General features: G+C 43.4%; 3 protein-coding genes across 3 annotated transcripts; 1 reads left to right on the top strand and 2 right to left on the bottom strand.

The window, feature by feature from the left end:
* Positions 1-3,373: 3,373 nt before the first annotated feature.
* Positions 3,374-13,403, bottom strand: LOC128331038 (vomeronasal type-2 receptor 26-like). Its single transcript, XM_053264403.1, has 6 exons — positions 13,261-13,403; positions 11,076-11,367; positions 8,468-9,334; positions 6,333-6,560; positions 4,646-4,772; positions 3,374-4,272 (listed from the first exon to the last, which is right to left on the bottom strand). The coding sequence occupies exons 1-6, from the start codon at positions 13,401-13,403 to the stop codon at positions 3,374-3,376; spliced, it is 2,556 nt and encodes an 851-aa protein (XP_053120378.1).
* A 13,343-nt stretch (positions 13,404-26,746) lies between these two features.
* Positions 26,747-51,822, bottom strand: LOC128331037 (vomeronasal type-2 receptor 26-like). The gene is made up of 5 exons (XM_053264402.1): positions 51,680-51,822; positions 50,581-50,872; positions 46,490-46,717; positions 44,275-44,401; positions 26,747-27,648 (listed from the first exon to the last, which is right to left on the bottom strand). The coding sequence occupies exons 1-5, from the start codon at positions 51,820-51,822 to the stop codon at positions 26,747-26,749; spliced, it is 1,692 nt and encodes a 563-aa protein (XP_053120377.1).
* A 24,401-nt stretch (positions 51,823-76,223) lies between these two features.
* On the top strand, positions 76,224-122,962 carry LOC128331036 (vomeronasal type-2 receptor 26-like). Its single transcript, XM_053264401.1, has 3 exons — positions 76,224-76,339; positions 120,487-120,613; positions 122,064-122,962. The coding sequence occupies exons 1-3, from the start codon at positions 76,235-76,237 to the stop codon at positions 122,960-122,962; spliced, it is 1,131 nt and encodes a 376-aa protein (XP_053120376.1). The 5' UTR covers positions 76,224-76,234.
* The last annotated feature ends 4,650 nt before the right edge of the window (positions 122,963-127,612 follow it).

Here is a 127,612-nt window from a genome sequence, read left to right as displayed (position 1 = left end):
CCTTCTTCCAAGAATGACATATACAACCACCATAAACCTGCTTTCCACACAACATAAGTTAGTCCCCCACTTCAAGTGTGATACCCAGAACAATCTGATAGCTGTCACTGAAGAATCATGTCTGAAACTTCTGCCAATCTGGCTACTATAAGTACTATCTAGAATATTCCACAGGTTGGCCATATGAATGGGGATGTAGAGATTTCATAACTGTGGGACAAAATTTAAAATTATCTTGTAACCCATCTGAAAATGAGTTTTGCTTCTTATTTCAGCTTATAAATTGATCATTTTCTCCAGCACAGGGTGAAAAATTGCTATTCCATTTGTACCAGATGGTCTCAAAGGACCAATGGTCTCAAAGGAAACCCATCAATTCATGGTGGTTGTCCAGTTACTCCAGCACATCCTGTGGACAAGGGTGGGACTCCTTGCTGTAGATGATGACAATGGGGACCAGTTTATATAGACAGTGGTGCCTAAGCTTTCCCAGAATGTCATTTGTTATGCCTTCATACTAAGAACACCCAAACAAACTTAGGTGGAAGAGCTGATAGACTTGCTTTTAAAACAACTGGGATACCATCCAGGTCTAATGGAGGGCAAAGCCAATGTATGCTTTGTATGTTATTTGTATGAAGCGAGCGCGACAGTGGGCCAAACCACTGGGAGCCTCTGGAGGTGGGGTACACAGTGGGGCCCTTTGCACTTCGGGAAGGGGCTCCCCTGCCTGTGGGAAGGTCGGCCGGCTGTCCCACCCACTTTCTGCCTGTTGGAGACCTTGGCGGACACACCCGGAGCCACCACCGCCGCCTGCTTGGTAAGGAGGAGAGCGCTGCCAAGACTCCTGCTGGTCCCTGCCCTGCCTTTCCCGGGATTTTGAGTGGAGCAGGGGCTTGATTCTTGGGCTGCTCCTTCAGTGCCTTTGCTGAGTGCATCTCTAGCCCGATTCCTTTTGAACTGGCTCCCAGCAGCAGCAGCTACAGCAGCAGCACTCCCTGCCTGCCCCCACCAGTCTCTGCGAACGGAAAAGGGAGGTTGCTGCAGAGGTACATAGCCAGGCTGGAGTGGGTCCGGGGACCACACTTTACCGTAGCTCTGCCCACATCTAGGAGTTAGCCCTGTAACCATGGCCACAATATTTAGCCCATTTTTTGCTGCTCATGAGAATAGCCTCAGTATCTTACTTTCAACTTGTTAGTCCTCTTTGATGTTTATCATCAAGCAGGCCCTTCCTCATTTTCTGTTACATAGAAACTGTCAAGTATCTTGCTGCCAACATCTAAACTATGAGCACTGCCAGTGCTCAAACAGCTGCTTCCCACGTGACTTTCAACTACTGTGATTCTTCAGAGGATTGAACCACAAATCATATTATTATGCAAATCCCAAACCTCAAATCAATATAGCAGTGGGTGGGAAGAGAAGAACCGATTGGAAAAAACAGAGGTGTCTGAAAATATTTATTTATTTTATTTAGTGCATTTCCTTACTGCCCCAAACTTGCGTTTCTGAGTGGTCTGCCATCAACACAACATAATAATAACCATAACAAAACAACTATTAAACCATGAGACACATTTCAAATCCCATTTTAGGATTTTAAAGCATTTAGGAAGGTTATGCCTTTTCCTGATGAAGTTGACATGGAGAAATAGATTTGGGTGTGAACAGCATACAGATATGTCCGGTGGCTCCCACAATCAGCCAAAATTGGGCTAGGCTCCCCTAGGCCGCAATCTGTTCCCACCCAAACTGCCTGGATCTGAGAGACCACCACTGTTTCAATCACCTTGCCCTACCATGGGAGGCTAGAAACAGACCTATAATTGCTTAACACAGACTTCTTCAAAAGAGGTCTAATAATTACCTCCTTAAGACAGGAAGGCATCCTCCCTTCCCGCAGAGAAGCATTTATGATGTTTACTGTGCTTCTGATGTCTATTTGTTTCTGCAAAACAACCACTTTAAAACGTACGAACGTAATATTTATTCGGTCCTCGACCAGCAGTATTACAAATACAGACATAAAAACATAAACTAAACATTAGCATGTATTTTAGAAAGAATATAACAGTATTTAGCCACAGTTCTAATTTTATCTTCATCACATAGAGAAAATAAAAACCTCAATAAAACATCATCTGCTCTTCCATTAAACATCATCTGCTCTTCCATTAAAATTTATCAGAAGGGGAGAAAGTAGCTTTCCTCTGGCTTCATCATAGAAGCTACAATGTAAAAAGGCATGTGCTGTTGTTTCAACACAGCCCTTATCACAAGGACATACACGATTCGCCAAGGGAATTCCTGCATATCTACCAAACAGAACTGCAGACGGAAGGACATCCAACCTGGCCAGCGTCATGGCTCATCTATATTCAGGAATCGTAACTATCTGGAGATAGAGGGCCAAATTAAATCCACTCAATTGGTCACCCAGAAACGATCTTTTAGATATCTGGGAAATTTCATATTGCAACTCAATATCCATTAGGCGTTGAATAATTTGGATACGAGCTCTGTCATAACCAAGCTCCTGTATGGCCTCTAAGGAGTATCCACAGCGGGCCAGCTTATCAATGGCCTCAGTGTGCCATCTAAATTTAAAAGAGTCCTGTTTTATAAAAGCAACCCAACCCTCCTGTAAAAAATAAATTTCTAACCAGTAAAGAATAATGACTCTCTATAAGCATGTCTGAAGCCTAATCATTCCGACCTCTCTTCTCAGAGCCACTGTGGGGGCACATCTGGGAACAGCCAGTACAGCTCTTAAAATTTTTGACTGCAGTGCCTCCAACGGATCAAGATTTTTAACTATGCCCAACTGAGCTCCATACAAAAGTTGAGGCAAAACCTTTGCCGAGAATAGTTTGACCACGGCCGGAACATAGGATGCACCCTTAGTGTAATAGTAAGAGAGTATTGATTTAACTATTGGTTTGGCCTTTAAAATTGCCGAATCGAGGTGAGGTTTACGTGAACAGGAAGAATGAAATAGAACTCCTAAATACCTAAAGGACTTAACCTGCTCTATCCTATGTGAGCTTATTGACCACTGATGCCCTCTGGGCCGGTTAGCAAAGACCATGACTTTTGTCTTTTGATAATTGATCTCCAAGTTCTCCTGTGTACAGTATTTATCTAACAGAAGGAGAGCACGCTTTAGGCCAATTGGTGTTAGTGAAAGAATCGCCATATCATCCGCATATAATAGAACAGATATATGCCTATTCGCGATCTTGGGAGGAAGCGTGGAAGGGGAGGAAATAAAAGAAACTATAGAATTGATATACAGGTTAGATAGCGTGGGGGCCAGTATACATCCTTTAAGATATTTCAGCTGAGAACATTTGAAACACTCGGATTCTTGCTACGCTCTCCTAATTAATTGGTCCTTGCTATTCAGCCCAGGCCTCAAAATAATTATGTAGCATTTGGAGAAAAAGTTAAAACCTAGTAGCCCAGCACTAGAGACCAAAATGGAGAAAATCTCCACAGCCACCATATATTTCCCCTTAGTGCTCAGGTAAGATGGTACAAAGGATAACCAAACACTGCAAAACAGCAACATGCTGAAAGTGATGAACTTGGCTTCATTGAAACTACCTGGCAGTTTCCTGGCTAGGAAAGCCACAGTGAAGCTAACAGCAGCCAGCAATCCTAAGTATCCCAGGACACAGTAAAACATAGTGACTGATCCTTCATTGCATCCCACTATGATTTCTTCAGCCAGAGAGTGCATGTCCACATCTGGAAATGGAGGAGCAATACATAGCCACATAGCACAAATGCTGGCTTGAATAAGGGAGCAACCAAGGATAAGAGAAGATGCCAGTCTTTTCCCTACCCATTTCTTCATCCTTGTCCCTGGCTTGGTGGCCATGAAAGCCAGAATCACAGTGATGGTTTTTGCCATTATGCAAGAAACAGCCACTGAGAAGATGATGCCAAAAGCAGTTTGTCGTAAACAGCAGGTCATTGTCTGAGGCCAGCCAATGAATAATAAGGAACAAAGGAAGCACAGCAACAGGGAGATGAGCAGAGAATAGCTGAGCTCCCGATTGTTGGCTTTGACAATGGGTGTGTTCTGGTTCCTGATGAAAGTTCCTAGCACCAAAGCTGTAATCAGAGAAAGAAAAAGAGCCAAGCAAACTATAGTTATCCCCAAAGTTTCTGAGAAAGAGAGGAAGTTTACAATCTTGGGAATGCATTGATCTTGGTTCTTGTCTGGATACTGATCTTCTGGGCATTTGAAACAATCGTTCATGTCTGAAAAATAGAATAGCAGCCATTTTATCAATAATAATAATAATAATAATAATAATAATAATAATAATAATAATAATAATCCTATTTCTATACCGCCCTTCCAAAAATGGCTCAGGGCGGTTTACATAGAGAAATATCAAACAAATAAGATGGAACCCTGTCCCCAAAGGGATCACATTCTAAAAAGAAACATAAGATAGACACCAGCAACATTCACTGGAAGTACTGTGCTGGGGTGGATAGGGCCAGTTACTTTCCTCCTGCTAAATAAAGAAAATCACCATGGTAAAAGGTGCCAGTTAGCAGGGGTCAATAAATACTGTATGTCAATAAATATATTAAGCAGTGTATTAGTGCATTTTAGGTCTCATACCCTTTTGATCAGAAATCTTTCCATCTGGACATGGAACACAATCATAGCAACAAAATGGCTCCCCCTCCTTCCTTTTTTTGCTGTTACCTGGAGAGCAGTAGTCATTACACAAAGCGAGAGGAAGCACCTATCCAGAAAAAGAGAAGGAGACGTAGGGCTTTTCGACCTTATACACTCTTTTAACAGTTAACAGCAAAAATCAATCAATCAATCAATCAATCAATCAAGGGAAGGGAAGTTTATAACCACACAGAAAGAATGAGAACCAAATTGCTTTTGGAAATTCAACACTGAATAGATGAATATTTTTTATCTCTCTCTCTCTCTCTCTCTCTCTCTCTCTCTCTCTCTCTCTCTCTCTCTCTCTCTCATATTTTTGTATCACCTGATATGTGCATCTCTAGGCAGAACAGAGATCCTGAGGCAGTGAACAGTAGGAGTGTGCAAACCAGCTTGACATCGAGCTAGTTCGATGTCGAGCTGGTTCGGTTCGACAGCTCGGGGTGGAATGCGAACCACTCCTGAATGTTTGGGGGGTTCGTGAGCTTCTTTTATTTTATTTTTTAAAAATATTTACCTTACTCCCCTCGGGGGAGTTCCTGGAGGTGGTGGTGGTGGGGTCCGCGGAGGTTTCCCCTCCCCCTGCCAGCTGTCCTCATGCCCCCTTTTGGCTGGTTTGGCCAGCTTTTTTGGCCTTCTCCCGACGGCCCGGTGGCCGTTTTGGAGGCCAAATGTATGGTGTATGGCTTCTAAAATGGCTGCCGGGCCACCAGGAGAAGGCTGAAAACTGGCCAAAGAGCAGCCGAACTGGCTGGAGGGGGCATGAGGATAGCTGGTGGGGGGAGGGGGAACCTCTGTGGACCCCCCCACTTCCAGGAGCTCCCCTGAGGGGAGTAAGATAATTAAAAAAACAAAAACCTAAAAGAAGCTCACAACCCTCCCCCCCCGGGACCAAACTGAACTGGGGGGTGGTGAGTTCGAGTGGGGTACCAGACCGAACTAGCCCGGTTGGATTCGAGGCCAGTCCAGACTCGAACCAAACCGGGCCAGCCGGATCCGTGCACCCCTCTTGTGAACAGCCTCTTGCAAACACAAAATTGACTCCTGAAAAGATCCCCCTTCTCAGATAACATGGATAACATCTGCTAACTGGTGTAAGAAATTATAATATTAATTATAACTTTAGTATCCTCTGCTGGGCCTGGCCATTAACTACAGCAGAAATATAGGGAATTATAGCTTGGTCTTCCAGAACAATGTGTTCAATTAACCCACATTAGAAAAAGTCAGACACAGATGGTGCAGCGGGGACATAACTTGCCTAGGGAGCAAGAGGCTTCTGGTTCGAATCCCTGCTGGCATGTTTCCCAAAGTATGGGAAACACCTTTATCGTGTAGCAGCGATACAGGAAGATGCTGAAAGGCATCATCTCATACTGCTTGTTGATGGCAATGGTAAGCCCCTCTTGTATTCTACCAAAGAAAACCACATGGCTCTGTGGTTGCCAAGAGTCAACACCGACTGGACGGCACAACTCTACCTTTACCTTTAATAAATTCTACACTGGTGATAATAATAGATCAGTACAGCTGCTTTGTGAACATTCCTGTGGGAATGTTGTGTATGTTTGTCTGTCTATATATATGTATGTGTCTGTATAATTTATAACGTAAATCTGTATCCCACCTGATTAAACATCCTATGCCATGTGATAGCTTCCTTGTCAACTATCACCTCGCTGCCTGGTAAAGCCTGTGGATCCATCCTGCCTACTTTGACTCTTGAGAAGGATTGGTTTGAGAAAGTAATCCAGTTGACAATATCATATCCAGTTGTTAATTCACCATTTTCATCAAAATACACCGTGTTCCCAGCAGTGTTGTTAAATGAGATGCTCCTCAGGAAAAAGTGAAGCTAGATGGAAATAAGTGAATGCAGAAACATGAAAAGAGATGATGATTTGTGGTTTTTAAAAAATCTCTTTAAGGTACCAGTCCTTGGAAGGATTTGTTTGTGAATGTGTGTGTGTGTGTGTGCTAGGGAAAAATGTTATTCTATAAATATATATGCTCAGTAGTGTAGAGCATGGATTCTTCTCAAAGCATTATTACATTAAATAGAACATCTATATCTTCTATAGTAAACGTCTTATAGCAGATGGTGTGATAATGGGCAATTAACACAGGACCCTTGTCCAACTGCTTCCATGGTCTTTCTCCTACCTAGGTGAGACCCAAAGGAGTTTTTTTTTTTTTTGCTACCACCACACAAAAGCTATGATCACAGAGGATGCTTTAGAGATTCATAGGGAATCAAAATGCTTTTTCTTTGATGTATTAAACTCTGTAATTGTACTGCTTCTATCTTGTTCCCACTACACTATTATTATTTTACACAGACAGGTGTTATTGACTGGTTTGTTTTATCCAGACATCAAGTCCTTCCCAAGGACCTGGGATGCCAGAATTTTATTTTCAATGTTGTTGCTGTTGTTATAGATATCGTCGCAGAATATACCTGTAGGCTGTTCCCAGTAAAGCTGCTTTTTGTAATTGGCTGATGGTGATTTCTGTGGCCCCTATGGTGTTGAGGTGCTCTTCAAGGTCTTTTGGAACTGCACCCAGGGCGCCAATTACCACTGGGATTTTTTGGGTCTTTTTCTGCCACAGCCTTTCAATTTCAATTTGTAGATCTTTGTATTTGGTGATTTTTTCTATTTCTTTTTCTTCTATTCTACTATCCCCTGGTATTGCTATGTCGATTATTTTGACTTGTTTTTCTTTCTTCTTGACTACAGTGATATCTGGTGTATTGTGTGGCAGATGTTTGTCTGTTTGTAGTCGGAAGTCCCATAATATTTTTACACCTTCATTTTCTTCAACTTTTTCAATTTTATGGTCTTGTTGCTTTTCTGTTAAATCGCATTCAGGTTTTTTAGGTGAAGGCAAAGGGGAGGTTGCCTGGTTTTGATTTTGAAACAGTTCAGCAACAGTGGCATCCTCGTTCTCACTACACCATTATTATTATTATTATTATTATTATTATTATTATTATTATTATTATTTCGATTTCTATACTGTCCTTCCAAAAATGGCTCAGGGTGGTTTACACAGAGAAATAATATATAAATAAGATGGCTCCCTGTCCCACAAGGGCTCACAATCTAAAAGAAGCATAAGATAGACACCAGCTACAGTCACTGGAGGCACTGTGCTGGGGGTGGATAGGGCCAGTTACTCTCCCTCTGCTAAATAAAGAGAATCACCACATTAAAAGGTGCCTCTTTGCCAAGTTAGCAGGGGTCCTGGGTAAGGCTGGCTAAAAAGCCAGGATTTAATGTGCTTTCTAATAGCTGTGATGGAGACTGAGGAGCGAATAACCGCCAGGAGAGCATTCCAGAGTCTGGGGGCAGCAACAGAAAAGGCCCTGTCCAGCGTGCACGACAACTGAGCCTTCCTCGTTGACGGCACCCAGAGCAGAGCCAAAGTTATTATGCCAACGTTCCCTGCAAAGTGTATGTAGCTTTGCCACAGGCTGTGCATCTTATTGCACATTTGGGGCTTAGTCAGGACTGGCTTTCCTTGGATTAAGCCCATTGATATTTTAAAGGCCAATGTGTGCAGATTTGGTTCTGGTGGTATAATCTCTGGCATGAGTACTGTCATACATTAGAACAAGGGTTCCCAACCTGTGGTGTTCCAGATGCTGTTGAACTACAATAAATTGTAGCTGGAGGTGATGGGAGTTATAGTTCATCATCATCTGGAGTAAGACAGGATGGGAACCCCAAACAGAAGGCTACTTTGGATGTGCAATATTACCTGCCATGGTTGCAGACTTGGAGGTTCCTGTCTACCTCCTTCAACAATTCCTCTGTGTTTTGGCCTGGATGTGTACATCTTATGCAAAGTATGTGCGATGACATGGACTGCACTGTATACGCTGTAGCTTTGGCCAGTCATGCCCATTTCAAACAGAGTCCCAGGAAGGCTGTCCAGCTTCTCATGACCAGTGCAAGTGTAAATACTCCCCATGTCCTCATTTGAATAAGAAAATAAGCAGTTGAATGCCTGTTCCCAGAAGTCCCTGATAAAACCATCTCCTTTGGGGAGCTTGGGGTTTAAACTCTGAAGAAATTTTGTAAAGCCCAGCACTTCATTTGAGGGAACTGCAAAAGACAAAGCACCATGAAAGATGTGAATATCAAAATCCCTGTGAAATGTCTGTGATGAGAAATCCCAGTGTGCTGTCATAATCCACACCTTGCCCATAGATGTCTGTGTTATGTCTTCCAACATGGTATAAATGTATATCAGCCACTTCAAACATGCTACAGTTTGAAGGTTAGCGTTCAGAACAAATACTTTGACTTTGGAGGTGGTTAGTGAAATGGATGCAATTTTTGTATGTCTCAAAAATCCCAACAAGTCTAAATTGTAGGACAGGTTTGGTATTTTTGCAATAAGGGCTGTACAAATCCTATATTGGGAGAACATTTGATTTAGGATCCGTAAAAACTTTTCTCCTTCATCATCTTCTCCTGTGATGATTCCAACCCATGTCCACTGGAATTGCAAAAGAAGTTGAACAAACCCTACGTATTGAAATTCTTCCCTGGGCATTATTCGGTAGAAGGAGGGGAGCTGGGTTTCAACACTCATCACTGGAGAAAATACACAATAGGCAATCTAAGGAAAAAGAAATGAATTCTCATAGTAAGGGCAAGTGGTTTGCTTAGTTGTAACAATTTATTTTAAATATCTGTTGAGAGAAAACACATTGCTAAATTCTGCTCTAAAGAAACATTAAATATTTTTACTTGTCAGGAATTTACGTCCTGGGAAATATGTTTGTGTTGGGTACAAATTTTTGGCTCTGAAAGTATTAATTTGTCCATCCTTTCCTTCAATGATGTTGTGGAACTAGTGGAAGATCAGAGGAGGTAACCCTGTAGCACACCATCCAGAAAACCAAGCACTGTGGCCAGAAGGGGGAAAAGATTCCCCACAGCAGTGGATGGGGAGCAGGCAAATCCCTGGCTGGATGGAAGCTTGGGTGGAGGTTGTTGGTGCACAGCCTTAAGAGGTCGCTTGGCCAGACCTGAAGCCAAAAGCAAGAAACCAGGCTAGCCTGCCAACATGAGTCAACTGTATGTGAGGGATAAATGGGCCCACATGTGCCTTTAGTGATGCTAAATATTGGCATAAGCACCCAAGCTTAGCCAAGGGGGTTAATCATAGTAAGAATGAATCCAAGACCAGGTATGGGCAAGATGGAAATATGGAGGTAGATAACCCATAAATGTATTCATGCCAAGAAATAAAGAGATGGTTTTGTTGCCATACATTGGATCCTGTTGCATTTTTGGCAAGGGGGACTCCATGGAATATCCTGGGCTACCTGAAGTAGAACTATCCCTTTGTGGGGGAGAAGATGTCAACAAATTGTCTGATTGTGTGGTCACAACGCTACTGTGTACACTAAACATCAAACATCCATGAAACATCTAATGTTTATGTCTTTTAAAAAATGTATTTGTGGGGGAAAGGAAGTGAAAATTACTTTTTCCTGTGTTGAGTTTATGTCAGAAATCCTGTCCAATTACCTCAGCCCATGACTGAAGAAGTAAGCACTGTATAAGCTCCTGCTACATGGTTTTATTGATTCATACAACATAGCAACATAGACACAGGAATCACCCAGTTAATGTAATCTCATGCATAAACTGGCCTATTTGATGCTTTAACTTAACTCATTTAGTTTGGGTGAAAGGAACCACAACTCCCCCACTCAAAGATCTGTGGATGTCTTTAGGGAAATTTCTTCTGACTTTGGACTAAAACTTTAATATAAAAAACCATAATGATGAGATACATATGCTGCAAGCCATGGGGGTGGATGAAATCATATATCCGTATTGCAGTGGTGGCCTGTGAGGGTGGTGCTGGGGTGTGTGTGTGGCAAGAGGTACTTTTAAAAAGTCATTAGCTGTTATAACAACCCACTGCAAGCATTGGTACCCTACCTGACATCCCACCTGGCCTCTACGCATGTGTGGAGGCCCTTTATGTGGTCACTGGTGTTGATGACCATGCAAGTGGCTGCCATGCATGCACGGAGGTCAGGTGAGTGCTGGAGCCATGGCAGCCACCACATGGGATGCTGGCCAGTGGTATCACAGGTAATGATCTTTAAAAGGTACCTCTAGCTGTGCCCCCCCCCAGCACCAACACCACAGGCCACCACTGCTGTATTCCATTTTCAGAAGTGTTGTTGATCCATGCTAGAAAATCACACAAAATACGCTTCATTCTACCCTGAGCATAATAATACACTATATGAAAGAACTGTAACAAAAACATTTTCCTCAATCAGGATATATTTTAAGCATCTAGGGAAACAACTCTTGCAATCCACATTTAACTGTACCTGTGGGATCTTGTAGAGGTCTAAGACAGTAGCCATTTGGAGTGAGATCTCAGAGTCAAGGCCTCCAATGACAGTCATCATATTCTTTTGCTTGTCACACTTGAAGTTGGGGACAATCCTTTCCCAACTGGAAAGAAGGTTTAGTGTATTCTGAAATGTTGTCCTTGAATTGAAATAACTGTCATAGATGTGAAAACCTAGGCTGGTATTTGGTAAAATCGTAGGGTTCTGATTTATCTCCTTCACAGCAAATAGAAAGGATAAGGCATGCTGGTAATTCTTTGGCATAACACTAAAGAAAGAGTTACAAAATGCATAAAACCGATTTCCAGCCAGTTGTGTACCATTTATTGAAACTATGTTATTTGTCTGCCACCACCATGCTACAAACAACAGAAATGTTTATAGAGTCAATCTAGCAATTTCTTCAAGCCCATAAATGTAAAAAAGAAGCCAGAGAGTAGGAAAAAAAGTAAAAATTCATTCTTTTAAACAATATTACAATCTTTCCTGGATTTGGGATATAGGTCATTAGTTTTCCCAGTTTCTTTTTCTGCAGACTCCCACAAGATAACAATAATGTGATTAGGTGTTACTTCTAGCCTCAAAATAAATTCATGGGTACTTCCCAGCTGTTGGAAGTGAAGGACTCTGTGCTGTCTCATGTCTCAATGACAGAGGGGGACAGACTAGTGAGTCAGAGGGCTAGAGGGGTCAAGACATTGGTCATCCCTTCTCTACTGCCCTGACACTATCCCTTTGATATGTAGATTGCTACTCTCAGGGACTTCCTTCCTTCCTCTTCCTTTCCCCTTTCTTCTCCCTTGCAACACACACGCTTCTCTCTCCCTGCACCATATGTGCAGATATGCAGAAACCATCCCTCTGCATCCAGCTAGCTAGCTAGATTAGGGATCCTATCTCTCCACTTTCCTATTTAGAATGGAATTCACCAATAAAGACTCCTTATATTTATTTGAAATTATGAACTGGCTCCAAGGTTCTTTTACTCTCCGCATACACGCATGCCTAACTAAATTCCACTGTGTTGTGCCTCAGTGCACTCTGATGTAATAGAAGGGTATCTCTTACCAGAGAGAATTCCCAACACCAGCTAATGGCCAGGTTCAGACAAAATATAAAACCAGAGTTCCCTTTACCTTCAGTGCCAGCATTACATTTGAATGCTGGCATGCAGTTTCACCCCTCTGAAACCAGAGTTGAGGGATGAAGCTCCTCCCTCAATCCAGCTGCTATTGGCTGTGTGGGCTGTCTTTCAGGAAAGAAGGAAGCCCACACAGCCAACTCCCCCACTTCTCTGCAGTCTCACTGACTGCAGAGAGGCCCTTCTCCCCAATTTCTGAATGTGGATGGTCAAGAGGAGAGGGGAGGCGGAACCATATTACATTCCATATTATGTCTGAACCGAGCCAGAGTTAAGCTCATATAAAATTATAAAATTCAAGACTTCCTCTTCCCTATTGATATCAATTGATGTTAAAAGTGCTGAACTTTGGCTGGATCATGTCCATTTTGATTCCTATCTTCTAATTGTTGGTGAAAAACATCCAGGCACTCATTTGTCCATTATGACTTAAACACAGATCCTAGTAATTCTTTTGTTGAAAAGTCCATAAGCAGGTTTTGCCTTCATCTAGTGACTATGGATGTGCAAGAATATGTTGACTCGGGATGTGTGGCTTGGGAACAAGTGCAGTGTAGGAAGGATACATTCAACCCTGTTAACTGGGCAAAGAGGCAACTCTTAACATGGTGTTTTTGTCATATTTAGGAGTGGGAGAGCAACTGTCCCAATTCAACCCAGCATGGCATCTCTCGTCTGATTGTTGCTGGTGTTTCATTTTAGATTGTGAGCCCCTTTGGGACAAGAACCATTTTTGTCATTCATATTCCCATGAATTTTTCTATGTAAATCAAATTGTGAACTTGTCCCAAAATAAAAATAAAAATAAGGCACAGGGAAAGCAAAATGAGCAAAATATCAAGCACAACATGTAGAAGGAACGGCCTATATGATTTTTAATAACTCAGCTATGAAGACTAAATGATCCTTCCAAAGAATCATGTGCCGACTGTTTTCTGAACATTCATTTTCTTCTGTGTTCTCTTTGTATGTTTATGTCTTTGTCTACCCCATTTATGGATAAGAAAAAAAGATGCTTACATAAGTTCACCGAAAAACTTCATTTTGGGGTATTCATGGAAATATATTTCATCAAATATGCAGTTAAACTGAGAAGTAATCAGTCCAATGATAAGGTCCCCTCTCTGAATATTCTTGTGTGGAACCTGGAAGGGATGAGTCATGGAACACATCACAGTGTGTGCCTTGCAGTCAGTTAAAAGCAGCTTGAGCCACAGGATGAATAGCAGCAACGGAAAGATCACTGCCATCCTGGGGAATCTTGGCACAGAATATTGTCATCTATTGTCCACAATCAGCCTGGTTTCTGTGCCATTCCCCAGTTGCTTCAGATTGTTCTGAAAAAAGGAGATTGTCAAAGATCAAAATGATGCAGTCCTGGCTGCTCACAATCCTTCATCCGTTCTAATTGCACAGGGATATTTTATATAGGATTTCAGGAGATGTTATTGATTATGTTTGTAGCCTCAGAAAAGCCATATGGGATTTGGTAAGATGGAGGATGACTCCTAGTATTTTGAAATAATTATAGGGTGAGATGTTATCTCACCAGAATATTGTCTAGCACTAAACAGGATTGATTGAAAGGCAACATCTGCAAGGCAACAGCCATTGGCCACAATCTTCAAGATGGCATACTGACTGCAATTGTAACTTTTAAGAATTGACCACCTGCCCCCAGCAGAGAGAGGGCATTTAAACCCTTTTAAATGCCATGCAAGCCCTTCATCTGACAGTGATTACACCGCTACCCTCGTAGGACCCCGCAACAAAACAGTCTCACATAAGCACAATTTCTGGCAGCAGGGGGATGCTGGTGGCACTATTTTTATGTGTCTTAGGAAAGGGAAGGGAAGATGATAACTCCCTAGGAGGGGGTATGTATATGAGTAAGGGCAAAGAATCTTGGAGTCTGGCCCAATGCGACCAAGGCCGCTCTTGTGATGGCAAAGCAGTCACTCGGGACCAAACCACAATCATGCCCCCGTGTCGGCTTGCCACCTGGCGATTAGCACTCATAAATGGACCAGTCTACTGAAGAGGACCTTGGGCTCAAAAACCTTTGGTCTTCCAGCGCTCATGAGTTGAACTATTCCCAAAAAGTGGGGCCCACTTGGTTCTAGAAACATTTCAAATGCTACCAGAGCTTATGATTTGGAAGTTTTTATAAAGTAACCCTGGGTTATTTCCAAATAAAGTTACTCATGATGAAATCTCATTGAAAAAAATGGGACATAAGTTTCAGTTGAGCTCCATTGCTTTCTAAGGGTATTCTCATTCAATGGCAGTGCTGGAGATGCTTGCATTTTGATACAACTGGAGAACTCCTTGCATCTGAGAGGAAAAAATTGTGACTGCTTTGCCATCACAAGAGCGGCCTTGGTCGCATTGGGCCAGACTCCAAGATTCTTTGCCCTTACTCATATACATACCCCCTCCTAGGGAGTTATCATCTTCCCTTCCCTTTCCTAAGACACATAAAAATAGTGCCACCAGCATCCCCCTGCTGCCAGAAATTGTGCTTATGCGAGACTGTTTTGTTGCGGGGTCCTACGAGGGTAGCGGTGTAATCACTGTCAGATGAAGGGCTTGCATGGCATTTAAAAGGGTTTAAATGCCCTCTCTCTGCTGGGGGCAGGTGGTCAATTCTTAAAAGTTACAATTGCAGTCAGTATGCCGTCTTGAAGATTGTGGCCAATGGCTGTTGCCTTGCAGATGTTCTGACACCTTGCCCACGGTCTGGCAATTCGAGCTATGGGGGTTGCTGGGATGTGGAATCAGTGGATCAGGAAGAGGGAGGGGCTCCCTTGCACTTAAAATGGAGGTTGCCAGCCTGGGGTTCAATGAACATCTGCAATGCGATTCGCAGTTATAAAAATTAACCGCGGGTTTGGCAACTTCCGGTTTCATGTTATGTGCATTTTGCAGTATTACTTTCCCTGCAAGGGAACACTGAGTACTGCTGACCTTAATTGCTTAATGACCGACCTGAGGTCAGCAATTATGTGGTCAGCTCTACACAATACACATGGCCCCATTCAGTGAAATGCTTTCTGCAGAATGCAGAATGTCTAAACAAATACCTTGAAAAATTCATATCAAGAACTAAAAATCCCAGGGACTTGGGGATGCCTGGAATGGCTTGAGGCCATAACTGCCATGCCCCCAGATCCACTTTGGGGTGCCCTGCCACCCCTCAAAGGGGGAGTTTGGGGCTGACCCACATCCCCATTATTACCTATGGGGAAAATAATAATTTAAAAATTCACTGTTAATAGTAGGAGCACCCAATTGCCTTGGGGTTTGGTGGGTGGTGGTAGGCACCACTGGGTGCCTACCACCCACCCCAGTTTTTTGCCCCTAGGTACTCCATATAGGAAATAATGGGCAATAATCCCCCCAAAATTTATAAAAAATAATATGAGTGTCCGATTGCTTTGGGGATTGGGTTGTAGTTGGCACCCATGGGTGCCTACAACTCAACCCAGTTTTGGAAGCTAGAACCAGTTTGAACCAGTTCAAAATGAACCAGGCTCAATTTGGTTCGAATTCAAACCAGCAGGTCGAACCCAATGTCTGGTTCGTTTCGAATTCGAACCATCAAACTGAACCAGTTCAAATTTGAACCAGTTTGCACATCCCTACCTATTCCCAAGTCACTGGTGCCAGCTGCTTTGACAATTTAATTCAAGATTTTGCTGTTTGATTCAAGATTGAACCAAATCACAAAATCAAATTCATTCACACCCCTAGTTAGCATAATACCTCACTAGTTATAGTGAGGGGCCATTAATTGATTGATTAAGTAAGTGCCATCAAGACAGTGTCGACTCTAAGTGACCAAATAGATTGATTCTCTCCAGAATGATCTGCCTTCAACTTGGCCTTTTTAAAGTTTCTCTGTGGTGCATTCATTGCTGTCATAATCAAGTCCATCCACCTTGCTGCTGGTCATCCTCTTCTTCTCTTTCCTTCAACCTGTCCCAGCATTATGGATTTCTCAAGGGAGCTGAGTTTTCGCATAATGTTTCTGAACTATGATAGTTTGAACCTGGTCACTTATGCCTTGAGTGAAAATTCTGGATTGATTTGTTCTATAAATCCATTTGTTTGTTTTCCTGGCTGTCCATGGTATCCTCAAAAGGCTTCTCCAGCACCAAAGTTTGAAAGCATCAATATTTTTTCTATCTTGCTTCTTCAAAGTCCAGCTTTCTCATCCATAGAGTGTCATGGGAAAAACCATTGTCCAAACTATTCTAATCTTTGTAGGTATAGACACGTCTCGGCATAAAAAAAATACCCTTTCCAAGGCCTTCATTGCAACCCTACCAAGTGCTAGTCTGAGGCATATTTCTTGACTGCTGGAGCCGTTACTGTTGGTGGTCGATCCTAAAAGGCTGAAGCTATCCACCATTTCAATGTCTTCATTATCAATTCTGAGGCTGGTTGCTGTACCCGTTGTCAGCAGTTTAGTCTTCTTTACATTAAATTGTAGTCCCATTTTCTCACTGTGCTCCTTGACTTTCATTACTAGAGCTTGCAGATCATCTGCATTCTGAGCTATCAGAGTGGTGTCATCAGCGTAGTGCAGGTTATTGATGTTTCTTCTTCCTCCAACTTTAAAACCACACTCATCTTCTTCCAATCCAGCTTCTCTCAGTATATGTTCAGTTTATACACTGAATAAATAAGGAGAAAGTATACAGCCTTGTCTTACTCCTTTACCAATCTGGAACCAGTCTTTTTCACCATGTTCCATCTGGACTGTGGCTTCCTGTCCTGTGTATAGGTTTCTCATGAGAACAATGAGATGTTCTGGGACAACCATCTTCCTAAGGATATTCCACAACTTGACATGGTCGACGCAATTGAAGGCTTTTCTGTAGTCAATAAAGCAGATATTGATTGATTGATTGATTTCTATATCGCTCTTCCAAAAATGGCTCAGGGCGGTTTACGCATCGGAATAATAAATAAATAAATAAGTTGGATCCCTGTCCCCAAAGGGCTCACAATCTATATTGATGTCTTTCTGCTATGAGGGGCCATACTTGTGGCTATATTGTGTGCCAGAGCACAGGTAAGTATTTGACAACAAGAACATAGCCGGGAGTGCAGTAGCTTGCTTGTTTACACAGCTATACGCAGCTGCTGGTGAAAATCCACCCCAGAATCCAGATGAGGGTTAAAATTGTAAATTGAACTATGGCCAATGACTATCATAGAACAGTTAGGATTACTAAAGCCAGTTTATAACTAATGGAATGCAGACCCTGGCCCCTTTTCATACTGAGGAATAAACATAAAAATGTACTATGAATGTAACTGGAACACTTAATTTGCCTCTACATGTATATGTTACTGAAGTTCACATGGATATAAACATCCACTTCCTATGCTATTACAATTTCATTCTGAATTGATAGTTTTCCTATTATCATCATCACCTGATCTATGTCTTCTCTTTAGGCAGAGACTACAAATACTTTCAGGTCATATGTCACTTGCTTCATGCTATCATTCAAGGGTGAAAACAATAGTTATGGTTTGATATTGGGAGGGGGGACATTCCTTCCTATTTTCTGGTGTGTCATGAAAGGTAAAGGCTGTGGGTGAGATTATCTAGGGATGTAATTATCTCCCCTATCATTGTCAAAATTACTGGTTTTCTTCCTGTTTTTCCATGATTTCAAGGGGCCAAGATCAACAATACTTGTTTGAAATATGTTATATTAGCCCTACCTGTTTTTCAGGACTGGATCTGAGAATTGGAAGGGTTCTGCTCATCTTTTCTTTGATCATTTATATTTTAGGGTATATTTCCTCATGCTGATCCTTAAATTTTAAACACAAAAATACAGTGAATACCTCTGCACTTATCTCTTCTTAATCAGGCCCCCAAGTACAGGTTTCTTAATGTGAGAAACTGTACCCCATATATAGAAATAACAACAATGGGAGAGAGAGAGAGAGAGAGAGAGAGAGATTGAGATTTTAAAGATACTATTTTAGAATACTCTTCCTATTGACCACTGTCCTCCCTCTTTCAGTATAAAAGGGTTATTTTTTCTAAGAGACAGAGAGAACAAGTGAGCGAGAGAGCGTGAGATAGCATATCTATCTATCTATCTATCTATCTATCTATCTATCTATCTATCTATATCTATATATATATATCTCTCAAAATTTTCATTTTGAACACCTTGGTAAAACTGTTGTCTATATAGCTGTCTATTAGTACTTTTAAAATAAAATTACATTGGCTTAAACCAATTGGAAGAGAAAGTGAGGTGCTGGAGAGAATGCCCTATGCAGGAATACTGGTAGAAAAGTCATAACAAAAGAAGAATTCATCAACAATGAAACAGGGGAATCTTAATGAACTCTTTTCCTCAGTGTACCGTATAACAGCAGTACACTGTTATAGTCAGTGACTCGCTGTAACACAGCCTTGAAGATCATGCTGTAAATGGAAATATGGTAATCTACATTCACAGGAGAATACTTGGCATGAAGTTGGTGGTGACAGTGTTGCTCCTATTTGTATTACTGTTTCATGCTATATGCAAGACACATGCTATTAACTGAACCATACACGATGATCCACTTCCTATACCCTATGCATTTTACCAGCCAGGTGATCTTGTCATTGGCGCATAGGTGGAACGAGGGGGGGGGCAGGCAGGGCACATGCCCTAGGTGCCACTGAGGTGGGGGCACCATGCCAGTTCCTGCCACCCCCACCCCATTGCCCACCTGCCCAGCCCCAGGGCCCCTCAGCCACTTGCCTCCAGCTCCGGCCTAGGATTGGCGAGGCCTAGGATTGGAGCAGCCTGCAAACTGCAGAGCTCTTCTCTCCTCACCTCTCAGCTGATCGGCGGGTGGGCGGGGCTTCCAGAGAGACCTCCAAGTAGGCCTCCCTGAAGCCTGAACTTGGCAGGCCGCAGCAAGCCAGGAAGGAGGCTGGCAGAGCTCCCTGCAGCAGACCCTCCCTGCAGCAGACCAGACCATCCAGCACAGCTTTTGCCAGGTAGGCTGTGAATTCCTTTTTGTGGTTACCCCCGTATATAGGGATCTGCTTGCCATAGGGCTTTGATATGGCTGGTGGGGCGAGACTAAGAAGTCTCTGAATATTTAATTTAAAACAGACTGAAAAATGTGCTGGCTTTAAAAACATAAACTATCTAAGGCCTATAAGTGGCTTGTTTCATGTCAGAAAATTACAAAAACTTCTGGAACAAATATTCATTCATTCATTCATTCATTCTTTCATTCATTTATAAATGCACTTATGTTCAAGTTGTTTTGCAACCCAGAAGGTCTGAGTGAGAACTGTGAAGTATGTGTTGTGCTTTTATTTTATTTTATTTTATTTTTCTTGTGTGTGAACTGCTCTCCAATAACTTGCAGGGACTTCAGGGTAAATCTGGCCAACATGTGAATGCAGCACCTCCATTCCAGAGGAGATGTGTGTTAAAGCGCTTTAAAAGCCCTGTGTGAAAAACCTCCTGGAATCAAACTTTACTGGATTTGTTCAGAATTCTGAGAAAACAAACATAGGCTCACCTTGCATGGTTGAAAGTCTCCTTTGCTAATCTGCAGCGGGGGGCCATTTTAATAATTAGCATTGCTAGTGTGTTCTAGGCATTAAAAGTAGCACAAATATATAGTACTCAATGTATATCAGTATATACTGTGAAGTGTGCATGTGTGTATTCATTGAAATGTATTTCTAGGCAGCATACTTATTTTGAAATATCAGACTTAAATCCTTGGGGGCCTGGGATGTGTGGAGGCCCTGGACTTTGAGGGGCTGGGGGCCCATTTTAAAATCTCATCTTGGCCCATTCCAACCATGCTATGCCCCTGGTGGTCACTACACATGGGTTTCTGCACAACACCTGCACAGAAGAAACTTCCATGTAGAAAATGTGTCTCTTGTAAATTGACCCTGAATTTTCCATCCATGACTGGGATATCTGAGAGTTAGAGTCAATAATAAAAGAACAGCACACTGCTTGTGACAGGAAGGGGCAAATTACAATGATTTCTTAGTCTGGCAGGGGCTGGTTTTGGCCCTGGCAGAACTTGGCTCTCTGCTCCTGTTGCAAATGCCTCTGTCTAGTGTGGCAAACTAATGTATCCTCCTCCCTATTGGTGTCAAAGTAAGCACTGGTGTGGTGAATGCACATATACCCCATCATGAGCCAACAGTCATCATAAGACAAAGGCTGGCAGGAATCATTCACTGGTTTATAGACCCCCCCCCCACCTTCTTCTTCCCCTATTTTGCTAGTGGCTATTTGGGCACTCTAGGACAAAGTCATGTTTTTTAAAAAGAATGAGATGAGACAGAGAAAATGACACTTGGAATCCTCGCATAACTCCTGACTGTTGTTCTAAGTCTTTTACAGAGATGGCTCATGTTTTCAGGTTTTGATCAACAACCATATCAAGATGGTACAGTGTTCCTTTTAACAAGGATTTCCAGATATTGTTGACTACAAGTCCCATCATTCCTGTTTGGACAGGGGCGCAATTTCAGTGCTTACCCTAGGCGCTATTTTCCCTAGTTACGCCTCTGCATTGGTGCAATTGTTTCACAGGTCGTCTCCTTTTACAGCAGTTCTTCCTTCATGGAATTGCCCAGACCGATGTTAATTAGCAAACCTCTGTAAGTAATCTTATCTCTTTTCTGCTAGTGTTCCAGTCCTAATAACTGAAATTAGATCACCAAGGAATATAAGTACTATTCTTATATTCATTTTATCCATGTATAATATGTGTATAATGTACAGAGTTTGTTGATGTGTATGTGCATACCATTATTGACAACAGTATGTTCAGTATATGTAGAACACTATGCACAATCTGTATGCTACATTTATCAAGGGGTCCAATCCATGGGTTCATTTTAAAAATGAACACAAGTAATTTTTTTAAACAAAAAAGAACAAGCATTTGTAGACACCTCTGCATGCATACAGCGCAATGAGGGAACAGTTATAGACTGCATTAAGACTTTCCTTGTGTAATGAATAAAATAGAATTTCAGGAGATTTTGTGGATGATCAAATATTATTTGTCCTGCCTTCTACACCATTTTGTAAGGCATAATTCACAGGTAAGTTCTACTGCACAAGACCCTATTACAGGGCTGTCTTTAGGGCAGGGCAAGCAGGGTGACCGCCCCAGGCCCCACACTTTTAACACCCACTAAAATGAACTGGAAGGGGGCCCACATTGGCTGATATGCCCCAGGCCCTGAACCCTGCCAGACCTAAGGACAGCCCTGCCCTATTAAATGAAACTAGTAGCTTGTGTCATTGATTTTGATTGCATGTAAGGATGACTAACTGCTCTGGATTTAGGCCAGTAATTACAGTGGATGTAAGAGAAGCACTTTATAAAACACAACATTGGTCCCAAACATTCTGAATGTAAGTACTTCATCACCCAGGTTTTTATATATATATATATATATATATATATATATATATATATATATATATATATATCTTGTTTTTCTCTTGTTCCAGAAGGAGCTTAAAATGTTCCTGTTGCAATAACTCCACTCTATGATTCTGTAAGGTTTGAAACTACAAATCAATCCTAAAGCCACACAAATGTGTACAATATAACTCTTTTATTGTTTGGATAAATGTCATGTAACTCTCATTGCAGTTCAGTGCCAAAGTATTATCAGCACATTCTAGCCTTGGCATTTGCTGTAAAAGAGATCAATGATAATTCCAAAATCCTACCAAACACAACATTGGGGTTCAACATCATCAACAGCTACTTTCCCCCAAGAATGACATATAAAGCCACCATGAACCTGCTTTCCACACAGCATAAGTTTGTACCCAACTTCAAGTGTGATACCCAGAACAATCAGATGGCTGTTCTTGGAGGACTCATGTCTGAAACCTCTGCCAATCTGGCTACCATAAGTACTGTCTAAAAGATGCCACAGGTAGGCCATATGAATGGGTAGTAGAGATTTCATAACTGTGGCATTCATTTTAAAATTATCTTGTAAACCATCTGAAAATGAGCTATACATTCATTTCAGCTCATTTACAGATCCTTTCCCCCCACAAGGGGTGACAAAATGCTATTCCCTTCTTTGTGCCAGATGGTCTCAAAGGAAACCCATCAATTCATGGGGGTTGTCCAGTTACTTCAGCATTTCCAATGGACATGGGTGGGGCTCATTGCTGTGGATGATGACAACGGGGACAGATTTTTGCAGACAATGGTGCCAATGCTTTCTCAGTATAACATCTGTTATGCTTTCATACTAAGAACACCAAAACAGACTCATATGGAAGAGTCTGAAGACTTGTTCTTAAGTATGTTTGACAACTATTCAGTTCTCATGAACAGAAAAGTCAATGTATGCTTTGTATATGGAGAACCTCCATTCCTGCTCAATTTGACAATACTGCTGTTATATGCCCACTTCTTTTCATTGCCATCTCTGGGGAAAGTCTGGATTGTTACATCACAATGGGATTTTGAATCCTTTCAAAAGACATGGGATATGCAAAGCTTCCATGGTGCCATATCTTTCACAGTTCATTCAAATCAACCATTTGGATTTTGGAAATTTGTTCAGACCACAAACTGGGGGAAATATTTCAGTTTAAGATGAAGTTAAAGGGCTTACCATTTTCACTTGTGTTCTAAAAAACATGGAAATTGCAAATGCTGAGCTGAAAGACCAGGGAAAAGTGTGGGTACATGGAGCTTAATCCGTGAAGTCAGAATAATATAGAAGACTATGCAAAGTCTTTTATGCTTATATGACAAAGAATTTAAAGTGGACAGTTTAACTTGCAATTTCCATCCTTTTTAGAACACAAGTGAAAACTATAAGCACCTTAGCTCTCATCTTGCAGAAGTTTTTAAAACTATATTTGCATATATATTTAATATTTACAAAAATTTTGCTTGTATGATTGGATGGCATTTTTATTTCATTGAAAAATGTATTGATCAGTTAATCTTTCCAAATAACTGATTAAATGAGCCGGCCATAAAATCAACATCTTGTTTTATCCTTGTTTCATTTTTAGCCTACTTTCCTTATGGAAAGTAGTCTAATGAGATCACCTTGTTGTGTGTGTTTGTGTGTCTGTCTGTGTGTGTCCATCTATGTGTCCGTGTGTGTGTGTGTGTGTGTGAGAGAGAGAGAGAGAGAGAGTATCCCGCTAACAACTTCACAATACTTGGGCTGATTTAGACCAAATTTGGTATGGTTATAATGCCACTTAGGGGAAAGTCAGTTGTATAATTTGTGACGACATCACCCACTCCAACTCAAACTGGTGGACACATGAATGTTTGAGGTGGAAGGAGCTAACTTTTGAACCACCTAACCAATTTGCACCAAACTTGGTATATATTTTAAGATTATAGAAGATGTTAAGATTTTAGAGGACATTAAACCTTAAATATACCATAAATGAATTCCAGAATCCATTTCAAGTTGTTGCAGAGGCGTAACTATAGGGGGGGCAGGGGGGGCACGTGCCCTGGGCGCCATCTTTTCTGGTCACGTGGGTGGTGCCGCCATGACCAAAATTTTTTAATTTTTTTTGTTAATACAAATGTTTCCTGCTCAGTGCAGCAGCGCTGCAGCAGTCAAGGGAGCACGTCGGTGCCCCCTTCCCCACGAGCGGTCCCTTCCGTGCCGCCTGCACACACACACCCCCATTGCTTTGCTGGCGCCTGGCGGCCAGTCAGTGGTCTGGCTTGGCGGCGGCGGGCGCTTGTGAGGAAAAACCTAAGTATAATGTAGTATGTTGGGGGTGGGGCGGTGGGTGGGGGGTGGGGGGTGCCATTTCAGTGCTTGCCCCGGGTGCCATTTTCCCTAGTTACACCTCTGAGTTGTTGACTGGGTGTGTGTGCTTCCCTAAAATTTTTACAGTGCCTGTAACAATTTGGATCAGATTTAGTACAGTTTTAGTGCCCCATAGGGACATTTCAATGACATTTTTTATAATGACATCATTATCTCATTGCCCTCCTCCACTTATGTGCGGTGCACCCTGAGGCTCTGGTGACTTCTGTTTTACCATACCCTTCATGTTGCATTTGGTGTTTTAACAACAAAAAGTGCATGAATTTGAAGATAGTAATTATCAATTGAAATTATAGGAAAAAGAAAATAGGTGGATTAGTTCTTACCAGAACTTGTTCTCTTTCACCTCAGCTCCATCCCTTCCTAAGGAGGGTTATGTTCAACAACAGTACTGGAGACAAAGTGCGTTTTGATGAAAATGGAGAATTAGTAGCTGATTTCGATTTTACTAACTAGGTAACTTTCCCAAATGGTTCTTTCCTTAGCATCAAAGTTGGAAAACTAGATCCTTGGGCTCCTCTAGGCAAAGAGTTAACACTTAATGATGATCAAATTGTGTGGCATAGAAACTTTAACCAGGTGAGATATTTCTGTACATGATAACTGTACTATTATGACCATCTCAGAGTTTTGCCTGACACCAGATATTATCAATATATATTTCAATGATATTAATAATATCACTTTTTATGGACAAATGCTGCCCCTTTCTGTGTGCAATGACAACTGTTATCCGTGGTACAGCAAGAAAAAGAAGGAAGGAGAGAAATTTTGTTGCTATGATTGTGCCCCATGTTTGGAAGGGATGATCTCTGACCGCAAGGGTAGGAGAAATAAAGCAAAATACAGTAGTTTGGCTAACTGCCAGGAAGAATCTGGTGTCTTCTTCTCTTCTGCCTTTTACAAGATTTAATTTTCAGAAATAAGCAACTGAAGTTTTTCAGCCTTAAGAAGCTTATCTCCCTGCAGACGAGCAGGTCTTTCCCTCTGGGTGGGTGGATAGGCTGCTGCCGGTTGCTCTAAGGGTTGGGGTGCCAGATGCTTCACCCCGCATAACCCCCCCCGGAGCTCCCATAATGATAGATAGATGAATTTATTATTGTCAATGACCAGTCAACATACACACCAAAATATATATCAACATAAAACAAAACAAAATCAAAACAGTAAAACTAGATAACAAAACACCAGGTTATACAAAAATCTCAGTTAGCTCCCATAATGCACTATGAGTGTGTGGTGCATTATGGATATCCCCCCTCCCTGGAGCCAACTGGGAGCCCCCGCAGTTGGCCAGCCATGGCTGCAAGCAGTCATGGCTGGCAGATGATTTTTTAAAAACGAGGTTAGGAGAGCACTCTAGATAATCAGTTTCATCCAAGACTGCCTAGAGCTGAGAGGCCACCACCTTCTCAATCACCTTTGCCAACCATGGGAGGTTGGAGACAGGCCTATAATTGACCAACTCTGAGGAATCTAATGTAGACTTCTTTAAAAGGGTCTAATAATCACCTCCTTGGGACTAGGAGTCATCCTACCTTCCCTGAGAGAAGCTGTGGGGGAGGGGAGAGACTGGGCAGGGGGCTGAGGGGAGCGGGGGAGGGAGACCCCGGGCAGGGGCTAAAGGGAGGAGAGGAGACTGGACTGCAGCTCAAGAGAGCGGGGGAGAATGGACTGCAGCTGAAGGGATGGAGAAAAAATGAAGATGGGGGTGAGAAAGAGAGAATTAGTGTCACACATGCTCTGTGCTGGGTCAGCTAGTATATAAATATTTTAATAAGGAAAACAAACAAACCACACACAGAGACCAGATTAGAGCTATAAGCAACATACAACAACCAGCATGGTAAACCAAGGCAGGAACAAGAACAACTCCATTTTGGTAGAACATTTTTTTCTTCCCTCTTATTCTTTTTGAAGTTTTTAATACTTTTGTGCTGACTAATTTCCTCACAAGAAGATATATTGTTGGGATGGGGAGGGTTTTTCTTACAAGTTTGTATTTGAACAGTTCTGACTCATACTTTGTAATTCTTTTTTTTTTAAAATCCCCACTCGCTCACATACAGAGAGATTTTCAACTGGGGGTGGCGTTTCTGCGTCTCTCACAGGGGAAATAAATCACACACAAACAAAACAAACAGTCAGATAAAGGTTGGGTTTTAAAAAAAATGTTTTACTTTCCTGGAGGAAGACCCTCCCACAGCCAGGTTCTTTCCTCTTCCCATTGTCATTCAGCTCCTCAGTTCTCCTCCTGGCTTCCTGCTTGCTCTAAAATTACAGTTTACAGCAATTCAAATGCTGGCCTGAGTGGGGAAGGAGCACAAGACTCCAGGAGAATGAATCAAGTGGCTGCAGGTAATTCTCCTAGGCACCAAATTGGGTCCTCTATTCTGAGGGTGATTCAATTAGGGCTCAAATTTGCGTATCCCCCCTGATTGGATCTGAAACGATCTGACAGCAAATCGAATTGCATAACCCTCATAAGCATGACCAAGTTCTCTGTTTTTAGGTTGATGCAACAGTAAAATGGTGAAACCCCATTGATTTCAGTTGTCAGAATTATGCACATTCTTATCACTCCCACTGAAATCAATCACATCAAAAGGGCTTAAAATTTTGTACCATAGGCCCATTTTAAAAATTCTTGACAATTATATGTCTTCTATTATTCATTTCAGGCCTCAGAAGAAGCATATAGCATTTGGGGAAAAATATACAACCCAATACCCCAGCACTAGAAGCCACAATGGAAAAGATCTCAACTGCCACCATATATTTCCCCTTCGTGCTCAGGTAGGACGGAACAAAGGACAACCAAACACTGCAAAACACCAACATGCTGAAAGTGATGAACTTGGCTTCATTGAAACTATCTGGCAACTTTCTGGCTTGGAAAGCCACAATGAAGCTGATAATAGCCAGAATTCCCAGGTATCCCAGGGAACAGTAAAACATAGTGACTGATCCTTCATTGCACTCCAGTATGATTTCTTCAGCCAGAGAATGCACGTCCAAATCAGGGAATGGGGGAGCAGTAAATAACCATACAGCACAAATACTGGATTGAATAAGGGAGCAAGCAAGGATAACAGAGTTAGCCAGTCTCTTCCCCACCCATTTTCTCATCCTGGATCCTGGTTTGGTTGCCATGAATGCTAGAACCACAGTTGTGGTTTTTGCCAATACACACGAAACGGCCACTGAGAAGACGATGATAAAAGCGGTTTGTTGTAAAAAGCAGGTCACTGCCTGAGGCTGACCAAGGAACAGGAAGGAGCAAAGGAAGCACAGCAAGAGTGAGATTAATAGAGTGTAGGTGAGGTCTTGATTGTTGGCTTTGACGATGGGTGTGTTCCGGTTCTTGATGAAAATTCCCAGTACCAAAGCTGTGATCAGAGCTAAAGACAGAGCCAAGGAAGCCAAAGTGGTCCCCAAGGGTTCCGAGAAAGAGAGATAATGTACAACCTTGGGAAGGCATTGATCATGGTTTCTGTTTGGAAACTGATCTGCTGGGCATTGGAAACAATAATCCATATCTGAAGAATAAAATAAATCACTATAAGCGACCTTTTCTTGCTTTATTCAGCCTTATTCTCAACATACACTACTGAGACGGTCATTAGAGCGTGTGGCGGTGGTGGGGGGGAGGGACATCTATGAAACTAGCAAAATAGAATGAACACAGATTTATTTTAAAAATAAATAAAAAATAAAAGGAAATAACAGAATATTGGGAAAGCCAAATAAGCAAACTAGTGAGTATCCTTATAATGTTACTGTGGTTTAAATTTTCCCAGCTATTTCACTGACTTCTGATGGAATCACTTAGTGCCCTGCCCAGTAACCAAGCTCTCCAATAAAGGAAAGCAACACACACTGCCTTAAAAGAAATCCTGATCCACCCTGCCATTCCCAATGGACAAACTACCTTCTGTGTCATTTGAGGAGAACCTCCCACCTTGTTCTTAAGAATAGTTGTTGAGGTCACTCACACAATCAAAAACTGTGTTCTACCTGGGTTTGGGAACTGTGTGTTCTCTCAATTTTTGATTATGTGGAAGCAAGGTTAGAGGAAAACCTGGGTAGAAGTGATTGTGTGGAAGCAAGGTAGGAGAAAAAGCTACCCAGGTTTTCCTCTACCCAGGTTTCCTCTAATCACTTCTACTCAGGTTTTCCTCTAACCTTGCTTCCACACAATCAAAATTCAGGAGTATACACAGCTTCCAAACCTGGGTAGAACACAGTTTTCGATTGTGTGAACGACCTCGTTATTTGTCAAGAGCTCAGGCCCAATGATGGGCAGAAGAATCCCTGATAACTGAGCAAAGGGGCACCTCTTAAAGGGACAGCTCTCTTATATTTAGCATGGGGAGAGCAACTGGCCCTATCCACCTCCAGCATAGCATCCCTCCTGTGGTTGTTCTTGGAGTCTATCTTATGTTTCTTTTTAAACTGTGAGCCCTTTGGGGACAGGGAACCATCTTATTTATGTATCTATATAAATCGCTTTGGAAGGTTTTGTGAAAAGCAGTATATGAGGCGAGTCTCACAATCAGTAAGACTCGCCAGAAAGGGGTTTGTGGGGAGAGCCTGCTCTCCCTGCAGATGATCACTACTACAGCCCCGGGCAGCCAGATTGGCTGCCCATACAACTGCAGGCTCCGTCACGGAGCTGGCAGGGGCTGTGGGGATCGGGGGCCACGCGGCCACTGGACGTTCCAGGATGCCCTGCGTAAGTGCGTGGGGCATGCTGGAGAGACCCCCAAGCCCGGGAGGCTGCTTGCAGTCTCCCGTCTGGAGGTCTCCTCATGTGTTGCTGTGCCACGGCAATACACAATCAAAAAACCAGGGTTAGCAGAGCGCTCACTCCGCTAACCCTGTTTAAGGGAAAGGGTATTTAAGCGGGTTACCCGCTTTGGGGAAACTGGGCTCGCCTGTGAGACCGGTGGTCCCCTTAATCCATGGAAAGCGGGCTAAGCTCCCTAAGCCCTCTTTCCACAGATGGTGAGAATCCCCCTATGAGTAGTATTCAGGGGCATAGCTAGGGAAGAGGAGGCCCATGTTCACCCCTCTCCCCAGCAGCCCCTTGGAGTGGGGGAGATGATGAAGAAAATAGTGTGGATCTGGGGGGCCCTCAGGAGCTGGTGGGGGCAGGGTTCTTGGAACCCATCTGGTCAATTATAGCTACACCTCTGGTGGTGGTGGTAGTAGTAGGAGGAGGAGGGGGAGGAGGAGGAAGAGGACGGGGAGGAGGAGGAGGAGGAAGAGGATGAGAGGGAGGAGAATATAATCAGCACCAAATTGCTGAAAGTGAGGACACAATTTCTGAGAGCAAGCAATCAGCCATGTGGCCAAATAGGAACAATTGGCTGGGTCCAGGAGTTGATGAACACCTCTTTACAAGTGGAGCAGTCCCATTTGACTTGAGTTAGACATTCTGAGGGTGATCCTAAGGTGCCCCCTTGGACCCTCAGGATTGTAACCATAATCAACTGACTGAAAAGTTCCCCTCCCCTCTGCCTCGTGCTGCGGGGAGGTCCTTTTCCCCAGCCCAGCTCAGCACGAGGACCAAGAAGGGTCCTGATTGGCTGGCCGGGCTTGGTGGGCGTGGTTTCGGCCGAAAACGGCCGTTCCACGCTCGGAGCCGACCAGTCCTTTTGGATTGTCGGCGAGAGAGGAGCTCTTTAGTCGAGCTCCTTTCTCCTCTAGTGGGGGGGGGGGTTTCGCCCGAAAGCGGGCGTGGGGGCTTTCGGCGGTGGTTCCGTCGCGGCGGCAACAGGTTTCTGGGCTTGTCGGGGGTAGCCCCGGAGAGGCACGGCTGCTGCTGCGGGGGTTGTTCCGGCCCGGTGGAGCCTTCTCGTCGCGGCGTATTTCTTTGCTTCTGGGCTTCGGCCTGTTGGGTTTGCGGGTCCCTTAGCCACTGGGGGGTGGACAAGCCAGGGTGTGGGGTCCGGTGCGGGGGCGGGTGGCTTCCGGGGGCCCCCATTTTCCTGTTTTGGGAAGGTGCTGGTGGCTTTTCCTAGTTTGGGCTACTGATTTTGCTGGGGCCTTTGCAGGCCTGTGGTTACAAGTCTTCCTCTGGGCTTTGGGGCTTGCTTTGGGGGGTTTTTTGTCTGTGTTTATTTTTTACTCCTATCTGGTATTGTGTGCTGTGATGCCCCGTAAGGCGAAAGAAAAGAAAGGGGGGCGTCCCGTTCGTCCGCCTAAGAGGCCTGCACCCCCTCCTTCTTCCTCAGAGGAGGAAGATGAGGAAATGGCTCTTATTCGTGGCTTAATCACCCGTATGGAGGCGCTGGAGAAGGCGAAGGCTGCTCCTTCTGACCCGGGGGCCGGGCCTTCTGGCGGGGGTGGGGCTCCGCCTCCCAAGGTTCCCCGGCGGACCAGGGGGTCTGCCAGGAGTCAGCTACTAACGTCTATTTCTAGCAGGTTGGAGGCGCTGGAGAGAGGATTGAACCCATCAGGCCTGGCCCCCCCCGGGGGGCCGGAAGCGCCTTCTGCTCCTGAGGGACCAGCCCCGGCTCCGCCTGTTCCTGTGCTGCCATCTCCCGTGGACCCGGCTCCTGATGTTCCTGCGTCATCGCTGCCTGTGCCTGTCGCTTCGGTTGGACATCCGCCTGCAGATCCGGCTATGCCGTTGGTGCCGGGTGAGCCAGCAGCACCGACACCTCCCGGCGGCTCCGGCCAGTGGCCTGCTGTTCCCTGGCCGATTCCTGCCATGGGTGGATGGGGACCAGCTTCCTACTGGTCCCCCTATACACAACACTTGGGCATGGGTTTTCCTTTGGCGTTTCCTGGGGTCACGGCTGGTACACAGGGTGCAGCAGAGCAGGTATGGTTGGGCGGGCGGCCTGCGAGTGGCCCGTTCCCCTCCCCCAGTTTTCCTTCTTCAGAGCAGAATGCCGCTAATCGGCCTGGGTATTACCCAATGGGGATTCTGCCTTCGGCCCAGCACGCCCCCTATGGGGGCATGGGCCTTCCCCTAGGGGATCACTTGTTGCCTTCTACCAGGGAAAAGATTCTCAAAGGGGAGTATGTAGACATCTTTAGTCTTCTGTTTAGGGAACCAGAAGTTAAACATAAGGAGGGTGAGTCTTGCAAGGAGCATGAGGCCACCAAGAGAAAGCCAGTGGAAAAAACATGGAATAACTGGCTGTCTGGCTTTACTATCTACATGGGCGTGATACTTCAGGCGCAGCCGGCTCGGGGCCCGGCTCTCCTGAAGTATATGGATATCATTCACCGTGCTGTCTCAGATTTTGCTGGATCTTCATGGATCCGTTATGATGAGAGTTTCCGTATGAGGGCAGCTTTGGATCCCGCTCTGCCGTGGGATACACCTCTGCAGGAACTATGGCTGGTGATCATGTCTCCAGCTCGCCCAGTTGAAGGTGACCGCTCGGATAGTGGACACTTGTTGTCCAGGCCTTCCGGGGTTTCGGCCGCAGCGGGGGCGGGCCAGCAGTGGGTTCAACCCCATCTGGTCTGCTGGGAGTATAACACCAGCGGCAAGTGCTCTCACTTCCCCTGTCGCTTCAGGCATGCATGCGGTTTTTGCGGAGCAAAGCACCCCAGTACATCGTGCTCCCGAGCCAAACCTGGTGGTCCCGGGTCCAAGTTTAGGCCTGGAAACAATCGGAAGGGTGGTCCCCCCCCACCCCCTTCGGGTAAGGGGCCCCAGCCCCATCAGGCTTGACGTGTTAGAGCGCTTGCTGATGGACTACCCTGACCGGTTGGCAGCCTCTTATCTACTTTTGGGCTTTCGGGATGGCTTCCGGATTCCTTCCTCTGCACGCCGGGGGCTAGGGAGTCCTCGTAATCTTAGATCTGTGGTAGGCAAGGAGGATGTGTTATTACGGAAGATTACTAAGGAGGTGGTGGCAGGTAGGGTGTTAGGCCCCTTCGATGCCCCTCCTTTTCCCCGGTTACGAACCTCGCCCCTTGGAGTGGTTCCTAAAAAGGTTCCTGGTGAATTCCGGTTAATTCACCACCTTTCGTATCCCAAAGGGTTGTCTGTCAATGATGGCATCCCCGATAGTTTGTGTTCGGTTCGTTACACTTCCTTCGATGAGGCAGTCAGAGTAGTTAGGGGTCAGGGCCCAGGGGCCCTTTTGGCCAAATGTGATATTGAATCCGCCTTTCGCCTGCTGCCCGTTCATCCGGACGACTTTGAGTTGCTGGGCTTCACATTTGCTGGCCAGTTCTATTTTGATCGGGCCTTGCCAATGGGTTGCTCGATCTCTTGTGCCGCCTTTGAGGCTTTCAGCTCTTTTTTGGAATGGGCGGTCAGGCGTAGGGCGGGCCTTCAATCTACAGCTCATTATTTAGACGATTTTCTTTTTGTCGGTAGGGGCAATTCAGGGGAATGCCACCGCTTGTTGCGCTCCTTTATGGGGCTGGCGGAGGAGCTTGGGGTACCGCTGGCTAAGGATAAAACTGAAGGGCCAGTTACCCGGCTTTCCTTCTTGGGTATTGAGATTGATACGCTTGCTGGTTGTGCTAGACTCCCGCAGGCTAAACTACTGGTGCTGGTGGAGCTGCTTAGGGCCTTAGGGCGGGCCCGTAAAGCCTCCCTTAGGGAGCTTCAGGTGGTAACGGGGCATCTTAACTTTGCTTGCAGGGTTGTTGCCCCTGGTCGGGCCTTTCTGCGTAGGATCTGTGACTTGACAATGGGCCTGCGCGCTCCCCATCACAGGGTCCGGGTTACTGAAGGGGTCAGGGCTGATTTGTCCCTTTGGGAGTCTTTTCTGGCCGGCTACAATGGGGTTACTTTTTGGAGACAGGAGCAGCTTTTAGAGGCTGATCTGCAGGTCCATTCGGACGCTGCTGGAGGTGCAGGTTTTGGGCTTTACTTTAGGGGCCGCTGGTGTGCTGCTCCCTGGCCTCGGGACTGGTTTGAACGCGGGGTCACGCGGGATTTGACCTTTTTGGAACTGTTCCCAATAGTGGTGGCAGTTCACATCTGGGCTGAGGAGTTTGCTGACTCCTCAGTTCGTTTCTGGTGCGACAACCAGGCAGTGGTGCAGGTTGTCAACTCTCAGTCTTCGCGCTCCGCTAGGGTTCTGGTTCTGGTCAGAGCTTTAGTTTTGCAGTGTTTGCGGGCCAACATTTTGTTCCGCTCCCGCCATGTGCCGGGGATTCGGAACGACATCGCTGACGCTCTGTCTCGTTTCCAGGTGGACAGATTCAGAGCGTTAGCTCCCGAGGCTTCTCTGCACCCGGACCCCATGCTGGCTTTCCTTTGGCAGCTTGGCAGGTGGAGGCGCAGCAGGCGATAGCGGCGTCTCTGGCGCCTGGCACCAGAGTTAGCTACGCAGCCAAGCTTGAGGCTTTTGCCATTTTTCGAAGGGCTGAAGGTTTGCCTGAGGTTTGGCGGGTCCCCGTGGGTCAGCTGCAACAGTTCCTAGTCACGTTACGCAGAGCGGGACGGGCCGTGTCCACCCTGGGTGGTTATTTAGCTGCCCTTGCATTTGAGGCGCAGGTGAGGGGGGTGGGTGATTTTTCCTCCGACCCTCGCGTGCGGCGCATGCTGGAGGGCTGGGCCAGGGCTGACCCTGGCCCTGGAGACTCTAGGCGGCCCTTTACCCTGGATATGGTGACCGCTACACTCAGTCAGTTAGCCGGGTGCTGTGCAGATTCTTGGGAGGTGTCTTTGTTCCGGGCTGCGGTTTTAGTGGCTTTTTTTCGGAGCCTTTCGCCCCGGGGAGCTGCTCCCGCGCAGCAGGGTTTCCCCTCGTGACCGTTGTCTGCAGTTCTCCGACCTGTCATTGTCAGGAGAAGAGGCGCAGCTTTTTCTTCGCCGCTCTAAGACGGATCAGCGGGGGAGGGGCCAGACGGTTCGCTTGGCGGCCGCTGGGGATAGGCAAATTTGCCCGGTGTCGGCCCTCAGAGCCTATGTGGCTCTGGGACCGGACTCTGGGGGGTGTTTGTTCGCGCATTCGGATCGGACTCCTCTTACCCAGTATCAGTTTCTTTCAGTGATTAAAAAGGCCCTTAGCGCGGCCCTGGCTCCCCTTGAGGGAATTACGCTTCACTCTTTCCGCATTGGGGCAGCTACTACTGCCACGAGGTTGGGCCTCCAGGAAGCGGAGGTTCGGAGGATTGGGAGGTGGAAGTCCGTGGCGGTCAGACGCTATGTGCACTGACAGCGGGCTTTTTTCGGCTGCTATTGATTGTGTTTTTCCCTTGGCAGGTGTTGGGGGATCGGTGGCTCCAGTACGGATCCTGTTGTGCGGCCACTCGCTGGTCTTTTGGGCCTTCAAGCGGGCTAGCACGTCTCGTTGGGGATCCCAGCTTGGGTTTGGAAGACGGGCTGCTGTGTACTGGTTGGGCATGCGTGGGATGCTCTGGAACCAGCTACTGCCCGCGCTTAGGGAGCACTTAGATAGATTTTCCCCGCCCGACATCTTGGTTTTGCATTTAGGGGAAAATGACCTAGGCAAGCGGACTGGCCTGTCTATTGTTCAGCAGGCCTCCTCTGATTTGTCCTTATTGCAGGAATGGATGCCCGGGGTGCTTATTCTCTGGGTTAATTGGCTGCAGCGTAGGGTGTGGCGGAATGCCCGTTCGGGGCTTTGTCTAGAAAAGGCTAGGCGCAAAGCTTCAGCCGCAATTGGGAAACTTGTGATAGCTGCTGGTGGTGCTGTAATACACCACCCTAATGTGGTGGCTCGTCTTCCCGAGTTATATCGTGCCGATGGGGTTCACCTTTCGGAGCTTGGTTGTGATCTATATTTAGGTAACATACAGGGGAGGCTTGCTGAATTTTTGGGCAGTGGTGGGGCAGGGAGGTCAAGCGTGGGCTAACCTCCCTGGGTGGCGGTAACAGTGCGGGCTGAGGGGTAAGCAAGGTATAGTATCGGTGAGCACCCTTGGATATTTAAAGGTGGATTGGTTAATCGCTCCTTTGTTGCCTGTGCGGCGCGGGGAGTAATTGATGGCCATGAAACCTGCTCCAGGTCTTCACCATCCTTTGGGCTGCGCGGTCCGGGGGGGTGAATACCGGGAGCTGTCCAGGTCCCCTCTTCTAAGGGGGTGGTTGGCTTTGATGGAATAGGGCAGGGCGTGCCTGCCCCCTTTCCGGAGCCAGGGTGTGTCGCCCAAAGTGGCAATGGGTAGGATGAGGGTAATCCTAGCCCTTGCCTAGGAGCCCGCACTGTTTCGTTGGTGATTCATCACCCACTGTTCAGTTCGCCTTTGCTGGTTGTTAATTAATTAATAAAGAGTGGCCCTTTACCCATAAAGAATGTCTAAGTGTCTTCTTGGGCCGGGGTCTGGGGAAATATCCCCTTCTTGGGCAAAGTTCTTAAGAGAGTGGCTTCCATGCAACTCTACGCTCTCTTGGATGAAACTGATTATCTGGATCAATTTCAGTCTGGTTTCAGGTCTGGTCTGGGCATAGGATCTGCCTTGACCACTCTGAGCTATCCTTAGAGAAGAAGGGGTGTGTGTATACACCCTGATAACTGCCTTGGACCTCTTATCAGCTTTTAGTGCCATAAACCCTGATGTCTTTCTGGACAGATTGTCTAGGTATTGAATTGAGGGCACAGCACTTCTGTGGTTACATTCTTATCTAGAGTGCTGGTGCTCTTTCCATGGAAGATTTACCGGTACATATGTTTATTTTCAGCACCAGTCAAAAACATTTTCATTTTTCCAGGTTTATCACATCAAGCTTTTATGATTTGACTGTTTATTGCTCCTATCCTCCCCCCCCGCCATAATTGTGCTGGTTATATTCTGCTTTTACCATTTTTCCATTTCATCTTGTGAATTATGAATGGAATGTCTGCTGATGAATTGTATAGAAGTATTTTTTTTTAATCAATAAGTGTCTTGGAGATGCCTCTAGCATCTCCAGACTAGTCCAGATTCTGCATGTGAGATTTTGGATTGTTCTGTGAGCTTTGGAACTAGAATGCATTTGATCAGTAGTCCCAATAGGTCAGGAATCCTATTCCTGGGTTTCTAATAAATGAGCCAAAGTAGTTCTATGATAATTTGTGAGGAATAACTGAGATTTCTTCCAGTCCCTATCCAATTAGAACCTGAGGAGTAGGGGAAGCTTGCTCATCCTTATTGACTATGTTTTCGAGAACTGAACTAGCAGTGAAAGAAAACCAGTGTCCCGGGAGGCAAGATGGCGTCCCACTGAGAAGCAACTGACTAACTGATTGCCAGGAGCTTTTGCTACCGTTTGGTCTAATTATCTCTTATCGGCAAGATGGAGATTGGAATGCAAAAGCAGGGCTTGGCTCCCCCCCTTCACCCGATGGGGGTATGTCTGGGGAGATTCCAGGCTTGAAAAAGTCTGGAGGACCCCTGGATGACTCCCGGGAGAGACCTTCCTGCGCTATGCATCAGGCTGAATGGAGAGAGGCTTTGTCACCTGCCTACCAAGGAACGGCCTGCCAACTATCCACTTTTCCCCCCTTTCCTTTGAAATCTCTGAGATGACCATGGCTTTTGAGCTTGTAAGATTTTTTGGCATTTATTCTGCTTTTCTCTTTGCCTTTCTTTATTCTCCTGTTTCCTTTATTTTTTGAACCTCCCACTGACTCTGCCAGAGGTAAACAGCATTTGAGGAGAGTTGGCTGAAGGAGAAAAGAAGCCTTATATGATTGTCGGTGAATTAGTTCTTACTTTCATTTGAAGTACTTTCATTAATTAGTTCTTACTTTCATTTGAAGAACTCCTGCAAGTGGCCATGGAAAACATTGGATGCTCAAGTGATTAATTACTGTTTTTTACAGCAGTGGACTCTTGGTAATGATAAAACTCTTTTATGACTGGTAATTAAGTTCTTTGCTTATTTTTTGCTTTGTACCTTCAGCAGTACTGAAATGGGGATGGAACAGATGGTTTAAATACAGTACTACTTTGAAATTTGGCAACAGAAGCTTTCTTTGGAAAAGGGTCTCTTAAATTTTAGTCCTTGTAATTATTACGAATTATGATGATGGAAAATGAGGGAGAAGATATAATTTGGAATGGTTTGGCATCTTCTGGACTATTTTGTTTCTCTGCTTATTGGATGAACACACTACTGATGGAGTACAAACATCACTCAGCATTGTTAATCTTACTTAGAAGTCAGCCCCAAAACTTAGCATCTGCAAATTGGAATAATCACCAATAGAAGAACTAAGACTTTTTTTGGCTGCTCAAGGGTGCAGGTGGTGGGGGATGTTCACTACATGTAACCTAATAACACATTTTCTCACGTACAAGTTTCTCTTTGTCTAGTTCCGGCATTGTTTAGTCTCCCTGCAGAGCTTTGATATCTATTGGAAATGTTTGTTAAGGCTCTCTTGTTAAACCTTTGATGGTACTCCAAAGATTTTTAATACTATCTAATTGGACTTGATTTTATTTTCTGGAAATAGGTAATAGGGTTTTCTTTCCTTTTCCCTCCTTTGTAAATTCATTGCCCTTATCCTTTTTTCCCCACTAGTGAGGTTTGTTTAAAAAAAAAAAAATTCTTGACTTATTTTAAGGGAAAAATTTATACATCTAGGCTATATCAATTGATATACACCAACAGACATATATGCCCAATCTGTAATGTTAGTTATTACTTTTGTTTAGCTTATTCAATGTGAATATACTCAGTTTCATTCCCTCTTATAAAATAACAAATCTGAGATATTGGTAATAGGGAGATCTGTGTTTAAGGGCATATAGTTGAACTTTTTAGTTGAAATTATAAGGTTGAATAGATATTACTGAAAGTAGATTTTTTATCGTTTTTCTGCACTGGATTCCCTGTTATTATTTGCAGAAGTATCACAAGGACTAGGGAGATTAGTTTATATATGTATACATTCAGTTTATGATTACTGTTATATTTTTGTCTTGTACGTGTAATTAGTTATTTCCAACATGAAGACTTGACTTATGTATTCCCTGTTAATTTAACAGCTATTATCAAGAATTTTATGAAGTGGGAAATCTTTATACCAAAGGGCAATGTTTTTCTCTATTCTCTATTTTTATTTTGTTTTTTGTTTTTTCTAATCATGTGTTAATTATCTGGTTTCTGGAAGATCAAGAGCCTCAGATTTCATATTAGTATTTTATAAAATTCCTTTTCCTCCTCTCTCGCTTTTTCTTTTTTCTTTTTAAACTATGGGTTAATTATCTGACTTGCAGAAGACTGAGAGTCCCAGACTTTATATTTACATTTCATAAAACCCTTTTTCTCTTGGAATTAACTCCTCCCCCTTTCTTCTTTTCTTTCCTCCTTCTTAAATTCCATACTATTATTCATTTCTTCCATACATATTATTATTTATTCTTGTTTACACAGTCAGACAGGTATTATTGACTGGTTTGTTTTATCCAGACATCAAGTCCTTCCCAAGGACCTGGGATGGCTGAATTTTATCATCAATACTGTTGGTTTTTATAGATATCGTCGCAAAATATAGGCTGTTCCCAGTAAAGTCGCTTTTTGTAATTGGCTGATGGTGATTTCTGTGGCCCCTATGGTGTTGAGGTGCTCTTCATGGTCTTTTGGAATTGCACCTAGGGTGCCAGTTACCACTGGGATTACATTGGTCTTTTTCTGCCACAGCCTTTCAATTTCAATTTGTAGAACTTTGTATTTTGTGATTTTTTTCTATTTCTTTTTCTGCTATTCTGCTATCTCCTGGTATTGCTATGTCGATTATTTCAACTTGTTTTTCTTTCTTCTTGACTACAGTTATATCTGGTGTATTGTGTGGCAGATGTTTGTCTGTTTGTAGTCGGAAGTCCCATAATATTTTTACATCTTCATTTTCTTCAACTTTTTCAATTTTATTGTCCCACCAATTCTTGGCTACAGGTAGCTTGTATTTTTTGCAGATGTTCCAGTGTATCATCCCTGCTACCTTGTAATGCCTTTGTTTGTAGTCAATCTGTGCGATCTTTTTACAACAGCGGCTTAGGTGGTCCACTGTTTCATCTGCTTCTTTACAAAGGTGGCACTTGCTGTTTGTTGTGGATGTTTCGACTTTGGCTCTTATTGCATTTGTTCTTAGTGCCTGTTCTTGTGCAGCCAGTATTAAAGCCTCTGTTTCTTTCTTCAAGTTGCCATTCTTAAGCCATTGCCAGGTCTTGGTGATGTCTGATTTTCCACTTATATTGTGCAAATATTGACCATGCAGTGGCTTCTTTTTCCATTTTTCTGCTCGGTTCTTGACTTGTTCTTTCTTCTAGGCCTGCTTTGTTTCATTGGCCTCTTTTCTCCTCCTCTACTGTTTGATGGACTTGCAGCATTCCTCTTCCACCTGAGCTGCGAGGAAGGTATAGCCTATCGACATCACTGCGGGGATGCAGAGCATGATTGATGGTCATGATTTTCCTGGTCTTACGATCTAGCGGCTCTAGCTCTGCCTGGGTCCAGTCTATTATTCCTGCAGTGTATCTGATAACAGGTATAGCCGAGGTGTTTATGGCGTATATGGTGTTCCCGCCATTGAGTTTGGACTTGAGGATTTTTCTAACTCTCCTGATGTATTCACTTCCAATTTTTCTTTTAACTTCAGTGTGTGCAATGTTATCAGCCTGGAGAATGCCCAGGTATTTGTAATGTTCTTTCTCTTCTGGGTTCTTGATGTTGCTTCCATTGGGTAGATCCATTCCTTCTATTTTTGTTATTTTCCCTCTTTTCATTATTAATGCAGCACACTTGTCTAGTCCAAACTCCATTGCTATATCGCTATTATTATTATTATTATTAAGCCCAATTCAGCTATTTAACTGTCCAAACTGCCTTTCCCGAGAATATGAGGGATACGAGGGAGGGATATGTACTTACGTTCTCTTCTCCACCAGGCTCCTTGTGATCACAGAGGTTTGTTCCAAACTCGCACACACACTTCCTGCTAAACTCCTGCAAAACTCCTATGTCCTGTTTGCTATTCCTGTTCGCTATGCTCTCAGGACTTCACCTATTTTGTAGAGTAGCCTTCCAACTGACACACAGGATGTGAGTCAAAGGAAAGGAATGTGGTGATTCTCCCAGCCCTAGCTGACTCCACCCGCTCCAAGCAGGCACTAAGTAAACACTGGAATTTGGAACTCTTATCAGCTCCTAGCCCTTGGAAACCCTAACCCTAACCCTAACTCACACACACACTCAGACACACAGGGAGAGAGAGACTAAGACCTACCCCTTAAAGAAAAACAGCCCCAATTAAAACAGTTAATAGAAACAGTTAATAATTGTTGCATCACTTCATCTGCTATTAGTCCAGTTAATAATTTGAACATGGTTGGCGGGCAGGTTATCGGTCTATAATTACTTGGAACTGCACCTTTTGCTGGGACTTTCATGATGAGATGAGTTTCCCCAGCTGTTAGCCATTGTTCAATATCACTTCCTTGCAAGATGTGATTGAACCGTTTTGACAGTTGTGTATGAAGGCTTGTTAGGTGTTTAAGCCAAAAGCCATGCAGTTCATTGTCGCCTGGCACAGTCCAATTTTTAATTTTCTTTGCTCTTTCACTTATTAATTCTGGTGTTATTATTAGATCTTGCATTTGTTGGTTACATTTTTTTTACCTCTTTCATCCAGCCTGCTTTTTTATTATAATCTATTGGATTGTCCCATAATTTCCCCCAGAATTGCACTGTTTCTTCTTTATTTGGTCTTTCTAGGTTTCTTGCAGTTTCTCCTTCTATGCTTTGGTAGAAACGTCTCTGATTCGACTGGAATTGGAAATTCTGCCTGTGTTGTGTAATTCTGGCTTCGTATCTGCTAATCTTCTTTGACACTGCTGTTATTTGCTGCTTTATTATTTCCAGGACTTCTCTAATTTTCCTTGAATCGAGGTGGTATTTTGGATCAGATACTGTTTGGTGTTTTCATTCTTCAGCTTCTTGTCTTTCATATCTTTCAATTTACTAGCATCTGATCTAAGCCTGGAGATTTTATTTTCTAATCTAAGCTTCCATTTAGGTGATGTACTGCTTTCTTTTTTGACAGGTCCACTGATCTTATATCCGAGCTCTTGTGTTGTTATTGTTGCTGCACTGTACATTAGTTGGTTTGTTTCTTGCAAATTATTGGTTGTTATTTCTGCAAGTGCAGCATTGACATCTTTTAATGCCTGAGCAAGTTGTTTTTTGGCAACTGTTTTTAGAGCTGGAAGTTGAACCCTGGTGGTTGTTTGGTTCATGTGCTCAGTTATTTTTGCTTTAGTTCTTGTTGCTTTTCTGTTAAACGGCATTCGGGTTCTTGAGGTGAAGGCAAAGGGGAGGTTGCCTGGTTTTGATTTTGAAACAGTTCAGCAACAGTGGCATCCTTGATTTCCAACACCTCCTCCACCTGCGCCTGAGCAACTTCTTCAGTTGGTGGTAATCTTGAGCCTGTGTTGCTCTTTGTAGTTCTTCCAGCTCTTATTATGAATCTTCTCTGGTCTGTTAGCCTTTGTTCTGTTATTTCTGTATCTGGATGCTTCTCTTTCCAAATTTGGTACATTCTTTTGAAGTAACTTCTTCTAGTTGGACTAGATTTGTAATAGCAGATCATTATTTCCTTGTTGGCGTTTTTCGTATATTTTTTCCGGTTAAGTGACGTTTCTTGCAGTAACCTTGCAGTCTCCAGCCCTGGTTGCTCAACTGAAGATCCTGAGTCCTGTTGCCCACTTGCCACCAGATGTTGAGGGACTCCAGCACCTGGCATGGTCCTTGTTGACCCGGGCGATGACCTATCCGGTATAGATTTATTAAAGTTACTTCTCACCATATTGTTGATGGGAGAGGCACTCTTTGTCTGGCTCCTCTGGTGAGACCTGTCCAGTATGGTTGGACCTCTGGCATAGCTCTCACCTTCATCAGAGCATGCAAGCCCCACAACCATGTCAAGGTAGTGCCTCACTGGGGGATTAATAATAATAATAATAATAATAATTTGATTTAGGTTATTATTAATAGGTTTTGGATACCAGTCATGAACGTCTGTCAATGCATTTTGCACTTGGGCTGCATCGGATGAGAATTCAGCTATGGCTTTATGTTTATAATATTTAAGCTTTAGGTCTTTGCTGATCAGTCTTTTCCTCTTAACAAGCAACTCTTTTCTCTCCTAAGCCTAACTGGAGAGTCAGATGGGAGGTTCAAAATCCATTTTATATTTTTTTATTATTGCCAGATAGATTCATTTCTGTAGTTATTTCCTTTGTTTTTAGTGACATTCTTATAGATAATTCCTTCTGAGCTTATAGATTTCAATATGATTCTTTGCATTGTTGTTTCTTTTTTTATGTTCCCATTATTCTTGGACCTCCCACTGAGGTTGTTTATGGAGAGGAGAGCCAATATGAAGTGATTAATGTGATCTGCCTAAGATTTTGCGGTATAGTTATGGTACAGAGTTGGATACTTATTCTATCCAGCTTATGTTTTACTCTGATGGAATTATGAAAATTACATACCTATTTTAAAGCTTTTACAAACAGCACTGAATTGATGAATTTCTCCATCTGCTGCTTACAGCATTGAGATAGATATATGTGATTTTATAGCTTTTTACTGCAGAAGCTTGTAACAGAAGCTTTTCAATGTCCTTGTCTTATCAGAATAAGGATTTCTAATGATATTGAATATCTCTGGTCTTTTCCCCCCTAGACTTTCGGATTCTTTTTCAATTACAGGTGAAACTCGGAAAATTAGAATATCGTGCAAAAGTCCATTAATTTCAGTAATGCAAATTAAAAGGTAAAACTGATATATGAGACAGACGCATTACATGCAAAGCGAGATAAGTCAAGCCTTAATTTGTTATAATTGTGATGATCATGGCATACAGCTCATGAAAACCCCAAATCCACAATCCCAGAAAATTAGAATATTACATGGAACCAAGAAGACAAGGATTGAAGAATAGAACAATATCGGACCTCTGAAAAGTATAAGCATGCATATGTATTCAGTACTTGGTTTGGGCCCCTTTTGCAGCAATTACTGCCTCAATGCGGCGTGGCATGGATGCTATCAGCCTGTGGCACTGATGAGGTATTATGGAAGACCAGGATGCTTCATTAGCAGCCTTCAGCAATTCTGCATTGTTTGGTCTCATGTCTCTCATCCTTCTCTTGGCAATGCCCCATAGATTCTCTATGGGGTCAGGTCAGGCGAGTTTGCTGGCCAGTCAAGCACAGTACACTGTATACTTTTCAGAGGTCCGATATTGTTCTATTCTTCAATCCTTGTCTTCTTGGTTCCATGTAATATTCTAATTTTCTGGGATTGTGGATTTGGGGTTTTCATGAGCTGTACGCCATGATCATCACAATTATAACAAATTAAGGCTTGACTTATCTCGCTTTGCATTTGCATTACTGAAATTAATGGACTTTTGGACGATATTCTAATTTTCCGAGTTTCACCTGTACTTAGGATTCCATTTGCCCTTCAACTTAATGAACAACATAATTAAAGGAACTTATATTCACTGCATAAATCATTCATTACTCTGTATGGAACCCTTATTTGCTGTTCAGAGAGAAGGTGGGACGAAAAAGATCTTTGACCTTTTAATATCTCTCAGTTTATTTAGAAAATTATTATTTAGCATTGTAAAACTTTTAAAATTTACCTTTTTTCATCAGATTCATTAGATTTAGGTTTTTGAAAGTTTCTGAATAGCTTTTAGATTTTTTTTTCTTCCTTCTCTTTCTTTTCTTTTCATTCATATAGGATTTAAATCAGATGAAGGACGAATTGGCAGTGGGGAAATTTATATTCTCTCTAAAGAATAAAGAATATAGTTTAATTTTTGTGATGGGTATTTTCACTGCAGAACACCACGGGTGTTTACCTATGTGGAAGGGTTGGTTCTCCTCTCTTTGTCCAGCTGGTTCCCTGGGATGCTCAAAATTCTATATGGATGCCTAGATTTAGATTTTGCGTGGCTAGTTAATTACATATATTTTACTCCTTATATAAACTATCACTACTTTTGTATCTTTCTTATGATTGGGTTTTTTCCCCCATGGATGGATAAGATCTTGTTTGTAAACTTGTATTTTTGTCAAAATCTCAGAGATATAACATTTCTGTTTTTACTTATATTACTAACAAAAGCATTTTAAAAATCTAAAAAAAAGGAAAGAAAACCAGTGAAACATTATATATACAGTATCATTTGTAAAACTAATAATATGTCTCCTACCTTTCTGGTCTGAAATCCTCCCATGTGGACATGGAACACAATTGTAGCAACAATATGGCTTCCCCTCCACCTTTTCTTTGCTGTAACCGGGATGGCATTTCTCATTACACACAGCAAGGGGCAGCACCTGTCCGTAAAGATAGGAGAAAGTCCACAGATCATTGACCTTGTAATGAACATACTCTAGGCAGATGACCAAAGTTACTTCCCTTTGGGTAAGGAGGATCGAAATGACATTGGTCACCGGCGTCCACTCTTAGGTGTAGCAGTTATTCCTCATCCAGCTTTAATGAAGCTTGAAGCTGGAGGATGTTACTGATTGAATGAGACTTGGGGGCACAGGGCTTTAGAGCTTCATGGATTGTGAATCTGCCTTCAATCCTGCCCCAAACAACCCATCATTTTGGTGGTCCAAGCAGGAAAGGCCCTTTACCTGATTAGCTGCTGATAAGGTCTTTTTTTGACTACCTCATACTGTTCTCTATAGCTAGGGATATAGAATGACTCCTCATCTCTATCAAATGATTAGAATGTGTTTTTGAAGCTTTGGTTTTAGAGTTTTTATTGTATTTTAAATTGGTTTAATTATGTTAATGTTTTGATCATTTAAATATCGTGAACTGCCCAGGGACTTTTTTTAATGGGGTGGCATATAAATAAATAAAATTCCTCATTCCTTCCCACCAGGCTCTTCACTCAGTATTGTGAATCTTCCCTCCCTCTTTCCCTAAAGGTACTGTGGGTTAATTTGTTGTCCTGTTGGGGTGTCTTTTTGGGACCAGGCAGGAAATGTTATTTGCCTGATTGGCTGGTGATGAGGTCTCTTTTTGACTACCTCGTTCTGTTCTCCATAGTTTGGCTTACCTTTGTCCCATTGGCAAGTATAGTGCCAATGAGGATGGGAGATAGTTTGACCATGGGGACCCTAAGGCACATGTTTGGTATAACAAGGAGTTGTAGAGACTTGGCAACTTAAGGACAGGCTCAGTGCCAGTGGGGGCAATCATCCCCTCAAAAAAGACAACACCCCCAATCTGCATTTCTGTTTCAGGAATCTAATATGCAGGACACAGCTCACCAACCAAAAAATGCACACTGCCCCTTCAGACTGTGCCTCCCCCTCTTTTTTCCCCTGGTGCTGCCACTGCTTAAGAAGTTGCAACTGGAACTCCAAATTGTCTAGGAGTATCACCAACCTTAAAGGCTGTGTATGTGTGTGTGATATATTGTCATCATTCATAGTTGGCTAGGACAGGCGGGAATCACCCTTAGGACTGTAACTAGGGATGTGCACGGAAGCATTGCGGGGTGGTTCAAAGGTGGCAGGGGTCTCTCTTTTAAGAGCAGGGGGAGGGGAGGGTACACTTATCCTCCCACTGCTTTCCCCCCACTGGTGTCAGCATTTTAAACAGCCCATTAGGGCAGCAGCATACCTCCCTGCTGCTCCATTGCCCTTGTCTTCCGGATATGACCCAAAGTTTTTTATGTACCTGCGCACGCTGCAAGTGGTGCATGGGTGCACGCAGGTGTGTCAGCAACATCAGGTCATATCTGGAAGAGGAGTGCAACGGTGGCAGGGAGGTACACTGCCACCCCAATGGGCTGTTAAAAACACCGACACTGTTGGTGGGAAAGTGGCGGGAGGGGTAAGTGCACCCTTCCCCCCTCTTAAAGGGAGACACCTACCACCTTCGAACCGGCGAAACTGCTGGTTCTTCGAACTGGTTCAGAGGCCCATAAAGGGCCTCTGAACCGGTTCCATGCACATCCCTAGCTGTAACTCTGCTCTGATAGGCTTAGGGGAAAACAATTCACTTTGGCTCAGAGCTGCTGCTAGTTCTTGCACTTTAAAGTGGGGTGGAGAACCCAAGTTCTTGCTTCATTTGGCTGTGTGTTTTAATAACATTGTATCCCTTTTCTTCTAGTATGCTGCCTTGTGTCTTTATTGGTGTGTAAGCCACCTAGTTCATCTTGATAATTCAGCTTTGGATAGATCAAAGTTCCTGAAAAAGTGAATGGGGCCTCAAACTGAGTTTCATTAAAATGCTTTCTAAGATGACATAATTTCCGAAATAATGCCTCTGGAGACTGGAATTACACCAAATATTCTACTCAAGGCAATTTAGTGGTATTGCTTGTGTTTTCTCAACAAGGAAGGAGCAATGATCACTGTAACCTTTAGCTTTGTCTCTTAGAGTCTTAGCTCAAACCTCACCTGATTAAACTTGTTGTGCCATGTGATGGCCTCCTCATTTATTGTGCATTGGTAACCTAGTGAAGCATGTGGAACAATCTCTCCTACTTTCACTCTTAGCAATGATTTATTGGGGGAAATTACCCAGTTAATAATATCAAATCCACCGGCAAGTTCAGCATTCTCATTAAAAAACACCTTGTTGCCAGCACTATTGTTAAATGAGATGCTCTTCAGGAAAGGGTGAAGCTAGATGAAAAGAGGCAAGGAAGATTTCATAAAATGATGGGAAAGGGCCACAATGTGATCCTTCTCTCATATTTTTACATCTTTTAGCTTTGGTTTTTAATATACTATAAAAGATAAAGCTTTACAATATAATATTCACTTTGGAGGTTCATTCTTTGTTTTATCCAAACCCTTACATTCAAACATGAATTATGATATACATACATGGGCTGCTTTCAGAGTCACTTATATTTAATTTAATTTATGTAACATATTTTTATATGGCCCAAAACCCATATCTCTGGACAGTTTACAATAAAACACAAATTAAAACAAAATAAAAATATTAAAACTTAAAAACATTTTTTTAAAATGTTAAATTCTATGTCTAATTAAAGCCTGGATCAACACATGAGACTTAACAGCCTTGTAAAAAGTTTTCAGAGATTTGTGGTGGAAGACAAGATAAGAGCCAGGATCTACATCCATCTCTGGAACTCATACTGTGGATTGAGGGGGAAAGGGCAGAGGTGAGGCTCTGAGAGAGTAGGCTAGTTCACATGACCATCATTAGGGTAGGAAGAGTGCCCAGACAGGGTAGGAGACCCAAGCATGCTTCCAATTCACAGTCGTGAGAATTCCAAACATTAAGGTAGGAGAAGGAGAGTGTGATAATCCGAGAGGAGGAAGCTGGGTTGGATGAGCATGCCCTAGCCAGATTCTGTCCCTAGCTGAGCTAGGAGGAAAAACCATCTGATCCAGCTCCCTCTTTGCAGACAATCATACAATTCATGTTTGGAATTCTAGGGGCTGCCAAGTGGAAGCACACCCAGCCCTCCTACCCTGACTAGACACTTCATCTCCCCTAATGGTGGTTGTGTGACCCAGCTTAGTGAGTGTTATTATTATTATTATCATTATTTATTTATTTATTTATTTTAACACATTTGTATACCGCCCAAAACTCAAGTCTCTGGGTGGTTTACAATAAAAACCGATAAAAAGATTAAAACATTTCAACAATTAAAATTTAAAAATTTAAAACTATTAAAAATACAATTAAAACAATATCTAATTAAACCTGGGTGAACAAATGTGTCTTGACTGCCTTTAAAAAAGTTGTAAGAGACGGGGAAGCTCTTATTTCAGCAGGAAGTATGTTCCAAAGCCTCGGGGCAGCAATGGAGAAGGCAACTGCAGATGAACCTCTCCAGATGATCTCAATGGGTGGTGTGATTCATAGCAAAGAAGACGTTATCTTAAATACCTAGGGCCCAAACTGTGAAGGGCTTTATAGGTTATAACCAAAGCCTTGTACAAAGCCTTGTACTTTGCCTGGAAACTTATTGGCAGCCAGTGTAGATCTTTTAAGATAGGAGTGATATGGTCTCTCCGAGATGACCCAGAGACCTGACTGCCGCATTCTGGACTAACTGCCGTTTCTCGACTATGTACAAAGGCAGCCCCACATAGAGCGCATTGCAGTAGTCAAGTCTGGAGGTGACTACTGTTCTGAGGTCATTTATCTCAAGGAATGGACGCAGCTGGCATATCAGACAAAGCTGATAAAAGGCACCTCGCCAACCCAAGATGAAGGGGAGTCATCTGGTCTTAGGGAGATTGAAGTTATTAAGTTAAGGGTAAAGTGTGCAGATTAAGTCTTTTGTGCATTTAACTGGGTCATCATATATTAGGCCAGATTTGAGGGGTATACTCGTGGGTCAAATGGGCCGTAACCCAGAATTTGGCTTTTAAAAAGCCAGTCTGGCAACACTTGAAAGGAGTGGTGCTATTGATGTAAAACGTTACTGCTTCATGAACATTTTTTTGTAAAGAAGTATATAAAACATACATGCTTTTTGTAAACTGCCTAGAACCTTTGAAGTCACGTGGTATATACATTGATTGATTGAATAAATAAATAAATAAATAAATAAATATTCTAAAACAGAATATATTCACCTGCCAAGGCTGGAGATTCAGATATTTCTTTCTATCACGTTCAGTCATTGCTCTGAATTTGGGTCTGGATGTGTACATCTTTTGTAGAGCATGTGCTATTGCATGGACTGCATTGTAGATGCTGTAACTTTGGCTAGTCATGGACATTTCAAACAAAATCCCAGGGAGGGTCTCCAATTTCTCTTGTCCAGTACAAAGATAATTATTTTCCAGGTTCTCATTAGATTCAGAAAATAAACAGTTAAATGCCTGTTCCCAAAAGACCTCGAGAAAACCATCTCCTTTGGGTAAGTTAGGATCCAAAGTCCAAAGAAACTGTTTAAAACCACGCACTTCATTTGAGGGAATTGCAAAAGACAAAGCACCATGAAAGATGTGTGGATCAAAATTTCTATGTAATGTTTCTATTGAGAAATCCCAGTCGGCTGTCATAATCCACACTTTGCCTGTAGATATTTCCATATTGCTTTCAAATGTTGCATGCATATGTATTGACCATATCAAGAACGGCTTGGTGTGGGAGTCTGCATTTACAACACATACTTTGACATTAGAATTATTTAGTGAAATGGACAGAGACTGTATATTATTTAATAAAGTCAGTATGTTTAAACTGTCAGTTGGGGCATCAGTTCTTAAAATCAGAGCTATACAGATCTTATGTTGGAAGAGCATTGGCATTAGGGTCTGCACAAACTTTTCTCCATTTTCATTCTCCGCTGAAATGAGCCCAACCCATGACCATTGGAAATGCAGAAGTAAGTGAACAATCCCTATATATTGATATACTTCACTGGGGAACATTTGGTAAAAAGAAGAGAACTGGACTGTAGCACGCATCAGTGGAGCAAATACACAATAGGTAATCTAAGATGGGGAAAAAACAAATGCAGTTTCAAAATGAAGGGAAGAATTTATACTTACACTTCATTAATTATTCCAATAAAATGCTAAAGCAAGTCCCACAAGCAAATACTTCTGTGAAGTAATTCTTATGCATTTTTACTTGGAGCATTCCCAAACAGGGCTTTTACCTTGAATCTCCACCGGAAGGGAGTGTGTGCATTCACACATCAGCCAGATTCTCACCAAAGTCTGTGAGAGATAGTTGTGAGCCCTCCACACACAATTTGGGCTCTCCCTCTCGACTTCAAGCTTGTCCCGATTGATTTCCAGGTTTAAAAATTCCTGTATTCTAGTGAGTTTTTTTGATAGAATGGAACAGCTGCCAGCTATCTTCACATTAATATGATAAGAGCAAGTCAAGCTTTAGAAATGTGAATAGGAAGCTGCCTTGGCTTAAAGAAAAACATGGAAGCAAGCAATGGGAACAAGCACACACACACAAAAAGTTGAGAGCAGAGGAGAGGCCTGCTTCCCTAATGCTATGAATTTCATTTGAAGTGGCTTTGCTCATACCCCGTGCCCACACTGAATGCTGCCTGTGAAAGCTCCTGGGAGGAATTTGAAGGTATTATTTGTACATTTTGTGTTTTAGGCTGCTTATATCTCAAAGCCGTATACTTTAAAACTGTACTTCAGTTACATCTTAATAGCTGATTACTTTTTGGAGACAATTCTACGCGTGTTGCTAGAGGAGGAAATAAATTCTACTAGTGTTATCTACTTAATGTCAGACTAGAAATGTTGCTGCCCCCAGGAATGAAATCACATAATAAAGCCATCTCCCAAGCATTCCATACGGAACTTGCATGCTATAATGAAATGGTAAACAGTTTTCCTTAACCTGACTATTTTCTTGAATGACTAGGAAAGCATATCTCTTTGTGTCAGATGCATTTCTCTTCCAAAACCAATCAGTCAAACAAACACGCAAACGAGAAAAGAAGTTCAGATAATTTAACAGAAAGATAACTATGTCAGAGTTGGATAAATCTTTATGGACCACATTCTTATTTCACCTGTGGAATCTTGTAGCGGTCTAAGATAGTAGCTACTTGAAATGAGACTATAGAGTCTAATCCCCCAATGAGTGCTATCATACGTTTTTGCTCATCACAGTTGTAGCTGGGGACAATCCTTTTCCAGGTGGAAAGAAGTTTCAGGGTGCTCGGATAAGTCATTCTTTTACAGAAGCAGCTGTCAAAGATGTGGAACCCCAGGCTGACATTTGGTAAGATTGTTGGGTCCTCATTGATCTTCTTCACAGCAAATGCCAAGGACAGGACATGCTGGTAGTTCTTTGGTGTTGCACTAAATGGAGAATTATAATACATACATGGCAGGTATTCAACTATTCATCAGTCATCTTTTCATAACATACCACTTTGATATTATTACAGCTCTATGATGTTTAGTGTTGAAGTTGACGTATCTTCAATACAGTTATTATTATTTTTTAAAAAAGATAGGGCAGGCTTTCCAAAGTTTTGGAATAGCTTCAGTTATTAGGTTTTCTTTTTCCTAGACTTTTTTTCTTTCTACCAGGGCATTTCCTGGTGAAATCTCCAGGTGGAAGGGGGTGAAGATTCATTGTATTAAAATGAATTCACAGTCACAATCTATCCAAAGTTATAAGCTGATGGAAGTCTCATTGATTATTGAAAAGGAAGAATGGGCAATTGTGCTCTGTGGCTGATTTATGCTACCATTCTTATATTTCTATCCTTCTGATTATAGAGGTCTGTTTTCTTCTCAGCTGCTGCTTACTCTTCAGCACCAGTGGCTGAGAAGCTTTACCTTCACGTGGAACTAACCCTCACAGAAGTACATGGAAGGACAAAACGGAGGGCTGCAGAAACAGTAGGGGAAATGCTAATGATATAATGTGACGCAACAAAGGAAAGGGGGGAAAAGGAGGAAGAAACCCAATGTGGGGGGAAACCCAAGGATACCATTTAGTAGGACGTGCACATGTAATACCAATTAAGCTTACTAACAAACCTATGCATCTTTAAACACCAACCAACAACAAAAAAATCCTAGATAAACCGGCCATTTCCTGAATAAATTTTTTTGTGGTGGCTTAAAGCATTTTATGGAGGAAAAAGAAATCCTTACACAAGTCCACCAAAACGTGCTGTGTTTGGGAATTCATGGAAAGATAAATCCTCAAGTATGCAGGTAAACTGAGAAGCAATCCCTCCAATGAGTAGGTCTCCTGCCTGATAATACTCATATGGTATCTGGAATGGATCAGGCATGGTACACCTCCCAGTGTTAATCTTACATTCAGTTTGTGGTATCTGCAGCCATAAAAGGAGAAGCAACAGCAGAATTAATTGTGCCATCGGAGAGGAAATTTTTAAACAGAATATATAATTTTTATCATCTACCATCAGCCTGGTTAAAAGATGTTTTTTCCCCAATAGCTCTAGATTATTTTGATGTAGAGAAACTGTCAAAGATCAGGCTGGAATATTCTTGCTATTTAACAGTCCCTCAGCCCACTCCATAATGGCACAAGTGTTGTTCCAGTAAGCTTTTAGCCTCTGTTATGATTGCTTTAGTGGCCTCAGAAAATTCATATGAAGGTTGGCAAGATGAAAGTTGACTCCCAGTAATCTGTGATAATGACAGGGTTCAAAATCATCTCCCTCGAGTATTGCACAGTTGAGACACTATTTGCAAAAGGAAAGCAGAAGAAAACAATTTGATCAGACCTTGCCACAAATTAGAAAAGGACAGGAACAATAGGATCCAGAAAAAAGGACAGCAGAACAGGAAGGACCCAGATTGGAAGCACAGGTGGTGGACAGAATAACAACAACAACAACAACAACAACAACAACAACATTTATATCCAGCTCTTCCTCCAAGGAGCCCAGAGCGGTGTACTACATACTTGAGTTTCTCTTTCACAACAACCCTGTGAAGTAGGTTAGGCTGAGAGAGAAGTGACTGGCCCAGAGTCACCCAGCTAGTTTCATGGCTGAATGGGGAACTCTGGTTTCCCTGGTCCTAGTCCAGCTGTCTAACCACTACACCACATGTGAAACTACAACTGTACTAAATTTGGTCCAAATGGGTTCCCACTTCCACCTCAAACGTTTACACATCTACCATCTTGAATATGGATTGTGGACATCATTACATGCTAGGGCATTAAGGTGTCCCTATGTGTCACAAAACTGTACCAAATTTGATTCAAATTAGCAAGAGGCTTCACAAGGTAGCCCACTCTCCCCTCAAACATTCCACCATCCTTAATTGTGCTGGATGACAGCATCACAAATTACACAGTTGAGGTGTCATTACAATGTTACCAAATTTGGTTCAAATCAGTGAGGCAGTTAACAAGTCACCTCACTTGCACAGCAAACATTCATGTATCTGCAATCTTGAATTGGGGTGGAGGGAGGACATAATCACAAACTAGGTGGTCAAGGTGTCCCTATTTGTCCCTGCAGCTGTAGCAAATTTGGTTCAAATTGGTTAAGCAGTTCACAAGTTAGCCCACTTGCACGTCAAACATTCATACATCCTTCTTCTTGAATTGGGGTGGATGACATCATCACAAATTATGCCATTGAGGTCTCCCTATGTGTCACTACAAGTGTATCAAGTCCCCCTGCCCCCAATCTGGCTGGCAGTTTCCAAGTTAGCTCACTTCCAGCTCAAATGTTCACATGTCCACCATTTTGAAATGGGGTAGATGACATCATCAGAAACTATGCTGTCAAGGTGACTCTATGTGTCACTAGAAATGTACTAAATTTGGTCCAAATTAGTTTCCACTTCCGACTCAAACATTTAAGTATCCTCCATCTTGAATTGGGATGGATTACATTATCACAAACAACACCACTGAGGTGTCCCTATGTGTCCCTACAACTGTTCCAAATTTGGTTCAAATTGGTCCAGGCATTGCTAAGTTGATAGTGGGACACACAACATGGACTCGCACACAGAAAGCTGGATGATCTCAAAAGTTTAGGAAACTAGGCTAAAAATGGGAGCAAAGTGCATTCAGGGTTAGGCAAAGTGCATTTATGGGTGGGTGAGTTGTTTTTAACACATTAGATTTCTGAAACAAAAATGGGGACAGGCACTTGCCCCCTGGAGCCACCTTTGATTTAAGCTCAGAACCTAATCAGGCCTTCTCAGGGCGGAGAAGCAAACCCCAGCTGAGCTTCTAGGTAAGGACAGAGGCTCACAGGAAGCAAAGCTCCTGAAGAGTGGAGTCAATCCCTTCAATGGAAACCCTGTTGGGGGAAATATAGAGAACCTAGTACTCCCTATCAGGACCTCATTCATTACCTCCAGAAGTAGAGACAATGCTGAGCCATAACCAAATGCCAAGAGTGCCTGCTGGGGTGCCCAGGACATTCCATCATACTGACATACTTAGGAAGAAGAAGAGCCCAGCTTGGATACTTGAAGCAGACCATGGCCAGCTTGAGTTCTAGGAAGGGGCCGACTTCTGGCTCCTTTATAAACTCTGCACTTGCAATCAGAACTTCTCATGCAACAGTTCCACAGAAGGAACTCCTCCTCGGCATCTCCTACAAACTTTGCTCCAACCTATTTCTGCTTTGGCCATTGTCCCAAGGCCCTAACCTGACTATTCTGGCTTGCCTGCTTTTCTTACTTTGCATTACAAACTGTTAGGGGCTTGAGCAAACCAATGCCAATTCTCTCCCTCCCTCTGGCCTCCATTTCCCTCTTCATAAAAACCAGCTCGTTGGGAGTTCCCTTGCTATGTAGAAGCCACTGCGTGGTATGGGTGGTACAGTTTTGCTTCCAACAGTGATAGGTGCTCGTCTTCCTGAGTTTGATAATAGTAGGAACAAGCAGGACCTTGAATAAAACATTACACATTCCTCAGGCTAGGTTATCCCCCTCACCCACTTTCATTCAAGTTACCAATTTATTTCTTCATACCTAGGAAGCCCTAGGGTTTCCAGGTTCAGATGGCAAAAAAGGTCAACATCCATCACTCAGAAAAGTGAAAACAGAGGATGCTTTTCACCAATAAATTATCCACGTTGCATGAAATCTGCATATGTTTATTGGTATTATATATGTATATTTTGATTTAAAAATTGGATAATGTGAGAATAAATACAGCCCACCACTGTGAAACTGATGACCAGGTGAGCTGTATGACTGTCTAGATTCTGAGTTCTCAAGGCCCCACTGCTTCTTAACTTATTTTCATTTTCTGTGCCTTCCTTCCTATTTCATTCTCCTTTCATACCATTACAAATCACAATTGTTCTAGGTGACAATATGGAATGAGAGCAAAATGGAGACCTCAGTAAGAGGAGAGATTCTGTTCTTGCTAATGTCTTCTTTTTCCTTTCCTCACATGTTTTCCCAGGCAATGCAGATTTGAGAGGCAACCGTGAGAGTCTCTAGTTTGGGAGCTGTTCCTCCAGTGAGTGAGATCTTGTTGAAGATTTGAACTAAGGAACTCAGGGTGTGGGGTGGCAACCAGGTCCCAAATACAGCAGCACAAGAGGGAGGGATTAGAAAAATCTATTTTATGTCTTCTTCATTAGGGAAAATCAGGATCCAAATGCCAGTATCAATTAATGTAGGCAACCAGGGTGACCTTGAACTACTGCTTTTTTTAAGGAAAGGATATCTGTGATGTAGGATGGGCATGATAGAACCAAAGTGAAGGATGCTGTAGACCCATGGATTTGAAAGGAGAGGAGATCTTATATTGATTCCTGTCCATAATTTTCAATGAAATCAACAGGTGTGGCATATCATTAATTTTAGCAGAAATATGCCCCTGAATGTTTATAGAAGTCTAAATACAGACAAGTGACCCCTATTATGTGCATACAAAGTAGGAGTGAAAAATATCCTGATATATCCATGTGCTCAAAAGCTTGGAAATATTGTACCTATTTTTGCTTAATGTATTTTTTTGTGTATTTGAAGATATTTAAATTTAATACCAGTAATAATTAAAGCAATTAAAATATATGTAATGGCAGGCTCTCAAATGAATGCTTCACAATCATCTGACTCTGTCTTACATGGAGCATAACACTTCCTTTAGTGTAATACCAAAGAATTACCAGCATGTCTTGGCCTTGGTATATGTTTTGATGGAGATCAATGACAACCCCAGGATACTAAAAAATGTCAGTCAAGCAATAGTCAGGCCTGAAGATTACAAGCTGATGTGCAAATCTTTTGAGATAATTCTCTTCAAGCAACTGATGCAACTGTTGAATCAGCTGAAGCTGATGGAAAGCACTGCTGGCCATAACCTCCACCTGCGATACAAGGGTGAGGCCTGGATCCAAAAGCACTTCCAGGCTGCGAACCTGTTCCTTCTGGGGGAGTGCAACCGTGTCAGACACAGGAAGATCTAACTCATCCATCAAATTCTGATCTCCTACAATGAGCATTTCCACCTTGCTTGGATTCAACATCGATTTGTTATCCTTCATCCAGCCCATTACTCCTTGTAGGCAGGCATTTGAGGAATGAATGCCATTTGATGATGATGATGTCAAAAAGATTAGCAAGGGAGTGGCAGTAGGCAGGGTGTTGGGTCCTTTTGATCATCTTCCCTTTCCTAATTTGAGAGTGTTACCTCTGGGGGTGGTCCCTAAGAAGACCCCAGGCAAATATCGCTCAATATATCATCAATCCTACCCCAAAGGGTCTTCCGCGAATGATGGGACCCCTGATCACTTGTGTTCAGTGTGATATACATCATTTGATGAAGCAGTTAGGATGGTGCAGGGGTGTGGGGCTGGTGCTCTCCTTGCTAAGTGTGACATTGAATCTGCCTTCTGACTTCTGCCTGTGCACCCTATTGATGTTGACCTTTTAGGTTTTGCCTTTGATGACAAATTTTACTTCGAAAGAGCACTCCCTATGGGCTGTTCTGTCTCTTGTGTGGCTTTTGAGGCCTTTAGCACCTTTTTGGAATGAGCTTTGAGGAGGCTGACGGGTTGAATGTACACTGCACATGTCTTAGATGACTTTCTTTTCACAGGATTGATGAATTCTCCTGACTGCCACCATATATTGCGTTGTTTCATTCAGTTGACCGGGGAGTTGGGAGTGCCACTTGTGAAGGATAAGACAGAGGGTCCTACCACAAAGCCCCCCCCAAGTTGAGACCAGAAGGGCCAATTCTTACATTACCTTAGTGACACGGTTTCTGTTTACCTTAGAGACACTACCTTACATGAGCATTAAATTACCTTAGGGACATGGTTGCAAAAGTGATGTGTAATGCACACACTAAGTAAACCCTAAGGGAATGTGAAGTTGTTACATCAGAAATCCCTGTTGTTACATCAGAACCCCTGCTAACTTGGCAAAGAGGCACCTTTTAACGTGGTGATTCTCTTTATTGAGCAGGGGGATAGTAACTGGCCCTATCCACCCCCAGCACAGCATCCCTCCAGTGACTGTTGCGGGTGTCTATCTTACGTTTCTTTTTAGATTGTGAGCCCTTTGGGGACAGTGTTCCATCTTATTTATTTATTATTTCGCTGTGTAAACCGCCCTGAGCCATTTTTGGAAGGACGGTACAGAAATTGAACGAATGAATAAATAAATAAATAAAATTAAATAAATCTGTACTGGCAGGGAAAGAACTATGAAATCATGCATAAAGAATTCAGTTTTTTGAAAGGTAAGGCGATCAACATTACCTTCACACAGAAAGATGGAACAAAAGAAATATTTCATTCATATCTAACACTTAGGATACAAAACTGCGCTCTCTGATAATGTTTGTGCTCCTGTGTGATATTTGCCACACAAGAGTAAGGGACACAAGACGTTTCTCAACCCTATCTGTAGCATGCCGAATGCGAGGATGGCCATACCATATGGTGCAACATAGACCATTTGGGTCTGCACCTCCAGAATATTTTAACTTAGCAGGATTAACATGTTGCATTAACATGTTGGGGCCAAGTATGAAAGGCCAAAGCCACTGCCGCCACCCAACCATGCCAGGCTGAAGAAAACCAAAATGATGGTGGAGCCCGGACTGCCTCCTCCATTCCCCACCAAAGATGCTGCTGCTATGCTGAAGAAAGAAAAGAACGATGAAGAGCTCCTCACTTGTCGCTGCTCCCCAAGAAACTAAGTTTGCAGCGGGCCGAGAAACCGAACAGTTGCCAGAGCCCCACCTCCAAACTCCTGGTTGGTCAAAGGCTGGCCCAAGCATGCCTCATGCCCTTGTAGGGCCAGGGCAAAGAGTCTGCCCCCCAGACATGCTGGGGAGGAATGGACCGTTCTCATGAGCAGTAAGACAGGGCAAGAGGTTAGCGGGGAGGAAGCTTTAAAAAGCTTACCTTCCCACACATGATCAAGGGCTCCCTCTTTGGCGGGTGAAACACCCGCACAAATGATTAGCAGCTCCTGCCAGTATCTTGGGGATTCAGGCTTACATAGTCTGCATTTCTTGGTAAAAGGAACATCATTTAATTTAATTAATTTATTTAACATATTTTTATACCACCCAAAACTTATGTCTCTGGGAGGTTTACAACAAGATAAAAACAAATATTTAACATATTTTTATACCACCCAAATTCTTTTGCCAAACTCTTGTCGATTGCCTATTACCCCAAACTAGTTAATGTGAAGCAAAATTTCCTGTGGGATTGTCATTTTTGTAAGAAACTGTGTGGAATAGATACATAAGTATTGATCACTATACATGGGTTTCTGCACAGCACCTGCACAGAAGAAACTTCCATGTAGAAAATGTGTCTCTTGTAAATTGACCCTAAATTTTCCATCCATGACTGGGATATCTGAGAGTTAGAGTCAATAATAAAAGAACAGCACACTGCTTGTGACAGGAAGGGGCAAATTATAATGATTTCTTAGTCTGGCAAGGGCTGGTTTTGGCCCTGGCAGAACTTTGCTGTCTGCTCCTGTTGCAAATTCCTCTATCTAGTGTTGCAAACTAATGTATCCTCCTCCCTCCTGGTGCCAAAGTAAGCACTAGTGTGGTGAATGCACATATACCCCATCATGAGCCAACAGTCATCATAAGACAAAGGCTGTCAGGAATTTGGGCAGGTGATCCTCTAGGACAATGTCATGTTTTCTAAAAAGCATGAGATGAGACAGAAAATGACACTGGAACCCTCACATAAGTCCTGACTATTGTTATAAGTCTTTAATAGAAATGGCTCATGTTTTCAGGTTTTGATCAACAACCATGTCTAGATGGTACAGTGTTCCTTTTAACAGGGATTTCCAGATGTTGTTGACTACAAGTCCCGGCATCCCTGTTTGGACAGGGGCGCAATATCAGTGCTTGCCCTAGGCGTTATTTTCCCTAGATATGCCTCTGAACACCTGCCCAGATGATTAGTGGCCCCTGCCAGTATCTTGGGGGTTCAGGGTGTAATGCATTGCCCTGCATTTACCAGGACCCTGGAGCTCCTTTAATGCACCACACGGGTACATTATGAGGATCCCCCTTCCCCTCTCCAGAGCTGGCCGGGTACCCACAGCTACGGCTGGCAGATGATATGAGAAATGGGGCACTCGCTCTCCTAACCTCATTTTAGAGAGTGGCTCCAGAGGTGGGCCCGATCCTGATGGTAACATGTGCAGGCAAAACTGGGCTGGGCTTCCTTAGCATGGTTTTGCCAGCATGTGTGAATAGCTTCTATCTCTGCTTGAATTTACAACCCCTGTGAACTTGGCAAAGAGGCACCTTATAATGTGGTAATGCTCTTTATTTAGCAGGGGGAGAGTAACCAGCCCCATCCACCCCCAGCACAGTATCTCCAGTGACTGCTGCTGGTGTCTATTTTATGTTTCTTTTTAGATTGTGAGCCCTTTGGGGTCTTCTCCAAGCACCAAAGTTCAAAAGCATCAATGTTTTTTCTATCTTGCTTCTTCAAAGTCCAGCTTTCACATCTATAGAGTGTCATGGGCATAACCTCTGTCCTAGGGGAGCTGTTTCCTCACTGTTTCTTTCTCTGGAAAAAACTCTGAATTCTGACAAACATGCTTTCTTTTGCTCTGCTGCTGTAAAGGGTGTTGTGTAGTACAATACTCTGGGGAGATTATTGTGAACAACTCCATAATTCTCTCAAATTACTATTATTCATTTTTCATCGTGATTCTTGAGAAACTCCACATGAGCTCTCTAAGGTCACAAACAATCAATAAGAGCCTGAAAGTTTATTTAAAGCATCCCTGTGCAATCTGAAGCCGGGATTGTGGACTGCACACACAGTCAAAGCTGAACTAGTCTGATATCTTGCAGTTGCAATTTGGACTCACGGAAGAAAGAATGCTCTATCTTGACTGAAGATATTAACTGATGATTGCCAGAAACTAGGCATTGTGCTTCAAGTTTCACCCTGAGATGGCAGGATTTCTTTTGCTGCTGTTCATTCTATGGCTGCAACTGCCTCCAATTGAATGCAAGGCAAATTCTGTGATGTGTACCATGACCAATCCCTTCCAGATTCCATACGACTATTGTCAGACAGGGCACCTAGTAATTGGAGTGATTACTTCTCAGTTTGGTTGCTACTTTGATGAAATATTCTTCAGTGAACACCCAAAAACTAAGTTTGTAGATGAAATTTTGTAAGGAAATCATTTTTATGTATCAAACCAGCTCAAATCCACTATTAAGTTGTCTCACGAGTAATAGCATGCTCTGAAAACAGTCAATATGACTTTTCTGAAAATGCATTTAGCCTTATAAGAATTGCTGAATTTCCTTCTTCATCTTGTTCTCTTCCTCCTCTTGACCATTTTGTTTTTCGCTTGTTGTGTAGCATATGCCAAATTGTGAAGGCCTGGAAAAAATGAAAACAAACAAAATGTTTCTTCCTTCCTATTTCTTCATCCTCCCATTATGTATTATTTCATGTATCTCTGGTCTTATATAGGCCATTCCTCAATACTATAACTCTCCTGCTTTTAAAATTTGTTCATAATTAAATGTGTTAACTTAATTTGTTTGTGGAAACCTGAGCTTACCAGTGAGATTCATTCTTGCTGGTGTGTTTTTATCTCTCCTCCTACCCACTCCCCACATTTTATATGAAGTAGCTAGTGATTATTTGAGAGGTAAATCTACCCAATGGTGCAGTGGGGAAGGAACTTGCCTAGGGAGCAAGAGGTTGCTGGTTCAAATCCCCACTGGCATGTTTCCCAGACTATAGGAAACACCTATATTGGGCAGCAGCGATATAGGAAGATGCTGAAAGGCATCATCTCATACTGCATGGGAGATGGCAATGGTAGACCCCTACTGTATTCTACGAAAGAAAACCACAAGGCTCTGTGGTCATCAGGCGTCAACACCAACTCGATGGTACAACTTTACAGTCAGACTAAGAAAGTAAGAAGAGCATCCAACATGTAACAAGGGAAGAACTACAAAAAAATCTATTTTCTATCCTCTCCATAAACCTAGGAGCCAGTTACAAGAACCAATTATTTTAGGCACCAGTTCTGACTGGGCACTTGGATTTTTGCACACCTAATGAAGATATGGTAACATCAACATGCTCTAACTAAAATTAAGCACATTTCAGAGTGATTGGTAGGGAGACACAATTCTGTTCATAAAACATACTGAAAGCAACTGTAGTGACTTATGCATCATTGAAATTAGATCACATCACATATGCTTAACTTTGACAGAATACTGTCAATGATACACAAAAAACAAAAACAAATGTCTGGCAGTAGAACACGCCCCCCCCATCCGTAGGCACTGAATATCCATTGAAACTGCTGGGGGAAAGGTGAAAAGAAAAATAACCTAGACATGTGTTCAAACATTAGGAAAAATGGCACTATTTAAATGATCTACTTTTTACTTTCCACTTATCTGTAGTTAGAACAGATGTAAATCTTAGTCTTCTTAATATTTGTAGCTTTGATGATGTTTAGTATGGGATGTTCTCATATACCAGGGGCGTAACTATAGCAGAGCAAGGGGAGACAGTTGTCTGGGGGCCCACTGCCTTGGCGGGGGCCCCAGAGGCAAGTCACATGACTGACTCCCCCAGCTGCGCACCCGCCCGGGCTTCCTTCAGTTGTATTCATCCTCCGAAACTGATGTGAGTGTTAAGACCTGGAGCTACCAGAACAGCATGTCTTTCTCTAGTACCATTAAATGACTTGCATGGTCCAAAATTTACAAAACCTTAAAAAAAAATAGGATGATGTTCTATTGTGTGTGTGTGTGTATAAATTTTACTATGCTTTTTGTTACCGCTATTCAGCCTCATTTAAGATTTCTTTACTTCATGAGCTGAGCTTCAGTGAGTGGGGGCATTTTAAAATCTTGTCTCTGGGCCCACTCCAACCTTGCTACGCCCCTGTACTTCACAAAGAGTTAATGTCTTACTTATAATGTAACTCTGTCTTCAGTGCAATCCCAAAGAACTACCAGCATGTCCTATCCTTGATATACGCTGTGAAGGAAATCAATGAGAACTCCAAGATCTTACCAAATCTCAGTCTTGGGCTCTTCATTTATGATAGCTACACAAATGCAAGGATGACTTATCAGAACACCCTGAAACTTCTATCTGCCTTGGAAAGGATAGTCCCCAATTTCAAATGTGACCAAAGAAGTCTGATAGCCATAATTGGAGGACTTGACTCAGAAATCTCCCTTCATATGGCTACTGCATTAGGCAGCTACAAGATTCCACAGGTAAAATAAGTGTTTGAGTCATGAAATTGTTGCAATGCTAAAATGGTTAACACTGCTGCTGCTGGCACCCGCCGTCTTTTGGGAAGCTTGGGAAGCCAACAGGATCCTGCAGGGAGGCCACTCCACCCCTGCTGTTCAGCTGGCCTCTGGACATGTGTGGCAGTCATTTGGGTGCTCATCATGGCAGTCAAGTGCCATGCTGACCACTCAAATGGCCACCACACATGTCCAGGGGGTCAGTTGAATGGGATCCCGTCAGCCTCTTGGGCTTCCCGCATGATCCTGGGTGCCAGTGGTGACAATGTTCACTGTTTTTTGCAGGTATTTCCCCCTGTCCATGCCAGCCCCTGGAACCACTGCTGCTATGTGACTCTAGTAAGTTCCTATGTCTGTGAGGTCTCATTCCCCATGGTTTCCAAAGGGAGAGTTTTTCTGCATTTTCTGTGGCATTACTGAAGTTTTTCTGGGGTTTGGATATTTTTTATTAGTGTGGCCAAGGTCTTGAACCTACCTGTGAAAATAGCAATAGCAATAGCAATAGCACTTACATTTATATACCGCTCTATAGCTGGAAGCTCTCTAAGCGGTTTACAATGATTCAGCATATTGCCCCCCAACATTCTGGGTACTCATTTTACCGACCTCGGAAGGATGGAAGGTTGAGTCAACCTTGCGCCCCTGGTCAGGATCGAACTTGCAACCTTCTGGTTACAGGGCGGCAGTTTTACCACTGTGCCACCAGGGGCTCTTATAGAGCTTATAGTGAAGAGCTTATAGTGAAGCTCTTCTCATGATCATTGATGAATCTATGATGAAGAGCTTCTTCTGGGTTTGTGGGGAGAGCGGTTAGCCCACTCTTCCTGCAGATGATCAAGCCTGCAGCCCTGGGTGGCTGGATCGGCCACCCACGCGACTGCCAGCTCCATCACGGAGTCGGTGCGGGCTGTGGGGATTGGAGGCCACGCAGCCCCCGGTTCCAGGATGCCCCGTGTGAGTGTGTGGGGCATCCTGAAGAGACTCCCAATCCTGGGAGGCATCTACTTGTGTGTCACCATGTGCCACAGCAACACATGAGCAAAAAGAGGAGGTTAACGGAGTGCTCGCTCCGTTAACTTCATCTTAGGGGAGGGGTATTTAGGGCGGTTAGCCTGCTTTGGGGCGATCGTGAGAATCTCCTCATTATGTTTCTATTTTTCATGGGTTGGTCTGGGAGTTTCATGTCAGCCAGTCAGTCAGTCAGGTAGGTGAGGGCTTCCAGTTCACAAGCATGTTAACATCTTATTTCTCTGTAAGTAGTTTTTTTCCCTTTCTCTAAGAGATCTCATTCCCCATGTTTTCTGCAAGAATTTTTCTGTATTTTCCAGGAAAGTAATGTTCTGGGGTTTGGAATTTATTTTTATTTTATTTTAGGTCTGGAACTTACCTGCAAAACCGGCATTTTTTAATCTTTCATGGTTTGGTCTGGGAGTTTCATGTTACAGTCAGTAAGTCAGTGAGTGAGGCCCCAACAGCTTTCTGTTATAGAGACACACACACACACACACACACACACACACACACACACACACACACACCCTTCTACTGCTACAGATCTGGAATTTGCTCTCTCTTTTGTTGTTTTGGAAGTGTGTGTGTGGTGGGGGGAGAGAATATGTATTATTTGGGGGTGATCCTCTTTTGCATTCAAATTGATATGTACTGAGACACCTCACTCTTAGAAGGAGTAATGAACAAATTAGCAATAATCATCTGGTTGCCACCTAATGGTGCAGTGGGGAAATGACTTGACTAGCAAGCATGAGTTTGCCAGTTCGAATCCCTGCTGGTATGTTTCCCAGAAACACCTATATTTGGCTGCAATAATATAGGAAAATGCTGAAAGGCATCATCTCACACTCAATCGGATTTGTTCTTGTGGCCAAGGTGTAGAAACGGTGACTCATGTCTTACTATATTGTTCATTTTATAAGGATATTCGTTCTGAACTGATTTCCCCTCTTTTTATTGAATATCCCTGGTAGAACTAAGGATGGGTATGTTTCTTTTCTGTTAGCAGACTGTAGTGAATGTACTACACTTAATGTGGCTAAATTTTGTGCAGCAGCAGTTAAGATTAGGTCTAAATTGTTTGAGTAAATGGTATTAGAATGATTTGGTTAAAAATATCCCCACCCTTTTGTATTCTGTCAAACGAGTTGTATTGTTTTGTTTCTGTTATGGGTCATTGACCATAATAAAGATTCATTCATTCACACTGCGTGGGAGATGGCAATGTAAACCCTTCCTGTATTCTACCAAAGACAACCAGAGGGCTCTGTGATTGCCAGGAGTCAACACTGACTTGACGGCACACGTTACTTTACCTCCTAGCAAGAAGCTTGATGAATAAATTAAGCAACCATAACATTGTGACCAAAAAGCAACAAAAACGTGCCATCTATGAAGAAAGGGACCGCCTGCTCCCAAGGGTTGCTGCCTGCTTGACAAGGTCATTTGAGGGGGCTCTGTTCCGGGTGCCGACAATGAGGGAGGCTCAGTTGTCGTGCATGCGGGACAGGGCCTTCTCTGTTGCTGCCCTGAGACTCTGGAATGATCTCCCAGTGGCTATTCGCTCCTCAGTCTCCATCACAGCTTTTAGAAAAAGTGTAAAATCTTGGCTTTTTGCCAAGGCATTTATTTGATTCTCTGCTGCTGCTCTTTATAATATGTATTGCTTTTATGCTTTTGTTTTAAATTTTTAATCAGATTTGTTTAATTCCCCCCCCTTCAATTAATATTTTAATTGTGTCTTTTTTACCATCTTGTGTTTAAATTTTTTGCTGTAAACCGCCTTGGGATTGCTTTAATGAAAGGCGGTATATAAATTTAACAATAAATAAAATAAATAAAATAAAGGGATGAGGAGTTTCATGTCATGAGAGCTAATGCTCTGGCATAATTTCAACCACCATTGTTGTTGTTTTTTTAAAAATCTCTTCTATTTATTTTTTTAAAAAATTCCAAATTTGACCACTACATTTCATCTTGCAAATCTTTGGGATGAATAATTACAATTTAACATAAGTTCCTCCCTTCATTATGAACATTTCTGTTTTGCTTAGATTGCCTACTGTGTATTAGCTCCAGTGATGAGTATTAAAACTGAGTTTCCTTCCTTCTATCGGATGGTCCCCAATGAAAAACATCAGTATGCAGGGATTGTCCAGCTCCTACTGCATTTCCAATGGACTTGGGTTGGGATCCTTGCATCGAATAATGAGAGTGGAGAAAAGTTTGTGCTGGCCATCATGCAAATACTTTCCCAATACAGAATCTGTGAAGCCCTCACCATAAAAATACCAGCCATATTGCATATTTTAGAGAGATTCAGTTCATTAGAAACTATCCGGTCCATGGCCAGGCTACTAACGAATCCTAAGGTCAAAGTGTTGATTGTAAATGCAGAACTTCAGACCACAACATGTTTAAAATGGATGATATCTATAAGCGCAGCATTTATAGATTCTATTGAAGCATCTACGGGTAAAGTGTGGATTATGACATCTCAGTGGGATTTCTCATCACAAACAATGCACAGAGCTTTTGATATGAAAATCTTTGATGGTGTCTTGTCTTTTGTAGTTCACACCAATGAAGTGCTAGGGTTTCCAAAATTCCTTCAGAGCCTACAACCAAACTTGCCCAAAGGAGACGGTTTTCTCAGAATGTTCTGGCAACTGGCATTCAACTGCTTATTTTCTGATTCCGATGAGGACAAAGAGAGCAGAAATGCTTGCACTGGCCAAGAGAAGCTAGAGAGTCTTCCTGGGACTCTATTTGAAATGAGCATGACTGGGCAAAGCTACAGCATATATAATGCAGTACATGCCATAGCACAAGCTTTACATAAGGTGTTATCACTGAGGTTGAAAGAAAGAGCAATGACAGGCAGAGAAAAAGTGGATCCTCCAAATCTACAACCTTGGCAGGTATTATTTCACATCCAAAGAAACTCTCTTGTCCTGGCAATTCTATTGCTCATTGAGCACATCTACAGGTCTTGATTTGCATACAATATTTGCTTTGCTTAAAAAAATCCATCAGTCCCATTGTCCCCAGACCCTAGCCCAAGAAGACACAGACACAAGTATTGGGATAACGGGCCACAACCTTATTGATCCAATTAAAATTTGTGTAGCGGACATTAGGAGGGAAACACTCCAGCCCCTTGACAGTGCGGGCTTAACAAAGACCGGGTTCAGACTTCATAATCCTAGCCCAAGTCCTAAACGGGCAACACACCCTGACTCTGGAAAGAAGCAGGTAAGAACCTGCTTCTATCCCTTCATAATCAACCCTAGAGGGGTCTGGACACTCTCAGGGGTTAGCATCTCCTGGATCGCTGAGCCCTAGGATTTGTGAAGTCCTGAAGCCAGTTTCATGGCCAACCATCATCCTTGGGCTGCAATAACCACAAGGGAGCGATAGACCAATTAACCAATTAAAACTGCCCAAGGGGTGTTTACCGATCCCCTTTCCGGAGCACCCAGCCCTCACTGTCCCTGCCACCCATGGCTTGGGCAGTAAAGGCCAAAGCGGACACATACCCTGCTAGGGTCAAAACTGTCCTACCTTATGCATGCAGGTGGACCAAAAATTGCATGACATGCGCGGGAGGAATAGGCCAAACCTCGGGGAGGCCCTCACCCTGTCTAAAAACAGCAAAAGTGGCTACCTTGGCAGAATAGCTAAGCCTGGTACTGGGAGCCAACAAAGCCTCAATAGCCCGCCAGGCCTCTACTTGCCAAGCTGCCACAGGGCTTCCAGCATGGGCTTTGGTTCCGCCAAGGCCTTGGACACCAACTCCCTGAATCTGTCCACCTGGAAGCAAGACAGAGCATCAGCAATTTTGTTCTGAAGCCCAGGGACATGCCTAGCCACAAAAAGAATGTTAAACTTGAGGCATTGAAGCACAAAAACCCACAGCAAACCCATAACCCGCTGAGACCGCAAAGTCTGAGCATTGACAACCTTTACCACTGCCTGGTTGTCACACCAAAAGCCCACGGTGGAGTTGGCCAACGCGAATGCCCATAAAAGCATCACAACAACAATAGGGAATAACTCAAAAAAGGTAAGATCCCGAGTAATTCCCCCAACAGCTCAACTTAGCGGCCACTGAACTCAACTTAGCGGCCATGAAAATAAATGCCAAACCGCACTCCCCCAGCCACATCAGAGTGGATCTGGAGCTCAGCCTCCAGGAGTTGCTCCTCCCTCCAAAATGAAACTCCATTGAAATTCCTGAGGAATGCCTCACAGACAGCTAAGTCTTCCCTAATACCCAAAGTAATCTGCACCTGGTGAAAGGGCGACCGAAGGCCAACCATCAAATCACAAAGCCTCCTCAAAAAGGCCTGGCCAGGGGCCACGAACTTGCAAACAAAATTAAGATGCCCAACCACCACCTGCAGCTCCTTCAGCATGGCCTTACGTGCCCCTTTCAAGGGCAACTACCAAGTCAAGCAAGGCAGACAACTTATCCCGGGGCAGCCAGGAACAACCTGCTACACTATCCAGCTCAATCCCCAAAAAGGCTAATTTCATGGCCGGCCCCTCCATCTTGTCCTATGCTAAGGGCACCCCCAATTCCTGTGTTGGAGCCAACATTTTATGACATTCTGCCGAGGCAGTACGGCCTACCACAAGAAAATCATCGAAAAAATGAACTGTAGACCGCAAGCTGGTCCTCCTTCTCAAGACCCATTCTAAGAATGTGCTAAAAGCTTCAAAGGCCGCACACGAGACTGAACACCCCATCGGCAGGGCCCGATCAAAATAAAATTTACCCTTGAAAGAAAATCCCAAAAGGTCAAAATCCACTGGATGTACCAGCAGAAGGCGAAAGGCAGACTCAATGACGCACTTTGCCAAAAGGGCCCCCACCCTGCAGCTGCGGACCACTTGCACTGCCTCATCAAAGGAGGTATACTGAACAGAGCACAAATGGTTGGGGATGCCGTCATTAATGGACGACCCCCTAGGGTAGGACAGGTGATGTATAAGCCTAAACTCACCTGGGGCCCTCTCAGGGACTATCCCAAGAGCGGACACCCACAAGTTAGGAAACGGCGGGGTGTGTGTGTCAAAAGGCTCCAGTACCGTATCCCCTGCAACCTCCTTACCAATCTTCCTCTCAACTACTGCCTCCATAACCTGAACGCAAATTCTTAGCCATGAATGCAACACACTTAGATTCCGATGGAATCCTGAAGCCATAAGCAAAACCATTATATATAAAGGCGGCCGCCTCCCAATTGGGATAGTCCTGCAGCCACAAAGCCAGCACTAGCAACGTAACTGGGCTGGGTCCCTTTTCCTGCAGTGGGGGAAGAGGGATTTCCCCTCCTTGCTGGTGCCTAGGGCCTGAGCCCCACCCTCTCATTTGAGGACAGGCAAAGCTCGGGTGTTTTGCACCGCACAGACCACAAGCGTGTCGGAACCTGCAGGGAGACCTAGAACACTTACCCCCGTTGTTAAATTCCCAATAGACCAGCTGGGGTTGAACCTACTGCTGGCTCATACCCGCCTGGGCGGAAGCACCTGACGGACGTGACAGCAAATGCCCACTATCCGACCTATCATCCTCTACTGGGCAGGAAGGCGACATTATAAGAAGCCAAGATTCCTGCAGAGGAACATCCCATGGCAGGGCGGGTATACAAAAGTTTTCATCGTAATGGAACCAGGCAGAACCAGCAAAGTCAGACATTGCCCGGTGAATGATATCAAGGTACTTGACCAAAGCCAGCCCATGAACTGGCTGTGCCCGCAGGACCACCCCCAGGTATATAGTGTACCCAGAGAGCCAATTATTCCACATCTTCTCCACGGGTTTCCACTTGGTAACCTCATGGTCTTTACAGGATTCGCCCTCTTTGTGCTTAATCTCAGGTTCCCTAAACAGTAGGTTAAACATATCAACTTATTTGCCCTTCAAAAAAATTTTCTTGGGTGGTGGGTAGCAAATGGTCACCCAAGGGAAGCCCCACAGCCCTATAAGGAGAATGCAGAGGCAAGGGCAACACACCCATTGGTTAAAACCCCGCCCCAGCAGTGGAACTTACCACAGGTGATGTGCCAATAGCCGTGCAACCCCTCCAGACTTGTTCAGCCATGCCCTGTGTGCTAGCTAAAACTCCAGGGAAACCCTGTAAAGTCCCCCTGCCACCATGTGTGCACGGGTGGGGCCTAGAAAGAGGGGGGCACCCCAGCCCTCAAAATAAGGTATCAGCCAGGGATACGCAGGTCACAGGCCGGTACCTTCAGGGGGCAGTGGTGTAGTGTGATTACCTGGTGCATCTCCGCTCCCTCCACTGGGGTCCACTGGCATCAATGGGATGGATGTCAGCACATCCACTGGCACAGGGAGAGCTGGATCACTGGGCTCACCATGAGGCGAATCCCCTCTGTCGACTGGTTTATTAGGCATTGCTCCAATTTCCAAAGATGCTATCCTGTCAGACAGAGACTTCAGCAATTGCGCTTTGACCACCCCCTTGGTGCGTTTGCCTGGCCAAGCAGGTACCCCGGATGGTCCTGTAGCTTTATCTGTGGGAATCTTCCTAGCCCATTCCAGGGCCTCCATTCACTGAATAAGGCCCCTAATTTGGACCATATCAGTGTTGTACTCATCAGAGGAGGGAGGCTGAAGGTCAGGTTGGCAAGGGGGCCTAACTGGCAGGCTTCCAGTCTTTCCCCAGGCTTTCTTGGGAGGCATGCTTACCACAAACCCCAAGCCAAGGCTAAAGACAATAATATAAAACCTGGATGGAGTCACACTCAACTCCCAAGCACCCACCAACAGGATCAGCTCTCAGGGCCCAACACCAGTAAAACTTTATAGAAAAACAGGCACAAAATCACCCAGATCTGGGCCCACCAGAACCCTTGGGCAAGGCAAGCCACCCAGTGAGACCCAGCTAAGCCCAAAAAACCAGGGCAGAGCTCAACCCGTGTAGGGCCACCCCCCCTAGCAGCCCAGGAGATGCAAAGCGTGGTGTAGTGGTTAGAGTGCTGGACTAGAACCGGGGAGACCCGAGTTCAAATTCCCATTCAGCCATCATACTAGCTGGGTGACTCTGGGCCAGTCCACTTCTCTCTCAGCCTAACCTACTTCACAGGGTTGTTGTGAGGAGAAACTTAATTATGTAGTACACCGCTCTGGGCTCCTTGGAGAAAGAGCGGGATATAAATGTAAAAAATAAAATAAATAAAATAAAGCCCCCCAGGGCCAACCCAGAAAACCACCCAGCGGACCCCACAGCTTCCCGGGGGTTGCCCAAAGGCGGGCTGGGATTCCCCCCCACCAGAGGCAAGACTAGCCTAACCCTTCCAGCCCCGAAACAGGGCTAAAGCCCAAGAGTTGCTGCCACAAGTAACGGGCCAAAGCCCTCAAAACGCCTTTGGCGCCTCTGTGCTGTTGTCAATGCTGGCGCTCAGCCACTCACCGAAATGCCGGCACCGCCCCAACACTCCCCATAGGGCTGCCGCCGAACTTGCCACTAAGCTGGTAGGCCTTCCCAAGTCCAGCAACGGAGCCGCACTGACAAGCTCCATTGCCAAAGAAAGCTAGGCACTGACTGAATGTTTGGGGCAGGGAGCAGCAGTACCTGCAGTACAAACCCCGCCCCTTGCAGGTGCCCTGGCCAATCAGGAGTCTTCTAGGTCTCATGCTGCTTTTTCTCCCTTCTGGCTGGCCAGCCTGGCTGCCGCTTTCTTTCCCTGCCCTCTCCCTGGCTGTCTGGCCATTCGCCTTATCTTCTCCGCTGTCGCTTTCCTCTCCCACTCCCCTCGCTCGCAAACTGTCACAAGACCTGCCACGCATGGGATTAGCAATGGGGACATCTAAGAGAATTGTATATATAGATAAGTTAAAGTTTAACTATCTTTTCTCTTTCTATCAACTAGTCTGGGAATTTGTTGAGGCATGGTAGTTGCTGAAGTTTGTGGTCTTTTGGTGCCTCTCCAGCAACACTGAATGTTGCAGGACATACTGGAGGACCTGCTGGTGCAGTTATTTCCCACACAAGTGTCACCCATCTGCAAAGCAGGGGAAATGCTTCTGTGGGAAAAAGCTGCATCCTTGGCTTCTCTCATATGGGATTCTAATGGGATTCTAATGTGGTGCAGGGAAGAGACACATTATAGTCATACCTGCACTACTAAGGTATTATAAACACCATGGAAAAGGGAGGGGGGAATGGGAACCCAAACGAAGCAGCCAGTTTGGAACTGTTTCATTTCACTGTTCTGCTTTAGTTAGGGTCTCTCATTTGGGGGCCCTTTAAGCAACCCCACAGTGGGTCAATTGGATTTGGGGGGGTGATTCATTCCAAAATGAATGCATAATTCATTTATTGACTTATGCACAATGAATTGGGTCCAAGGTATTTAAGAGAGTGTCTTCTTTGTCATGAACCCTGTTGCCTATTAAGATCATCTTAAGGTTGTCCCCAGCTTGTTTGGTGGCAGCTCAGCACTGGGCCTTCTCTGTGGCTCCCCAGGGTTTTGGAATATGATCACTGTTGAAATAAGAGCATCCCATTCTTTGTTTGTTTTCAGGAAGACCCTCAAGACATACTTGATTTATAAGGCTTTTAACTGAAACTTCTAAACTGTTTAATGTGTTTTTGTCTGTGATCTTGCTTTATTAGTTTTGTGAATTTTAACTGTTTTATACTGTTTTAATATTTACTGTGTTATTTAATTTGTACAATGCCTAGAGAAGTTTATATCAGGTGGTATAGAAATATGATAAACAAACAAATAAATAAATAGTAATTGATAGTCTGTCTTTTATCTCTAAATAACACCCCCCTACACACATATAACTGAATAAACCAGTGCTTGTAAATAGTTGTCATAATCCCCACCTTGAGAAGGAAATTTGAGGCTGATCCTCAGGACACTTAGGCCAGAGCCTGAAAGAACCCTATAACTGGAGAACTGGAGCACCCATAAATGGCACTCCAAGAACCTGAGCTCCCCAAAGAGTTCACCCTACCCACATCTTGGAGCTCCCCAGTATCTGTTCATCAGAGCTGGCAAGAGGCTAGGCAGTATCTGATAGAAAGGAAGAGGAGTCTAGATTCCAGGCCAGAAGGAGGCCCTTTTACGATTTCCAGGTTCTAGGCCAGGAGGCAGAGCCCAGGAGGGGTAGCCTGAGTCCAGAGTCAGAACTATTTAAGGGATCAGTTCACCTGTTGTCAGAGCAAACTATCCCTTGGAATTTGTGGTGCTATTTGTGGTACTGCAACCTCTCTTCACTTCCCTCACCAAAACTCACCTTGTAGGTTCATTTCTTCAGAAAGGGACAGGTTTATATGAGAGTGATGGAGTTTAAGACACACACTGATCTCCCTTTTAACCATTTTGTAATATCTGTCCTTGCCTCTTTTTTCCTAGCTTCACTCTTTCCTGAGAAGCATCTCATTTAACAACACTGCTGGGGACATGGTGTCCTTTGATGAGAATGGTGAATTAGCAGCTGGGTTTGATATTATAAACTGGGTCACCTTCCCAAACCAATCCTTCTTAAGAGTGAAAGTAGGAAGGATGGATCCACAGGCTTCACCGGGCCCAGTGTTCACCATTAACAGTGAGCCCATCATATGGCACAGCAAGTTCAATCAGGTGGGAACATGAATTCTAATAAAGAAGGTAAAATGTGGGAGTGTTCTAATAGGAATCCTAGACACTACTTCCCACCCTGCCATGCAAGCTCCATTCAGTAGCATTCAGCGTCAGTTCAACATATTTCATAAATAATTTCATAAATCATCCTAAATAAAGCAGGAATAAAGAAAGTGCAGCCTTCTTCTTCCAGATGTGCTATTTTATGTCCGTCAATGTCACCATATAACCATCCAGCCAAACATTACCATATAATTTCTACAACAAAGTCAATTAGTGTAAAGTTAATGGCTGGATGATTACGAATCTTGGAGGTCATTCACACAATCAACCTAGGTTGGGGAGTTGTGTGTGCTCCCAATTTTCAGTTGTGTGGAAGCAAGGAAGGAGGAAAACCTGGGTAGCTTTTCCTGCTACCTTGCCTCCGCACAATCATTTCTCCCCAGGTTTTCCTCTTACCTTGGTTCCACACAACCAAAAATTGGGAGCTCACGCTGATCCCAAACCCAGGGAGAACACAGTTTTTGATTGTGTGAATTACCTCTTGGGGCTGGCCCTAGGACCTCTGTTACCCTAGGTATAGTTTTATTTTGACAGACTCCCACGCCCAGCTGAGAAGTGCAGAGTCCTGCGTTTAACTTGAATAGAGAGCTGAAGAATGGAGGGAATACTCTGGGATACCACTTTCCACTTGAATCTTTGGATGCTTCCTTTTCAGCATTGCAACTTTCCCCCTTCCTAGACTGCTGCATGATGATAAGGCAGATGTCTTACTTAAAAAGTACATCATGACAATAAAGTGATAGCTTGCTTTATATTGCCTCATGGAATTATCACTACTGCAATGTATTTGTTATATGTAACTTTCTCCAAGGACCTCAGGGTGGATATATAGTTCTTCTCATATCCTATAATAATCCTGTGAGCTATGCTATTCTGAGAGACAGTGATTGGCCCAAGGTTACCCAGTCAGTTTCATGATAGAGGGGGGATTTGATCTCACCAGTCCTAGACTGATACTATAACTACAGCACTATACTGGTTCCCACAGTGCAATGCAAGCAGCTTGCAACTTATTTATTGAGGTCAGTGACAGCATTGTCCCTTCCAGGTGTGGCACCTCAGATGGTCACTCCTACTGCTTGCTTGGCTAATTCCGAACCAGTACTCCTGAGCTTCTCAGTTACTTCCACTACATAGGATTAACAAGATTAAAAGATCACTCTGAGACATTATTTTAGAAAGTGTTCTGTCTTTTTTGAAACACAGTTTGGTTCTGTCCTCTTCCCTTCATTCATATATCCTTACCATCCTCAAAACATGAGAAGTAACTAGGGTGTTAGCTCTGTAATGTACTTTGGCTGACATCCAGGCCAGAGGCATCATTGGGGGTGGCCCATGGGGCACAGGCCTCCAATGAATTTCTAAGAGCCCCAAGTCTCATCAGTCACCTCCCTCCTTTATCGTCCCTTCCAAAAATGAAGTGAACAGAGCCTGGGAGAGAGCTCCTAGCCTCACCTAGTTCTCTGATGCTTCCACCTTCATAGGTACTGAACTATAAAAAAAGAGTCTTGTAAATATATATATATATAATTATTCTTGGAGGAGGTCATGATTGAGTGTAACAACAACAACAAATATTTATATACTGCTTTTCAACAAACGTTTCCAAAGCAGTTTTCATAAAGAAATAAAAAACAAATAAATAATTAGGATACATAGTCTGAGGCAGACACAATGTCTGGAGTGACCCGTAGACTTTCCCGGCACTGTCCTTCCCAGCGCTGGGTCACTCTGTGTTGCCCTCTCCCAACCTCCAACCGTTCAGGTGATTATGAACAGGAAGTTGCTTGGTTGGGCAGCACTGCTGGAAGGATGTCTCCAGCTCTGTTCCACTTCTCACTCAACTTCTTGGTGTTCTTGGAGTCCTCCTTTTCCACCTTCACCTCGGCTGAACTGGAGTCGTCAAGCATAGCCATGTCCTGGGTGAGGAGGAGCTGCTGGCCCTGGTACTCTCCAGACACGGTAACACGTGGACTCTGGAGCGTGGAGTCTGGCTTTTGCATTTTGCATTTTGGGTGACACCTCCCACCCCCGGCTTCCTGCTTGGAAGATTCCACTTTCCTGAAGCAACTATGGGAAAAGCTATGGGACCATGGGGATATTGGAGGGAGAACGGAACACCTGTGGGAGGTGAGAAAACATGCTTTCAATTTTGAGAGCAGGAGATTTAGAAAGATGGGACACATCAGTTTTGGAATGGACATGATTACGAGATAGTATTATTAGTATTATTTATTTTATTTATTTTATTTCTATACCACCCTTCCAAAAATGGGTCAGGGTGGTTTACACAAAGAAAGAAATAATAAACAAATAAGATGGATCCCTGTTCCCAAAGGGCTCATAATCTAAAAAGAAACATAAGATAGACACCAGCAACAGTCACTGGAGGTAATGTGCTGGTGATGGATAGGACCAGTTACTCTCCCCTGCTAAATAAAGAGAATCACCAAGATAAAAAGATGCCCCTTTGCCCAGTTAGCAGGGGCTTTATAATAAATAAAAGTTGACTTGCAACCCGCCCCCCCCCCATTTTAAGCACCTAACAACAACTAAGGGAGGAGAGATGGTCTTGTGGTAGCAAGCATGAATTGTCCCCTTTGCTAGGCTGGGTAGCCTGGTTTGCCCTAGGATGGGAGACTACATGTGAGCATGGTAAGATATTTCCACAAAGCGGAAGGAGCTGATCTCGGAAGAGCATCTGCATGCAGAATGTTCCACATTCCCTCCCTGGCATCTCCAGGATAGAGCTGAGAGATTCCTGCTTGGAACCTTGGAGATGCCACTGCCAGTCTTTTTAGACAATACTGACCTCGATGGACCAATGTTCTGCCTGAGTATAAGGCAGCTTCCTATGTCCCTTTGTTCCTGTTCCAAACAACTGAAGTGCTTGAACAAATGTTGCACTATCCAGATGCGCTCAAGCTGGAGCTTAGATTCTGGATTACAGTCCTGCTAGTGCTAACAAGTGTGTGCTTGTGCCACAAGGTGGCATGCCTCCTGCTATGGTGTCGTCCTTGTTTGTTTCACAGAGAACTGTTGCTGAGGAGTGCAAGAGTGCAACTCTGAGCATCCTTGGGACATCACAGAACTACACATTTCTTGTGCATTAGTGCAACTTTGCTAGTGTGTACATGCTTTGTTAGTCTGTATGTTAGCCATTGTCATTTGGTTCTTATGCCTTAATATTCTCTACTTCTTTTGTGAATAGGTAGTGCCGCTTGCGGTGTGTAATGACAACTGTCCTCCAGGTTACAGCAGGCAAAAAAAGGAGGGGGAGCCATTTTGTTGCTATGATTGTGCTCCATGTCCAGATGGGAAGATTTCTGACCAGAAAGGTAGGAGGCATAATGAACAATCAAGTAAAACACTATATAATGTCTTCTGTTGCTTTTCCTTTATTACTAACTCATTTCTCCAAAACCCACCTGGAATCAAGACAATCCAGTCATGACACAATTTTCTATGATACACCTATACAACACCAAAAAAATGTCTTTAATGATTGACCAAATCTTATCATCATAATTGCAGCCACTTCTTCATAAAACCTGGTTGTATGTAATTATCCTTGTGAGATATCAAGCTCTTTCCTAGTGTCTGGAGAAAGTACTAAGAATAGTTTGAAGAAGATCGCTTCATTCAGACTCACAAAGCCAGGGTGCAGAGGCCTAGTATTCCTCTCTGGATCTCTTGCAAAACCTGGCCTGGATCACCCACATACACAGAATAGTTATAACTGCAACATGAATTGGAATTCTAAACACTTCACATCTCATAGTTTTTCCAAAAGCATCAACGTCATCATTGTTGTTGTTACAACAGAAAATCTTGATAAAAGCTGTTAATTGTCTAAAATGAGCCTCAAGACACCATAGTTTCCTACATGTATTGGTAGCTCTCATGGAGGGCGCAAAGAGAGGCAGGAACATCCTAGAGCACGCTGTGCTTCTCTAAGGGGGAAAAAAACCTTGAGGCTAACTTTAGAGCACAAACGAATACAAATTGCAAGTTCCAGGAGCGGCGCTTGCCTTAACCACCGGGGAACCCCCTTTAACCTGAACACAATACAATACAAACCTCTCTGACTACTTTATTTATTTATTTATTTATTTGTTAAATTTATATACTGTCTTTCATTAAAAACAATCCCAAGGAGGTTTACAAAAGTTTAAAAGTACAATAAAAATGACAATTAAAAATATTAAGCTAAAAATATGAAACTGATCTGATTTGAAATATATTCAATACAAACTATACATGGGTAAAATACACAGAGTAGAGACAGGTAGAACAGCTAGGGAGACCCTTACTCACTGTCTCTATTCCCAATGCCCTTATTGGTCATAAGGACAGTTGGTGCAAAAGGTTGATGCACTGGAACTCCAACATTTCCAATATTTAACTGTAAATGCCATCATTTCCCAGGTACAGTTAACATTACTGAGAACTATTCCCAAGAAGCGGCAACAAGTGTATTGTCCCTTTTCAAGCAAGTGTTGTATGGCTTTCCTTACTTCCGTATGTACATCAGAGTTCATATTTTTTGCATGTCATTGTTCATAAGAGCAACATTTTTAAAAAAGTTAGTCTCCAGACAGACATTGGTGGTTGGGGTATTCACTTCATTGGAATACAGTGAAAGGTTGAGGACAGGCCAGGGGTGTAACTAGGGAAAATGGTGCCTAGGGCAAGCACTGAAATTGCGCCCCCCCCACTCCCCCCTAAAAACATCTGACACGCATCTTTCAGGAAACTTATCTTTTACCATAATAATAGCTCAAAAATACAAAAAATACAAGTGTGTGCATAGGATTGTTGTCTTAAACAATCTCCACTCATCTTCTACAGAGTTAAAATTAGCATTAAGAAGAAACCTGCTGCTTAGGACTTTCTAGAAAGGAAAATATATCACAACTTATGAGAGTCTAATCCTCTCAACCAAAACCTGAGGTGGACAGAAAATCTTTAGATGATTCTTGGTCTATCTTCACCCAAGCTATTTTAATTAGATTTTTTTAACATGCCCAGTATTTCCTTACCATGGGCTATTCTGTTTTTAAAAACCCAACTAAGGCTGTGACCTGTGCTCTGTTACCTAGGAGCAAGTCCCACTGAACTGACTTAGTGGTATTTACAGGTGAAACTTGGAAAATTAGAATATCGTGCAAAAGTCCATTAATTTCAGTAATGCAAGTTAAAAGGTGAAACTGATATATGAGACAGACGCATTACATGCAAAGCGAGATAAGTCAAGCCTTAATTTGTTATAATTGTGATGATCATGGAGTACAGCTCATGAAAACCCCAAATCCACAATCCCAGAAAATTAGAATATTACATGGAACCAATAAGACAAGGATTGAAGAATAGAACAATATCGGACCTCTGAAAAGTATAAGCATGCATATGTATTCAGTACTTGGTTTGGGCCCCTTTTGCACCAATTACTGCCTCAATGCGGCGTGGCATGGATGCTATCAGCCTGTGGCACTGATGAGGTATTATGGAAGACCAGGATGCTTCATTAGCAGCCTTCAGCAATTCTGCATTGTTTGGTCTCATGTCTCTCATCCTTCTCTTGGCAATGCCCCATAGATTCTCTATGGGGTCAGGTCAGGCGAGTTTGCTGGCCAATCAAGCACAGTACACTGTATACTTTTCAGAGGTCCGATATTGTTCTGTTCTTCAATCCTTGTCTTCTTAGGTCCATGTAATATTCTAATTTTCTGAGATTGTGGATTTGGGGTTTTCATGAGCTGTACGCCATGATCATCACAATTATAACAAATTAAGGCTTGACTTACCTCGCTTTGCATGTAATGCGTCTGTCTCATATATCAGTTTCAACTTTTAATTTGCATTACTGAAATTAATGGACTTTTGCACGATATTCTAATTTTCCGAGTTTCACCTGTACTTAGGAGTCATTGCAAGCTGCATGTGTTTTAATATTTCAAAGCTGTTTTGCCCCAAATTAATCTTGTCTCCATGTTCTCTTTTCCTATTAATCATATTGTAGAATCAGCAATAATAATATTTAAAAAGCAAAACCATTCTTTAAATGCAGTTATAGTATTATGTCTACAAATGGATGCTTAGTAGTCTGCTTTTGAATCCCACATCTGACATCTTTCATAATAGATGTCAGATATGGGATACAAAAGCAGACCACTAAGCATCCATTTGCAGACATAATACTATAACTGCAGTTAAAGAATGGTTTTGCTTATTTAAATTATTATTGCTGATTTTACAATATGATTCTACAACAGTTCAGGCTTTGCAACATCACATCTTGGAGCTACCACTGTGAGCTATAGATTGAATTTGACTGCAATCCGAGAGTCCTTTGGAAAGATGCACTTTCCAAAAATCAGTATAACAGGATGGTGGTCTGCCAGCATATGTGAGGCACTGGATGTTTCTTGCATGCTGCACTCAAGTTCTCTAGTTCATAAACCACCATACTTTAATCAATAATACCCCCACGCCACTTAGACTTTAGCTTTTTATTCTAAGTGGAGATTGACACCCTCTCTTTATATTTAGAAGCTCAAAGCAGCCTGAAGGGTTGGTATTCGTGCAACTAACTTTAAAGTAGAGTGGGGGCAGAGAGCTTGAATGAGTATCTGTTAACATGTGCAAAGAGCCCTTAGGACTCGCTCTGTTTGAAAATGGAAAGCTGTGTTGCAAAATGCAGGAGAACTCAAATTTCTTCTGAACGGCAAGCATACCAGAACCTTGGCACTTTCCCCTTCATGCAGAGACAGAGTAGAAGTCCAGGAGCCTCTTTAGCAGCCTCGCTAGAAGAGAAACTTGGATCCTGCCGGTCTTTCTTTCATAGCTCTCCAAAGTGCCTCTTCAATTCCCCTTGCCCCTTACTGCTAGCTGCTTGGGTCCTGCTCCTCCAAGGCTTCCTATGCTAATCGGAGAATAGGGGAAGGGAGCAGAGCGCAATCCGAGTGTTGGAGGAGAAACCTCCTCCTCCCCAATATTAAATGGCGAAACATTATTATTATTATTATTATTATTATTATTATTATTATTAATTTGATTTCTATACTGCCCTTCAAAAAATGGCTCAGGGAGGTTAATGAAACATGTTAATGAAATGGGAGTAAGGGTGAAAGAAATAGGAGTCCGGAGCAAGCAAAGCTGCTTTCAGATACTGCCTCAGAGAACAGCCCCTGGGAGTCCCCCCCCACCCTGCCAAAGCAAGATCCTTGAAAGAAATTTGTAGATTTCATTTCTCTTTGTTAAAAGGGTGCTGCAAATGCCAAAGAAGGGAGGTGGCAGGGGATGGGGAGGAAGATTTCAGATTGTAAAAAAGCTGATCTGTCTTCGTAGATGAATAAGCCCTGGCTGAGAGAAAGAGAAATGCAGCAATGAGAAGACTTGATTAGCATTATGATGATCGGAAGGCAGCAAACCTGCCACCGCCCCCACGCACCTCCTTTTCCTTTCTACCAAAGCCTCACACCAAAGAAGCTAGGGTAGGTGTTAAAGCTCCTAACCTTGCTCCCAAACTTCACACACACACACACACACACACACACACACACACACACACACACACACACCTAAACTCTCCACCCCCAAACCAGCCAAAACTTATCCAAGAACAAGATGAGAACTCCTCAGCAACAACTTCCTTGCATGCCGCAAATAACAGGCATATAATGAGTTCAACCCCATTAGATCTCTTCCCCACCCCCACCAGCAAAAGTTTGCTTTGTCCTCTTTACTTTACTTTTTATGTTTGGTAAAGACCAATTAGCTTCTCCTCCTTCCTGCCTCCACCTCTCCGCCTCCACTCCTTCCCACCTCTCTCTCCCTCTCACGTGCAGGCACTGCCTGCTTGAGCTCCTTGGCTCTCACCCACTGAGAGCCTGGGAAAAGAGATGGCTTTCGGGTGGGCGCCCCAGAGAGAGTGTTGCCCTGGCCTGTTGAGCAAGTGAGAGGGAGTGAGCGAGCAAGCAAGCTCAGCATACGCCCCCTCCCCAGAGCAGCCGCAAGCTCCGAGTAAGGGAATGATAGGGATGGGAGCAGCAGGTTCCCCCCAAACACCGGTGCCCCCTGGACATCAGTGCCCCCTGCGATGCGGTTCTTGTTTACCGCATCGCAACAGCCCTGCCTGTGGTTTTGACCACCTCCTGCTGCATGAATAAATACATAAAATAAACAAACAAAAAGCTCCCATGGAGCATTGCACGGTTGCAGGGAAGCACGGAGGAAAGCGGGCACACTCTGAAGAGAAGTTGGGCTCCTAGGAAGCAACAAAGCCAGCCGGGCACCTGCCAGCCCTCACACCCCTACCTAGCCGTGCCACTGCTGCCTGCTCAGCATCTGCAGGATTGCCTGGCTTGTCCCCCATGGTAGCCCAGCCCAGCACAGGAAGCCTCCTCTCCTCCTACAGGCAGCTGCTGCCGATGCACAGACTCCCTGGCAGCGGAGGGCAATTTTTCAAAGGGGGGGTGATCGACCCACTCAGAGGGGGCTGAGCCCCATCAGTGGAGCATCCTTTGCAAAGGGGGAGGGGCCCCCGTAGCCAATCCTAGCTGCCATGCTGAAAAAGGGTAACTCAGACTCGCCAGGAGCCAATGGTGGGAGAGAACCCACCTCACCCGGACAGATCTCGCGACTGGTGAGTCGCCCGGCACCAAGGAGGAGGGGAGGGGAGGAGAGGGGACAGGGGAGGGGGGTGCTGACACCGGCCCGGACTCAATCCCCCCCCAAATTTTGTGGTGGTGGGGCCAGGGCAATGCAAGCACTTTGCACCCCCCTTCAGCTGCGCCTAGGGCATGTGCCCTGCCTGCCCCACCCTCATTTTGCATCTGGGTCCTGGGAGAGGCTAAGTGACAATTGAGGAGGAGAAGTGTAACTACCATGCAAGAGCTTCACTACACACACTTGCACATCCGTCCTCCATCGTTCCACTCTCTGTCCAGGATGGTGCTTCTCTGGCTTCATATATGTAGGGAAAAGTTACAAATGATGGCATGGTTAAAGGTTCCACACAGCATCTGATCTATTTTTCAGACATGGACGACTGTTTCAAATGCCCAGAAGACCAATTTCCAAATAAGGACCGAAACCAATGCCTTCCCAAGGTTCTAAACTACCTCTCCTTCAAAGAACCTTTGGGGATAACTTTGGTTTCCTTGGCTCTCTCTTTTTCTCTAATCACACTTTTGGTGCTTGGAATTTTCATTAAGAACCAGAACACTCCCATTGTCAAAGCCAACAATCGGGAGCTAACCTATTGTCTACTCATCTCCCTGTTACTTTGCTTCCTCTGCTCCCTGCAGTTTATTGGCAGGCCTCAGAAAATCACGTGTCTCTTGCGACAAACTGCTTTTAGCATCATCTTTTCTGTGGCTATTTCTTGCATATTGGCAAAAACCATCACTGTAATTCTGGCTTTCATGGCAACTAAGCCTGGGACCAGGATGAGAAGATGGATGGGGAAAAGCCTGGCCAATGCTATCATTCTTGGTTGTTCCTTTATTCAAGCCAGCATTTGTGCTGTATGGCTATGTACTACTCCTCCATTCCCAGATGTTGACAGGCACACTATGGCTGAACAAATTATTGTGGAATGTAATGAAGGCTTGGTCTCTATGTTTTACTGTGTCCTGGGTTACCTGGGGTTTCTGGCGGTTGTTAGCTTTATTATAGCCTTCCTAGCCAGGAAATTGCCAGATAGTTTCAATGAAGCCAAGTTCATCACTTTCAGCATGTTGGTGTTCTGCAGTGTTTGGTTGTCCTTTATTCCATCTTACCTGAGCATGAAGGGAAAGTACATGGTGGCTGTAGAAATCTTTTCCATCTTGACCTCTACTGCAGGGTTGTTGGGATGTATCTTTCCCCCCAAATGCTACATAATTATGCTGAGGCCTGATTTGAACAGCAGAGACCAGCTTGTTAGGAGACATCAGAAAGCATGTTAAGTGTTTCAGGGATTTATAGTTATAAAACTCATAGTAAATTAAAAGCAGTAATTTTGTTCAAGAAATTCAGTCATGTGTATATTTTGCATATTGGCGGAGAGCTGGTCTTGTGGTAGCAAGCATGAATTGTCCCCTTTGCTAAGCAGGGTTTGCCCTTTTTTGTATTTGAATGGGAGACTACATGTCAGCACTGTAATATATGTACCCTAAGGGATGGGGCCAATCTGGGAAGAGCACCTGCATGCTCTTGTAAATGCAGAAGGTTCCAACTTCCCTCAATGGTATCTCCAAGATAGGGCTGAGAGAGACTCCTGCCTGCAACCTTGGAGAAGCCGCTGCCAGTCTGTGAAGACAATACTGATTTAGATGGAACAGTGGTCTGACTTAGTAGATGGCAGCTTCCTGTGTTCCTATGTAACATCACTGTAATTCTAGCTTTTATGGCAAGTAAACCTGGGACCAGATGAGGAAGTGGACAGGGTACAGAATGGCAAACACCATTCTTCCATTTTCAGCTGATATATGACGTATATAAGATGTAGAAAATATATGTTGATTATAGATTGATACTTATAGAAAATAAATGATGGAAGTAAATGTCTGTTGTTTATTTGGAATATAGATTTCTTTTTTTTTTCCTGAACAAATTTAGTACACACATATATTTGTTCACAAATATTTTGTACACACTTCACATGTGTCTGTCTCCTGAATGAGAAGATTCTTTAAGGTAGAATATTATGTTGTATGGGAGTGTTTTCAGATACACCATCTCAGTTGCTAGAGTAATATAAGGTCATCAAGGGAAGAAGAACCATGGCATGATTAAACTTGAATTCCTGACTGATCCCTTCCTTTCCAGCTGCACACAAACTCATTGCCATTTTCGACATTCAGCTGGCAGAGTTCACTGGTGGTGTGGTTCTGCTGCTATAACAGTACGTGAGCATATCCCTGACTATATGATGGTGTGCAATGCAAGACGCTGCCATATCTCTAATATCAATTATGGGGTACTACGTTAGCATTCAAAAGTTTCCTCATCAGCATAACTGGAGCATATTTATTTATTTAAAGTATTTATACCCCACCCCTCCAGTACACTACTACTTGGGGCGGCTCATAACATAATAAAAAGGTACAATGTAAAGTAAGACTAATAAAGTTAAACAAATTTAAGTTAAACAAGTTAAAAGTCCAAGTTAAAACCACATTTAAAGTTACATTTTTTTTAAAGTTTCAAATTAAGTTATTTTAAAAGCTAAACACTGAGAACTATAAAAACTAAGGAACCTACCAGATATAAATAGAGATAAGACATTTAAAAGCCTCTTTCAAAAAGATGTGTTTTCAATTGTTTTTTTTAAAAAAAAGACTGAGGGAACATGTTCCAAAGCTGAGGGGCCAGATGCGAGCAATTCTATCTGCAAAATGTAACACAAATTGGTCACAGCTGGCTGCTGAGGGTTCTGTTTGATGGTCTTTGGGGCTCTCACTTAGGAAGCCCAGAAACCACTTGAAAAGCTTCTGCTGGATGACATTGTGCAGACAGTTCTGCTGGATGACATTGGTGGCAGAAAACTAAGATTTCTTTGCTGCCATCACCACCATAGAGTAAGCCCTAAAATGGGCTCTAGCCTGTGTTTGGTCGCATTCATTCTTTTTTATTTTATTTTATTTTATTTTATTTTATTTTATTTTATCATGAAGTTGCTTGTGCCCACGAGCATCCCTGCAGCAGCAATCCTTGCAGCAGTATTCTGGAACAGCTGAAGCTTCCGAACAGTCTTCAAGGGTAGCCCATAGAGTGCATTGCAGTAGTCCAATCTGGATGTTATGAACGCATGAGGTCAGGTCCAGCTTCTCCAAATTGGGTCACAACTGGAGTACCAGTTGTAGTTGGTAAAAGGCGATTCTGCACACCACCACCACCTGAACCCCCAAGGACAATGTCGGGTCCAGAAGCACCCCCAAATGGTGGACTTTGTCTTTCAGAGGGTGTGTGACTCCATCCAAGACTAGATTTACCTCATTTCTCTGATGATTAGTTCTACTAACCCAGAGAACTTCTGTCTTATCTGGATTAAGTTTCAGCTTGTCTGCTTCCATCCAGTCCAGAACAGCCTCCAAGCTATTTTCCATCAACAGTGCTCAAGCTGTCTACCAGCCTGCTTCATTGTCTGCAGCTCACCTCTATACCAGGGAGTCACTTCGACTCGGTAGGTCAGGAGAGGATGCCTAGGCAGTACCATTTCAACTGTCTGATCCATCTCCTCATACCAGAGGGAGACCAGGGCATTAACAGCTTTATCCACTCTCAGCAGGAAATTCCCCCAGAGCCATCAGGAATCAATTCGGATCCATAAGCCTCAGAGGGTGGACTATCCTAACTGGTCCCACCCCCACGTAGGTGTATTGGGTCCATTCTCAGTTCAATTTTCACCAGACAGGGATCCATCTATGACTAGGGTATTGAGACCTCCTGGAGTATCCACGGAGCACCACTGTCCACCATTGACCCAAAGACCAAGTTGAGTGTATGTCTTGCCACATGTGTGGGACCAAAAATCCGTTGAGACAAGCCCATGGTCATCATGGAGGACATGGAGTCTTGAGCTGCACCAGACAAGGCAGCCTCAGCATGGATGTTAAAGTCCCCCAAGACTAACAGCCTTAGTGTCCTCAATGCCATATCTGAGACCACCTCAAGCAGCTCAGGGAAGGAGACTGTTAGACAACGGGGTGGGTGGTATACCAACAGAATCCCAAATTTGTCTTGTATCACTGCATGCGGGCCCTCAAACTGGTCAGAATAGCAGACAATGCATCTGGTGAGAGGGATGGTCTCCCAGTGAACCAGGGCAACCTCACTTCCCCACCACCCATCCTTGGCTGATTCTGCACCCAGAAACCTGGTGGGCACTGATGGGAGAGAATTACATCTCCCAACCAGGTCTCCATAATGTCAATCTGAGCATAGGATTCCTAAGTCATACTGAGATCTAACAAACATGTTTTGTTCTGCTGTTCATGTGCAAATGCCATTGTGAATGGATCAACTCTAGGGAGCTGACTTTGAAAACTGTTATTAACTCAGATTGCCTGGGGTCATCCTCCATTTTGCCATATCCCATGTATGTTTTCCAAACATCAAAATACAATCAGTAACAGAGTCTGAAAGCTCACATAAAATATGCCTGTGTCATTCCAAGATGGGATGATCCATTGTGAATAGTCAGGGCTGCACCAGTCTGATCTCTGACAATTTCCCTTTCCTGAAAGACTCTGAAGCCAGTGAAAGAAGGGTACTGTGACCTGACTGACAGTAGAAGATAGTAAAATAATATATACAAAAGTTTCAAAATTTGTTCCAGGATGGAGGGAAAAGGTCTCTTGCTGCTCTTCTTTCTATGGCTTCAGATGCCTCAAACTGATTGCAAGGAGGAATGCTCTGTGATGTGTTCCATGGCCAATCCGTTCCAGCTTCCACATAAGTATTACCAGACAGAAGACATAATCATTGGAGTAATTGCTTCTCATTTTGGCTGCTACTTTTATGAAATGCCTTTCAGTGAACACCCAAAAATGAAGTTTGTGGATACACTTCTGTAAATACTCTCCATTTCCATAGACATTCTAATATTATTTCCTTCCATAACATGCACGTCATAGCATCAGGGTCAAAGCTAGCCTATCATGAAATGCATCCCTTCTGTGTTTTCTTAGTATTTTCCTCATTTTGCTTTCTTACTCCTCTCTTATTTACTGGGGCAGTTCACATCATCAACATTCCTATCTGCATGTGTGGGCTCCGCACACTTATTGTTTTGTTTTATTGTGTCATGTATTGTAATCTGTGACTTTTAAATATTTTAAATTTTGTACACTGCCTAGAGATGTTCATAAAAGGGAATAAACAAATATGATAAATACATAAATAATTGTTATTCATTTGCCAGGTAGCAATACGGTTGGAGGCAGGGAGTTTGACTGTGAGCTAAGTCCCAGATGGGTAGGATTTATTTCCTTGCTACCTTGGTCCAAAGACTGGGATAGAATCTGGGTAGGGCATGCTTGTCCTACCCAGCTGGGGCTTAGATCATGATCAAGCTCCCCCTCTTCAACTTAGTTTTAAACTGACACATGATCGAAAATTGGGAGCACACAGAGCTCCTGAATACAGGTTGAAGGCTTCTCCTGGCTTGATGCCAATTGTGTGAACTGCCTACTGTGTTCCTTCTGTGGATTCATGGTGTCTCATTGAAAATCTCATTTACTATCATAGTTCTGAGTGTTCACACTCAGAACACCTCAGAAACAACTGTACCCTCTGGGTTAGAAACCCAATGGGGGTGGTTGGCACCCTATGTGCACTACACTACCACTCGCTCTGGGCCACCCCAGAACCCCACAAGTGCACTTATGGGGCTGCTGAAACTTCCATTATACCTTATGAGGAAAAACCTTAAAGATGCATACATTTCAACAATTCACCAAAAATCAGCCCTCTGTCCAAATCCTTTGAAAAAACTGGTAGCTTCTTTGCCCCTACCTTGCACTACCACCAACCCCACACCGCTCTAGACCACCCCTCCCCCCCCGACGTGAAGAGATACACCCTCCATTATACCTTATGAGGAAAAACCTTAAAGACGTGTACACTTCAACAATTCACCAAAAATCAGACCTTTGCCCAATCCCTCTGCAATTGGGGTGGTGGCCTCCACTCACTAGGCACTACAACCCCACCCCACTATTCTGCCCCAGATCCCACTTTATGCCCCAAATATGCCCCAAAGACCCTAAAACCTCAAAAATTCACAAAAAATCAGCCCTCTGCCCAATCCCTCTGCAATTGGGGTGGTATCCTACACCCATTAGGCACTACCACCCCACCCCACTCTTTTGGCCCTGAGACCCGAAATTCAAGTAGACATCAGATCGGACCATTTTGCATTGAAGCCAGTGGGAGGCAAAAAGGTGGGAAATTCAAATAGATGTCATTGCTCAAAATGGAGGGGGAAGAAGAAGGCACTTATTGGCCGCAAAATGGAGGAACAACAGATAATTCGGAGCCAAAATGGGGGTGATTTGTTTCATCTCCGAAACATTTCGGGGGGCTAGGGGAGTGATTCATTTCGGGGCCGAATCATCCAAAATCGGCTGTTTCAGGTACAGATTGTTCTGTACCCGAAATGTTTCGCACATCCCTAGTCAATTACCATTATCCTCTAGATCCTGTCAGTTCAGGATATTAGGTCAGCCCAGGGTAAACAGGATCTGGATCCCATCTCCTATTAACTGTAGTTGGGAAGAATATTGTTCTATTGAGATTCCTGAAGCAAATCTGTATCTCTGAGCTTGCAAATGGTCATCTTCTCTTGTCCCCAGACTTTCTGGCACCTGGTCTTCAAGAATGTTAAATATCAAAGCTGTTAGGAAAGAAAAAGCAAGGCTATATGTATGAAAGAGCAATTAAAGATACAGATCTCAGCCCAGCCTGCTGGACTATGAGCTCTAGTCCAACATGAATTATGTGGACAACAACATATCCATTTGCTAGTGTGTGCCAATCTTCCTAGCATGCATCTAACAGCATTCCACGGTGATAGGATTCCGATATGTGTGAGACAGGAAAACATGCCTGGCCATTGTGTCTCTTGATTACACATTTAGCAAACATTGAGAAACAATGCTGGATTGCCCCTATCTTCACAAAGCAATTACCATCTGTCCCAAAGGTGAGTCATGAGACCTGGGTGTCATGTACTGGTCAGTTCATCTGAGTTCAGGCATTAATTGATTTCTTAATAAAGTGGAATCAGACACAGGTCTGGATTTCACATAATCTTGGACTGGTAACTCTGGGTCTAATGTGATAGTCAGGCTGGCCACAACAGTGATGGGACAAAGAGAATATAACATAAGAACATAAGAATGGCCCTGCTGTGATTATGCCCAAGACCCATCTAATCCAGCATCCTGTTTCACATGGTGGCCCAACAGATGCCACTGGGAGCCTACAGGCAGGAACTGAGGGCATGCCCTCTCTCCTGCTGTTACTCCCCTGCAACTGGTACTCAGAGGCATCCTGCCTTTGAGGCTGGAGGTGGCCTATATCCTCAGATGAGTAGCCATTGATAGACCTGTCCTCCATGAAGTTTTCCAAACCCCTCTTAAAGCCATCCAAGTTGTTGGCTGTCACCACATCTTGTGGCAGAGAATTCCAAAAGTTGATTATGTGTTGTGTGAAAAAGTACTTCCCTTTGTTGGTCCTAGATTTCCCGGCAATCAGTTTCATGGGATGACCCCTGGTTCTAGTGTTATGTGAGAGGAAGAAAAATTTCTCTCTGTCCACTTTGTCCACACCATGCATGATTTCAAAGACCTCTATCATGTCTCCCCACAGTCATCTTTTTTTCTAAACTAAAAAGACCCAGGTGTTATAGCTTTGCCTCATAAGGAAGCTCCAGGCCGCTTATCATCTTGACTACTTTCTTCTGCACCTTTCCCAGTTCTCCAATGTCCTTATTTAGGTGTGATAAAGAGAAATGTATGCAGCACTCCAAGTGTGGCTGCACCATAGTTTTGTATAAGGGCAGTTTTATTTTCAATCCCCTTCCTAATGATCCCTAGCATGGAATTGGCCTTTTTCATAGCTGCTGCTCATTGAGACTGCAGTTTCAACAAGCTGTCCACTATGACCCCAAGATCCCGCTCCTGCTCAGTCACCGACAGCTTGGATCCCATCAGTGTATATGTGAAGTTGGGGTTTTTTGTCCCAATATGCACCACTTTACACTTGCCAACACGGAACCACATTTCAGGTGGTGAAAGGAACAGGTAATGGCTGGTCAGTGGTGAAAAGCCAGTCAAGTTACCCTAAATATTGCATTCTGAACACTGCTCACTGGTGAGTCGTCATCTTGCTTCCCTGACCAGGATGTTCTATTGTGTCCTATGATACCTTGAATTTCTGGCTATTGTCAGCTTCACAGTGGATTTCTATGGCAGGAAGTTGCCATACAGCTTCAATGAAGCCAACCTTCAGCATGTTGGTCTTTTGCAGTGTTTGGTTGTCCTTTATTCCTTCTTACCTGAGCATAAAAGTCAAATATATGGTGGCTACTGAGATCTCCTCCATCTTGACCTTTAGTGCTGGATTACTCAGCTGTATATTTTTCTCCAAATGCTACATAATTATCATAACCCCTGCTAACTGAGCAAAGAGGCACCTTTGAAAGTGGCGATTCTCTTATATTTAACAGGGGGAGAGCAACTGGCCCTATCCAACCCCAGCACAGCATCCCTCAGGTGGCTCTTGTTTCTTTTTAGATTGGTTTCTTTTTAGATTGTGAGCCTTTTGGGACAGAGATTCATTTATTATTATTTATTTATTTTTCTATGTAAGCTGCTTTGCAAACTTTGTTGGAAAGTGGTATATAAATATCAGTAGTAGTAGGAGGAGGCCTGAGCTGAACACCAAGAACAAGCTAATAAGGACAAATTAATAGGTCTCCAAATGTTTTGGTTGATTACTTTTGCATTATTCTTAAATTATGATGGAATCAAACCTACAAAATCTCATTATAGTCACCTCACTGTCTATTCTACCTTCAAAAGCTGCCTTTCTAAAATATTGAAACTTGTATAGTATGAGATGATTAATAGATATTTTCTTCAATATTCTTAGGAATAACCAGTGTGTAAGAAAAAGTCCAGGAACTAATTCTTTGTAAATTAGTTATTAAGGCTGTGCAGTTAGATTGATCTGACAGTGCTGTCGGATCCAACATTGGGCATGTCAGAAAATGTTGGGTTAATGCCAATATGACTTTTGTAGGGTTGCATTGTAATGGAAATCTAAGAATAAAATATGTTGTGTCAGATTTTGGTTGGAAATGACAAATATTTCTTGATTTAAAAGAACTGTTTGGGGGCTTCTGGAAGCTAAGAAAACAATATTGACATAGAAATTGTCTTATTTGGAGCAGGTTTGGGGAGCGGAAGAGATTTGGAGAGAGAGATAAGGCTGACTGTTTGCAATGCACTCTGTCAAATGGTCTGTCTTACCTTCCAGAACTGTGCTTTGGGAGATGGACAGAGATTCTTATATTACTGTTGCTGGACTGCCAATCATATGTGCTAGTAACCTCTTTGGAGAAATACCTTACCTTACCTTTCTACTCAGATTACTAGTTTTACATACCCACACACTTAAAAAAAAAATCCATTATAATCTGTAAGGCTCTCCACACGAGCAGTGTGAAGAGCCTGAAGGGGTTTTGCGGGGAGAGCGGTCTCAACTTGCTCTCCCCGCAGATGAGCAGTGAGCCCTCTCTGGGTGGCTGGATCAGCCGACCAGATGATTACAGGCTCCATCACAGAGCTGGTTGGAGCAGTGGGGTTTGGGGGCCTCCTGGTCCCTGGCAGCCCCAGAACGCCCCACACAAGTGTGAGGGACATTCTGGGGATCCTGCTGATGCTGGGAGGCTTGTTGTAGCCTCCCTGTTGGTGGGCTGCTCTTGAGTCACTGCGGCATGGAGTCACGCCGCACTGACACACAATCACGTAAACCGCTTTTCAGGTGCTCTTGCACCCAAAACCTGGGTTAAGTAGGGGGCTACCCGAGAGAGTTTGCTGCCACCGTTCTCACATGCTGTAGAAATCAGGTTGTGCTCCCTCAGCCCAGTTTCCACTGTGTGTGAGAATAGTCTCAATGAGTAGGCTAGTATGTTTCAGACGACAGGAAACCTACAGTATTTGCATGGGTTCCCATCCCAGCTGGTGCTACGGATACATGAGTGGAAGAGGAACATCCTGCAGGAGAGCAAGGGGAACAATAAGCACCCTTGAAAATATGGTTCTTTCTATCTATCTATCTATCTATCTATCTATCTATCTATCTATCTATCTCTAGGTGGTGTACACAATTTAAAATATTTAAAAGTTACAAATTAAAATACATAATAAAAATGATAGAATAAAATAGATATTTAAAAAAGTTTTAAAATCATTAAAATTAATTCTAATTAAAAGCCTGTGAAAACAGGATATTCTTGAGGTTATTCCTGAAAACAGAGAAGGAGATGCTCTTATTTCAGGAGGGAGCATATTCCAAAGCCCTGGGGCAGCCATAGATAAAGCCCGGTCATGGGTCGCCACTAAACGAACCGGTGGCATGTTGACCTTGGCAAGTAAGAGGGAGGATTGGAGCAAAGACAAATAGGCCTGTAATTTGTGCAGCAATGTGTATAGCCATGGAACCACAATTGGGGCCACTTTAGGTGAATTGCCCATCTATATGCACTGCAAAACCTTGTTGGGGTGTGTACAGAGGGGTGATTTAGATGAGCATCCCTCTCACTATTAAAGGGTGTGCCAAGAGTGCATCATCCACCAGTGAAATGGAGGCAGGTACATTCTAGGTATGGCCCTGATAGTCTCACATGTGCAGGGCACTGTTCATTTGAACTTGTCCTTAGAGAATTGTGGTGAGGAAAAACTTCTTCCCCAGTGTAGAGCTGGCAGAGGCCATCCTGGGCACAGGGTTGTCCTATGAAGGGACTATGAGGTGCAGCAAGGCAGACATTTCCTCAGAGATACAACCACGTTGATAAAGGAAAACACAGTCATCTGTATTTGGTTGGATGGACAGAAGAGCATTAGGGATCTTCTAGGGATCATTAGGGATCACTAGGGATCATTAGGAAGGGGGTTGAGAATAAAACGGCTAATATTATAATGCCCTTATACACAACTATGGTGCGACTACGCTTGGAGTACTGTGTACAATTCGGTTCACCACATCTAAAAAAGGACATTGTTGAACTGGAAAAGGTGCAGAAGAGGGCAACCAAGATGAACAGGGGCCTAGAGCACCTTTCTTATGAGGCAAGACTACAACACCTGGGGCTTTTTAGTTTAGAAAAAAGACGACTGCGGGGAGACATGATAGAGGTCTATAAAATCCTGCATGGTGTGGAGAAAGTGGATAGAGAGAAATTCTTCTTCCTCTCCCATAAGACTAGAATCAGGGGTCATCCCATGAAATTGATTGCTGGGAAATCTATGACCAACAAACGAAAGTACTTTTTCATACAATGCATAATCCACTTGTGGAATTCTCTGCCACAAGATGTGGTGACAGCCAACAACCTGGATGGCTTTAAGAAGGGTTTGGATAACTTTATGAAGGAGAGGTCTATCAACGGCTACTAGTTGGAGGGCTGTGGCCACCTCCAGCCTCAAAGGCAGGATGCCTCTGAGTACCAGTTGCAGGGGAGTAACAGCAAGAGAGAGGGCATGCCCTCAACTCCTGCCTGTGGCTTCCAGTGGCATCTGGAGGGCCACTGTGCGAAACAGGATGCTGGACTAGATGGGCCTTGTGCCTGATCCAGCACGGCTGTTCTTATGTTCTTAAAATGTTGGTATTGTGTGTCCCCAGGAAGTTAGAGCTCAGGACAGCTGACAAGAAACCAAACAAAATATGTGATGATTGTGGGTGACTGAGCTGTGGAATGCACCTGAATACCTCCCAGATTGCCTTTAGGTCAGTCAGTGTGTGTCTTTCAAACTGAAATGCTGAGAACTGAGATGTTGAAATACAAATCCTCATTCTTGTGCATTTCGCAATGTTCATTTTTCTTTGCTAAGAACTCAGATTGTGGAGTCTGCACTCATCTGAAGCTAAATTTTAAATTATTGTAGGTTCTGTCATTTGGAATAGTTGGGGCACATCCAATGTAACCATTGGGACTACGTAGTCCCAAGTAGTCCCATTGGTTACACTGGATGTACCCCAACTATTCCAGGTGACAGAATCTACAATAATTTAACATTTCACTTCAGATGAGTGCAGCTTGTGTGTCCTACTTGTGTGTAAAAGATCATTACTCCGGATAAGGGTGAATATAATATTTTGATAATTTGGCAATACCTGAGAGGGATTACACAGAGCAAAGTAGCTGTTTCCTGGAGCAGCTCTTAGACAGATTCATGTCTCTGTCAGCTGCATGCCAGAAATCTTTCTAACTCTTCACTTGACAAAGAGAAATGGGTGTTGTGGGCTTTTCACATGCATCTATTTCAAAAGCAACTTCCTTTCTGAAGTGGAGTGGGGAGGAGAAAGATTAGTAATAGCATTGCCACTTCTATCCCATATTTGTTAGTTTTCACTATGTTTCCATCCCAAGGGCTTACAGTCCTGCTGCTGTTTCTCTTCCATTGTGTTTCCCTAATTCATGATGAAATCCCAAGGACTAATTTCTTCCATTTGTCTCCTGTAAGTGGCATCTCTCCCTTCTCTATACTCTGGTGTGATAACTTTGGACCCTATAATTATGTCAATTTATAGTGAATCATCCTCAGCTTTGAGCAATCCCACAAAGATTTCATAAGGCCATAAACACCATCAAGAAAAAGGATCCAAAGCTTATGCAAAACATGCCAGGGCCATTCTGAGCTGGGGGTGAGTGTCTGTGAACACTGAACAGGCAGGACTGCACCAGTCTGCTCTTTGTGACAGTTTCCATTTATTAAAAGCATAGGGAGCAACTGCTTCTGGCTGACTGACTGAAACTTGATGGAAACTAGATGTGTCAACATCTTCCCAAGATGACAACAGTAGTGCTGTTGCTTCTGCTGATTATTTGGCTGCGGCTTCCAGAAACTGACTGCAACATACAAAGTGTTATATGTACCATAACTGATCCATTTCAACTTCCACACAAGTATTATCAAGCAGGGGACCTGATCATTGGAGCGATTGCTACTCAATATAGCTACATGGTTGATGAAATATCCTTCAGTGAACACCCCAAAACAACGTTTATGAATGAACTTCTGTAAGAAAATCATTTCGTCTTGCTCCATACCATCCACCAAGCTAGATCTTATCCACTGCCAATAAATAAATAAATATGTCATAAAAGCATGAGGATCTTCAGAAAACTACCCACATAGTACCTTTCCGCCTAAATATTAGTTAAGCTTTAGTAGCAGACATTTTAGACACTGCACATATGTACCTGCTGTTATCTTCATTTTGTTGTGTTCCCTCTTATACTATGCTCCTCATTCTCTGTCATAGGATGTTCTTTCATGCATTGCACTGTTTCCTTACTAGATCATCTTCATTTCTTCTAACACATGCCCTTTCATGTTCCTCTGGCATTCTGTGTCAGGAGAGGAGAGATGGTCCTGTGGTAGCAAGCATGACTTGTCCCCTTAGCTAAGCAGGGTCTGCCCTGGTTGCATATGAATGGGAGACTTGATGTGTGAGCACTGCAAGATATTCCCTTCAGGGGATGGAGCTGCTATGGGAAGAGCAGAAGGCTTCAAGTTCCCTCCCTGGCTTCTCCAAGATAGGGCTGAGAGAGATTCCTGCCTGCAACCTTGGAGAAGCCACTGCCAGTCTGCGCAGACAATACTGAGCTAGATAGACCAATAGTCTGACTCAGTATATGGCAGCTTCCTATGATCCACATAACATCTGAGCCTCCTTTATTGATTCTCAGACACCATAGTTTTTTTACTGGGTTAGGCACAGATACAGTGCACATCTTGTTTTGTAGATCTTCTGGTTATCTGGGTTTATTTTAAACCATACAGTGACACTGTTCTGTTTGACTATCATCTATGTCTGATTAATTTGACAATAATATGCACTTGACTTTTGTTGTAAATGAAAGCCATTGTAACAAGATGAGGGTGATTTCAATATCTTCAGCAACCCAGGAACCAGCAAGCACCAGTTGTGACTAGGTAGAGGTGTGTGTTTGTGAGGGCGGGGGGGCACAGGTACTAGTCTAACTATCTATGGACAGAGAATGTGCTTGCTTTATTACAATACAATTTTGCAGGATCTCATTGACCCCCCTAGTCCTGTAAATGCATAGTCTTTCCAATTAGAATGAAGTGCAATAGGGGTTGTCATTACCCTAATATCAGTATTATTTTTAGACACAAGGGGAGTAGTGGATGAAGTTCCAGAGGGCTAGAGTTGCCATGCCCCCTGGAATTCAGGGTTTCACCCAGATTTTAAGCATCTCACCCAGATTGCTTAGCCCACCCAGATTCGCCTGGATTATTATTATTATTAATAATATCTTTCAGTAGATTCAAAACACATAAACAGGGGAAGGCCATGGTCAACACATATGAAAAATAAACATAATGGAAAACAATGCCACTCAAAGTATGCATTCTGGAGTCTGAACATTTTATTTATTTTATTTTAATTGTTGCATTTATATACCGCCTTTCGTTAAAAGACAACCCCAACATTGCACACTTAAAAGAAAGATAAGGGAAGCACTATATTTAGACAAACTGAAACCTGAGGTTAATAACAAGGAAGAACTGAATGAAACTCTGAGGTACATAGGTCATTAAGTGGTATATGAAGGAATTGGCTTTCTCCTCCTCATTCCCTTTGCATTTCTCTTTGTTAGTGTTAAGCAGGCAAAGCTGTGTGTTATCGGCTTTTTCTCCCTTCTCTTCCTCCCTCCCACTATGAGCTATCTAGGTGTTTGATTTGATTGGGGAGCGTTTCAGATATAAGAATATGGGTTTTAAACAGTGGAAGGTCAAACACTGAGGCTGACGTGTTTATGTTGAAACATTTGTTCTCTGTTGTAGTTATCTTATGTTTTAATTTATGCAATAAATGGTCTGGAGAGGAATATAATTGCATGATAAAAAGAAATTTAATTAAGTGTTTAATATCAGGTGTTTTTTTTTAAATTTACCTCTAGTACATTCCCAAAAAACTACCAGCATGTCCTGTCCTTAATATTTGCTTTAAAGGAGCTCAATGAGAATCCCAAGATCCTACCAAATATCAGCCTGGGATTCTACATCTATGATAGTTACACAAATGCAAGGATGATTCATCAGAACACCCTGAAATTGCTTTCCAGTTCAGAAAAAATTGTTCCCAATTTTAAATGTGACAAGCAAAAGAATTTGGTAGCTGTCATCGGTGGACTTGACTCAGAAATCTCCCTCCAAATGGCAACTCTCTTAAGCATTTACAGGATTCCACAGGTAAAATGAGTTTGTGTGCCATACAGCTCCGATGATTCTTGTCCATTTCACATATATGCATGCCTTTCTCTTTTATTCTGTTTTTTGAAGAGCAAGTGAGCATGACATAGAGGTCATCCACACAACTGAAAACTGGGTAGGACAAGTGTCCAACTCAGGTTTGGGAGCTTTGTGTGCTAGCAATTTTTAGTTTTGTGGGTGCAAACAACTTGGTAGGAGTAGTAAAAAGTGATTATGTGGAATCAAGTTAGGAGGAAAACCTACTCAAGTTTTCCTCCTACCTTTCTTCCACATTCCTACCAAGTTGTTTGCACCCACACAAGCTAGTTTTGTAACACACAAAGCTCCCAAACCTGAGTTGGAAACTTGTCCTACCCAGTTTTCAGTTATGTGAATGACCTCATAGATGTGTAACTGAGTCACACCTTGGTTGTTTTTCCAGAACTTATTCAAGCAGAGGAAAATAGTTGCACAATTCCATCCAAACGTATTTTCAAATACATGATTTCTTTTGTGCAGGTAATAATCTGCTTGAAAATGGAAATAACATTTCTATTTCCTAATATATTTGAGTCTTTGGAGAGTGCCCTGCTCAGGGATGAAGAAGGAGTGATTTCCAATTATTTCCTCTATCTTCTTTCCTTTGTATTGTCCTCTTGAGGTTGGCTCATTCTAAACCTTTAGTATGGAGGGTGAATGAAATATCCTCATAGAAACATCCCACTATTCAGGGAGGAGTTGTGCTTTGCTTTTTCCAAGATAAGAGACCTTAAGAAATATTACATATCTGACAATGAGTTCAAAATTTTATAAATTACTACCTACATAAAACTTTAGATAACTGTTCATTAAGAGTAAACCAACCAACCAACCAACCAAAACAAAAACAAACCAGGTTGTCACCAATAAACAACTGGATATCTCCTGATTTGGCAGTAGTACATGTAAACATAATCTTTGTATTGCAGTCTATTACAAGCTGAACATGAGCCAACAGTGTGTTGCAGCTGGGGGGAAATGAAAAAAAAAATTAAGGTTGTATCAATAGAACTATTGTTGCCAAGTTACTAGTAGTCTGGCTTTACTAGTTACTAGACAAATCACATCTCTGGAGTACTATGTGCAGTTCTACAAGTGCAGAGTTCAGTTCCCATTTTTAACCACATGCCACCAATGATGTAGGAAGGTGGTGGAGTGCCCTGAACACTAGAGGTCTTTAAGCATACAGTAGGCTTGGCAGCCATCAGTTTAGGAATCTGTAGCTCTAAATTTCCCGCACCTATCCTGTTGTTGGATTAGATGTCTTATAAATCTCCATCCAACTCTTTCATTCTAAGAAAAGTATTGAGCATCTCATCCCTTCAGTTCTAATGCTCCAATACAAGCACATAGGTAAATGTATTCTTTTGAATTTATCTCCTGTAAAAACAGCTAAAATTACTTTCACTTCAGTATTTACTTTGTGGTTTAATTTCATGAAACTGGGGTCATTTGTCATAGTTTAGCTGCACTAATGTCCCTCATTGTAAATATAAATTACTCTTTTTTAAAAACAAAAAAATTAGATTGCCTATTGTGTATTAGCTCCACCGGTGGAAGTTAAAGCCCATCTCCCTTACTTCTATCGAATGGTCCCCAATGAACAACATCAGTACACAGGGATCGTCCAGTTACTGCTACAGTTCCAATGGATGTGGGTTGGGATAATCACATTGGATGATGACAATGGAGAAACATTTCTGAAAACCTTGGTACCAAAGCTTGCTGAAAGTGGAATCTGTACTGCCTGCATTGAAAAATTACCACCTGCATCTCAGACTGTAGAGATAAGCCAATCAATTCAGACCTTAGACTCTGCAGAACCCATTGTGGCCAAGGCCAATTCACTAATGAATGCCAAAGTCAAAATATTTCTTATCAATGCAGAACCTCTGACCACAGCCTCTATGAAATGGTTTTTGTATATATACACAGTATTAGAAGATGTTCCACTGACTTCTATAGGTAAAGTGTGGATCATGACAGCCCAGTGGGATTTCTCCTCTGATACCACGCAAAGGGCTTTTGATGTACAAGTCTTCCATGGTGCCTTGTCTTTTGCAATTCACTTCACTGAAGTGCTGGGCTTCCCAACATTCCTGAAGAGCATAGATCCTAACTCTTCAAAAGGAGATGGTTTTCTCAGGATCTTCTGGGAACAGGCATTCTGCTGCCTGTTTTCTGATAGTGAATCTGCAATCACAGAGGACCAAGACCTTTGCAGTGGCCAAGAGAAGCTGGAGAGCCTGCCTGGGGTTCTTTTTGAAATGAGCATGACTGGCCAGAGCTACAGCATCTATAATGCAGTCCATGCCATAGCACATGCTCTACATGAGTTGATTTCATCCAGGCCCAGACTCAGAGCAATGATGGGCAGTGACAGACTGGATCTTCCGAGTCTCCAGCCTTGGCAGGTAATATTTCTTATCCAAAGCATCTCTCTGGCTATGTTTAGTCAAATCTGTAGTAGTATATGATTCATGGAATGCATGACAGTCCCATATATGCACACAACAATTCCCTTGCCTTAAAAAAATAATCCTTGACTGAGACAACTTCTTTCTTCACTTGCAGAGTGCTCCCAAGGCATTCAAATGTCAAAGTATCCCATATGCTTCATCTTCTTATGAAGTATTTGGGTAAGCTGGCATAGGAGTATTTGATGTATGTTTCCTTCCTGTGCTTCACTGGAAATTTTGGAGGGCCAAAGACATACAGTACAATGGAAGCAATTTAATATATTTTATCAGTTGATCATTAGATCAGCTAACATACCAAGCAAGTATATCCACTCACTCAACTACTGCAAAAGTTGCTAAATCAAGGGGAAAATAAGGCATGAAGGGAGTTACAATGCAGTTCATAAAGTAGCACAATCTTTACAAACAGCTTACTTATTCAGGACCAAACTCAGAGAAATAGTGGACAGAGAGATACACGTCAAATCCACAGTCTTGGTGGGTAATATTTCACATACAGAGTAGCAGCCCTGTCCATTCTTGTCTATCATGTGGTTTTCATTTTATTTATTTAAATGGTTTCAAACCCATTTTTTACGGGGGGAAATCAGTTGGCAAGATTTAAAAGCATAAAAAGACCTATATGAAGCATAAAATATATGAAGCAAGCAACACAATAAATAATTTGTTTTACATATTCGATCACTGAGGATGGGTAGTAAGATCAAATCAAGATAACAGCAACAGAAATAAAATCCATTAAAATATACTAAACACCTTTACAAGGCTTGGAGAATAAGGTCTTCACTTGTCTTCTGAATGATAAAAGATTTTGAAAACAAGAGTTGTTTTATTGAGGGTAATGGGGTACAGGAAATGAAAAACAGGTTGGTTAAGCACGTTACCAGATTATTGTTCCTGGAAGGGGGATAGAGTCTTAAGGGTGAAAGAAAAGAGAAAGGTGCTTTTCATAACTACCTGAATGTAGCTGGGGAGGATTCTCCTTTCTGGGGAGCTCAAACAGAGCGAGCTCATGGGTTCACCATTGCAGCATGGGGTGCGAGCTCTGATGGCAGATGTAGGTGGCTAATGCAAGAGCAAAAGCACATGCACCAGGCTAGATGATTGTGATGGATTGCAAATCTCCATCTTAGCTCAAGAACGAATCTCAAAAGAGCCTGTGATGGTAGTTGCAGGCAGGGCCGGATTAAGCTAGTGTGGGGCCTGTAGCATATGTTATGAAGGGGCCCCAAATTTAAAAAATGCACACAAATATTGAAACATAAATTATTTACTTGATTAGTAAAGTAATTCAATTTTTTCATTTGCATTCCACCCCACCAACCGCCCCATGCTTCCACTCAGCTGAGCCAGCCAGTTAAACAAACTTTGCAAAACACACACAAACACACTTTTGTGACTCCTGACCATGGGTTCTCCTTTAGAGTTATTTTCACAAAGAGAAAGGGGGTGGGGAACAAAACTCTGAATGTTTAAATTAAAAGGTTCTCAGGAATTCTGTACTTTGAGAAATCTGAACCTATTAGCAATTTTGGCACACAACAGTGGATGTTTGATTCCAATGTGTGCAGAACATATTGGATCCCAGCAGCCATCACATTAAAAGGGCCATTTGACAATATTAAGAATATATGTTTAACCTCTTGTGCAAGCCTGACAGGAAAGCAGATGTATATTTAAAATAGTTGATGCATTGCAAATGAATGTGATTATGATGAGGTGCTTTAGCAACTTCCATGAAAACAGAAGTATCCAAAAGACAATCTTTCGCAGGAGGCACAGCCTCTTTCAAGCTAAATTACACTAACATGCTTAATATTAAAAAGAGAAAATGCACAAATCATTCAGTGCAACCCTAAGCATGTTTACTCAGAAGTAAGTCCCACTGAACTCAGTGAGCCTTACTCTCTAGTAAGCGTGTTTAGGTTTGCAGCCTCCGTTTATCTTTGGACAATTTCAACAGGCATCCCAATGTAAAGCTAATGAAGTTGGCAATGCAGCAGTAGTAATTTTAGTTCTAGAGGAGAGGAAAGGAGCTCACCTTAAATTTGGCAGTTCCTTGAAAAGCAATGATCACAAATTCCCTCCCAACAGCACTAGATACTAAAGGAGGATATAAGTGACCTTACCCAACAAGACCGTGATATAAGCTCCCCTCAACTGATCCACTAAACTTTGAGACTCCTCTTGCGCGCATCTGAGTTACTTCCGGCTTTCTTTTTCCTCTTAAAGGTACACATTCTCATTGTTTATCTTTACCCTCTCCCAGTCAGTCGGAAAACGCTGGCAACATTCAACTAGCATCTTCCTTAGCTTCCTTTCTTCCACCCAGCATTAATAGTTGGTTGTTTTTTAATCTAAACTACTTTTATTACTTTTACTCTCTCTGTGTGTATGTTTTTTAAAACTTTACAGTTTAAACAAATAAGGACCAACTCCTTGGCGATTAAGTTATCTTTGAGACCTCTTTGCAAGCTATCTGTTCCTATTGTTGGTCTTACTACTCCCTCCCGTGCTGCTTAACATAATAGATAACCCAATCAACACCATGGTGCCAGGAAGACCTTGCTTAAACGCCTCAAGTGATGCGTAGATGAGAATGGGCAGCAGCAGGCAATGAGGAGAGTCAGCAGAGAGCACCAAACAGAGAGCAGAACGAAGGGGCAGACGTTCAAGCCAGGCATGCGGGGCCCTAGAAAACGCGGGGCCCATAGCAAATGCTACATTTGCTACTATATTAATCCGGCCCTGGTTGCAGGTACAAATACTCCAGCAATAGGGCTAGGTGGGAAAAGGCTAGCAATGCCCCATGTTTGAGAGGGGGGTCTTATAGGCAAAAACATGTCCTGAGTCTAGGGGGGAGACCAGCAAATGTTTCAGGAGTTTCCTGATGATTTCAGGAATTACTGCTCCTTATAATATGTAAATATTTTATATAATTAGGTTATGTCCAGGTGTTGTTTTCCTGTATGCTCCACGACAAAGGATTTTTGAAAAGGGAGATCTCTAGAGCAATCACCTGGACAAAATCGAAGGGAGGAGGGAACATCACATCTTCTGGCACAGACTCCTTTCCTTCCTATTGTTATTTTGATAACAATAGGAAGGAAAGGTTGAGTAGAACTTTACTCAGCCTTGTGAACTCTTATCAAATTAGGAGGGAAGAAAACTTGCATTCCTTTCCCCTTTGTTCCATCTTGCATTGTTCAGGTGGGTCTGTTCTGTATTTCACCTGGTTATGCCATAATGCAACCAGCAAGGGCATTTTCTAGTGTTAGTTACAGGTCTTTTACAAATGGACTTAAGTATTACCTTTTTAGGAACCGCCCCTTTCAGAATGACCATCTACCTAGAATGCAGCCATTGTTTCTCTTCCAAGCAATCACAGGGACAGAAAATGTCTGAGGCTTGAGTTAAGGAAGTACCTTGAAGTACCCCAAAATGCCAAAGCAAGCAGATCTGGTAACAAAAATAACTTCCTGCCTGCAACCTTGGAGAAGGTTGTGAAGACAATAATGAGCTAGATGGACCAATGGTCTGACTTGGTATATTGTAGCTTCCTATGTTCCTAGTCACTGGATATTTATGATGAAGGAAGAAAGGTGAGAAGAACAGAAACTTTGAGTTTAGTGGAAATCAGAAATGAGAGCTAAAATTATCATCAGTCTTCGGCAGGACTCATAATGGAAGAATTATAAGATCTATGCTTGGAATCTACAATAACTGACAATGAGCACACCATCATTTGGGGCTAGGCATCAGCCTAATTCAGTTTACTGCACTGGCATGAGCAGAGCCTCCATCGGGCTTTGCAAACTCTGAACACACACATTCACAGCAGTGCTCCAGAGTGGTGCACAGAAGTTCATCCGGGAATTGTGGGGAGCATCCCTCTATGTACCACACTGCCAGAAAAAGGGGAAAACCTCACAATGTCACACCCATGTGGCAGGGAAGGGAGGTGGGGCAAGCCCCATTCATGCTAGTACAAGCCACTGATCATAGAGAGGGATGTGCAGAGTGGAACCCCTGCTCCTGGCCCTGGCAGCCACAAGTCTCTCTGGAAAGCATGGTGCACAGCTGCCCAAACCACAAGATGGCAGAGGAAGTGGACACAAGACCACCATACCCAGATACCGGGGCCCCTCCTGTGCACTAACTTTGATTAAGACCTGGGGTTTTTTTTCAGGGTTAATGGCATTTGGCTAGTCTTGGTTTGGAAGTTTACCTTCATTTACATGAACAGCTAACCCAGGTTAGTCCAGCACTAACCTGGGTTAGTGTTATTGTGGGTGGGGGGGAAATGGCGCCAACAAGTATAGCCGCATTTGTTTAAGCTCTTGCCAAAGATAACGAAAACAAATGAATTAGGACTATGTCTTCCTTCCTCTAATCTTCTATTTTTGGCTGCCATTGCATTGAAAAGTTGGTTATATACGTTTGTGTGGACTTACGACTGGAGACTTGAAGAGTTTTTGCTCTGTTTTGTTTTGTTTCCTCTGTAACGCTGAAGTAACTTTTAGAGCCCTAGATAATCCAGCTGCTTTTCCAGCTGCACTAGAGAATTTTTTGCAGCAGCAAGTAAATGCTTTTCTTCTCTGGGAGATAAACTGCTAATATCTCACCTTGGAAATGGTTTTAACTAGAGCTACATATCGTACTCTGGGCATTCCGCCAGCTGCTGTCGGAGTAGAGTTCTTAAGGAGACAGAAAAAAGAACAAACAGGCTTCCATTATTGACTTTTTTCCAATTATAAAGCCTTCTGACTATGTAAAGAGGCCCACAGAAGAGACTGAGATTGCCTCTGACATTGATAGGTCACTTGGTCCTTTTTGCTTGCTTTTCACGGATACTCAAGAGCCTCAAAATACATGTTTGAATTTGGCTCAGGAGATTGCCTATGCTGATACTGCAGACTCTGTGCCATTATTGTCTGACTCAGGGAGTAATGTTGAAAGTGATAATGGCCAGACTTCTCCTGCCTCTGTTAATGGAGGTTCTAAGTGTGAGGTACAAGACCAGTGGTTCTTTTCTATTACTCAAATTTTGATTAAAGAGCAGGAGCAAATTAAGAGACTTGCTACCATTTGGTCTACGGCGATCCCTCTTATCAAAGTTTTTTTGGAGGAGTGTAAGAATCTTCTGAGCACGCTTACTGAAGTAGCTTTACAACTCCCTGCTATTAAAAAAGATGACTCAGCAAATGACAATTCCGCTATAGATAATTCCACCTCATTTCTGACTGCCTCACACTCATTTAAGATGAAATCAACATGCCCAGCTATGCAGTTATTTAGGAAGGAAAAAAAGAGCTTAACGAAGAAGAAAAGTAAAAACAAAGTCTTCTACCTTATCAAGACGGAAAGCAAAAATGAATTTTAACAAGTTGTTTAAGATTTTAGTTGCACAACAAAGTCCTCAAAGTGGCAATAAGGTTAAAGCTGGGAACTGTAAGAAGGAAAGGAAGTCTTCTATCAAGAATGTAGTAATTCCTCTTCCGGAACAAAACTCTGGAGTGGGAACTCATTCTGAGGGGTCATCTGAGGGCCCTGAAGATCTGGACCAGAATATTAGAACTGATGATACACCACAGGAGTTTCCCCCTTCAAGGATGCTGCCTCCATTATCAGAACCACCGAACTCTAAAGATCTAGGAGATAGAAATCTATGCTATTTGCAACTGATTCGCCATAAAGTAGCTTTTGTTAATTTTCCTAAGCCCAGAGGGCTTTTACATCAGGAAGATTGTAAGGTGCATCTTATTCAATTAATGAGAACATTTAATATGACTTTTCTTACTTCCCAAGATATTCTTGATATTCAGTATTTGTTTTATTACTATCAGAATGCTTGTGCTATAGTAACTTTTTATTTGTTTGTTTGTTTATTTATTTGATTTTTATACCGCCCTTCCAAAATGGCTCAGGGCAGTTTACAACTAAAACAAACCATTAAAACAATAAAGAAAGAGCTAAAACAAAAATTAAAAACAATTTAACAACAATTAACAATTTAAAAACATTTTAAAACAACAATTAAACAATTGCAATAATTAAAAACCCTGAAACCGGGTTAAAATATTAAAACCGATTTAAAAACCCTGGCAAGCCAGGCCAAACAAATACGTTTTAAGGGCTCTCCTGAAGGCTAACAGAGAATTCAAATTACGGATTTCAGCAGAAAGCGCATTCCACAGCTCTGGAGCAGCTATAGAGAAGGCCCACCTCTGAGTTGCCACCAGACGAGCTGGTGGTTTTTCTTCTAAGGTAATGGCTTCTAAACTGTTAAGCTATCAATATGTGTTTCAGGGTTATAAAATGCAAATAACCAGAGTTTTCCATGATCAATATATAAGGCATATTAAGGGATCTCAAGTTCAGTTATCCAAGGAATTATCTAATGATGTTGTTGTTAAACATCTCAATGGCTTCCTCCAAGAAGAGGAAGCACTGGTTCTGAGTTTTGGGAAACTACTGGCCAAAGAACAAAGAGCAATTGTAGCTAAATTAACTTATTTAAAAGATGCCCTCATCCATAGAAGCCTGGACTATGGAAGTACTTTGGAAGGGCTTCAGCATCTTGAGAAATTTCCTTTTGATGCTAAAAAAATCTGTGATATTACCTTTGCGGGTAATGTGATAGATTTGGCCTCTTCAGAAGCCCTGAAGGTCTTTCAGTCACCCTTAATTCAATCCAATAAAGCTTGTGGCTTAAATCTGTTCAATAAGGTGGACAGCCAAGAATCCAGGGATATCCCAACAGATACACAATGACATTTAAAAGACCATTGTAAAATAGAGCTTTTAACGTGGAATGTGGCGGGGTGGTATTCTTCTGTATTGGACCCCTCTTTCAAGGAATTTCTTGCTTGTTTTGTCATTATCTTACTGCAAGAGACTTGGTCCTCAGAGGACATAACATTTAATGGCTTCCAATCTTATACCCTTAAAGCGGTGCCAGGGGCCGGCCGAGGCAGGTGTAAAGGTGGCCTGTGCTTTTTCCGCTGCGAGCGTTTTCGAGACTACTCTTATCATTTAAACAATATGCTATGGCTGTCTTGTTCCAATTTTGCCAACATAAACTGCTGATTATTATTTACCTTCCACTGCAAAAAAGGAAATCGCAGATTGGAGTAATATCATCTGAATTGGAAAATTATATTGTATATCTTCTTTGTCCTCTCCAGATGCTTTTGTGGTGATTGGTCAGGATTTAAATGCGAGGATAGGTCCAGATGATTCTACTTTATATATACAACAGAAGGCCTTTCCCAATAGTTTGGAGGCCGATGGGCTTCCTTTTATCCATCTCTCAAAGGATAAAAGTTCTAATTATGCAAGTTTGTGCTTAAGACACATGGCCTTTAATCTTAATTTTACCATACTGAATGGTTCATGCCCCAAAGAATATCCTGCTGAGTTTACTTACCTTGCAGGCTCTAAGATGAACTTAACTGATTATTTTATTACCTCAAAGAATCTTCTTCCCTATGTGGAGAGTCTAGAGGTTATTCCCAGGTTTAACAGTGATCATTTGCCTATCTTGCTATGTCTGAAATCCCTTTTACATCATTCTCATACAGAGATCCTGTACCCTCTAACTATTGAGGTCGGAGGTTCATTCTGTCGAATAATATGGTCACCGCATCTGGACCAGGTGCTCAAAGATCTGCTAGCCTCTGATTATTTGCAGGATATTCGTGCATCCAGCCTAAATAATGATCTTTCATTTGCCCCTTTAGCACTTTATAACACCCTTGTTTCTGAACTTCAACAGTTTTTAATCAGTAAGAAGCGTGAGCCTTGTTTGCAGTGTCAGATGGGCTCTCAGTATAGGTTTGACTGAAAAGAAATCCTAGCTTACAGGATGCACAGAATCTGCTTTTCCAAAAAAGGAACTATAAGTCTTCGTTGGCCCACAAGAAAAAAGAGGCAATGAGAGAGAGTTGGAAGAGGCTCATCCAGGCGGTAAGAACTAGAGACACAGCACTATTTTGGGTCTAATTAAACATCCTAGATATGGTCTTAGTCCCCTAAACTGTCATATCCACCCTGAAATATGGAAGAAACACTTCCATGACTTATATAAAGATTCTAACGCTGGTGGTGGACATCCCCCCCACATGATATTGGGGATATTGGTGGGGGACATCCCCCCCACACTCCTCCATGGCCCGCAGTATCGATCTCTGATATTTGCTTCCTAATTGCTCAACTAAGATCTGGCAAGGCTCCTGAGGAATATCTTATTCCCCCAGAGGCAATTAAAAACAATCTGAATTGGTGGACTCCAATTCTGGCCTCGCTCTTTACTTATATAGACAGGATGGGCCAAATTCCTAAAGTATGGGGGACTGCGATTATCACCCCCTATCTTTAAGAAGGGGACGAGGGATAATCCGGCCAACTATAGGCCTATTAGTTTACTTAATATCATTGGTAAGCTTTATGTGAGGCACTTACATGATAAGTTACGAGATTGGCTGGATCAAGAAAACCTCCTTGCAGAGGAGCAGGCAGGTTTTAGGGAGAGCCGCTCCACAATTGACCAGTGTTTGGTGTTACAGCATCTTATTGAGAAGTTCTTCTCCTGTAGTACAATCTCTTTATATGCTGCCTTTGTCGACCTTAAGGTGACTTTTGATTCTATTTCACGGGATAAATTTTGGGAGAAGCTCGGGAGCTCTTCCATTGATTGCCGTCTCCTGTATCTTCTTCAAGTATTACACTGGGACACTTCCCTTAAGGTCAATAAATGTCCTCAAGGATATTTAAAGAGAGCTATATCAACTCAGAAGGATGTTAAGCAGGGTTGCATCCTCGCCCCACTTTTATTTAACTATTATATAAATTCCATGGTGGACCACATTATCAGTCCAGACTTCCACCCTCCTAAGCTTGCAGGAAGATATATATCTTCCCTGCTCTATGGAGATAGCAATAGCAATAGCAATAGCACTTACATTTATATACCGCTCTATAGCCGAAGCTCTCTAAGCGGTTTACAATGATTTAGCATATTGCCCCCAACATTCTGGGTACTCATTTTACCGACCTCGGAAGGATGGAAGGCTGAGTCAACCTTGAGCCCCTGGTCAGGATCGAACTTGTAACCTTCTGGTTACAGGGCGGCAGTTTTACCACTGCGCCACCAGGGGCTCAGATGATGCTGTTCTCCTTTCTAGGACACTGGCTGGTCTCAGAAAGAGCTGAGGGCATTGAATGTATACTGTAAAAAGGATGGACTGGAGGTTAACCTTCAGAAAACTATCGTGGCCTTTGCTAGGAGGCTTAAGATTCGTGCTTGGACGATAGAGGGATATTCAATTGAACAGTAACATTCTTTAAGTATTTGGGAGTAATCTTTCAGGCTAGTGGCTCCAGAAAAGTGCATGGGAACTATGTTGCTTCCAATGCTCAGAAAAGTTCATTTGCCATCTTAAAATACCTTTGGACAAAAGGAGGCCACTATTTACTTGCGGCCCTTAAACTGTTTAGAGCCAAGCCATTAGCCCAACTTCTCTATGGATCACAGTTGGGCTTTTCCCCAAATATGGAAACTCTGGAATGAGTACAATGTAAATTCTTAAGAATGGCACTTTGCCTTCCAAGATCTGTTTCTAATGCTGCTATCCATCTGGAGACAGGTATGATTAAGGTCGAGGCCAATGTCTGGATGATTATCTTAGGTTACTGGCTTAAACTAGTTTATTGTCCAGTTGGGTTGGCCCTTTGGTTTTACAAGATGACCATCGATCTAGATGGATTCAGACTATTGAGGCTAAAATAGCTACATTGGGCCTTTCCTCCTCATTCCTACGTAATGTGGGATATGATCAAGCAAAATCATTACTCAAATAGCAAATTCTAGATTCTGAGAAACAAATTGATCTTGGTAAGGTTTCAAAATTTTATATTATAGAAGAATGGAGATATTTAGTTTCCCCAATGACTTCTCTTACACGGTTGGAAATCCCCAAGTACAGAGTAGCTTTTACTTTAGCTCATTGTCATAGTGGTTTTCAAGGGCTGTTATAGGGGGATTCCCTTTTCAGAGAGGCTTTGCCCCTACAGTTTGGATCAGATTGAAACCATCAAACATGTTTTACTATTCTGTTTGTTCTCTAAGGATATTCGTTCAGCACTTATTACACCATTTTTATGTAAATTTCCAGGTTAGCAGAGCCATTTTTATTGTTCTTTTGTTACTTTTGGACTCTGAGCTTACAGTCACAAATAGAGTTGCTAGGTATTGCGTTGCTGCTATTTATACTAGTTGGTGGTTGGTTAATAAGAAATCTTTGTTGTCTTAACTTTCCCAATTTTAGATATAACTGTATTTTAAATCCTTTTAATTTTTTTCTAATGTATTGTTTATATTGTGCTGGTCTGTGACTAACAATAAAGACTGACTGACTGACTGACTGTGTTATCGTGTATTGAATAAGTGTTCACCACAATGGATTTGGTGAGGTGAGGGTAGCAGGTGATGGCGGCACTCACAAATCCAAGAGTTGTGCAAACTTATGAAGTTTAATTACCTCTTTCACAAATCATTCATCTTTTCAGATTAAGTATAATGGTTGCAAAGCAGTTCAGAACAGATAGCCAATGTCTTGTTTAATTATCTTGCTTATGATTATAATAGTTATTGGCCAACATCCTGACTAACAAAACACTAGTGCTTCTGAAGATTTCCAACTAATGCTACACCAGTGATACAATGTGTGTTTGGGGTCAGCTTTCAACTACTTCCTCTTCCATTATATCCCTAAAGTCTTCACAAGCATCAAGACATATTTTCGGGTACCACAAGGCACTTCCTAGATAAGTGGAGGTCATCAAAATTTGCCCCCACTCCTGAGCCAGCAGCATATCTGAGTTAGTTGGTCTTTTCAGAAGCACCAGTGCTCCATCCATTGCTTCTGGGATGTCAGCCATTGCATTGATGGAATCCGAACATATAGTTTGGTAATAAATGGTTATATTGGAAAAAGTAGAGAAGCAAAACAATTTCCCTAGCTTCAGAGAGGGGGAAATATCAAGTGTTGCAATGTAAAATGGTTCATTGTGGGAACTGAAAATCTCATCATAAGAACATAAGAACAGCCCTGCTGGATCAGGCCCAAGGCCCATCTAGTCCAGCATCCTGTTTTGCACAGTGGCCCACCAGATGCCGCTGGAAGCCACAGACAGGAGTTTAGGGCGTGCCCTCTCACTTGCCATTTCTTCCCTGCAACTGGTACTCAGAGGCATCCTGCCTCTGAGGCTGGAGGTGGCCCACAGCCCTCCGACTAGTAGCCATTGATAGACCTCTCCTCCATGAAGTCATCCAAACCCCTCTTAAAGCCATCCAGGTTGTTGGCTGTCACCACGTCCTGTGGCAGAGAGTTCCACAAGTGGATCACGTGTTGTGTGAAAAAGTACTTCCGTTTGTTGGTCCTAGACCACCTGGCAATCAATTTCATGGGATGAACCCTGATTCTAGTGTTGTGTGAAAGGGAAAAGAATCTCTCTCTCTCCACTTTCTCCACACCATGCATGATTTTATAGACCTCTATCATGTCTCCCCACAGTCGTCTTTTTTCTAAACTAAAAAGCCCCAGGTGTTGTAGTCTTGCCTCATAAGAAAGGTGCTCTAGGCCCCTGGTCATCTTGGTTACCCTCTTCTGTACCTTCTCCAGTTCAACAATGTCCTTTTTAAGATGTGGTGACAAGAATTGGACGCAGTACTCCAAGTGTGGTTGCACCATAGTTTTGTATAAGGGCATTATAATGTTAGCCATTTTATTTTCAATCCCCTTTCTAATGATCCCTAGCATTGAATTTGCATTTTTCACAGCTGCCGCACATTGAGTCGACACTTTCAACAAGCTGTCCACCACAATCCCAAGATCCCTCTCCTGGTCCGTCACCGACAGCTCGGATCCCATCAGCATATACTTGAAGTTGGGGTTTTTCATCCCAATGTGCATCACTTTACACTTGCTAACATTGAACCGCATTTGCCATTTTGTCACCCACTCCCCCAGTTTGGAGAGATCCTTTTGGAGCTGCTCACAATCCATTTTGGATTTCACTACCCGGAAGAGTTTGGTATCATCTGCAAATCTGGCCACATCGCTGCTTACCCCTGCTTCTAGATCATTTATGAATAAATTGAAAAGCACCAGTCCCAGTACAGATCCCTGGGGGACCCCACTTCTTACTTCCCTCCATTGTGAAAACTCTCCATTTATACCTACCCTCTGTTTCCTGTCTTTCAACCAGTTAGCAATCCACACATGTACTTGTCCCCTTATCCCATGACCGCTAAGTTTCCTCAGGAGTCTTTGATGAGGAACTTTTTCAAAAGCTTTTTGGAAGTCCAGGTAGACTATGTCAACTGGATCACCTTGATCCACACACTCGTTGACACTCTCAAAGAAGTCCAAAAGGTTGGTGAGGCAAGATTTACCTTTGTGGAAGCCATGCTGACTCACTCCCAGCAGGGCCTGTTCTTCTAGGTGCTTTACAATTTTATCCTTGAGGACGCTTTCCATCAATTTCCCGGATCGCCCGTGGATCCCTTCTTGAAAATCCGTGTTACATTTGCTACTCTCCAGTCCTCTGGTACAGAGCCCGATTTCAGGGATAAGTTAAATATTTTAGCAAGGAGGTCGGCAATTTCACATTTGAGTTCTTTGAGGACTCTTGGATGGATGCCATCCGGCCCTGGTGATTTGTTAGCTTTCAGTTTTTCCAGACAGTTTAGTACATCATCCCTTGTCACTTCTATCTGACTCAGCTCTCTAGCCTCCATCCCTAAAAAGCCTGGTTCAGGAACAGGTATATGCTCAGTATCCTCTGCCGTGAAGACAGACGCAAAGCACTCATTCAGCTTCTCTGCAACCTCCATATCCTCCTTAATAATCCCTTTCACTCCCTCATTGTCTAATGGTCCAACAGCCTCCCTGGCAGGTTTCCTGCTTCTGATGTACTTAAAGAAGTTTTTGTTATTCCCCTTGATACTTTTGGCTGAATGTTCCTCAAACTCTCTTTTTGCCTCCCTCATTGTCACCTTGCATTTCTTTTGCCAGAGTTTGTGTTCCTTTCTGTTCTCTTCGTTTGGACAGGCCTTCCAATTTCGGAAGGAAGTCTTCTTCCCTTTTATGGCTTCCTTGACAGTACCCGTTAGCCATGCTGGCATCCTCCTGGACTTAGTGGTACCTTTCCTCCTTTTGGGTATACAATCTAACTGGGCTTCTAGTATTGTGGTTTTGAGTAAACTCCATGCATTCTGGAGCGAAGTGACTCTCCTGATTTCCCCCCTCAGCTTTCTTTTCACCACACTCCTCATTTTGGAGAAGTTTCCTCTTCTGAAAGTACAAATGTCTGTGTTAGACATCCTGTGTTAGACATTCTCTCCCTGCATGTATGCTGAATTTGATGGCACTGTGGTCACTGTTCCCTAAAGGGTTGATGGCACTGACGTCACGCACCAGGTCCTGGGTGTCACTCAGAATTAGATCCAAGGTCACCTTCTCTCTGGTTGGTTCCATGACCAACTGTTCTAAGGCACAGTCATTTAGCGTATCTAGAAATTTGACCTCTTTGTCCTGACTTGAATGTGAATTTACCTAGTCTATGTGTGGGTAGTTGAAATCACCCATAATTACAGCCCTGCCTCTCCTTGACGCCGCCCTGATTTCCTCCTGCAACTCCCAGTCACTGTCGGCATTATGATCCGGAGGGCAATAGCACGTCCCCAGTAGCACGTTCCCTTTCCGGCCTTGTATAGTCACCCACAGGGTTTCTGTGGAGGACTCCAGTCCACCTAGGTTTTCTAGCTTGTTAGATTCTATCCCTTCTTTAACATACTGTGCTACCCCTCCTCCAAGGCGCCCCTCCCTGTCCTTTCTATAGAGTTTATACCCAGGGATAACAGTGTCCCACTGGTTCTCACTGTTCCACCATGTTTCTGTTATGCCCACTATATCTATTTCTGCGTTAGCAACCAAGCACTCCAGCTCACCCATCTTGGCTCAGATGCTTCTGGCATTGGCACATAAGCACCTATATGCTGAATCTCTCCCCGGATGTATGCTACTCTTTTGACTCTTTGACCTGCTGGCACAGGCTCCCGTTTGCTCTTTATGCGGTTCTGCTCTGTCCCCTTCTGTTTTATCTGAATTCTTTGTACCCTCGCACTTTAAAGGATGGCTTTTGCCAAACGGGATACTGCCCAGCTCCCATTGGCTGTTCCCCAAGTGTCATTTTAAAAGCTGCTCTGCAACCTTTTTGATTTTAAGCGCCAGCAGTCTGGTTCCATCTTGGTTCAAGTGCAGCCCGTCCATTTTGTACAGGCCTTGCTTGCCCCCAAATGTTTCCCAGTGCCTAACAAATCTAAACCCCTCCTCCTGGCACCAATGTCTCATCCATGCATTGAAACCCCTCAGCTCTGCCTGTCTCACTGTACTTGCGCGTGGAACAGGTAGCATTTCTGAGAATGCTACCTTGGGGTTCCTGGACTTCAAAATGCTACCTATCAGCCTAAATTTGGCTTCCAGGACCTCCCGACTGCATTTCCCCACATCATTGGTGCCGACGTGTTCAACGACAGCTGTCTCCTACCCAGCACTGCCTAGGAGCCTGTCTAGACACTGTGTAATGTCCGCAACCTTTGCACCAAGCTGGCAAGTCACCGTGCGGTCAACATGCGGGTCACAAACCCATCTCTCTATCCCTCTAATGATCGAATCACCAACTACAAGGAGGCCCCCACCCCCCAGAGGAGTATCCCCTGTGCGAGAGGATATGGGCTCATCATCAACGGAAGGGGTTCCTTCTAAAGGAGCATTTCCCTCTTCCTCAGACCGATGTCCTCCTTGCCCAAGACCTTTATTCTCCCTGACAGCAGAGGAGCTACCAGCCCTGGAGTGGGATGCCTCTATCACATCCCTGAAGGTCTTGTCCACATGCCTCTCTGTCTCTCTGAGCTTCTCCAGATCCGCCACCTTGGTCTCAAGGGAACAGATTTGTTCCCTGAGAGCCAGTAGCTCCCTGCACCGAGCACACACCCATGACTTCTGACCATGGGGCAAATAGTCATACATGTGGCACTCTGTGCAATACACTGGGAAGTGCCCCTTCCCCTGCTGACCTATCTTCATACTGTTTTAGTTGGCTGTTTACAGTATTTAGGGAGCTTATTGTCTGTTTATTAGATAGTTTATTAGGATAGGTCTCAGCTGTAATGGTCAACTATTTAACTGTCCAAACAGCCTTTCCCAAGAATATGAGGGATACGAGGAAGGTATATGTACTTACATCCTCTTCTCCACCAGGCTCCTTGTGATCCTTGTAATCGCAGGGGCTTGTTCCAGGCTCCCCCGCACACTTCCCGCTAAATTCCTGCAAAACTCCTACATCCTGTTTGCTATCCCTGTCCACTATGCTCTGTTCGCTATGCTCTCAGGCCTTCACCTCATATGTAGAGTAGCCTTCCAACTGTCACACAGGATGTGAGTCAAAGGAAAGGAATGTGGGGCCTCTCCCAGCCCTAGCTAACTCCAGCCCCTCCAAGCAGCCTCTAAGTAAACACTGCAGTTAGGTAAGAACTCCTAGCCCTGTGATATCTTAACCCTAACAAGTAACACACACACACAGAGATAGAGAGACTAAGAACTACCCCTTAAAGAGAAACAGCCCCTGCAAAACTCCCCTCTTCCTGTTAGGTTGTTTGAAGGGGAAAAGGCTAGATGTTTAGAAAGGCTTGCTCACCTTCTCAGCTGTGTCTGCTCTTCCCAGAGTAGCCTTCCCATTCAAAATGTTTGACCTGTGAAATAGGTTGAGGAGCAGCTATTTTCTGACTTCTGATGTTGTTTCATTTATTTTATGGCTTTATCTGTAGAGAAAGGAAATCAGACATTTAAAAATATTTGTAAATATTGGAGTGAAGGATCAAAATCACCAGTTTCCCTTTCTTTTCCTTCCTTAAAATCTGTCTTTTGCTCTTTCAATTTAGCTTCTCTCTTCCTTGAAGAGGATCTCATTTAACAATAGTGCTGGAGACACAGTGTCCTTTGATGGGAAGGGTGAATTAGTGGCTGGATTTGATATTATCAACTGGGTTACTTTCCCAAATCAATCCCTCTTAAGAGTGAAAGTAGGAAGGATGCATCCACAGGATTTACCACGCCGAAAACTGATGATTAATGAAGAGTCCATCACATGGCACAGTATGTTTAATGAGGTGGGATACCATTATAGGTCCTACGGTTCAAAGCTAAATGGGAACATGTTCAGATATCAACCCCTTGTTGCTCAGGAATTCCATTCAGTAGCAATGAACACCTGAGTCACATCCCTTTTGTATAATTAATGGTAGATAGTTAGGTAAAACTAGTAAAAGGGCTTGCAAAGAATGTCTTATATCTCTTTGATTCTATTCAGTGTCTGTGAGGGCTTGTCGTTCAAAAATATTAATTTCTTTTCTCTCTGTGACTCTTCATTCCCCATGCTTCCAATGGGAGTTTTTCTTGCATTTCCCGGGGGTGGGTGGGTGGGTTATATTTATATGTGTGTGTGTGTGTGTATCTATCTATCTATCTATCTATCTATCTATCTATCTATCTATCTATCTATCTATCTAGGGTGTGGGGATTGTTCTTGGTAGTCTGGGTGAGATATGGGACCTTTTTGCAAAAAACCTGAATGTTTCTCTCTTTGCTGGATGGTCTGAGAATTTAATGTGAGTGAGTGAGGCCAAAGCAGCTTATATGTTTATAGATAGATAGAGCAAAAGACTTGCAGTTTGCATGCCATCGTCTAAAGGGGCATCTGTGACCATGGTCTTCATGTATCTCAATGAGTTCTCATTCCCCATGGTTTCCAATGGAAGAGTAGCCCCCTGCCCAGTTTTTCCAGGAAGGTAATGAATTATTGGGGTGGGGGTGGGGGGTTAGGTTTGTTTTGGTAGTCTGGGTGAGGTCTGGAACCTACCTTCAAAAATGGCATGTCTCTATCTTTTGCGGTTTGGTCTGGAAGTTTCATGTCAGTGAGTGAGTGAGCTCAAATCAGCTTTATATTAAAGATACAGCTTAGGGTTTGCTATTTGCATGCCCACATGTCCAGTTTTTCTGGAAAAGTAATGAATTTTTCTGTGAGACTGGGCAAGGTCTGGAAGCCACCTGATAAACCAGCATGTCTCTATCAGTTATGCTGTTTGTTACACACACACACTGAAACTATTCACACACACACTGAAAACCGGGTTAAGGAAGTCCAGCGCAGTTCTCTCGTTCTCTCTCTCTCTCTCTCTCTCTCTCTCTCTCTCTCTCTCCAGCTGGGAGCTGCCCAACTCCCAGTGGTGGCTCCATGACAAGCCTGCTTAGGAAACCCACCACTTAGCCCAGGATTTGGTATTAGAGGGCGTACATAAAGCACATTAAATGCTCATGCGTCCATGCCGCATGGCTTCACATGGCACCTACACATAAGTAGCCTCCCGACTGACTTCAGGAGGCTCCCCATAATGCACCACACACTCATGCAGTCCATTATGGAATTCCCGGGGGCCTTGCGGCCCCTAAACCTCTCGGCTCCCTCCCTGCTACCGGCGGAAGCCAACAATCATCTGGGCGGCCAATCTGGCCACCCAGCAATATGGATGGAATCATCTGCGAGGGAGGTAAACTTTTATTTATTTATTTACTTACTTATTTATTTATTTTTACATTTATATCCCACTCTTCCTCCCAAGAGCCCAGAGTGTTGTAATACATACTTTGGTTTCTCCTCACAACAACCCTGTGAAGTAGGTTAGGCTGAGAGATACGTGACTGGCCCAGAGTCACCCAGCAAGTATCATGGCTGAATGGGGATTCGAACTCAGGTCTCCCTGGTCCTAGTCCAGCACTCTAACCACTGCACCAAGCTGGCTCAATTTCCGCGGTTTCCTCCACTCACCTCATCCAAGCCCATTCTTCAATTTTGAGAATGGGCTCTCTCTGTGTGTGTGTGTGTGTGTGTGTGGCTTTGGACTCACTCACTCACTCACTCACTCACTCATTGACATGAAACTCCCAGATCAATCAAAGGGCAGTGAGACTTTATTAAGCTACACAAAGAGTATCATCACAGAAGCCCCCTGGAAGATGACTTGCAAACTTCAAACACTTTACTGTAACTACCTATAATGTAATGCTGCTTTGGCCTCCCTAACTCACTGACCTAAAACTCCCAGACCAAACCACGATATGTAGATTTTGCAGGTGGATTCCAGACTAGGGATGTGCACGAGCCCGTTCAGTGCATCCTTTGGGAAGTGCCAAACCAGCTTGGGCCCCCACAGCCAAACCGGTTCAGTGGGGCAGTGAGCTGCTCCCTTAAGAAGCATGTAAGCAGGTCCTTACCTGCTCTGCTGCCACCCCACTAGAGAGAGGAGCAGCACTCTCTCTAGCAGCGGCCACGTTGGCTGCAGTGCTGTTCCCTGCAGTCTGTGCATGTATCGTTGGCACATGCAGGCTGTAGGGAGCAGTGCGTCAGCTGCCATGGCCTTTGCAAGAATGAGCACTACATCTGGAAAAGTAGCAAAGCCGGTAAGGAACTGCTTACCTACTTCTTAAGGGAACCGTTCCTCACCTCACCATGCCTGCACAAAACATTCATGGGACATCCCTATTCCAGACTTCCCCCATACCACCACCACCACCACAACAACAAACAAACAAAAAACCAAAAAAACCGCAAAACAAAAACAAAACCCCAGAAATATTTTTTACTTTGCCAGAAAAACCAAACTCTCCCACTGGAAACAATGGGCAATGAGAACTTATTGAAATACATGAAAACAGATGCCCCCTTGAGGCCAGCTTGTAAACTGCAAGCACTCTACCGTATCCTATATAATAAAAGGCTAGGGCGTGTTCCCATGCGCCCGTGTCTTTTTGGCCCGTTCTGGGCATGTGCGGAGCAGAGCGGAGCGCTTGCCCAGATCGGGCCAAAAAGATACGGCTGCCCAGAGACGGGCGGCCATGTTGGCTCTGAGCAGGGAAAGGCGGCGGTGGCAGGAAGGACTGGCCCTGCTGCCGGAGAAGCCTGGCCCCGCTCACGGCGGCGGCCACCGCCGAGAAGACTGGCCCTGCTGGCGGCGGCGGCCACCGCTGAGAAAACTGTTTCTACTGGCGGCGGCCGCCGCTGCCGAGAAAAATGGTCCTGCTGGCGGCGGCAGCGGCTGCCGTGAAAAATGGCCCCGCTGGCGGCCGAAAGGAGGAAGAAGGGGGGGCCCTGATCCAGCGGGGCCTGATCCAGTGCCCCGGACCGACCGGGCGCTCTACAAACGGGTGGGCGGTGTGGCAGTGGGATGTACGCCCGCCCCCTTCCCTGCCGTGTCTCTGCTCTGCAAAAGCGTTTTGGAAGGAAGCCTTCTGCGTGTGCTTCCAAAACACTTTTGCAGAGCAGAGACACGGCAGGGAATGGGGCGGGCGGGAGTACATCCCGCTGCCGCGCCGCCCACCTGTTTGTAGAGCGCCCGGTCGGTCCGGGCCGAGACTTAAGGGGGCGGCAGCAGCAGGGGGCTTCAAGCGCGGGAGGGGTAAGTAAAGCCCCCCAGCTCTAAATAGAACCCACCACCCCTATGCAGACACAAAACCACCCCAAGTCCGGGGAACTGGGCCCGCTGGCAGCCCAAGGTGAGGCCGAGAGCAGCACCCCCCCCCCACTAGAGCCTGTTATTGAAACGGGCTTAAAAATACTTGTACTGTACTTCTATAAATATAAATACCTGCTTTGGCCTAACTCATTTATTTACTGACACAAAACTCCCAGACCACACCATGAAAGACAGAAACATGCCATTTTTGTAGGTTTTTGTAGGTTTTGTAGACATCCAGACTGCCAAAAAAGAAAAAGAAAGGGGGGAAAAGGGGGGGGGGGAATTCCAACCTCCCTGAAAAATTAATTAATGTCCCAGAAATTGTAGACATACTCTCCCAATGGAAAGTATAGGGAATGAAACCTCATAGAGTCAGGAAGAGCCTTGAGTCAAAGAGAGCCAAGCTGTTAATGGGCTTGCAAACTGTGAGACCTTTATGTGTCTGTCTGTGTGTATTTGCTTATCAATGTAAGAACCAGGATGGCTGCATTCACTTGAAATTAAATACATAGAGTCCTGCCATCCTCCACTATGTGTTTGACCAGCCAATCCCACGCCCCACCCCCGCATTTTTTGTATTTCCTTCTAGACTTGTATTGGGATTCTAACTGATATTTTAATTGAATTTCTGATTGGAAATCCAATAATGATACCAGTATTTTTAAGGGCCAAAAGACTTGATACAAATAACTATCATATTGGATCAGATCTGATCCATTACAATATTTTTGTCTGTGTAGAGGCCTAATATATCTACACAAGGAGAAATTTGTGTGGATATTTTCCTGGCTTCTCTGAAACTGTTTATCCCAGTTATTCAAAGCCTGTGTTTACCTTTTCTCCTCACTGTTGGATTTCTAAAATCCAGTAGGTTGTGGTTGCTCCTATTTGATTATATCCCTCCCTACCTTCTCCCAGAGGAAATGAAACTTCAGAACTACCTGTATAGAGTTTTTATTTTGTTAGAGAGCAATGAATGGATGACTCTCTGTTCTCAGTCCATCTGAACGTTGCCTGTTTTCCTTTGATGTCCATTGTGCTCTCTCCTGATAAATCTCCCCAGATTATTGTTATTCCATATCTGAATTTAGATAATTGTCAAGCATTTTCATGTGTTTTCTTCTGAGATAGATAATGTCATAATGCATTGCAAAGTATACTTTTAAATATGCGTTTCCCCCCCAAATGTGCAGAATGTAGAGACCTTGGTATTGTATAAAATCTGATCTCATGGGGACTGGGAGAGGTCTGGAACCATCTGTCAGGAACCAGGGAAACTAAAGCATCTCTGGCAGAAGTCAATTTTATTTAACTCTTTTTGATCATAGGTACTACCCATTGCTCTGTGTAATGACAAATGCCTTCCAGGTTACCGCAAAGAGAAGATGGAGGGGGAGCCATTTTGTTGCTACGACTGTGTCCCATGTCCAAATGGGAAGATTTCAGACCAGAATGGTAGGAGAAATATTGTCCAATGCTATTCAACTCTGTATCATGGGTTTTCTTTCTCTGCCAGTTAATTTCCTCAGAACAGGGACAATGAGAAAAACATTTATGACAGAGATGCCTAGAGTGATATATACCTAAATGTCAATGTCTTCAACAAAATACCCAGTAGCTTCCTCATTAAATGAGCATGGGAGTGCCCCTGTAACTAAGCTGAGTAGCAAAACAAACAAACAAAAAACCAAGGTTTTGCCAGTATAATCCTAAAGATTGTATTGCTGTTAAATATGACATTTTTGAGCTAGTAACCTGAAACTTGGTATGTGATCTATTAGACAAGGTCTACAAATATTCCTAATTCAAAGTGATATAGCAAGTATAGCTAGTTTAAAAATAATGAAACTTGACACATTTGTCCTTCCCTTCCCCCTGACAATCTTTAGACAACTGCATCATATATTACATTAGTTATGGATGTGGCAGCTTCAACTAAGCTCAAAATAGTAAGTAAATTCAATTACCCATGATGTTCACGCCATGAGGGCATGAGACCTGATGTCTCGACTGAGATGTTGTACTTCTCTACAAAATCATGACCCAGAAACATAATTTAGCTATGTCCTCTATGCTAGTGCCTGACAAAAATGTTTTTAATTGACAGTGAAAGAGAAAGAATCTGTCATATGTCTAGGGGAAGAGCATCCCAACATCTAGGAGCCACTGCAGAGAAGGCCCTTTCCCAGGTCACTGCCAAATCTATTGTTGACAAAGAAAGTTTCAGATCAAGGAGCTGTATAATGGGCAGGTTTGCATAGGACAGGGATGGGGGAAATTGGCCCTCCACTTATTTCTGAACTACAACTCCCATCTTTCCCAGCCACAATAAATTGTGGCAAGGGATGATGGGATTTGTACTTCAAGAACAGTTAAGAGGGCCAGTTTTATCAACCCCTGATATAGGCAGCTTTTAAATTACTCAGGGAGGCAGCACTTAAATTATTCAGGCCTGAAGCCAGCTACAGCTTTCAAAGTAATCAACAGCAGCTTGAATTTTCCCCAGATACAGGGTAGAAGGAAAAGCACAGAAGACAATGAGTAACTGTACTGAGCCTCCACTAACAGTCTATTTGACACATTTTCAACTAGATAAAGTTAAAGAGCATGCTTTATGGGCATTCCCAAGTAGAGAGAAGTAAGCAAGCAAGGTGTGCATGACAGTGGCAAGATTACTGCCACTCTGCCTTCCTACTTAATCTTCATTGGGGGAAATCCATGATTTTCCATTGGGGAAAATCCATGATACAGTAACTCATTATTTTTTATTAGCTTATGATACATTGTTTCTTTTATAATACAGCGACATTTCAAAAATGTAGTTTATGAACATCAGAGAATGGAGTACTTGTGAGATATGATGGCATGATTGAAGGAATAATAGAAAATGTGTTCTATTTTCCAGACATGGATGACTGTTTCAAATGCCCAGAAGGTCAATATCCAAACAGAAACCAAGATCAATGCCTTCCCAAGATGTCAAACTTCCTCTCTTTTGCTGAACCCTTGGGGATTGCTTTAGTTTTCATAGCTCTTTCTTTTTCTCTGATCACAGCTCTAGTACTAAGAGTTTTCATCAAGAACCAGAACACTCCCATTGTCAAAGCCAACAACCGGGGCCTCACTTACTGCCTCCTCATCTCCCTATTGCTCTGCTTCCTTTGCTCCCTGCTCTTCATTGGCCGGCCTCAGCCAGTGACCTGCTATTTGCGACAAACAGCTTTTGGCATCATCTTCTCAGTGGCTGTTTCTTGCATACTGGCAAAAACCATCACTGTCATTCTGGCTTTCATGGCCACTAGACCAGGAACCAGGATGAGGAAATGGGTGGGGAAAAGGCTGGCCAGCTCCATTGTCCTTTCTTGCTCCCTAGTTCAAGCCAGCATTTGTGCCATGTGGTTATCAACTGCTCCTCCATTCCCAGATCTTGACATGCACTCTCTCCCTGAAGAAATCATCGTGGAATGCAATGAAGGCTCAGTCAGGATGTTCTATTGTGTCCTGGGATACCTTGGCTTTCTGGCTATTGTCAGCTTCACTGTGGCTTTCTATGGCAGGAAGTTGCCAGACAGCTTCAATGAAGCCAAGTTCATCACTTTCAGCATGTTGGTCTTTTGCAGTGTTTGGTTGTCCTTTATTCCATCTTACCTGAGCACAAAAGGTAAATCTATGGTGGCAGTTGAGATCTTCTCCATCTTGGCCTCTGGTACTGGATTACTCAGTTGTATATTTTTCCCCAAATGCTACATAATTATTTGGAGGCCTGATCTGAACACCAAGATGGAGCTAATAAGGAAAAATTAATAGGTCTCTGAAAGTTTTGGTTGATTATTTTTGCATTATTCTTAAATTATGATGGAAACAAACCTACAAAATCTCATTATAGTCATCTCTGCTCTTCACTGTCTAGTCTACCCTTCAAAGCCAAGAATCACTTTCCTTTCTAAAACATTGAAACTTGTATAATATGAGATGGTTAATGTTTTGCTTCAATATTCTTAGGAATGACCAGTGTATGAGGAAAGGTCTAGGAAGTAACTCATTGTAAATTAGTTATTAAGGCTGTGCAGTCAGATTGATCCTACAGTGCTGTCAGATCCAACACTGGGCATGTCAGAAAATGTTGGGTTAATAGGAACATAGGAACATAGGAAGTGGCCATATACTGAGTCAGACCATTGGTCTATCTAGCTCAGTATTGTCTTCACAGACTGGCAGTGGCTTCTCCAAGGTTGCAGGCAGGAGTCTCTTCTCAGCCCTGTCTTGGAGATGCCAGGGAGGGAACTTGGAACCTTCTGCTCTTCCCAGAGCAGCTCCATCCCCTAAGGGGGATATCTTACAGTGCTCACATGTGGTCTCCCATTCAAATGCAACCAGTGTAGACCCTGCTTAGCAAAGAGGACAGTTTATGCTTTCTTCCACAAGACCAGCTCTCCTTGGGTTAATGCCAATACAACTTGTATAAGGTCCTATTGTACTGGAAATCTAAGAATAAAATATATTGTGTAAAACTTCTTTTGGAAATGTCAGATATTTCTGACATTTCTGAGAATGTCAGATATAGAATTGTTTGGGGGCTTCTGGAAGCTAAGAAAACAGTATTGACATAGCAATTGTCTTATTTTGAGCAGGTTTGGAGGAGTGGAATAGATTTGAAGAGAGATATCAAGCTGGCTGTTTGCAATCTATTATGTAAAATGGTCTGGGTCTTGCCTTCCAGTTACTGTGCTTTGGGTGAGGTACAGAGATTCCTATATTATTGCTAGCCTGCCAATCATATGCTTTTGTTAGCAATCTCTTTGGAAAGATACCTTCCCTTCCCTTTGCACTCATTACGAGGTTGTTGTTTTTTTGTTTTTTTTTAAACCCCACTCTTAAAAATCCATTACAATCAATATGTAGGCCAGGAAAACCTCAGTACTTGCTGGACTTCTGTTCCCAGCTAGTGCCGCCGATACCAAAACTGTGAATACCAAGTAATTGGTACTGCACTGGCTCTGCAGGGGTTAGGTTCCTGGGGGGGGGGAATGACCCCAAAAGGACCAAAAACACAGAGAAAGTGCAGTATAGTGCCCTACCTATAAAGAGCCCCTGGTGGCGCAGTGGTAAAACTGCCGCCCTGTAACCAGAAGGTTACAAGTTCGATCCTGACCAGGGGCTCAAGGTTGACTCAGCCTTCCATCCTTCCGAGGTCGGTAAAATGAGTACCCAGAATGTTGGGGGCAATATGCTAAATCATTGTAAACCGCTTAGAGAGCTCTGGCTATAAAGCGGTATATAAATGTAAGTGCTATTGCTATTGCTATTGCTACCATACTCCACAAGTCCCCAGCAGTCCTGCAGTTCCCCCCAAGCATTTTAAAAATGGCCAAAAATCATGGTCTCCCTATTGATTGATTGATTGATTGCATTTTTATACCACCTTTCTGCCATGATAAAGGCACCCAAAGCGGTTTAGTATATTAAAGAAGAAATAACATAAGAACATAAGAACAGCCCTGCTGGATCTGGCACATGGCCCATCTAGTCCAGCATCCTGTTTCACACAGTGGCCCACCAGATGCCTCTGTTGAGCCCACAGGCAAGAGGTATGTGCATGCCCTCTCTCCTTCTGTTGCTCCCCTGCAACTGGTATTGAGAGGCATCGTGCCTCTGAGGCTGGAGATGGCCCACAGCCACCAGACTAGTACCCACTGGTGGACCTGTCCACCATGAATCTGTCTAAGCCGCTTTTAAAGCCATCCAAGCTGGTGGCCATCACCACATCCCATGGCATAAGATTAAAAGCATTGTTGTCTCATGCTGTTGGTCTTTTCAAGAGCTGAGGACAAGAGCTCGCTGGCCTGGGCAACTCTTTTCTTTTCTTCTTGTTTTAGGCAAAACAAGCCACAAAATGTCTCCTCTCCTCAAAATGGGAGCCAGAAATGGCCTCCGAGGTCATTGCTGTCCCCTCTTGACCTGCAGATACACAGGTTTAAACCTCATCTCAGGCATCCAGTAAGAAATACAAACTGACCAGTCTTCAGAACTGATGATTGACACAAACGTTCTAAACTCTACCTCAAGCCTATACCAGAGAGCAGGGGCGTAACTAGGTTGGAGTGGGCCCTGAGACAAGATTCTTAAATGGCCCCCACCCCCGCTGAGAATTTTTTTTTAATGACTTCAAAAGGAAGATCGGGTAGGCGCTGGGGTGGGGGTGGGGAGAGCATTGAACTGGTTTGTGCATCCCTAGTTTCCAGACACTCTGTGCTTGCTAAAGAAATCAAAACCTGTAGTAGTCACTGAATAATGCCACTGAAACCTTGCTTCCAATCTGTCCCTTCTTGCTGAGACAAGGTGAAACCTTCATGTAGAGTTAGAAAAAAGCATTGCTTCTATTTAAGCTATTTCCTCAAAATTCTTTTCAAAAAAACATACATCCTACTTTATTTGGGGGCTGAAACGTATTTCCCCAAGAAAAAAGCAAAGAGGAACAAAAGGTGGACTAGGAGAGCTTTTCCTCCCCACCTCTAAAGGAAAGAAGAACGGGAGAAAACTTAACATTCCGTAGGTTCCATTCACTTCCAGAAGCACACAGGCAGCTGCTGCGAAAGTGGCTGAAAAAAGCCCGACAAAAAGCTCCCTCTCCACACAGCCAAGGAGGACAAAGGCAACCCTACAGACCCACAAGGCTCTCTGAAGGCACGGCACCTTTTCTGCTCCGACAGCTAAAGCCTCACTAAGGCGACCGGGACATGGGGGGCAACTTGCTCCCATGCCAAGACGATCAAACCTCCCTTTCTCCACACACGCCACGCCGAATAGTCCTCAGCTCACCCCTTGGAGCCAGGCACCCCGGAATTAACAGCGCCACGCATTGAATGCAGCCTCAAGCTACTACCCCAGGCGACTGGACCCAAATTCTGCCTCGGAGCCGACTTGGGCGGGTCACGGGTGGGAATAACGGCCCCCAGAGTGCGGGACTGGCAAGGGCTCCAATGTCTGCCCTGCTGCAGGCGGCTTCAGGATTGCTGGTCTTTTGCAAACCTCCAGCTTGGCTGCAGCCGCTTGCGCTGCAGCGGTGTTTCCTCCTTGTGCTTTCACCAGCCTGCGCTTCTTTTAGCGGCGTCCCTACTTGTGCCTCACTCCTTCGCCCTCTCCTTTAGCAGCTCAGGCGGGCTTGCAGGAGAAGTGAGACGAGCCTCATCGGGTAGGGACAAGTGGGGGAAAGCTTCTGAGGGCCCCCCCAACGCGGGGGCCCCGAGACAATGGCCTCCCCCTGCCTAATTGTAGTTACGCCCCTGCCAGAGAGAGAGAGAGAGAGAGAGAGAGATAACAGTGGCAAGAACAAAGACAATGTATATACACACAAATCCCAACACCCCCTAGATACAATAGCTAATCCATTAGAAGTCATCAATCCTAAGATCAAGATTCTATAATAGAAACTGCCACCCCAAAGAAGCTGCCACCCTAACTCTTTAGAATTATTATTATTATTATTATTATTATTATTATTATTATTATTATTATTTAGATCTGTATACCGCCCTTCCAAAATGGCTCCGGGTGGTTTACAGCATGATAAAAACAATTAAAACAAATTAACAATTAAAATCAAACTATTAAAACACAATAAAACTAATTAAACATCTAAAAACCCTGGAAATCAGGGCAACAATTTAAAACAGTTAATCACTTAAAACCCTGGAAGGCCAGGCCAAACAGATAAGTTTCAAGGGCTCTCCCAGCAATGATCTCAAGTTACTATGAGATCTTAAACTTCCCCCCTCCCTGGATATTTTACCTTGTATTCCAAATTCGAGTGCCCATTACTCTACTGTGGATATGAAAATCCACTGATGCAGTGAATACTGAGGTTCTCCAGTGTACACACAGAATGCTATGGCCATACGTCCATGATTATTCATGGACCCTAACCCTAATTTTAATGGGAATTAGGTTGTTTCTAACAGTTTTAAAAACAAAACAGCATGCAGATTGACCTCTGTCATGCTCTTCCCAAAGGTTGAGTTTTCTCACCTCTCTATAACCAGACCTTCCATTGCACTTAAAACCCAGAGAGAGTGCGTACATTCCATGGAGGAGTCCTAGTGATTCTCAAGCTGAGATTCTCTGAGCCGAAATCACTATCTGAAATCACTATTTCTGGGCTCCTTAATGCCTAGCAAGCCAAGAACTTAGCTGACAGGAGGTTACCTCCCCCCTCCATTGGTTTGTTAAAAGCAGGTTGGCGAGCTGCCTCGACAAATCACCCCAATTTGACCCAAATCAATTTGGGTGGTTTGGGGACAATTTTGAGGCACCTTTTTTAATGGGAAAAAGGGCCTCAAAATGGTGCTTCTTTCTGGGGAGTGTTGGTCTACCAATTGGGATTAGAGGGCAGACCAACTTTCCAAGGTGAGCTGACCACCTAAGTCTGGAGTGGAGGGCTGGTCTACTCACCAATCC

The sequence above is a fragment of the Hemicordylus capensis genome, chromosome 6 (assembly GCF_027244095.1).
Source record: "Hemicordylus capensis ecotype Gifberg chromosome 6, rHemCap1.1.pri, whole genome shotgun sequence".
In the NCBI taxonomy this organism is placed as follows: domain Eukaryota; kingdom Metazoa; phylum Chordata; class Lepidosauria; order Squamata; family Cordylidae; genus Hemicordylus; species Hemicordylus capensis.
This window is presented reverse-complemented; position numbering and strand designations above follow the sequence as displayed.

Coding starts and splice junctions, on each gene's coding strand:
- LOC128331038 (XM_053264403.1), bottom strand. CDS start 13,403: ATGACTCATCCCTTCCAGGTTCCACACAAGAATATTCAGAGAGGGGAC. Junction 11,368..13,260: donor AAGTTTTTCGGTGAACTTAT/GTAAGCATCTTT, acceptor CTCTTTCTTTAG/TGTTATGCCAAAGAATTACC. Junction 4,273..4,645: donor AAAGATTTCTGATCAAAAGG/GTATGAGACCTA, acceptor TCTATTTTTCAG/ACATGAACGATTGTTTCAAA.
- LOC128331037 (XM_053264402.1), bottom strand. CDS start 51,822: ATGCCTGATCCATTCCAGATACCATATGAGTATTATCAGGCAGGAGAC. Junction 46,718..50,580: donor ACCGCTACAAGATTCCACAG/GTGAAATAAGAA, acceptor CTTTTCATCTAG/CTTCACCCTTTCCTGAAGAG. Junction 27,649..44,274: donor GAGGATTTCAGACCAGAAAG/GTAGGAGACATA, acceptor TTTATTCTTCAG/ATATGGATTATTGTTTCCAA.
- LOC128331036 (XM_053264401.1), top strand. CDS start 76,235: ATGACAACTGTCCTCCAGGTTACAGCAGGCAAAAAAAGGAGGGGGAGC. Junction 76,340..120,486: donor GAAGATTTCTGACCAGAAAG/GTAGGAGGCATA, acceptor TTTTGATCATAG/GTACTACCCATTGCTCTGTG. Junction 120,614..122,063: donor GAAGATTTCAGACCAGAATG/GTAGGAGAAATA, acceptor TCTATTTTCCAG/ACATGGATGACTGTTTCAAA.